This window comes from Phaeoacremonium minimum (assembly GCF_000392275.1).
Source record: "Phaeoacremonium minimum UCRPA7 unplaced genomic scaffold PA7_03_scaffold_290, whole genome shotgun sequence".
NCBI lineage: Eukaryota > Fungi > Ascomycota > Sordariomycetes > Togniniales > Togniniaceae > Phaeoacremonium > Phaeoacremonium minimum.
In genome coordinates this window covers 891,928-1,029,687 of record NW_006921195.1, presented here as the reverse complement: position 1 = coordinate 1,029,687, position 137,760 = coordinate 891,928, and the positions used below count along the sequence as shown (strand labels likewise).

Below are 137,760 nucleotides of genomic sequence, written 5' to 3'. Positions count from 1 at the left end.
GGGGGGCAATATGGAAAGCTAGGACTAGATTGACTTACAAGCCCAGTTTTATATGCACCATGGTCATTGGTCAAATAGAAACCTTCGCTGACGGCTGCAACTCTATTCGGAGTGGCGATGAGAGGATCTACTACTGTTCGAATATGCTTCATTGATGCCGCGGCCATCTCCGTCTCGAATACTTCAACAGTAGCATTAGCACCGACGGAAGCTTGATCTAGAAACGCGCCAAAGTTGTCGACGGACGGACGATAGTTGATCACGAGTAGTTCAATCCGACCATCACTGAGATCCGTCCCCGTCATTCCGACAACATGCATAAGACCATCACCGGCCGTACCTGTGAAGCCAGATGTCTGTAGTCCACGAAAAGAGAAAGAATCACCAACAGGGCTGTCGATGTCCAAAGCTACGACTGCGTCCTTCACAGACCGGCCGCTCAAGTTGAAATGCTTGACACTTCGGTGTGATTAGTATAGCTATGAAAGGTGGCTTGAGGGTTTGATTCACGTTGGGAACCATTCTTTCCGTCCCAAGGGGTCCGAGCAGGCGAGAAAGAGCTGCCTGGTATTATGTGATAGCCACATATCTTCGCATGCCTGGAGTCGCGGGTGCTCGAGGCGGCGGCATTTGTAAGGAAAATCGGTGACTGGCTGAATATTCTTTCCTATACCTAAACCTAGCCATACGAGTGAAAATATGTTTCTTGCCGGAAGGAGTTGCACTGCCATTCCAACCACGAGCACGATGGCAAATCCAAACTTGGCGAACTTATGGGCCATTATGTCTCCTGTTCGGGGACGAAGAAGTTTGCTCTCTCAATCAAACTGCAATTGAAAGCACACGAAAGTTGTCGCGTATGATTAATGATGAGTGAATGTATAGTTCTTCCTGGGCCGAGAAATCGGAGAGGTGGGAACGGAGGCCCGGGGTGTTTTGACACGCCGGTGGAGCATCTGGACCGAGCTCCAAAGGATCGCCCAGGTGTTCAATTCGGGTACATTCGGAAGTTGGGCTTGTCGGAGTTTTGGCCCAAGGCCCACATGGATGGATGTACTCACTCGACTGCTTACGTCTAACTCTATTTGCAAGGATTCCTCGGTGGCATATCATGATATCCTCGATGGGGTGTCTCATACCGTCGTCCATCGGATTCTCCGCGCAAGCCGAAGTGTACAACTTCCCTAGAGTATGGTGCACTATTAAGTCAAAAGGTGGCGTGGCCTGTGCTCTGTAACCTCACTTACCTGCACTGTGTTGGAAGCGCAGGGCAAGTTCAACAATCAAATGTGGTCATCGCCATCATTCCCTAAAATGATGCTAGATTTGACTTGGCCATTTGGATATGAAACGATTTCTTTTGAATAATTGCTTCAGCAAACGAGGACTAGACTTTTGAAACCACGAAGAACGCTTCACTCCGATTCCCTAAGTTTGTGCCACACATGCCTATGCGGACCCATGCAATTCTAATATAGTACACGGATCTACAAAGCTATTACACTATTTATGCCGACTTGGAGCAGTCTTTGAGGTGGCTACAGCATACGTCAATGATATCTCAGGAGGCGTATCTCGATTACACGACTATGGCCGGGAACCTGCAGGATCTAGACTTCACGGTCAGCAACATGAAGCTTCTCAGCGTGTTGGAGTACGGAAAGCAGATTAAAGAAGCGAAGACAAAGAGACTGCGTGAGGCTGAGAGCAGAAGTCAGGCCGCATAGAATACTAACAAAGAGTGTACCGGCGACGAAATTAATTCAAACCGGGTGTACTAAATTCGGACTAATGAGGTGAGCTAGGTGAGCCTCACTGCTACAGGCTTACTTGAGGTTTTTTCCTTGGGGTGATTTAGGCGATCTCTAGGTGGTCCTTATTGAAGCTATCTGATTTTGTAAAGCCAACTGGGGGCCTTTGATTAATAGGTTATTTATCAACTATTGTGATGTGATACTGGTATTGCTGATTCAAGGGTAGACTTCTTATACACGATTAGACTATCTACCGGGTTTTATAATTAGGAGGGGAGATATTTAGGTATGAAAGCCTTTGGTGCTATATAAATCTCGTGTCATCAAGAATCAGATTCCCCTAACCTAATCCAAGACCTTTTAGAAGCTCTATCTTGACCTTCTCCAACATTTGATAGATGGATGAAACCTCGTGGAATGCCTCATTGAATACCATCGGGATGGTCAGTTTTCCCCTGAATGTCACTACATGGCACCACATATCTTTGAACAACTGCTCAGAACCGAGGAAGAAGTCTTCAACGACCAATTTCTGCCCCTCTCCGGCACCGCATTCATATTCTTGTTGAATATAGTTCTCCAAGACTCCTAAGCTGCTCACTGATGGAGTCGTTAGGGGAGGAAACTCAGGTGGCGGAGGGGTTGCAAACAATCTAGCGACTCTTCGTGCGAAGGGGGCGCTAAGTTCCACCAAGCTAACAGGGCGTCCTTTATCGTCAGACAAGAGATTTGTAAAGTCGAGTCTGTAGACAGCATTCGTCTCTCTTGCAATCTGCTCGAAGTCCTTGGCTGCTATGTCGTTCACAAGGAGTGGGCGGCCGCACGCGAAGGCGCCGGCTGCTTGCGAGGTCTCATTATAGGGCTGGGGTAAGAAGCGTCGCAGATCGACTGCCACAATCGTCGACATGCTCTTGGACAAAGGATGCTGCGGGTATGTTGCCAGAACTCGAATTAAGGCAGTATGTATCATGGCTGACACACTGACATTCTTTTTCTTGCATGCAGTGATGACAGCGTTGGTGCAAGCTTCGTCAAGCGTGAGAGAACAGCGCTTAGTCGCACCCGGCAATGAGTCGACAGAACCCGGTTTGACAGGGGGCCCCATGGAGGGTATACCTTCAAGCATTAGATTAATTAGTCTATCGGCTCCCTCGTTCAGATAAGATGGCGTTGAGCTGTCATCCGTAGACGATCCGACCAAGTCGCCAGCACTTCGAGTAAGCAAGGCATTGTGGGCCGTAACAGGTTTTGCTTGCAATCCTTCGCGAAGAAAGGTGGTCAAAAAATCCAGAAAGTTGCCCCAAAGTCTGATCGTGCCCATTCCGTCAATCTTCCAATGGGAGAGACGGACGAGCACCTCACTAGAGGAGGGTAACCAATGCATACCATGGTGGGTAGTATTTAGCTTGGAGAAGAGTTCTCCCGCATTCCTGGCATTATTTTCCACATGAAAAGTGCTTTCAATCCAAGAGTCTCTGTCCCTTTCTGACAAAATCATTACGCGGTCGCCTTGTTGGACTTGAGACGGAGAGAGAGTGGCGCCAAGGATAGGATTGAATGTCCGTGTAGCATCCCACGCCCGCTTAAGGTATGCAACAGGGTCAGCTATGGTGCTCGGAAATGATAGTTTGACCGCAGAGGTTATCGCCCATTGTTCGCGGCCCCAAGGTACCCCTATGTTCGCTAGGCTGGCATACAGAGCTTCGAGAGAATCAAGCTTTCGCGTATGGACGTCTGGCTCGAGTAGGGACCACCGTGAAGTTGGTTCCGGGATGGTGACCATAGTGCTAAATTAAATATGATTTCCGCGCGGAACTGATCAGTAAATAGTACCCCCTGCTTGTGCTAATATAGTAATTGATGAAAGTGTGGACAGACGGAGAAATGGACGCGTATTTCAAGTCAGGAGCGTAGCCCACCATGAAGATGCGACCACCCGATTTGGTGTGGTTTCAAAGACAATGTGGCTGTGACTTGCTGTCAAATTGCATCCTACGGTTTAACACGCTAGTAATGCGCATTAGAATGTCTATCCTATCAATACGCCGATCTGTGAGGTCCGTAGTTGATTAGCTCCCTTGCTGCTATCATTTAGGAGTAAACTACTGAGGATCTAGAGCAGAATCCTGCACCTTACTCCTTACTCTATCAAAGGATTTACCAAGATTTAGGAGGCTTCCTTTCGCTAACTAGGTACGAGTTTCCGCAAATGACCCCGTTAAGCCTATTCTAGCAAGATGCCTACTACCAGCCACAACCCACACAGTATATACAATTATGTATGCTAACAATAACTCACTCTCTTCTCTATAAGATATACCACTTCGGAGGGCTCTTACCTCCCCCTATACCATCGGAATTAACCCTACTCCCAACTACAAATTCTAACCGCATATTTCTTTATACGGTAACGTTTTTGGTCATTTCATAAGTGATTGGCATAGTGTATAGTGTTTTTTCTACTGTGTGGCTTATTGATCGTACTAGGATAGGCTTAACGAGGATCATTCTTGTATCTTTGGGTGTGTTTTCGTAGACTCGAACTATGTACCTGTCAGCGGACTTCCCCAACTGTTTAAAATATTGTTATCTAGGATGATAAGTGTAGATAATTGAAGAGGGCGATCCTTTAACGGCTGATCCGCTCACTCAAAGTGACTCTTTCTGAACACCTAAAAGTAGGGAGCGTTGAACGAGCTCGCTCTTGCAAGTTTGTCATAACGTAATGCCAGTACCTTTACAAAGTACTCCTATCAATTGCCTTTATTATTTCTATACTTATTATATAGTCAAGTAGTAATAAGTGTAACATTCAATTAGAGTTTTGCCTTGTGATTATATTCAAAAGACTTTAAGAAGTCGAACAAGTTAAGCCATGTATACCGTGGCAAAATGCAAGAAAGCCATATATTGCCATGGAAGTCCGCCCCCATGACTGTCCAGAGAGGAACCAGGAAGGGTTCGTCAATAGCACCTGTGTCTCCGCAGTGGTAATATGTCGGATGGCCCCGTTTCCTGCCAGGCCCACTCTCTGGCGCTTCTTTGACTATCGCGGGACTAAAGTCCACCTTTTCGAATAGATTCGCTCTAAGCCAATTTGACATTACCTGTAATGCCATATCCTTGTCACCAAAGAAAGCTTTCATACCATTTTTCTTTATTGATGCCGCCGATAGAGACATGTACGCCTTTATTTGCTCCTCTGTGCCCTGAGTCGTTATAGCGTCGCGAGCTAGAATAGCCAACTCCCCGAGTGACGCTTCGAGCGCTTTAATGGCGGGGCAGTTGAAAAATATTGTTGATGGTATATTCTGCACATAAGCAGCATTTTGACTGAATGCAGAGCTGGCTCGGAAGAAAGGATCGAGGGCCATCATAGTCATGATATTTCGGGTTGAGCCGGGTTGCTGATTCTGGGCCATCGATCGACATGCAATAGCAGCCAGGACATCTCCTTCCGTGATGTAAGGCTCCTTGTCAGTGCTTGTAGTAGTGATGCTCTTAAAAGCAATTGAACTCCTGGATTCGCCGATCACCCTTCCCATTGTGCTCTTGGGGATGCAAAGGATTAGGTACTCAAGAGGGGAACGCCTCGACTCGTATAATGACCGCAAACTCCAATAAGCGAATCGCCAGCCTGTCAGCTCTGTTCCACTGAGGACATGCTTTACTTCTGTTGGAGGAACCAATAGACCATTCATGCCGTCCTCGCGGAACCCAACAAATGGAGGGACGGCATCTAACTTTCCAGCTAAAATGAGACTCCATGCGTTAACCAAAGCAGTAAATCCGGAGAGACCACAAGTCATATGAGGGTGAGATACACCCACGATGGTACCATCAGCGAAGGTGGTTACGTGCAGCGAAAATTGAGGCAGATCCGAATAGATGAAATCTTCAAAGTTACGAGGCGCTCCAGGTCCTAAGGCCAAAGAATGAAAAGCCCGCGGGCTTGGATATATTGCAACCTTGCCTGTCGCTAGTGGCAATTTAGATGCTACTGGATGCTCGCTCATGCGTATATGATGGTTCTCCTTGCTGAAGTGCAAAGGTGGCCGCTCCTTTGTGAAGTGGACTGGGATGTGAATCTCCAGCTTGCCATCGGGCTATTTCGTAGAGGTTAGCGTGGAACTATATCAGATATATCGAGGGTGGATCTTTGTTTAGAAAATAATGTATTCGCTTACACGACACCTATATCTCCCACCGAGTTTCCGCCAGCCTTCCATATGAAAAAGCTGGCATAACGAATCACTAAGCTTGTCGGGATCCAGAACCTCGCTAAAACGATACGTCCACACCATCGTGGCCCGACGCAAGACGGGCGTGTCATCGAATAAATGTACCGGAACGACCTCATCTGTCGGCACAACTGGCGGTAAAGGTCGCTGGGCTTTGAAGAAGGGGATATATGAGAGCAGCGAGGACATACTTTTCGATTATAGAGATTTGTCGGTGTGTACTACTGTGATCTTGGAGAAATATGACAGCAAAGAAAGTAAAAGAGGGGCTAACTATTTAACGGATTGTTATTTCGCGCCAATCCTTCCTTATCTATAGAGCTATCCTGGTGTATGTTGTATAAGCCATTATCGTTACACGTTCATTCGAGATTGTGAAAATAACCGAACTCATGTGACATATCTCCCCTTTGCTTACCACTGCTTCATCCCAAGAATAAGGCCCCATGAGTCGGCTCATAGGTCTCCTATCTCTAGACCCCAGTTGGTTTAGAGTCCGGATTTAAATCCTTCCAAACTTATGGTGACCTATGATTTAGGTCCAAAAAGTGGAAACCCAACTTATGGGGCCTAGTCGCTCTGATGCCGTTTAAGACCTACAACTTGAGCTAACCTTGCATGGCAAGTCCAAAATCACCTGGGTCACCCAGGGCGCCACCCTTCGGGGCCTAGCTCACACAAGTGGCCCCTTCTGAATACCTAAAAGCAGCATGCTTGGCTGAGCGTAAAGCGAGCTCGCTCTGCAAGTATGTCGTAATGTACTGCGAATACTGATGCATCGGACAATTGTAAGCGAGCTGATGCATCGGAAAACAGTAAGACGAAGAGGAATGATGTGAAAGTCGGTCATAAGGAAGGCGATTCTAAAGGAGAGAAGGAGAATGAGTAAGAAGATCAAGAGTAAGATTGAGACGAAGCTCCACTGGAAGCCGTTTGAGCTTACAAAGAGTTCACCGCAACGATCCAAGGCCTTGAGAATGCTCGAATGCTCGGGGCATGGCGCGTACGTTTTGATTCGCATCATGTAAGAGATCAGCAACTTCAGCAACCCTAAATCGGCTCTTGAACAAGATGGACTGGAACCGCATAAAAGGGTATTATTACTTAGGGAACGACTTCTAGGTAATAATTCTTGTTGATTAAGCCGAGCTGCCCTGAATTTCTCAATAGCTGACCGCTTATGCTGTTTCGGTCGGACTAGGCATTACGACAGATTATGAGCAGGACAAGGAAATAGGAAATGGTGCTCAGCAAGGCTGACGTATTGAAAGCACTCAAAAGCAAGGCTTAGGACCTCTGATATGCTGTTACATGATGTGATAGTGGGTCATGAGACGGCAACATGTGTGTTAAGAAATCTTATGAATGGATCATGTCAGGAGCGCTTAAAAACGGACAGCATGAGGATGATCGGGGCCAGTTCAAAATCCTTCTGCAGTGCTGCGAAATGTCAACTAGCCTGCAAAGAATTCTTAGGGCACCGCAGTCAAGCTTTCTAAGTTAGTCAAAGGCATTGACAATCGGTGACTTGAAAAAGTCTTGATAGAATGGATAACATGGATGGGTGAACCGCTACGAAACTAAAGACCAAAGTCGGGAAAATAGAAGTTTTGTAAACATACCGGGGCCTTATGTGCTGTGTCTTGATAGTCTTTCGACGCTTTGATGCCCCTTGAGTTAGCAGAGTGGAATTCTCAGTCTTGGCCTGTCCGCATCAGCGAGGATCTCGACACAATGGCGTCTGACATAGGGAGATATCTTATTTGAAAAGCTCCATTTTGGCTTCAGCCAGGGGTGCAGTCGTAATCCTATTCATATATGTCCAACTCAATATGGGGTGCTTCGTTGATTTCTTTGGCACGTGGTTGGTGGAATGGCCTCTTCGCCGTTTCAGATCGACAAGCTCCGCCATGGCGCCTCCACAGTACCCTTATCCTCTCACATTCTGGGCTGAACTAAATGCTCTTAGTGTGACAACCACGCAGCTGTGAACTAAACCTAGAGCGACAAGATGCAACTTAAGTATGGCGTTAAAGGAAGTCATCTGATAGTTATATAAAGTCATGGACGTTGAGATGGAAGACTTGGAAAATGAAACATCCATCGACTCCTTTTCATTCCGTTCTAACTTATCGGCGCTTGCGCTGTTCATTCGTTACGTTCAACGGCTATCGTCTGCCATACGTTCATTCTATTATGCCCTAGAGGCTGCTCTTGCACTTTTCTCGACTCTCAAAAGCCTGGATAGTGACTAACAAGTGCTTGATTATCATTCAGGATGTCTTTTGTATTATTTGCTGCTCTGGCCCTCGTGGCCTCCTTACCTTCTGTCCTGGCACATTACAATTTCGAAGCCTTGATTGTCAATGGAAACGTCACGGGCGCCTATGAATTTGTCCGCCAAACTACGAACTCCAACTCTCCTATCACTGATGTGACATCTGATGATTTCATTTGCAACCAAGGAGGCTTGGATGATGACATCATGGCCAAAACGAAAACGAAAACCGTCTCCCCGGGCGATGAAGTAGGCTTCACAGTGAATGTCGAGATTGGACATCCAGGACCTCTTGCTGTATATATGAGTAAGGCGCCCGAGGACGCATCTGCTTACAAAGGTGACGGAGATTGGTTCAAAGTGTATGAACTTACAACATCGTCTATTACGGATGCTGGTCTTCAATGGGCTACCTATATCAATAATGCTGGCAGTAAGCATCTCCCCAGTCTCATTCTCGTCATATCACCAGGATGAAATCTCTAGGGAATTTCACTTCGGGCTGTAAAGTTGAGCTAGACATGTCCTTTCTTCCTTCTCTAGTTTTCTTTTTTCTTCTACCGCCTCGGATAAGACAGTTATTGATGGTTATACAGTTCACAACTTTACTTTTCAACTCCCGGAAGACTTGCCTGCTGGCCAGTACCTGATGCGTGCAGAGCATATTGCACTTCATGGTGCCGGTTCATTCGGCGGTGCTCAGTTCTATATTGGCTGCGCCCAATTGGCCGTCTCTGGATCTGCTTCGGTTTCTCCATCCCCTACCGTAAAGATACCCGGAGTTTATGATGGCAATGAGCCGGGTATTCTTATCAACATCTACTGGCCCATACCTACAAACTACACAGCTCCAGGCCCAGTCACTTGGCCAAACGCTTGCATCGACCACACCGCCAACCTCAACGGACAGAATAGCGATGGGGACTGCACAGGCTCAGATGCTAGCGACGGGGACGATGAGAGCAGCCCCGTCCCATCAGATGCTGCATCAATTACCAGTGCCATAGTCTCACCTACCAGCGAGTCAACACCACTTACGAGCCTCGACATTACATCACCGGCTGCATCTGCTGTCATCACCATTCCGACTTCGTTTGCAAATAGTACGGTTCCTACGCTCTCTTCCCTAATCATCTTGCCGACAACCACAGGATCGAGTTGTGCAGGGCGCCGAAGGCGCCGCTCGCACAAGCATTAAATGTATGATGCATGGGGATCTTTTCGTGAGAGACTGTGTTGAACAGATCTGTCTTCACTATGTATATATTCATTCATGTCTGTATATCAAAATTCTTACGGATAGCACTGTCTAGCATAACCAATGGGTCAAGCTTAGATGCACAATATCACCCTAAAGTTTCATAGACATCTGAGGTCTGCTATTCCTAGTTAATGGGAGCAATAACTTCCGAAGAATCAAGTCCTCAACAAACCATGGAAATAACCCTGCATTGAATGCTTCATGCTTAGCAATATAAGCTAAGCATTGACACGTCGTTGGGTTAGGAACCGCAGCGGGAGGTGGTATTTAATCGCAACACCACAACTTGACACTCATTTACGATGAAGTCTCGTTTAATCCCGAGTGTGGACGATATACTAATATTGGAGGGAGGGATTCATTATTAAGGTAATAAGTGTTTAAGCTTCCAGAACGGGCGATGATTGGTCTTGTCTTGATACTATCTGGAAGAAAGACGAAAGAGCTTTGGATGAAAGTTTGTTCATTCGTAACTAACTATCAATGGCTAATTGCAATGACCATTATATCGTAGACAGTATATACAAGATGGAGCCAGGCTCCAGGTATGGAGTGGGCACATGCGTAACCATTCGACGGTCAATACCAGGGCTAGATTCTAGCTTGAATGTCCTTCTCCTTCTCATCCTTACCAGCACCGCTCCAAGTAACCAAGCCTCGGTTGGTGATTGTGCCACTCTTAGTCAATACCTTTCTCCGACCACCTGTGGTAAGCGGCGCGTCGTCATCATGGTCACGGATGTAGTAACCCCAGTCCGCTGTGTCATCGAGTTCGGTTTGTGAATAGCCATTTCCTAGCCAGGCAAAGCGATTACCGACATACTTCACGTCAAAGTCATCGAAACGGACGTCTTTGACAGCCTCTATGTAATGCAGAGCACTACCAGGCCATAGAGCAATAACCGGCCCGTCTGCGCGAGGCTTATACCAGCTACGGCACTGGTCTGCCCAGACTGTGCGTTGCATGAACCAGTCCTTGTATTCGATGAAGTCACGCACTGCTTCTTCGGTCGGCGCAAAGGTGGCAATGTTGTTGACCTGGAAGCGGTCGATCCACTTGCACATCCAGTCGGCTTGGGCTTCGATGGCTGACAGCACAGGACCGTTGCCAATGGGGCAGTTCGGACCAAGGAAAATCAGATAATTAGGAAAGTTGGCAGCAGCCACTCCAAGATAGCTTTGAGGGTCCACGGCCCACTTGTCCTGCAGGTTGTCTCCAGCCGGGTTGACGACGGGGAAGCGTGGACGGAATGAAGTATCGAAGCCAGTAGCGCAGATCAGCACATCAACGGGATATTCACGTCCGTCGTCACACAGGCAGCCCCTTTCGGTGACCTCGTTGATCTCTCCATACACGACCTCGACGTCAGGCTTAGTCAATGACTCGAGATAGTTCACTCCTGGCGTAAGACGACGACAGCCCACACTCCAGTCAGGGATGAGCTTCTCCTCCAGGAACTGATTATTTAGCTTCTCTTTCATCTGCTGTAGCATGTAGGTGTGGGTGTCTTCGTTGACCTTGTTGCGCTTGAGGAAAATGCCAAACTGCCCGTTCAATCCCGACTCAATCTGCTTGCGGTAGTCGAGCAAAGTACCTGGCTTATTGACGAAGTCGGAGCGCTCTGACGGTGTATACACATGTTGTTCAAGACCCTGGACAGGAGACACCCAGGTCGGCTCGCGGATAAATGTGGTGATCTTCTTGCACTTCCCCCTAATAGCAGGCAGAACTTGGATTCCCGATGATCTAAGATCTTGTTAGAGTGTCGTTATCAAGAGTGATAGACGACTTACCCATTGCCTATGAGGCCTACATGCTTACCCTCCAAGCTGACAGAGTCATCCCAGTTCGCAGTATGCAACAATGTGCCCTTATATTTGTCGAGTCCCGGGATAGCAGGCCACTTCCAGTTGTTGAGGACACCGCCAGCATTGATGAGAATGTCGCAGTGGTCAGTAATCACCGTACCATTGGCAACATCCTTGATCTTGACATCGTAGCCACCCCGTTGGCTATCCCAGTAGGCACCAATTACTTGATGCTGGAGTTTGACGTATTGATGAAGATTGTATTTTTGCGCGAAACCCTCGAAATAGTCGAAAATTTCCTTTGCTGGTGGATATACGGAGGACCAATCAAGCTTAGGCTCAAAGCTCCAGGTGTAGTTGTGTGAAGGGACATCGCAAGCACATCTGCCCCCGTGTTAGTCGCATTCGCTTGGGTTGGGGAAATCGATAGCCGGAGCTTGGCGGAGATCACTTACCCTGGGTATCGATTCTCCCACCATGTTCCTGCAACAGCAGGATTCTTCTCGTAGACAGTCAAGCTATAATTGTTGAAATGTCTTTGCATCTTATATGCGAAAAGAAGACCCGAAGCACCTGCACCGACACAGATAATGCGGAGGTGGCGCTCCGCGTGGATTGGCCCATCTAGCCTCCGTGACGCATCCCGTTCGAGCGGGGAGGTGGCCGCCTTTGAGAAGAGACCGTCTGCCATGTCTAACGTGCACAAATACTACACTAGAACAATATAGAGAGCGGACGGGTATCAAGAGAGAGAATATAGAGTACAAAGAAGTGGAAGTAGAGCTTTCTGGGGAGAGGTGAGCTTCTATAGCTCTGATGGGTGGATTCTCATATCAACGGGCTAAACCTCCAACAAGGTTGTCCGGAGTGTCGGAAATGTAATAGCTCAGAGCTGGTAGAGCACTTCCACCGACCAGCTCCAACTACCAGATACTAACCATGCGGCTTTGCTAGGTGTGGCATGTATGCAACTAAGCATGTGGCCACGCCACTGCTCTATTACGAACTACGTCTGAGGGAGGGGATTGTGGACAGCAGTACCAAGGTACCTCTTGAGTCATGAAATTCTCGAGTCAGGTTGACGCATGACAGTGCAAGTTTATATGGCAATAGATTTCCTGCCTGACTCGAGACAAGCAGCACGCTTGGACAGACAGCGGTAAAACTGTGCATGCTCACAGAAGGTGTGCGGAGAAGGGGGGGCCTAGAAGACAAAACATAGATGAGGCGGCAGTGTAGTAGCTAGGTGTGAGGGTCTAAGGGACGCCATGTTAGTGTGTCCGTGCCGTGTAAGTGCCATAGAACGCGGAGACGGCAGTGTGGAGAAAGTTGGGGAAAAGGTCTTCGAGCCGTGGGGTGGCGGTTCAGGCCGGGAAAAGTCACCCGAACGGCAGCCCAGTAGTCTAGACTACCGTAGCCACGGGGCCACGGGGGCCACCAGGATCTTTGCAGAGCCCCATCAAGTAGCAAATAGGAGCCCTTGTCTTTCTCCTCTCTCTTCCCAGTCAGCACCTTACTTTGACCAAATAGCGACTGGTATCTGATGATTCATTAGCTCACCTCTAAAAGGGGCCAGGTGGTGGGAGCAGAGTCTGCACATCCAGGGTCTTTTGAACAGAATTTCTGTAGAGTCCACAGTAACACATTGTGTGTGCTGTCCAGTACATTGACAAGACACATCGTATAATTCCAAGCAATGACAGGGTATTATACCTCAACTTGTGAGCAACTCGCACTACAGATCGATAACATCCAAGCTCGACATGAAGGGTACTGGACAATTGTTGTCAGGCCGTTAAAATGTTGATCTTGATTCGTCTATTCAAAGCGGTTTCAGGTCATGGGACACCAATTCTATGGTAGTCACAATATATACAAAATCTTGTAGAGTCTTCGCCATTGAAAGTTTTCCTATAGCCTTGCCTTGGATCCCTTCTTCGCAATCTCTGCGGCATCTTTCTTTGCCCAATCACGCATAGTCTTTCTTTGAATCTTACCGCTCGCCAGCTTAGGAACCTCGTCAATGAATACAACGCCACCGACCAGCCATTTATGTTTGGCGACCCGTGACTTGATCCATTCCTGGACAGCCTGAGGCGTGATTTTGCCTTTTGAAGCGTCTTGAATCACCACATATGCTCGTGGCCATTCTTCGCCGTCTCTGGATTTGCTGTCAGGAAGCTGAAACAACAAATTCGGGACAGAGACGACAAGACTTACATTGTGATACCAACGGCTGCTGCATCCGCTATGTGTTCGTTCTCTAAGAGCACCGCCTCTAATTCCGCCGGAGCAACCTGCAAAGCATTGACCTTGATGAGCTCCTGCGTAATAGCATCAGTACCAGTGCGATTGACATTTCCGCTTGTACAAGCATATGACTTACCTTCTTGCGATCGACAATCCAGAAAAAGCCCTCCTTATTACAGACGGCAATGTCGCCAGTTTTTAACCATCCATCATCACTTAAACACTCCTTTGTTGCCTCCTCGTTCCGCCAGTAGCGAAGGCAGACCTGTGGCCCACGGATATACATCTCGCCCGGCTGTCCGAGCTCAACCTCCTTGCCATCATCGTCTAGAAGCTTGCATTCGGTGTTAGGATCCAAACGCCCGACGCTGCCAGTGTCGTCTTTAATGCCTCCAGGAACGTGCAGTGCTCCGCACGTAACCTCTGTCATACCCCAACCTTGGTTAATTTGCATATTGAACCGTCTCTGGCACTCGTTTTGTAGTTCACGCGACAAAGGTGCGGCACCGCAGAGTACGTCCTTGATGCTAGAGAGATCATACCGTGCCGTTTCGGGCCTCTTGGACAGCATCACCAGGATCGGTGGCGCTATTTGCAAACTTGTGATGCGGTATCGGCCGATGGTGAAAAGGAAATCCTCATACCGGAACTCTTTCATGACGTAGATGGGTACGCGCAGCTTCACTGCCATGAGAATCGTGTACAGTTGGCCGTAGGCATGGTATAGGGGCAGGAAACCAATCCACCGCTCCTGTGGCCGCTTCTCGAAGGGGTACGGCTTGTGCGCATACCGGATGAAAATGGTCTGCTCCACGTTTGCGATCAGGTTGCTATGCGAGACACAGACTCCTTTGGGGAGACCTGTGGTGCCAGAGCTGTAGTTGATCGTTGCAACCGCAGTCCGCGATTCTTTTGGCGAAAAGTCGGGCCACTGGTACGTGTCTCCTTCAGTTGGCGAGCCGATCATGGCGCGCCAGTCCGGAATTCCATGATGTGTTCGGTTTTCGACATCTGAGAACTGAAAGACTCGGGATTTCGGGATGCCCGCCTTAGACGCTGCCTCTAGGGCAGTCTCGAGAAAGTTAGGATGTGCCAGGATCACTTTGGCGGTCGTGTTCTTCATTTGATGAACGAGTTCTGAATCATTTGTTAGCACTTATACGCCAAGTCTGGAGGTGGGCCGCATCCGTCTACTCACCAGGAACCGTATAAGCCGGGTTTGCGCCGCTAAATATCAAACCTGCACCCACGATGCCCAAATATGCCACTGGAACAAAGATGTGGTTTGGTGTGTATATCATGGCAACTTCACCCTTTTCCAGACCTAATCTCTCCAGGCCAAACGCCAGTCTCTTCACCCATTGTAAAGCCTGCTTCGGTGATAATGAATGCTTGTCATCCTTGCTATCAAGCCAAAGAGGCTCTTCCAACGGTTTTTCGTTCGCTGGGAAGATGTAGTCGAGGATATTCGTTTGGGGGATGTCCAGGGAGGGGTATCGCGACGAGTAGGCCATCTTGTCTGATATGAGAAGTATTCAGGCGCAAGCAATCAGCTTGACCTTTCGGATCTCGTCTTAGTCACACGAAAGGCAGATGATCTAGTCAATGAATCATTGAGAAACACCAAAAACAATTGCATTTATCTTCAACTTGCGATAATCCGCAGGAACACCAGTAAATCATCGCTGATTCGAGGTGCACATCAAGTGCCTACGGCCATCGTGATCCGCCTCCCTCGGGCTCTCGGTACTGCGGGGTAATAGTCGTTGTCCACTGGCCGGGGCACACTCGGCAGGGGAGAGCTCCCCTAGATTTAGCGTCAAGAGACCACTGGATATTCTACCGAGTGATCCCACGGGAGTCTCATGGGCGGCTCGGTCGTGCTTTTCGGCTGTTAGCTCGCGCACATCCTGTGTAAGTGAGAGACCTGCTGCGAGCTCTACCTCTACCAGTTCTCTCCGCGGATAGACATTCTGTAAACCCTGAATCTCCAGCAGCACCCGTCGGCTTAACATTTTCTTTCTTTTTGTGAACAGAAAGCGGATCAATTAGCTGTAAACATGTCTGACCTTCCGCACTTCAAGTCAATGTTCTCGCTGGAGGGCAAAACCGCCCTCATCACTGGAGGCTCGAGAGGTCTCGGCCTGCACATGGCCACTGCCTTTCTGCTCAGTGGCGCCTCCATAGTGGTCATCACAGCTCGGAAACGAGAGGGTGAACAGGGTATTGACCAAGCCGTTAGAAAGCTCAATGCTATTCCAGGCATCCGAGGCAAGGCTGTCGGCATCGCTGCTAATGTGGCCGACTCCAAAGACATTGTGCGCTTGGTCGGTGAGGTCAAGGATCTAGTCGGTTCAAAGGGCTTGAACATACTCGTCTGTAATGCTGGAGCGGCTTGGGGCTCTAGGTTCGAAGACGCGCCTCCAAGCAGCTCGGTGAAGATCTTGGATCTGAACGTCCGCGGTGTCTTTGAGCTTACCCAAAAGTAAGTTTGGGTTGAGATCGTAGTCCATTCAATGTGCATCTAACAGTCTGTCTCTCTAGATCTTTGCCCCTGTTGGAGAAGGCAGGTTCAAAGGAGGATCCTGCAAGAGTTTTGATCATCAGCTCCACCGCAGGAAGCAATGTGCCACACGTCGGTGAAAACGGAACGATCATGTACTCTACATCCAAGGCTGCTGCGCATGTAAGATGCCCTCGACGGCATTACGAGATTGAGAGCTCTGCTAATCGGCTTAAAGCACCTGGGTAGGAATCTGGCCGTCGAGCTTGGCCCGAGGAATATTACATCCAATATCATCGCACCAGGTTTCTTCCCTTCCAAGTTGGCCCAGGGATTGATCAATAACCTGGGTGGAATCGAGGAAATCAGCAAGGACAACCCGATGGGTAGACTAGGTGACGCCGAAGACATTGCCGGGGTGGCCGTTTTCTTATGCTCGCCGGCTGGCAGATATGTGTGAGTGCTGAAAGTGATTCATTTTCAGAAGCGAGATGGGATGACTGACCTTCTTACAGGAATGGTGAGGATATTGCTGTGGATGGAGGCGCTAGGTTGTCAGCGGGTAGAATGTCGAGATTGTAAGTCGTGTCACAGTACAACATGCTAGCGAATGATTCAATTAGGAGTTACAGAGAAGCACAAACATATCATTTTATTTTGGCAGGAGATTTGCAAAGCTTGAAATGCCCAGTTGCCATAGTATCAATCTGATATATTGTCTTGTTTGGATATATTCCGGCTCATATCACAATATTTACATCTAATAAGTTAGGTTAACCATGACAGTCTTCGGCTCCGTGAACATGCGGAGTGCATTGATGGCGTTCTCGCGGCCAACACCACTCTCCTTGCTACCACCAAAGGGTGCTGTCAGGAAGCACAGGCTGACACAGTTGATGCCGACCATACCGCTGTCAATCTCGCTTGAGATGCGCATGGCTCTGTTGATGTCTTGAGTGAAGACGCCTGCCATCAGACCGAAGTTGGTGTCATTTGCCTTCTCAATGATCTCCTCCTCCGTCTTGAAACTGTTCAGCACCGCAACGGGACCGAAGATCTCTTGTTTGCAAATCTCGGCATCCTGAGCCACATTTGTAAATACGGTCGGCTGGACGTAATAGCCCTAGAGGAGATAAGTGTTAGATTGGTTTTGTTGGTTAAGATCAATTGCTCGGCCTGGCTTACCTTATCGCCAACTTGACCAGCTCCTGTCAGCAGTGTGCCCTGGCTCTGTCCGCGTTGGATGAAGCCAGTGACTCGATCGTACTGGGCCTTGTCCACCAGTGGTCCCATGACGGTGCTCTCCGCATCTGGGTCACCAATAGTTCCTGCTCGCTCCTCCATCGCCTTCTTGTACCCCTCGACAAACTTGTCGTAGATGCCTTCTTGTACATAGACTCGGCTCGCGGCAAAGCAGACCTGACCGGTATTTGCAGTGATAGCATTTACACACCATGTGATCGCATTCTCCAGGTTACAGTCATCAAACACAACAGCGGGGCTCTTGCCACCAAGCTCGAGTGTGATACGCTTGAGATTGCTTTTAGCTGCCATCTCTTGAATTTTGCGTCCTGTTCCTGTCGATCCTGTGAAGCTGATCTTGCGAACCTTCATGTGACTCGCTAAGAGAGCACCCGTCGAGCCATCGCCAGACAGAATCTGGAACACACCAGGCGGGAAGCCGGCCTCCTTGATGAGGTACCCCAGAGCAAGTGCCGCAAAAGGAGTCTTCTCAGAAGGCTTCAGAATGAAGGTGTTACCGGTGGCAAGGGCAGGACCAGCCTTCATGCCAACATTTCCAAGAGGACCATTCCACGGGATGATACCAGCGGTGACACCAAGAGGCTCATTCCGGACGATCTTCAGGAATCCATCGTCTTGCGGATAGGTCTCGCCAGCAAACTTGTCAATCCACCCAGCGTAATATCTGAAGCCCTCAGCTGCGAGGTTGATCTCAAAGGAGCCAAATGATCCAAATGGAGCACCAAGAGTTATCCGTGTAAGCTCCGCGAGGACCTTTCCGTTCTCCACAATCAAGTCGGCGAGCTTCAGCATCATATCTCGCCGAGCAGTCGGCAGAGTCTTGCGCCATGACGGGAAAGCTGCTTCGGCCGCTGCAACGGCAGCATCTACATCCTGCTCGCCAGCTAGTGCGACGTCATTGGCTATCGGAGAGCCATCCTTAGGATTGAAAAGTTCCAATTTCTTTGCGTGTTTGGAATCCACGTACTGAGATAGGATTAGATGCTTTGCGTACAGATTCTCAGTTGCAATAGACCGACCTCATTATTGATAAACAGCTGTTTTGGAAGATTCTCCTTGCTGAATGGCACCTTGATGGAAGGACCGCCAGCCTTCTCCTTCAGGGAAGGGCCCAACGAAGTCATCTTTGGGATATCTGGTTGACCTTTGGCTTTGTTTACTTTCTTTATCGCACGAAGCAAGATCGGGAACAGGTTCAAACGGCTTATGGGTCGAATTTGGAGCACTACGAGATTGCTACAGCTGAACGGATATACTTCTTCACCTGTAAGTCTGCGTCATGGGGTCCCCGCTGATAGATACCCGCGGGAGAGTCAGATGCCAGTGAATCAGTACTGCTTGACCAGCATGCTGGTACCGGGCACCAATGGAGTTAAGAGCTTCACCCGGAAGACCTGCACCCAAGTCTCCTTTAGTGTAACTCCTAGCTAACTTCCAAGCTTCGTCTCGAACATCTTCAGAGCTTGCTAGTCGCCTCGGTACATGCAGGAGATACTAGAAAGTGTGTATGCGGGGTCTGTAGGCATGCACAGCGAGGTTGGATGAAGAAGCCCTGGGGTAATGATGCTGGTTATGCATTTCCGACGAGTCAGAACAGGTTGGGGTAGGCCCTTCCCCTGACTCGGCATGGGTTACCCCGCTAAACCACCTTTCACTTGCAGCCATCTGCCCCTAACAGAACACGCGGGGGTATCGAGATTAGCGGAGTTTGCTGTGTCAGGTGGCCGTCACGGGGAGCTTGCGAGTCTAGCTATGTAATTGGGTGTGTAAGAATATCCAGACATTGACAAGACAGAGGTACTGATGCCAGTCGCGGAATTCGCTGTCTGGAACAGTGATTCCGGCAGCATCATCAATATGCCCAGGTGCAAGCGCGTCCTCTCTAGGCAGGACTGGGCATCACAGGGTCTGATCCGGCTATACGAATGCGTGTAAGTGAACAGTACTGCACATACAAGTGTCGCTGTCTCTTCAAGATCGAGACAAGACATCGTAGGTCTACGTAGCTGAACGCAATCTAAAGTGATTCAAACGATCAATCTTCTCCTTTGATTGTCTGATCTAAGAGTTATTGTATTGTATTGTATTGTATCTCCTCCTTCACAATGGGTTCAGTCCAGGACATCCCTACAACCATGAAGGCTGGCCAATGGGACCCAGTAAGAGACTTCCCCTTGGAAATATTTCTGAAATTTGTTATCTAATAGCAATTATAGGCCCAGAAGAAGGTTGTTGTCAATGAGGTGCCCGTCCCAACGCCGGGACCAAATGAATTCCTAGTCAAGATCACCTCCGCCTCGCTCTGCCACAGTGATATCATGGCCATTGAACAGGCAACAAAACCCGTGACACTGGGCCACGAAGGTGTCGGACATATTGTGTCTTTCCATCCTTCCGCTGCTGATAAAGGTTTCAAAGCCGGTGACGCGGTTGGTTTTCTTTACATCTTGGCATGCTGCTTTGAGTGTTCAGGTTGCATGATTCACAACCTGCACTGCAAGACTGGCAAGCAGCTTTTGCAAGGATTCACGACTGACGGTTTCTTTGCGGAGTACGCGGTTGTTGACTATCGTAATTCCGTTGTGCTGGACGAGAGCGTCTGGGATCTACGGCGCGCCGCTCCTGTGTTTTGCGCTGGTATCACCGCCTTCCACTCCGTTGACAGCTGCGAGCTGAAGCCGGGCGACTGGTTTGGAGTCATCGGCTGTGGTGGTCTGGGCCAAATCGCCACCCAATATGCCAAGGCGATGGGACTCAAAGTTATTGGAATCGATGTTCAAGATGCGAACCTGGAGGAAACCAAGAAACTTGGTGCTGATGCCGTATTCAACTCGAGGTCCAACAAGAACTATGTGCAGGAGCTGCTCGAGTTAACTGGTGGTGGATGCCAGGCAGTTGCCTTGTACACCAATGTCTCAGCAGCCTTCGAAGGAGCACCGCCAGTCATTGCCCTTGGAGGCACCATGATGGTCATCGGTATTCCCAAAAAGCCTTTTGAGGTGCTTGCCATGGATTTGGTCATGGGCAGATATAAGATCAAGGCGGACTGCACAAGCATTCCGCAGAGAATGAAGAAAGCGACAGACTTCACTGGCAAGCATCGCATCATGCCAAACGTGGATATCAGGGGCGGGTTAGATCAGCTTAACGGCATGGTCGAGGAGATGCAGAAGGGAGTGAATGTCAAGAGATGTGCTGTAGTGTTCGAGTAGACATTGATAGCTGAAATTAGGACAATGACGTGCATTGGTTGACATGGCTTCATGATGATCAATTTGAAAATCCGGATTATGGATATACTTAGTTCTTGACGAAAAACGATTTTCTTAATCTGCTACACTTCTAGTCAAATGAGACATATTTCTCGCCATATTGTTCCGCAAACTTCTTATAACGCTCCTGATATCCGTCATGCCTTCTCCTAAACTCCTTTGCTGCTTTCATCTCCTCCCGTCCGACTTGATGTCGATGCGCCGCGTCCGGCCCATCTGCCACTCGTACAAAGCGTGCGTATGTCCACATCTCAGGCAATGGTGTGTGTTGGGTTAGACCCTGACCACCATACATTTGCATACACTCATCGATGATCTTGGTGGCGAGATTTGGCACCAGGATCTTGCTCTGGGCAATGGCACGCTTACCAGCTTTGTTGCCGAAAAGATCCATAGTATCAGCGGCATTGAGCACAATGAGGCGGGCGCCATCCAGCTCAAGGCGCATTTGCGCAATCCTCTCGATGTTGCTGTCGAACTCGCCGATAAGCTTGCCTCTTGGCTTCTTGCGGGGGTCATTGCACCGAATCAACGCCAGTTCATAAGCTCTCTCGCACTGTCCGATCAGTCGCATGCAGTGGTGAATGCGGCCTGGACCAAGACGGCCTTGTGCAATCTCAAAGGCTCGGCCTTCGCCCAGAATGACATTCTCCACCGGGATGCGCACATTGTTGTAAACATACTCTCCGTGGCCCTCGGGAGCATGATCATAACCCATGATACTCAGGTTACGTACCTGGTTAATTCCAGGTGTATTGCAAGGGACGATGACCATGGAATGACGGCGCCAACGGTCAGAGTTGTTAGGATCCGAGAGACCCATGAGAATGTAGAAAGATAGCTCTTTGTTCCACAGACAATTGCCATACAGTTTACGACCATTGATAACATAACTGTCACCCTCGCGAGTAATGCGAATGCCAATTTGCGTTGCATCCGACGAAGCAACATCTGGCTCTGTCATTGAGTATGCGGACGCAGCAGTTCCATCGAGAAGCGGCTGAAGCCACTTCTTCTTCTGTTCCTCGTTGCAGTATTTCGCCAACAGCTCGATATTGCCAGTCTCGGGAGCATGGCAGTTCATCGTCTAGGAATTGGCGTTAATGTTAGTGATCGGGTAGTTAGAGTGGGGACAGTTGCAATTGCAAACGAACCTGTGCTGCCCAGTAACACCTTCCCATGATTTCAGCACAGCAAGAGTACTCCAGATTTGTCAAACCAGGGCTCTCCTTAAAATGATTTGGCAAGAACAGATTGAAGAGGCCCTTCTGCTTGGCCTTTTCCCGTAGCTCGTGCATCAGCGGCGGTGTCGTCCACCTTCGCCCTTCCAGCTGAGCTTTCATGATTTGCTCACGGGGGATGCACTCGTTTTCCACCCAGTCATGAACGGCTTGGATCTTCTCAATTGCCAGTGGGGAGAGCTTCTGCTGCACCCATGGTGGAATGCGTGCGAACGCCGGCCCTTCAAGGGCCATGTTTGAACTTGAGTGAGGAGACATGTCGATAGAGAATGGGGTAGGCTCTTAAGATATCAAGACACTAACTCTACTCTGTTCACGTCGAACAATACAAGGTCGAGGATTGAGTTCGGGGCCCAATACTCTTTACGCAGGTATGTTCACTGGTTGTCAAGCATCAAATCGTTGACTTTCTGGCGGAGATCCTCTTCCCTCCCCGCATTTTACCGCGGTTAGTAGCTGCGCGGTAGCACCCTGACATGCCATATCAGCCCACTGTAGGGGAGGTCCCGGTATATTGATCAGTGGCACTGGTCGCTAAATGATGCTACAACATGCCCAGAAGCCTCGGCCTAAATCACTGGTTTCACTTTCGATGCCTGGTTGGCAAAGCGGCTCCCTACCTAGGGACTTAGGTAGGCAATGTACTTTGTAACATGTACTGAATCAGGGGCTAAGTCACTAATTGCAAGGCAAACATTCCTTGCGCATGTCGTAGGATTCGATGTCAGATCTCAAAAACTCAAAGCAGGTTATGTATTTCATCAAAAATCATTGATTCTACTTCTTATGGAATGATTTTCGCTGTTCTGAAGCGGTCGAAAGCGGTATACCACGCCTGCTTGGTATCGACCTCCTCCTTATACTCACCAAGCATCTCGTGGCATTTGGACATATCCAGGGGGCGGTCCTTGTCCATCATCGACATGATGAACATAGGGAATCCTCCAAAACTTCTGTCGTTCTGCACTCTACCAGGAACTAGGCCGTGCTTTGACTCAAGGGCTTTCCACTCCTCGTAATGCTCCGAAACGTAGCCGGTCGGATCAGGCCCTTGAACACCAGGACGCGGTCCAACTCCCTTGAGCCCAAAGTATTCACAAATGACTGGCCACTTGTAACTCCAAGTCGACGGCTTTGCGCTGTCTGCCGCATTGTATCTCTCGCCTGATGTCTTCTCAGTGCGAAGTGATGCGATGATGGCGACATGAGCTGCAACATCCTGGCTGGTCTCGTTCGTGAGAATCTTCCAAGACTTTTCCGTTCCGGGAAAGATGACTTCAGCACCCTTGCCGTTGACCGCAGTGTACAAGGATAGATATAAGCCCAGAGCCTGTGCCATGCAGTAGATGTTGTTATTTGGCACGAAGCCAATGATGTTATCAGGGATGATTTCACACCATGCCCATGATTTCCCTTTGGACATGTCCGTGAGCATGTCTGTTTGGCTATAGTAAAACATTTGCGAAGCGTATGGCTCAGGTATCCTTGGGTGGGATTCTTTCAGGGGCATTGTGAAGTCGAACGGATATTTGTCTAGAACATGGATGCCGTATGCTTTTGTGCCTGTTGGAAGCACAACACATTTGAGATTGGACGAGACATTCTCAACGGCCGAAACTGCGCGTGATAATAGATCAAGATTGATGGAGATCTCTTTACTCGGATCAGGATCCATGATATACGCTATGTAAGGTCAGTTTTTAGTATCTTGGGATCATTTATATTCTTTTACTAACCAAAGAAGTACACGTGTGTAATCTTCGCTGCATGTTTTACCTTCTCTTTGATCTCTGCCTCCAGACCAGCCAGTCCCTTCGGTGTAAGTATGTCAATACCGCTAACGACCTGAAGCTTATCAGACTGCGGCCATAGTGCAGCCTCTGCACTCAGAGGGCGATTGGTCAAAGCAGTGACCGAGGCGAAGGTCTCTGGTGTAGGATAGCCGTTCAAGATAGCATTGGTGATAGCCCAACCCGTGATACCACTCGCACCTTCAAAGTGTTAGTCTATGTCATTGTCTACTGTCTGCCTTGATAACATACCATACACGAGAGCATGATTCTCGTTGCTAAGAGAGCCCATTGTGTCTGAAGAGACTTTGTCTACAGGAACTGAAGCGATACACACAAATTAACACAATCGCGCACAAGATGTAGAAGATGGGAATCGCAAAACGATGGAGGGGTCCGCGTGTAAGAGAGGGGCACAGTTGGAGTCAAGGAGGCCGGCGCAGAAGTACTCCAGCTAGATGCCTTTCAATTTGGAGGGGAAAGGCTCATCCGCGATCTCCCTGGGACACTCCGCTTTCCGTGAAGCTTGGGGTAACCAGACGGAGGCATTACCAATGCCTAGCTTGTGACACTGCGTCATTGCCAATTTGTCCTTGCTGAGCAATTGTGGAGTCGTGATATTGTTAACAATCGTGCTTAGTGAGATCGCTCCGAGATCTCCTAGGAGTATTACGGACTCTTCCATCGATAAGGTATCTTTGCATAGAGAAGAAAATTCCTATTGTCACTGGAAGAGGAAATCTACTGTACTTGAAATTGGTTTTGCGCAAAAGACGCGACGATACTAGATGAACCCTTCTGATTGTTATTCCCTCCAACAATGCAGACGATGTTCGGCAAGAGAAAGCCGTTTCTACCTACTTAAGATAGGTAGGTAATCAATAGCTGAGAAGCCACCAAGATTGAAATGTCACAGAGAATTTACGTTCCATTGCTCGACACAAGCACTTTGCGAGTCCTCTAAATAACCTTCCCAAAATAATAGCTGGCCGCTCAAAAGACAGATACTCTACTTACAATTAGCATCATTTTGCAGAAAATTTTTGCATAGTATATTTACGAGGCCGCAGGATGCGTTGCTCTTCATCTTCGCCCCGCGTCTTCCCCGCATGCACCCAGGCATTTCCGCCCTAATGAATCAGGACCTCCAACCACCAATAGGGGGCCTAGACCTTGGCGGCTGATAATGGAAAATCTTACCCAGGGTCTCATATCAGAACCTGAACAGTATTGAACGCGGCAATACTACTGCAATTCTCATAGAAGACCCTTGCAAATGTGCTCAACCACGGCGTTAAATCAAGTAAAGTTGGGGTCCCGTGAGGGGATTAGACTGCAGACGGCCCCCTAGTGACCACCCCGGTGAAACAGCATCAAGATATGCTTGTCCGAGCAACTTACTCATGCTCGATGTTCACGGAAATGCACTTCCAACGTCTTAAGAATGCCCTTTGCCTCAGCCATTCCTATTCCCAGGAGTCGTGGTATAGTGTGCTTCGGGCGCAGAATACGGCGTAGAGCTTATCCTCTACCGTTACAAGCATGTCCCGTACGGCCCTCGCCGGCTAGTTGCTAATAGGACGGAAACGCACATGCTCAGCACGTCCAGGGGCAAGAATTCCGATCCGATGGGCTGCTGTCATGTAGATCCAGCCTTGGTAAAGCCATGACCTGGAAAAGCTGTAGCCCGGTGGTGCCAGAAGCTTTATAGATCGTACCACGTTCCTTGATTCCTGTTCCGGTATGGATCTTGTTCTCCTGTGTTTCCCGTTGGAGTAGCCATCCCCAGATAGAGGTCCCTATATAACGCTTTTCACTCCGTCTGTACCCTCGTACCTTTTCCATCCTTCTGTGTCCCTTACCTCACTTGTCCTCTTGCCCCTCCCTCTTGTAAATTATCACCATCATCATCATAATGGCTCCCGGGGCAATCGAGACTGTCGACGCAAACGGGGCCTCTCCGGAGGTTAAGGTGACGACCAAGAATGGCACCATCAACGAATCCCCCATTACCTTCAGTTACCCAGAAATGGCTACTCCCTATCGAGTATTGCAGCAATATCATTCCAAGCCTACAAAGATAAGAGTTGCCTGTATTGGAGCCGGCGCTTCAGGTCTCTGCTTGGCCTATAAAATGGAGAAGATGTTGGAGCCAGGCAGCTTTGAGCTGACACTGTTCGACAAGAACCCCGTGTTTGGCGGCACATGGTATGAGAACACCTATCCTGGTGTTGCTTGCGACATCCCCTCACACCTGTACACCTTCTCTTGGGACCCTAAGTATGACTGGTCACATTATTTTGCGTATGGTCCGGAGATTCGCCGATACTTCGAGGACTTTGCAGAGCGGTATGGCTCCAAGAAGTACATGAAGCTGAACACCAAAGTCATCGAGGCCCGCTGGGACGAGGAGCGAGGCATATGGCATCTCCTGTTGGAGGACCAAGTGACCAATGAGAAGTGGCATGACTGGTGTCATTCTCTGATCAACGGCACGGGAATCCTGAACAACTGGGTGTGGCCCGACATTGAGGGCATTCACGACTTCGCTGGACCTAAAATGCATTCAGCTCACTGGGACCACTCAGTTGACTTCAAGGGCAAGACCGTCGGCGTCATCGGAACAGGCAGCACAAGTGTACAAATTGTACCGTCACTTCAGCCAGAAGTCAAGAACATGAAGGTCTTCATGCGATCTCCGACTTGGATCTCCCCTCCTTTCGGCGGTGGCGTGCTCGAGTCTGATCTTCGCAAGGAAGGCGGCGGGGAGGAGCCATATGTGAGACAGTATACTTTCACTGAGGAGGACAAGCAGAAGTTCAAGAACGATCCCGAATACTACCTGAACTTCCGCAAGCGTATCGAGGCCGAGATCAACTCACTATTTGGAATGTATCAACAAGGTTCCGAGCTTTCCAATCACATGAGGAAAAATATCACAGAGGAAATGGAGCGGAGAATTGGGCCTGGCAATGAGAAGCTTAAGTCTTTCATCATCCCTAAATGGTCACCTGGCTGCCGACGAATTTCACCTGGCGACGGCTACCTCGAAGCTTTGGTCAAGCCCAATGTGGAGTGTGTCTACGGACCCATCAAGATGATCACCGCCGAGGGCATTGTGACAGAAGACGGCACACTACACAAGATGGACATTCTAGTCTGCGCTACTGGCTTCAAGGTTGCCTTCCGTCCTGCCTTCAAGATCATCAACGGTGAGGGCAAGACACTGGATGAGGATTGGGGTGATTCAGTCAACCTATACCTCGGTGTTTCGGCCCCCCGCTTCCCGAACTACTACACCATCGTCGGCCCCGGTGCGACATGGTCATCCGGAACCTTGCTTCCGTCCATCGAGACGACCGTCGAGTACTCGGTTAAGATGATGAAGAAGATTCAGCATGAGAACATCAAGTCTATCAGCGTGCAGCAGGAGGCCGTCGATGATATCTACGCTCACTTTGATGAGTTCCACAAGACGACAGTGTTCCAGGAGGAATGTCGAAGTTGGTTCAAGGACGGCAAGATCAAGAATCGGATCTATCTCTGGCCTGGATGTGTGAGTGAATATCCATCTCATTGTTTCTCAGTCCCCACTCATTTCTCCTCTTTGTTGGCAAGCCGCCGTTCTGCGCGGACTTGTCCGCTTTATCTCGCAATTTTCTTGGAAAATACGTACTACATCAGCTAACAGCATGTTCTACTACAGACCATCCACTTCCTAAAGACGATAAAGGAACCACGCTTCGAAGACTACCGCATCAAATACAGATATGGCAATCGATTTGCCTACCTTGGAAATGGCGAGGTGAAGGCAAATGTTACAAAGGACTATAAGGGACTGAGCACCTATGTTCGTGACAGCGACTACGACTGGGACGTCGAGTAATCTAAACAGTGACGACCGTGCTGCCTGCCGTGCCGCTATTCCCCGTGGGGAGTGCGATCTCCTCCACCATCGTAGGGCATGCTAGGCACAAGCTGAGTGCTGAAAAGTGGAATAGGGGGCGGCTATGGTCTGTTGGAGCAGCCCCTAATCACACCGATTGCGGGGGCTATGGGCTTACATCCTGCTAAACCCGCAGCGATGAATCATTAGCGTCTTGTTGGTTTCTTGTATCTACGCATAAGACCGGGTTATTTATCGTTCTGGCGTCAATTGATATCCCCTTTTGACCAATCGTCTCCTCCGGTTCTTGTCCCGCGTCTTAACTATCGACAGAGATTCTATCCTCTGGTGAGGGGCTACAGTGTAAGGCAACAGACCGGGTTGCAGCCGGTTCACACCCTCATGCGAAATCATTGAGTGCAGGACAAGCAAGGCTCGTGACTGCACTGGATTCCTAAACTGGAAGATTTACACGCCTATGCGTTCATGTGCAGAGGTTAAGAGGGCTAGGTAGGAGACGGCAACTTTGTCGATTGAATGAGTGGCTTGCAGTTTTAAGCAAGATCGTCTGACCTGGCAAGCCATCGTCTTGATAAGCGTCTTGGTAGGTCCGTACTCCCAACGCATCAATGCTTGCAACCCCGGATTAAGCGGGTGAGACCCACGACTCACAAGTACCAAAAGCTTCCAGCGATTCAATTGAGGCGCTTTATTAATCCAAACAGCATGAAAGGGTGCTTGGTCAAGACATAATGCACAATTGACAGCGCAAGCCATCCAACCTCAGTGAACCTATGACCAGGGTATGAATTGATTGAATTAATTAAATCTCCACGCTCGCCTTGGTTACCGCAAATGAGACCCCGTGTTTCGTAGGTCGGCAATCGTTAGACCGTGCCCAAATTCCTGGGTCACTTCGCGAGTCAAGAGATGTGCCACTACAGAACCTCTACGACTCAGGTCGGGCGCAGGGGTTCTCAAGGATGCCTCGTGTCTCATTGGACGACCCCCAATGCACACGTCGGCTATGGTAGAGATACCAAAGCTTAAGATGTGCAGTCAGCACCTTGGTCAAACGTCTTAGAGGCGGGGGACGGCCTCGTAATTGGCCCACAGGGAAGCGCCGTGGGAGCCGTTCGTCTCGATAGCTGCTTACTGCTCTCTCCGCATCTGGTTTCCCCAACACCCCAGAATAGCCCCGGCTAGAAATCGTGGAGACACACTTCTAACCGGCGGGGTAGACGGGTGAGAGGAGCAGTGCTTGAGTCCGTCTTGAGACCGGTTCACTGCCTGTCGCCTGCCTGCCCCAGCTTTTGTCATGTGGCTGTAACTAGCCATGGGTTCGGGTGCCCTTGGCTACCTTTTAGACAGGCATTGGACCATATAGCACACCTCGCTTGTTGACTAGGGGAGGCAGTCTCATAGCCGGCGTGTCGGAGTCTCGGTTCTGGTACTTTTGTGCAGCTGAGTATTGGCCGTTCATCACTTGGTGGACCCAGACCATTCTGTAATGGATCCTTTTGACACCTCTCTTACCTTCGACGCGACACCCATTCGACTGTCAATCGTGGGGAGTGTCGTAGACGAGTCCACCTGGTCTTGGGTTGCTCCAAGTTTTCGCGGGGCAGAGCCCTGCTTCCTGACCCTAGTCTGTCTCGTGTGAACCCTTCTCATTCTCCGGAGTTCCCTGTCCCCCCCAAAGTTGAATTGTGGAATCTCCTCACTTTCTGCCATCATTGTTCATGCATCATTATCTTCGATACACCAAAAGAACGTTCGATTCCTAATAGAAGTCATCTTATCTCGTCTTACCTAAGTGACTGAGTTGTAAAGTGTTTTCAGCCATTGTAGGCTGCCCTATCTAGGGAGACATACATCACAGTTACCATGGCGAACTCAAATGCCGAGGGTAATTCTCTGCCAGACGTGTCTGAAGAAGGACAGGATATTTCCAACCAGGAGAATGTCTCTTCCCGTTCTCAACCATCCAGACAATCCAGCAAACAGCAAGTAAGACATAGAGCGTCAGTCGCCTGCGCATCATGCCGAGACCGCAGGATTCGCTGCGTCGTCCCCAAGGGGGAGACCGAGTGTACTCAGTGCAAAAGAGCAGGGACAGATTGTGTTATTAAGAACGATGATGAACGACGACGGTTCGTTTTCCTCCTTGATCTTGATTAAAATGCAAGGCTGATGATGAAAAGTCCTATTTCCAAAGCGTATATGTCATCGTTATCCGACAGAATTTCCATGCTTGAGGGTATGCTCATGGAGAAGGGTGTCGTGCCACCGCCCGCCGCACATCCTCCCAAGACAAAACAAGAAGCCCAAACAAAACAACAACAGCCTGGAGAACAACAACACCATCAGCAATCAGCAGATGGCCATTATGCTCAAACGGTGTACCAGAATTCGCCTTCCCGTGAGGTTCCCTCACCGCCAGACTCTGGAAATGAGGACTTCGCCATGCAGGATCTGCACGATTTCCAGGAGAGCGATCAGGCAGACAGTGTTCTGGCGCACAGTCAGACCTTCCAACCCTTGATGAAGGAGACCTCGCCATTCCGCAATCTAGACCCCAAGAAAGAGGACATTGTCCATCGGTTGCTCTCAACCAAGGGCAATCTATCATTTGATCAGTTATCCGGCCGCCTGCGGTTCTTCGGACCCACGGCGAACAGCCATGTGTATGCCGAGTCTCAAGACACATTCGATTCTCGGGAGCCTCCTGAGCAGATCCGGCGTTCCGAACGGATCATCCGCTCTCTCACCGTTGCCACTCATGATTACCTCATGAACAACTTCTGGGAGTATTATAATTCAGTGCTGCACGTCATCGATCAAAGCGCCTTTGAGGCCGATCGGGAGTCACAGAATCCTAAGTTCTACTCATCGTTCCTTCACATCACCATACTCGCCATGGGTTATCGCTTCGCCGACCATGACAGAGAGGACATGAAGAAGATCACTCTTGGGAACAGAGAGTGTAACCTCCACAGAGAAGCCAAGTATATGCTTGATATCGAGCTTGAGAGACCGGGTGGAATACCTAGTGTCCAAGCACTCCTAATACTTGGCGACCTAGAATGTGGCGTTGGGCGTGACAACACCGGTTGGATGTATGCTGGTAAGTACTTTAATCACCTGAGCATATCAACATTATAAGTATTAACTAAAAAATAAAGGAATGTCAAATCGACTTGCGTTTGATATCGGACTTCATCTTGACTGTCGTGGCGATAACATCTCGCAGCAAGAAATCGAGATCAGACACATGGTGATGAGGGCCTGTGTTGTCTTCGACAAATACTGGGCATTGTTTTTGGGTCGTCCTACGAGCATCAAAAACCAAGACATCGGTGTTGACCTCTTACTATCGAAGAGACTCTCGGGACTGTCTGCTTTCCCTCAGGACTCTACTCAACCAGAGCTCAGAGAGGTCGGAAAGTCGGCCAATTCTGAGATATATGAATATCTCATCGAACTCATGGAGTTGGCCGGCAAGATTGTTGAAACTCGCGATAACAACCGCATCAGCAATTCTGCCGACCACGCCAATGTCTTCGCAATGAGCGAATCTGAGGATAATGCCTATATGCATGTCATCAGCCTTGACCGCCAGCTGCAAAATTGGTACCGGCGCCTTCCAGAACACCTAACCTGGAAGCCCGCCAACATCAAGGCTGCACCGTATTCATTCTTTCATCTTCATCAGCAATACCACGTCACTATGATCCTCCTCCACCGACCATGGGCCAAGTATGGTGCTATCTCCGGAGATGGCTCTAGCACTAACTCTCATCCGAGCCCGGACTCAACAGCAGATCATCGCCGAGGCTCAACGGGCCAGATCCCAATGAGCGGACATACTCTTGGCCTTGGTGACCCGCATTCAATTGTGGATGACAGTAGAACTTCCTTATCTCGAAGCATCTGCACACAGCAGGCAATTCGGGTTGCCCGCATCTTCTGGCAGCACAGACAACGCTATGACGGAAAGAAGATCTTCGTAACGGGGATTCAGCATGCTGGCACGGCGGCCATTGCTTTGATCGCAGCACTCGCATATTCAAGCAGTGATGTTGACCGTCGAAGCTATACCGGCTATTTGGAGATCCTCTCCTGTGCTCTTCATGACATGAGCCATGCTTACCAGCCAGCTCAGCGGATGGATGACCTCCTTCGGGCCGTCCTTGATCAAATGCGGCCGGATAATCATGGCCCGGCATCGGTGGTATTCCAGAATGGTGCTCCTGTCAGTGTATTTGGCGGCAGCGCTGGGAGTAGCATGATGTCTGGATCAGGCTGGCAGGGCAGCCCTGGCAGCAACATTTACTCAATCCTTCCCCTACGCCGGGAGAATGAGGACAATGACCATGTGCAAGCCTTTAAGAAGCGCCGCCCTGCACAGAGCAGGCGAGCCTCTGAGTTCACTCGCCCACCACCGCCATTTTTTCTAAGTCAGACCGGACCAACCCCACCAAATTCGTCCCAGAGCCAGAGCAACTCCTTTTCAGCCGTCTTTGGTCGTCATTCTGGAGCAACACCAGGCATGTTCTCGGCAGACCATTCCAATAACTTCGGCCTTGACTTTCTGAACGGCCCAGCCGTAGATCTTGATGGTAGTGACGACCGGCATGAAGGACTTAACAGACACACGGAGGACTATGTGCTCGTAGCACCTTCTTCTGACGGATGGGCCTTGAACGGTATGGGACATGATCATTCACACCCTGGCGCAGGATTTGAGGTCCCAATGGGGGACTGGATGGCAGGGCCTGCTGGTCTAAGTGCTAGTGGCGTTCTGAAAGGGGCAGGTCCCGGTGCCATATCAGCGCCCAGTGACACCATGGCAGGAATGACCAAGGTGTCGAATGGAGACGCCTCCGCCGGAGAGAATCCCGGCAGCGCTGAGGCGAAGCAAGAAGGTAGCGGAAATGAAAATGCGGGAATCAATGGCACTAGTAACGGAGGAATGGAGTGGATGGGCAGCGAAGGCGGGCTGAATGCCCTGAGCCCAGTCAGCCTCAGTGGGCTAGTCCAGAGTGTTGAAAAAGCAGCGGGTGCAACCGAGACGGGTGCCGTGAATGGCACTGGACGGAATCATGAATTGGACTTTTTCAGTTTTTGAGATCAAGCGACTTGCTTTTGAGTGTGTATAGGAAACTTCGGATAGTGGTCGAGGATGGGGGCAAGGCGTTAAATCTAAGACGCTCAACGTTCTATAACGAGATGTCCGCAGCCTAGCAATAACTTGTACTTAAATACCGGGAAAGCGAAGAACGAATATTGAATGAAGGACTCAAATGTATACCTGCTGCCTTGAATCGTGATTGAAGGAGATGCTTTTGTCTGGTAGTAGCTTATTGATAAATTTAGGAGGGTGCGCTGACAATGAAGTCTTCGTCTGAGCTACCTACCCGAAATGTCCAGATACTGCCCGCATTCATTGCGATGTGAAGCCACCGTCCGCCACCAGTGCCGCTCCTTGCATGAAACTACTCATTGGGGATGCGAGAAAAGCAATGGCATCACCGACCTCCTCCATTAAAGAGGTTCGCTGTAGCGGTGTTCTTGCGATATCTAGAGCCAGAGGCGACCCTGGGCTGGTGTCCATCAGCCGCTTCACCAATGGCGTTTCAACGTAGCCGGGGCAGATCGCGTTAATTCGAATTCCCATTGGGCCATATGCATTTGCATCCGCCTTGGTGAGGCCTAACACACCATGCTTGGACGCACAGTATGCTGGGTGTGACATGTTTATGCCTGTGGCCACGATGCCATACATGGATGCCACATTGATGATTCGCCCGCGGCCTTCCCGGACGCCCAAGTCTCTGCCTCGAGCATTAGAATCTTGATATCTCAGACCATCATCAACTCTGTACGAGCCAATGGAACACTCACTCCTGCTTCAGCATGACTCCCAGCTCCTCACGCTGACATCGCCATACACCGTTGAGATTGATGCCGACTATACGATTCCACTCTGACTCTGGCAACTCGTGTGTCTTCTCACCAGCACCGCCAGTGCCTGCATTATTGACTGCCACGTCGAGACGACCGAACGCTCGTACTGCCTCGGCGATACTCGAGGACACCTGGGCGGTGTCTTGAACATCCATGGTGAGGTCAAGGACCTCTACGCCTGAGAATTGTTGCCTGAGCTCCTCATTCGATGCTTTCAGCGCCGGTTCATTAATATCTGCCAGTGCCAGCCTCTGAATGCCAAACCGGGCGAAGGACACCGCGGTGGCACGTCCTATGCCTACAGCGACGTAAGCAAAGACTGTAATATCAGCGTGCGAGTATGCCCAAAAATACCTGAAGCAGCTCCAGTGATGAAGGCCGTTCCTTTTAGAAGCGAGGCCATGTTATAGCCAATGAAGGAATCACCCCCTTTCAGCGGTCACGGATGAATGATTCGGAAGCAGAGTATAGACAATCACAAGGGATGAGTCGATGTCTGCTGCAAAACGTCACTGCCACGAAATTGAAAGACCGTCAATAATAAGATATTCTACCTCCCGACATGCTGTTCAACAATAATTTCATGAGCCGGAGATTCAAACCATATAACGATCACGAGTCAGGTATTAGTGGCGTGCGCCGCTGAAGAGCACATCCGGCAGTGGGCCAGCCACCGCTCTCGAGCGATCCCCCACAGTGGGGACCAGCCACTAACCCTCCCCAGTTTCGGCGAAGCTTTTCCGCTAAGTCACACATCCAGCTATTATCACAACAGCCTCACTTCCTTTCTCCTTACAGCGAGCGGCCAGGCAAGTCTTTTTGATGAGAGGGCGCCAAGATCTACTCACATTAGCAATCTCCGTTTCGTTATGTCTGAGGAGTTGAGCGAGGGAACAGCAAAATGTCGAGCACGGCGCAAGCGAGTTTTGAGTAAAAGAGAAGTGCTTCAGTGTAGTCACAGTCGTCGGAACAAGAGATCCAGAGGGGGCTGCTCATTTTACGGTAGATCTCGTCGATTGTGACCATAAACTACAAATTCCGCCCTCACCTGCCGACAGTCCTTCCAGCCCCTTAGAGACGCGCTTGATTATGGTAAGTGGTAATTACTAGCCCCCTTTGAAAGGTTAAGAAGCAATGCGCCGTATTGCACGTCATCGATATGTATACAAATTAATTCACCTTATATTTTTTACAGATTTTATCGAAAGATGTTACTTTCGTAATGTTGGTTGTTTTGGAAAGCCTTCTTAGATCATCCGATGGGATATTTCTCTGAAAATTCTCCATAATAAACAATGTCGTACCAGTAAACTGAACTTGGCATCAATAGATGACGATTGCATCAACCAAGTTTTCAGATAGTGCTCATATAATTATACATATAGAGTAAATCATGTCAGCTCTTTCTAAGCATCATGGTCTCGAAAAATTCTTGACAAGCACTGTTCAGAGGTGCAGAACGATGCCAGTGAAGTCTTTGCATTGTACCGTTCATATTGAAACTAATATCCTTGTTAATAAAGTACCACCTTGACTTGAGGTATTAGCAAATCAGAAACTCATTATTGTATTCGTCGAACATCTATTTACCTGAGTTCAGGACGTCGCGCTGTCTACTTGAGTTTTCCCAACAGGATCGGGAGTTAATAATTGACGCCACTGCAGCTACAAGTTCGTGATGAATGACATTCAAGAACTTTGGAAACGTGATCTTAGAAAGCTCCTTGTTCTTGACGGGCAGCAAGTGCAAGTTAGACGGTGTGATCGTGCTCTAGTCGTGTAAAGTGTTCGGGTGTCCTTCATGCGCTAATGAGGTTTAATAACGAACTCGATCCAGTTCCCTTCATTGCCCAGATGCATACTGCTTGGCAGATGAAAATTGATAAAGAGAATGGCAGGTCATACTCAATTGTTACTAACGTCTGATGTATTTCGTTTTCTCCTAGAAGATTAAGTGCGTGCGTAAGTTACGCGACTCCGCGTTTCCGGGTAAGACAGTCATTGGTATAAAATCGTGCTCAGTCAATTGAGAGGAAGCTGCAGCGAAAGTCTAACCCAGCCCGATTAGAGGTAGTATTTAATGATTGTATGTGAAAAGCTAAGTAGGGCACTGCCAATTCATGGATGTTGTTGGTCAAGCGAACCCAACAGGCAAATCTACAGACACTGACTGACGTCGGTGCCGAATCGGCAACTTGACCCTCTGCAAACGATCGTCATCCACGCTCAAAATTTCCAACGAAAGAAGTAATTTCGACAGTCGTATAAAATGTCGTTCCGTTTGTGGCATGTTGATACTATATACTTTCATTTGCAATTTTGTCATTTGTCGTATACAAGTGTTCTGGCTTGCAAAGACCATATTGGGCTACCCTTTTCCTAGTCGCCAATCGAAAATGGCAGCCAAGGACCTAGAAGACGGTCTTCCGGAGCAAGCCAAACCACTAGATGTCTTGCAAGAGCCGAGAACGAGTAAAGAGTCAATACCACTTTCGTCCTCTCCAACACAAGCAAGGATATTTGCAGATATCGTTGCAACCGATCCCGCTGCTGCTGCTGAGCAGTCTCCTTCCAGAGTGGAAGGACTAGATCGAAGAGCCACGCATGAATCTGAAGCACCGTATTCAATTTTCACCCATTCTCAGAAAATTTTCATCGTATTGGCGGTATCCTTTATGGCCATTATCTCCCCTCTTTCCGGTAGCGCCTACCTCCCAGCATTGCCCGAGATCGCAGCGGACCTCAACGTGTCCAATAGTCTCATCAACCTTACGGTCACGACCTACCTCGTATGTACGCCGCTTCTCTATGAGCACATGAAACAACTACTAAATAAGATAGATCTTTCAAGGCATCGCACCCTCCTTTGTCGGCAATTTCTCCGATGTATACGGCAGACGTCCAGCTTATGTGATTTGCTCTGTAATATACTTGGCCGCAAATATCGGTCTTGCACTTCAGCGTAATTATGCCGCACTGCTCGTGCTTCGTATGCTTCAAAGCTGTGGAAGTAGCGCAACTGTTGCATTGGGCAGCGCAACTGTCGCTGATCTCGTTACTAGAGCTGAGAGGGGCAAATTTATTGGCTATGCAGGAATGGGCATTACGTTGGGACCGGCAATTGGTCCTGTGGCAGGTGGTCTCCTCAGCCAGTATCAAGGTTGGCCCTCAATATTCTGGTTTCTCACCATCGTGTCAGCCGTTTTATTTTTGTTGATTTTCACCTTTCTTCCGGAGACTTGCAGGGCCGTAGTCGGTAATGGCAGTGTCCCATCTCGAAAGTGGAATCGAACTCTCTGGGATTATTTTCAAGAGCTCCGACGAGGCAAACCCAAGGAAACCCATATCGATCGTGATACGATTTCTGGGCCACGGCGACGGCCTAATCCGTTTCTAGCACTCAAGATTCTGGCGGAGAAGGAAGGCGGCGTCACTCTGGGGTATGGGTCGCTTCTGTACGGTGGCTATTATGCTATCCTAGTTACGTTGTCTTCCAACCTGTCCGAGCGATTTGGTTTCTCTCAAGTCACCATAGGTCTGTGTTATCTTCCTATCGGCGTTGGGAGCTTCTTATCTCGCTGGACGTGTGGCTATCTGCTTGACTGGAACTTCAGACGACATGCAAAGCGACTAAACATCGAATTGAGCCACAAACGACAGCAGAACATTGACATCCTACCAATCGAGATGATTCGACTGCAAATTTCGATTCCCTTCATATATATATCGTGTTGCACCATCATTGGGTACGGCTGGGCATTAGAAAAGAAGTCCTCACTCGCAGGGATTGAGATCAGTCTTTTCTTCTGCGGACTGTTTTTTTCTGGTGCATTGAATGGGCTTAATACTCTGATCGTGGACACTCATGCGAACCAGCCGGCTACAGCTGTGGCAGCAAACAACCTCTTCCGATGTCTGGTCGGCGCGGGAGCTGCGGCTCTTGCACTGCCATTGATACACAAGATTGGAATGGGTTGGATGGGAATGCTTGTGGCAGGAATATGGGTAGCCTTTAGTCCTTGTCTTTGGCTCGTGTTATTCCATGGAGCGAAATGGAGGCAGGACCTGAAAGTGAAAAGGGAGAAAAGGGATGCTGAGCAGCAGCAAGTGGTAAATTCAACGTAGGGTGGAAGTTCATGAATCGCATGGAACGGCCTACCAAAAAATCAACCAGATGACATATCTAATATCCACTCCAGCTTGACCAGCTGGCATCGGTCAAGAGCATTAGACTAAGTAGCAGGCATTCATGATAGACACAGCCATTCATCATCGCTGTAAGACGATGGGCCCTCGAAGCTGTTCTGTATTAAATCAATTTGGTGACACTTTGTGTTCCTCCATGACCACTAGCATCAGCCAAGACATGTTGTCGATCCAGTACCCACGTTTCAGTGGACCAGCCTTCCGTCTTAGGTTAAGTGTGCCTAAAAACGCCACCATTCCCACCCGCCGACGCCGTAACACAAGGCATCTTGCAGGCCGCCTTTGCGTACGAGGCAGAATTTCTCTTCTGCACATAAAACAGTTTGTGAGGCGGAGGCAGTGGATGCTCAAACACCTACAATTCGAAGGGCTCCTCTTGAGGATTCTGTGAATAGTCGCCCAGTCACAAACTTAACGGGAGCGTCACACACTTCAGATCACGTACCGATGACAGAATGTCAGCCGACCGTGCGTGGTACGCTCCGGGGCCCGGTGTTCCCCCTCCGCTCCCACCCCGGAGCCCTCGGCCGGCGCAGCCGATGAGTTATTCTCCGGCTTATTATGCTCAACATGGCTCATTGCCGCCGCCTCCTCCCGGACCTCCACCCAGGAGTCCCGGCCTGGCACCTGTTCACAGCGATGTACCACCTCCTATTCCTCCGCGGCCGCCTGGGTTTGAAAGCCCAGCATTGAGGGTCCAGGGTAGCGCATCTACTCCTGCAGCACCACCAGGAGTACCTAGTAGTCACAGTATAGCCTCCTCAAGACCAGTGATGTCAGCAAACTTACCTTGGCTCTCACAAGAACCGGACAATGCACCGTTTTATCCTCAGCCAGGAGTACCTTCTACGTATAAATCCGACGCACCAGTTATATACCAACCGCCGGAGCCGACTATAGGTCCCCAGTCTGGCGGTCCTTTGATGCAACCATCTGGTCTTTCACCACAAGTCTCGCAACCCCAAGCTTTAATATCCGGGGTCGCAGACAACTTCTCGAAACTAAATGTCTCCGAGGGACCGCCCATTACATCTTCAAATGCCCAACAGTGGGCTTATGGAGGATATCCGCCGCCACCCACACATACCCCAGGGACTTACAATACCAGCTCTTCCCCTGGCACCACTCACTCGACCATATCCCCGAGTACAGCGTCTGGAGCAAGCTCGTGTCAGACAGATAGCTACCCCCCACCATCAACAAGTACTTCTTCGGCTCCCAGTGTAGTCCTTCCGCAGATGAATATTCCCTCTTCTCACATCTCCATCATCCCGCCGACTGAACAGCACTTCCGGCCGCCCTCAGTTTCTGCTCAAAGAGCTACTGAACCCCAAAGTTATGTACCTTATAAACCGGGAACATTTTCCAACCAGCCTCAGGAATCTCGCCCTGAGCCAACCAATACCAGCCCCACGCCGCCACAAAGTTCTGAATCCCTCGACAATCAGGGAAATACGCTAGCTTCATCAAACCAAAGAGCATCACCTTTTCCTTCTTCACAAGCTGGAGCCTCTCCTCGTGGGGAACCAATGATTGGAGACATCGGTTTCTCGACCAGTTCTCGCCCAGAAGCCGTCACAGCCTGCATCGACACATTAGTAACATTCTCCACTACATGGTATACTCATTCATCGGCCCCAGCATATACCATTTGCTCTCGCTGCTATGTCGACCATATTTATCCATCTCGTTTCCGGGCTATGTTTTCCGGAAATCTTCTGGATGACGGCAAGCCGCGTCTTTGCCGATTTTCTAAGCCTCGCATGTCTAAGCACCTGTTCCCAGAAGCTGTATCTCAGGGATCATTACAGAATGTCCTAGAGTGGATGAACCGACGCTCTATGATTACTGAGTGCAAGGGAGTCCAGGGAGCCAAAGTATCGGAGAATATCAAGTGGTTTAACACCAGAAACGGCGATATCCCGCACTTTCTAGCTTGTGAAGCCTGCTATGAGGACAAATGTTTAACGAATAGCTTCGCCTCTCAACTTAAGCCGTCAACAGATCTCCAGGGTGACAATGACATCTGGTCATGCGATATGGCTATTCCATTCATAGATCGAGCATATCGAGAGTTTGGCAAAAGCGATGCCTGGACCACCTTCTCCGAGGAAGCGGCCATCCGGCTCCACCAAGTGCCCGGATGCCCTGGTCAGGACGCCGTGAGCACGAGAGGCAGGAAATGGTACCAGCCCAAGAACAATGACCCAGATGGCTTGGTCATATGTGCTGCTTGCTACTGCGACCAGGTTCTCCTAACCACGGATACGGGCATGTGGTCTGAAGCTGTCGAGCTCTCAGAGCGGTTTGACATAAAAGCAACATGCGATTTGGCCCAATTTAACGCCCTCACATCCATGCTGGTCTCCCAAGATCACAACGACTTCTCTATATTCTGGACAGCCATCAAGGAGACTGCCAGACATCCACGCTGTGACTCCAAAGGTACCAAGAATGCGACTTGGTATACCTTGCCGTCGCATCCTTCGAACTTCGGTGTCTGTGGAGCCTGCCACGCCGGTCTTGTCACACCTCTCGGTTTGAAGGATTTCTTCTCAATAAATAAAGACGTGCCTCCCGATGCGACGTTATTATGTTGTTTTAACCCTGGACATCCTCGAAAAAGTGGTATGTTGCAGAAACTACTGGAGCTCTACTGGTTGCATAAGCCTCAAGGACTCGAGCAGTATGCTATTGACTATGCTAGCACTCCAACTTGCAAGAAGGATGAGGACTTCAAAAATGCAGTTTGGTACGGCTGGAATGATTGTACAATCTGCCCAGATTGCTACCTCGAATTTGTCAAGGGAACAACACTAGCCGACAAGATGCCACTTCAGAGCACACTTAAAAGTGATAGCCACATGTGCGAGATGTACAGCCCCCGTATGCGCAAGCTCTACCTCGAAGCATGCGAAAAGGGCGATCCTTCCGAGCTGCTTCAGTACTCCGCCTACAGACGTTCAGTCTATCTAGAAACAATCCCAGAATGTCGCATGTTGCTGTTCCAAGCCAAGATGAATCAAAGGCAGCAGTCAATGCTCAATACGACTGCGAGCTTCTACACCCACCTAGGTGCAATGCAGGAGATCAGCATGCCGAGTGCCTATACATATAGCAGCCCCGGCTTGGGAGGAGGTTTCCATAATCAGCATGAAATCCAAGGCGCCGCTTACGCAAAGCAAGGCTGGAACACATTTGTTAATGGGCAGTCTTTCATCACTAACGCCACGTTCCGGGTCAAAGAATTGGAAAAGCGATGGCGCGCTGTAGAGTAGCGCGGATTGCAGTCGATGGTTACCGAGTTATTCTTGTCACAGGCTGATATATCATGTAGATGTAGATCTGTGCATTCAACACCTTCTGAGGTTTAGAGCCGCTCCAAATCGGAATGAATTTTTTGGGGTCAAAGTTCGAGCATATTGTGGAATCAAATTACTGTTACGTCCCGGACGCGACTTTTCTCGAATTCGCTCTCTGGACAACTACTGAAGGACCCAATCCGTTTGAAGAACACCTGTCCCTTTCGCTTGGCATTACCGCCCTCCTTGTCATTTTGTTCCATGTTCATCTTTCTGCTCATGGCTTCCTTATCTTTTACCAGGAGCAGACCCTTTACTAGCTTGTGAGATCGCTTCCTGCCGGCATATCCTCGTGATGTCGCTACTAGTGGTAACATGTATACCACGTGGGGATCAACGGTATTTTCTTTGCGATCTTTCTGAGCTATCCAGTCATGACCGAAGCCTCGGTCTTCAGCTGCCATTTCATCAAGTGTTGCACTCACAAGCCACCACCAAGTACGATTTCGATCATCGCTGTCATTACTACGCTGCTGGGTTTTGTCAGCTGCTTCTTCGGGGTCTAGCTCCGAGTCGTAGTCGGAATCTGAGTCCGCAGGCAGTGGCCCAGTTCGTCGGAGCACGCGTTTGAAAGGCGAAACGTAATCTGTGAATGGTCCGCCAATAACACGGTCTGTGAAAGGATCAAACGTTGGAATATCGCTCCATTTTCTCTGTTCATCTTCGTCCGCAGATGAAGTGTCCACGTTTTCCCTTTCTTCATCTCCAAATCCATCGTCATTTATTCGTAGGTCACTCCTAGAATCTCGGACTTGTCCTACTTCAAGTTCATTCGATTCCTTTCGCAGAGCCGATGATTCAGCAACACCTTCACTATCAAATGACTCGTCAGATGATGATGTTGGAGATCTAGATGGTGTTGGAGCACATGACTTCCGGAAGATACTATTAGATGGTGGATGCCACCACGCTCTCCTGAGCTTTGTGCGTAGTACCAGCCGTCCGGCCCCGGGCTCGATCTCGCCAAATGGATTATCGTTGCCATATCTTGGGGTGGTAGTAACAGTGATTATCTCGCTCATCCATTCTTCCTCGTCTTGCTCAAGACTGTCGCCAATCGCTAGGACCTTTGGGAATCTGTCATACTCAACTACGCCCCCTTCCACGCTGGCCCAAGACCAGCTGGGCGCTCGGCTAAGGCCGTTCTCAAGCAGGGGCCTGGTCACTGGGACTTCACTGTACCTTAGAGTCATATGGTAGTCTGACGTCTTCCATGTGAGCTGTCGCAACAGGTCGTATTCCCACATGCCAGCGAAATACCTTGGTCCCAGCAGTGGTGCGTAGCAGCGAGCAGCTATACCAGCGATGGCATTGAGTTTGTCGACCTGAAGAGAGGCAGTTCGGATAGAGTAAGCGGTTATCAGACGCAGCCAGCGACCGAGTGCATCGATCTTATCGGAATCATCATATCTGCTGGTGGTCGTAGGTTCTGGCACTAGAGCCGAGATGTTGAGCGTTTCGCGAAGGTAATCCTCTTCCTTGCCACTGAAGTTTCCTGGCCAGTAGGGCAAGTGCATGGATCCGCCGAACCTTCGAGTCGGCGGGGAATGTGGACAGCTCCATGTCATGGTGTGATTGTGCTGTGTAAAAATGAGCTTTCTTTGAGCAAGTAGCTGCTCTTGCATGGTCCATGCCCTCCTAGAAATAGGTTCTTCGTGCTCGGCATAACAAATGTAACTATTTAAGTCGACAAAGCTCATGGACCCGAATCTATCAGGGGCAAGACGCACTGGTATCACCGCCGGCGGTCGCGGGTGGTAGCCCATAACGGCATCGTCTGGTATAGATAGAAATCCAGCGTCTGCTCCGCTTGCACTGGACGCAATGATGGTCACGGCTGAACATGAATAGATGTCTTGCATTCGGGCCATCTCTTTTGCCTTCTCAACTTTATCATCCTGGACAATACATAGTGCGTCAACCCAGAGATAGGGAATGGCCATTTCGCGAGCAACGATGATAGCATCCTGGATTGTGCGCGGCAAATCTTCGACAGGAATCCCTGTTTGGAATTGATCAAGATTGTCCTGACGCAAAGTAGCATTCTCCTGGTGACCCCAGCAATACGACAAAGTCGCATAAACTCCTTGGGCCCCATGAGCCTCTACAACACGCGGGGCTCGTGACTGACCCAGACCAATATCGATGACTCTGGTCGGCAAAAGTGTCTCTTTATAAAAGCCTCCGTCCTTTCCACACCGTTGGCTCTCACACTCGTGAATCCAGGACTGGATCTGGTTTGCTGCGTCTTGGTCATCGACAATACTCTTGACCGGCCGAGAAAGCACCACCTCGGCGGCTGGATCGTCGGCAGGGGTATATGCATGATGCAGACAACCATTGCCAACTAGTGACTCTCCAGTCCTGCGGTCTCGTCTCGCAAGGCTGAACATCAGCACCTTGGAGCCAGCGTGCGGGGCAGTGGGCGGGGTGCTGCAATCGACTCTTACAGTCTCCAAGGTGATCTCCAAGAGATCTTGGTCGTACTCTGGCGCATTCCCGTCTTCATCCAGCTCGCAGCAGGAAAAGAATCCAATGTACTCGCACCAGTTGCATTTCGATTTATTCTCTGATTTAGCGGACTTCAGGATGGTTTCAGAAGAAGCGATGTCCCGACGCCTCATGAGAAATGAACAGTTATCACGAACATGTTGTGAAGTTGTTTGTTGAACTATTTTCCGGGCTTGTATGTCCGTTGTCGACAAGTTGCTCTCTGGAAGGGCCATAAACTCTTGGTAGGCTTGGGTATTGAAGAGTCCGTCCCAGCACGCCTGGCAAACGAGATCCCGAGGCGCAACCATGATCCCATCCGGTTGCGTTGGCTCCTCTCAATTCTTGACTCTAGAAGGTAAAACACAGCCTTGGGGTGTTGCAGACGTTGGATTGCATATGCACGTCCGTGGCACAGAAGGATCAGTATCTGGTGGCTCTTGGCGCTTCTCAGCAGACACCCCAAACGCCAGATCACTATGACTACGAATTACCTCGATGAAGTTGCACAATATGCATTTGGACTGGTCTAAGATAGTCAATGAGCGCGGCTGGTACGGCTGCAAATGTCATGGGTTTCCTCTGCTGTGTCTGTTTCTAGCCTTCTGATTTCCTCGATAGCACTTGGAGAAAGATGCTTCGACAGTTGCGGATAATCACATCCTTCAAGACGTGGGGAATATCTCTTTATTCTCATGTAGTCATAGCAATCAGATTGAACGTTTAACTCGTAATGCTTTCTAATGTGTCAGCTTGCGTGATATGTGGTCCGCCTGACCCCTCATGTGCAAGTTTCCGTGGCCATAACAACCAGGGATCGAATGAGATATCTATGAGGGCCATGAATAAGAGCGCAATACCCGGCGCTCGCTGAAAACGCTCTATATTTATGCATGTGAAGAGGCTGAGATGGGATGGTGTTTAGCATGGTACTGAATCAGCTATGCGACGCTCTCTTTTTCGACTTCCACCACCTCGTTTGGCTGTGGCCGATGGGGCGGTTGTTTCCCTAAGGCCACTGGCAGGTCAATTGTTAGCCATATGAGAGGCAGTGCCAGGCTCGGGCAGTGACTTACGTCGTTCGAACAGTATGTATGATGTGACGATGAAGAATGGCAGGCCGACCATCAGCCCGAGCCAGCTCCTGCCCGCCTTCTTGTACTCTGGACTATTCCTGTCCACCGGCTTCATAGTGGCTGCCTTCTCTTCGAATCTCTGAGACCATTTTGCAGGGTCCGCTGCGTTTTCAAATGTGCGACGTTCCGAATCGACTGGGACTACGGGCTCTGTTGACTTCGCAGACGCGGCCTTGCTCGCAGCGGAGGTTTTGCGCGTTGTCGCAGACGCTGAGGCTGCTTTCTTAGCTGTCGATGCGGCCGTGGAAGCGGAGGCCTTGGCCTTTGTGGCCGCTGCCTTCACCGTCGTGGATGCGGACTCTGCCTTCTTCTTGACTGACGCTGCGGTGCTCTTTGTGGACGCCGCCCGCGTAGTTTTCTTGACCGGTTCTGGAGCCTCCTCTGCCGTGCTTGGGGCCGTTGTCTCAGCCTTCTTCCTGGGGCGCTTGGTTGCTGTGGCGGTCGTCGCTGTCTTTGTGCTGATCTTCTTCTTGGGAACTGCGGCCACCTCGCCGGCTCCAGTGTCTGACTTGGCCTTCGAACGGGTTGTTGTCGAGGCGTGCCGTATTGCTTGTCGCACGGGGATTGGGAAAGCTCTGCCGGTAGCCGTGAGCCCTGTGTTATTCCAGCAGCCTGCGCATTTTGCGAGGGCGTGCGTGTTCATCCTCATTCCCAATCGCGACATCTCGAGGGCGTATCGTCGTGGCAGGATGAAGTTTCGAGGTTCTGCAGAACGGTAAAGATACCGATACCTTTCGAAGAATGATGATCGATAGTGACTCCAAAGCAGTCACGTCGCAGGCCGACCTCTCGCTCTGCGTCGTATCGTGTCGTATGATCGCAGAGGAGAGCAATTGACTGGGCAGGGCTCAATCGCATCGAGAATCGCGTCGCGTCGAGTTCGCGGAAAATTAAATTCATGCACTAAAACGCTCACTCGCCTGCAAGACGATTCATGTGGGGTAAACCTAAGCTAACGTTAAACGGTGCTGGAACGGTACAAGGATGGTCTACCAGTATTCCTGCCCCAAACCCAACAAGCCACTGGGCCGGAACCTCGCCGAGATCGCCCCCCCAACAACGTGGTTTAGTTGAGAGTTAGTGGACGCCAGTGCCTGTCACCCAAACTGGAAGGGATTAGGTACCTAAGGGATCCCGGATCCAAAGTTGGACCGGGCAAAGTGAAGTATCAGGTATCAAATGCCTGTACTTCACACGACTTCGTTGCTGACCTCACACCCCGGACTTCATAATTCACCTGTGATAGATCCTTCTGGCTGATTAATGCCCTAGATAGAGACATAAGTTGCGAAGGAGCTGGTGGAACGTGGTAGGGCTGAGGTTGGAGCGGACGTTGAGAAGGGCCGTGCCTCGGTCTATTTTGCACCTCTCCGTCGTTGTCTGTCTTCCAGGTTTGCCCATGGGATCCCATTGGCCTCGGACTCTTGCTTCACAGTCCGAAAATACATAAGGCTACATTAAGGTGATATCTCACTGCGCTCTGCCGAGAGGCATTTTACCAATCAGCCGGGTGCTTTCCCTTCAACAAGGGCTATTCCAAGGTTGCCAGCTGCCGCGAAGCGCATTGGCGCCTCCCGAAGGATCCCATCCCCTGCAGCCTTGGGGCATCGACGCCATCAAGTCATAAACCACTCCAACTACCAGTCCCGTCAGATTCCAAAATGAACTCTGTTCATCCCTCAGACTCTTCTAGCGACTGAGTGCAACAGCGGCGTCTGCATCTGAGAAGCGTCGACAATGCTCTTACAAAAACGGCAGCGGAACTACGCCGTGAGAAGCAGGACGGGCTGCATAACTTGTCGCAAGAGGCACGTTCGATGCGATGGATTGAAGCCCGCCTGGTACGTCGTCAGAAGCCCCTCGGCCATCGGAGGACGCCGCGCCGAAACCGATGCCATGCTGCTCGATGACTGACACGCATACAGTACCAATTGCAAGAGCGGTAGCCGTTTCTGTTCCTACCCAGACCTCTTCGTTACTTTTGGCACCTCCAGCGGCTCAGATGAGTCCTCGGCAGCATCCCCGGTGTCCGTGGAGCAGTTGCCCCCCAGCGAGGAGCCAGCCATGATACAGCTCCTTGACCTGATCCCGAATCAGTCATTCGCTGGCTTCCCTCTTGAGCTTCCGCCAATATCACGACGCTTATTCCATTCCTGTGAGTCCGCAGTCGTCGGAGCGTGCACCTAAAAGGATGCGACAGTTGACACAATTATCAAGTTGCCCAGCAGAGAACGCCACGCATCAAGGGCGGCGGTTGGCATGAATCGGCAGTGTGAGCTAATCCCATGGGAGAGGAGATGATGTGCAAGAAGTAAATGACAGCTACGTTGAGACAAATATTCTAACATCGAGACAATCTCTAGAATTCATAAAGCCTTGGCTAATCCGGGGAATTTCCATGCCACGCTAATCATGGCAAGTATCCATTGGATATGGATGGGCGTCTCGTTTGACGAGCTCAAAACCGCATTCCACTATCACAGGCTTGAGGCTTGTCGCTGGGTCAGTCAGCAGTTGGAGGATCCAAAGAAGGCGAAGAGCGAGGCTACCATTGCCACTATCACTACTCTGGCGCTCCTCGAAGCATGCTTTTTCGACTGCATCGGCTTCGACATGCGCCTATTGGACACGCATGTCAAGGGAATGCAGAGGGCCCTGAAGTACAAGCCAGGAAAGACCAAGGATAACCCTCTTCAGAGTTTGACGCGGATGTGAGTGCCACTGCAATGCCTATGATGTTCCGTCTCGAGCCTCGCGGTTAACACTGATGTAAGGATGGTGAAAGACATCAAGGAGGGTCCCATCAGTATCCAATGGGTCCCTTTCACGAAACTGCATCGACCCATCGTCGAGGCGGTATCCTACCCTCAAAAGATCCATCCAAGGTGGCTCACCCAACCAGACTGGCAATACCGTAGCCAGGCCACGGGCCACGAATGGCGAGCTGAGCTCGGCCACATGGGAAAGCCAGAGGGTATCCGATATTTCGAAGTACGGAGCCAGACCGCCTTCATCATGTCTTCGTTCTACATCTTCATACGGATTCCTTGGAGTGTTCTGAGTTCCTACGTGTTGAACTGGGTGATCGAGCTCTTCTTCGGCGTCATCGTCAAGACGGAGCCCGGTGTGTTTGGCAACGTCTCTGGCTACAAGAGTTGGCAGCGGCAGTTCAGTTGTCTTGATGCCTCTGGCGCGCCGCCCGAGCCATACGACGCAAAGGACTGGTTCTGGATGTGCATCTACTGCGCGGCGGCTGTTGACAGTGCGCTCCCGCGGAACAAGAAGGAGGAGGCGCAGAAAGAGCTCTACAAGAAAGCCATCGGTCAGAATCTGCGGCGCGTCAGCGACCTATTGCAGCTGACAAGCTGGGACGACGCGATCAAGGCTTTGCAACATGTCAAGTGGGATACAGGCTTTGACGGTGAAGCACGGATCAAAACTATATGGCAGGATGCTGTGTTTGCAGAGCCTACCGACACTTCACCTAAGGAGGCAGTCATCGCGAGCTGAAGAGACCCTGTCAATCGTATCTCAAACTAGGCCTCAGATCTAAGTCAAGTTCTGGCCAACGGCACTCCGCTAGTCTAACCTAGGATCCTCTGTTGGAACCCCCTCGGCCTCACGAGCCTCCAGCCAATCTTCCATCTTCTGCACAATATATCTACGAAAAGCAATAGCAGTGAGACACATCAGCCAGACGATACCGAAGGCCACATATGCAGTTGACAGCCAGTATCTGCGTGCGTTGTCTACAGCCTGTGGAGTCTTGCTGTTGAGCTCTATCAGAGTCGAATCCACCCACGTCAAGCGCTCGCACCAACAGGTCCGGAACACACCAACAAGGTGGAAGATTGTACCGAGAACCATGACCAGGGAGTTAACGAAGACGAAGAACCAATATATCCCCCGGACGACGACTAAGGCCGAGAGCTTTTGGGAGAAAGAAATTGCAGAGGATGCTTGACCTTCTCTAATCGATTTGCTCTCCTTCCCGTCTTCACGGACCGTAAGCCACGAGCACAGCACGTGCAGGTATGCATTGACGAAGGCAAAGACTACATACAGAATGAAGTTAAAGGATCGACATCCTAGACCCACAGTCGGGGTAGTCCACGCGATGGCGACCGCACACGCCGATGAAAATGCGACGACGCAGAAGCCGAGCAGCTGTCCGGCACAGAAACGCAACCAGAAAGTCCACTTCGACAGTAATTCTCTAGCTGCTGACGCGAACTCTCCGGCATCAGGATGCTTTGAATTCGCCCATTCTTCCCAGTAATGATTGTTCACATATCTGTGCCGTAGCGACGTGGCGAAGGGCGCGCCGCCGAAGTTCAGCACCGTCGAAAACGCTCGTTCTGCAAGACCGGGGTTGATCGCGCTGGCATAGCAGTTACCAGCAACACCGAGCACCAGGACCCATGAGAACCAGACACAGTATGCTAATGCCAGACCTGTGTCCTTGTCTCCCATCTTCGAATAGGCATCATAGAATGTTGCAGCTGTGACGGCAAGAAGCAGGAGCACAGGAATAAGAATTCCGCTGACAAACCCTTTACGCGCTATGATCACCATCTCGATTGCCTTGTTGATCTTGTCTTCATCCTGTGATGCATCTTTGAGAGGGTTCTCTGAGGCGGAAGCTTGCTGGTCCTTTTCACCCGGCGAGATATTTAGGAGAGACGTCTCGCCACCAAGCTGAGCCTCGGATTTGGCAATGTTTTTATACCCAAGGACATCAGTAGACTGGGATCCTCCTCTGCCATACCATCGTGTCTTTCTAGTGAACTCGATATCTCCTGCGAGAACCGCGATCCACATTGCACTTGTGTCAGATAGCAGAGCCTCGGTCGGCTCTTCCGAGGGAATCCCTAGAGTTTTGGTGACCTTGTCAAGCTTCAAGTTGCTCAAAGCCCATGCATCAGACCAGATCTCGTTCAGAGCACCAAACATGGCGCTGCCTGGATCTCCAAGAATGCTCACGTACTCTTGGATATACTTTGCCAGGCCGTTGAAGACGCTGTTGAGAGGCTTCCAGACTCTGCCCTCTAAGACGTGGACTGCAACATCACCAACAGGACATATGAGAAGGACGCCGATGTATGGAGATATGTATGTCGACAGGGGCAGCAGCCATTGTTTGAGTGAGCTATACTCGGCCCCTCGGCAGTATTCCTTGGCCCACGCCATGCTTCGGACAATCGAAGGTAGTGTTTGATTATTGCCATAGTCGATTTCGGTATTGAAGCTGCAGACCTCCCAGGGATAAAAGTCGGCGATGTAAGCATGGAAGTCCTGGCGGACGGCAAGTGTACAACACTTTGCAATTGAGAAAGTAGCGCGGACGACAGGCAGAGAGCCAGCTATCAGGACAGACAAGATTACTTTCATGAAGACTGTCCAAGCCTTCTGCGATGGAGAGCGCCTTTCCATAATGCCAACAAGTAGATCAATATTATAATCTCTCAGATGACCACAACCTTGTGTGTAATTTGATTCTGCATTGTTTGTTGTCTTCAGTTCTCTTCTTATGCAACTCTGCTATCCTGAGGCTGTGATCTAATTAATAATAAAAGAATCATTGCAAAACGACAGCAACCACAACTCCAGCCTTCAATCAAACTCGAGGACCCCCTTGTTTCCAAGACCCTTTCAAAAGCCGCATATGTACTGCAGACTGTCGATCCCGTTGAAAGGGTGCAGATTCAGCTGAACCTTTTCAGCGAAGCGCCAAGCAGTTGCTAGGATCATCTACCAATAGCCGAAAGACAAGTTCAGCTCAATGCAATACCGACAAGCCACCCGGGAGTTGCGGGCCTCTCTTGAGCGTGATTGGGCTCTTTTTGAGTCCTCTTTTGAATGGCATGCCCAAGAGATGAGTTGTTCTATGTGTGTGTTGACACAAAAGACAAGGGTCTAGTTACGCAACGCAGTCAGGCTTCGCTATTGTTGCCGGTAACTCCATGATCGCCGACCTTTGTACGTTATCCGACGGAGTCCTTCGGCGGCGAGGCCGCAACGAATGGTGGCTTTCAAGACAAGGGCTTCCCTTCTTGGCATAGTATTGGGGTGCGGCTCTGGCATGAGGGAATATTGGCTTTTGTGAGCTCTCCTCTATGCCTCAGACGACTCTCGGTTTTTCCACATGACAACTCTAACTGCCTCCTAAAACGAATACACTTCTTTCAAGGTCAACATGGTCTCTCGTACGTATCTCTTCGTGTTTAGGTTTGCGTTGTTCTTCTGGACAACAACTAGAGCAGACCGAAACCCCATCAGCTTTCCTGTTAAACTCCTTCAATCAAGACAAGCAAATGCTCCTGGCTTTGTTGATCCAGTCACTATCCCTGCATGCTTTGCGAATGTCTGTTGGTGGTATTACTCCCCTCCTCCCGAGATTTGCCCACTCGTTGACGGCCCTTGTGCCGATAACTCGGACGCCACTGACAATGGTGGTGATAAATGCGGCATGAAACAATATACGCGCGACTGCTATTGCTCTCTCAAGACTGGGCTCTACTGCGCATGGTCGTGTAGCTGGGAATCCTGGTGGGACACGGAAGACTGGTTCGCTGATTTATGTCCCGATTCTCCTGCCTTGAAGCTCGATTTCTCTGGCCTGCCCGACTGCGCCCGGAATTGCCTTGATGATGCTGTCTTTGAATATGGCTGCTTAACTCAGAGCAGCAATTGCTTCTGCTCAAACGGCGATCTTTTTGGCTGCCACGATAAATGCGGAAATACCGACGAATGGCGACAGATTGAGGATTGGCTGCAGGATGCATGCGACATATCTCCTACTTTGGCGAACGAGGCTTTAAAGAGTGGCACATTCGCTCTCGATGTCACTACAGCGACTGAGTCTGCAAAGGCAGTAGCAACAGAAACCAAAAGCGCTAGTCCACCCAAGTTGCCACCCCGAAAGAAACCAACTTGGGACGAGGACTTTATATTTGCGGTGCTTGGCCTCACAGTACTGACGGGTCTGGCCTTGTGGATTTACAGTTGCGTGGCAGGAAGACGAAGAAGAGGGGTTCATATGCCTAAGAAAGGGATATCTTTACAGAGCTCCTAAAAGGTTATCTTTCCCAAGCCTGTGATTTTGAGATCAGAGTAGTTTCGGCTAGGACATTGATTTGGATTCGCGTTTTGATCTTTCATGAGATATTGACTATATATTACCACTAGGAGCCCTGCCACAACGGGCTTTATACGGGCGGCTCCTTGACTTCAACGACGAGTTTGCCTGGAGATTTCATCAGAATATTCGCACAATGTATGATAATGGACAACACTCACCATAATTAACCCCATCGTAGAGGCCGATTAGTGCTTCTTCAGCCTTCTTTAAGCCTCCCTTGATAATGGTGGTTTTAGGCTTAATCTTGCCTTCCGATATCCATTTACCCAATTGTTGTGAAGCTGCAGGCCATTCTCGCATGTAGTCTAGCACAATGAATCCCTCCATTCTGTCATAGTCAGTCAAAGACCACAAACAAACAAAATCGATCAGTCTTACCGGATCCGCATCGCCGTGACCTTGCTAAAGTTCTGTTGGGCTTTTAGTATACAGGTCCAGATTTGAAGGATAAAATTTCAGTCATTGCAACAAACCTGATATGATTCGACGACGTTACTCGGGTTGTATTGGCTAATACCTGCAGATCGTAAGATCTCTGCTTTCGACAGTTAAACATTTCCATTACTCACCGCCGCACATAACAAATCTTGCATGTGGTTTTGCTTGGAGGAATGCCAAGTCAAGGACTTCTCCACGAACTGGAATCATCAGCACATTGAAAAAAATGTCAGCTGGAGAGAATTTTTTACCGTTGTCCCAGAACACGTCAATAAAGTCCTAAGCAGAAGGTTAATTTTCATAAAATGTAATCAGATATAGAAAAGAATGCCACCTTTGTCGCTTCGAGGAGCTTTTCTCTGAAGTCCGGCGCTTTATAGTTCAAGGCTTCATCGAAACCAAGCTCTTCTTTCAGCCACCGGCACTTGTCGTCCGATCCTGCCGTGCCAATGACTCTCGCGCCTTTGATCTTGCAAATCTGTCCGACTACCGAACCCGTTGCTCCGGCAGCTCCAGAGATAACGACCAGCTCTCCAGGCTTTGGTTGGCCAATTTTCTCCAGCCCAAAATACGCGGTGAGTCCAGTAGAACCTATGGCTCATTAGCCCATCGCAATTCATTGAATTCAATGTCATCCCGTAGAAGTAGGATATCTTCCGAATTGCATACTCAATACTCCCGCTAGATCATGAACCTTGAGTTCAGGTAGTAACTGCTGGCCAGGGGCCAGTTGCGGTGGCCAGATCTCCTTCTCGCCGAGAATAGTGAGTTCTCGCCACCCACATATACCCGTAGCTAGATCTCCTGCCTTGAACATTGGGTTCTTGGAGGCCACTATCCGTCCTACTCCTGTGCCACGCATGACTTCACCGATCTGGACAGGAGGCAAGTATGATCGGACATCTAGGGCCCTATAATCAGTATCTGAGCCCAAGACTATATCTTGAGTATACCTCACCTTTGAGCCAACCACGCATGGTCGGATCCATTGAGAGATAATAGGTCTCGAAGAGAACCTGTCCATCTTTAAGGTCTGCTTCTTTGGGCGCATCGACAAGCTCTTCTCGGAATGTCTTCCCCGCAACGATTCGACCCGTCGGTCTCTCGTTCAGTACAATAGTTAGCGACTTCTCGGCCGTCATGATGCAGTTTGGTGTTTATCTGATAGTCTGTCGCGCGGGAATACTAAGAGAAGGAAACTTTGTGTAATATATGGGGCCTAAGACTTTTTTCGAGAAAGCATCATGATGTAACAAGCCTAGGCCGGCTGGGACCGTCTCTAGTGTTGTCTAACCTACGCTGGCTGAGGCTGGGTGCACCAATGCACGCCATATCCTCATTTGCGTTACGATCGTGCAAGTCTCGGGGACTTTTAGATGTGAGACCGCACCGCCATCCATGCTTTCGGAATAAACTCCGTGCGGGTCGGAGGTCGGGCGTTTCGAATCAGATTTGAGACTCGACCAACCGTCCGGTCGTGGCGCCTTGGAGAACCGGACGCTCCGCCCAAAACGGGCAACTCGCCCGCAAGGCCCACGCACGTCGTGGCCGGACATTGAAATGTGCATTGACGGCGGCGATCACTTCGCCCTCTGCGCCGAACGCCACTGCCATAATAATGCTCTAGAACTGAGACAGCCTTCAAAGACAGCCTCGGTTGCTTACACAAGCCTTATGAAGCCGTGTGTTGCTCCGGGGGTCCGCAGCGGGGCGGTGCTCAATGGCTTCACCTCTCAACGGCGGCAGCGATGGCTACAACTGCAGCAAGCCAATCATTCGTTTACTCCTAAGTCTTTGCTTTCTCCATTTCAAACTGAGACCCGTGTCACACGAACGATGAGGACTTTGCCTTTGTACATATTCGTTCTGCGCTAGCACTTGTTTCGATTGCGGTCATTTAGAGGAAATGCTAAGGTGTAATCTCTCGACAGGGCACATATCTCCTAATACCTACTTACTATAAATCACACCAAGTTCACAGCCATGTCAAGTAAAGACTTTCAATGTCTTTGTTCATTGTTTGAAAAATGGTGAGAATAATGCGAGGAATTTCGGAATGTCAAACAGATGGTGCCTTAGACAAAGAAATGCGACAGGTTCCAAAACGTGGCCTGTCTTGTACAACAAAGCAGATAGATCGATATATTGCCGTTGCAAAAAGTCCGTTCGATTCTTATGTGACATTAAAGGTCTCAGCAAGTTGATGCTGCCTAAGTCAAATGGGGTAATCAATTTTTCAATAACAGAGGCCAAGTCAGCATAAATTCCGACATGTGTCTATTCACAGTCCAGCATTTCACATATCACAGAGTCGCTCTGAGGATGACAACCGAACCTTTCACAACCAACGGAACAGGAGATTTCACCAACCCTTTCACTGTTCAGCCACATGATTGTAACGTTTCGGTGACAGAGCCTGCATACTCGAACTCCTCACGTACCGAAAATCTGCCACAGGCTGATTTCAACTGGTGTGAGTGGCATGGAACGTGTTGTGTAAACTGGATATTGATTGCCTATTGCAAAAATCAGCATGGAAGGGGTCAAAATTTTCAGTGTCCAAATACAGCTCACTGCCATGAGTATCATCCGATCACAGACGCCATGGGACCGTATCCGGACACGGGCCAGCAACCGACATCTTGGGTGGACACATGCCCGACTTTCCCGATAGTGCTCCTTTACACAAGAGAGCGACGAAGTGAAGCCGACTACGAACGAATCAAGGCTCTCCGGGAGTCATTCTGTGACATGGCATCCATGGTGCTGGTCAGCAAGAGAAGGTTAGCAGATGCCATGAACGACGCTTGGGATTACCTCTGCGATGTCCAGCGAGCTCTGGACGCCGGAGCCTCCAGTACTCCGGATGTCATTGAGCCTGAGGTGGCAAAGGCGATCGAACTTGTTGAGATCTCCCGTGAGCAGATGAACAAACATCTGAGGTACACAAGAGAAGTGGTGAAGCTGTACCATGATCTTCAGATTGCTCTCAACAATCCAGAGTATCGTAGGTACGATGGCGATCATTCTACGAGTCTGACTGCCGTCAATCCCGACACGTTTGAAGAAGGACCAAAGAGCTTGAAAACGGTTTTCGATGCATTCGATGGCCCTTTGAAGGGAATCCCAGAACTTTTTGAGTGGTGCAAGCGGATGAGACGGGTTCAACTACAAATCCAGACTAGCCGTTCATCTGACCACTGTGTGCTTGACTATCAATAAATTATCATGTTCTCCTCCATTTTCAAACTATCCCAAAGTAACCCTGACTGAATATCAGAATTCCAAAATTGCTTGTACGAGATGCTATATCAAAGCCTGAGCTGCTCAACTCCCACACGAGCCGTAGGCTTGTGCTCCGGACATTAAGGCTTGCAGCGTTTATCTCGTGAAACGTTTATATGGGCAAATTAAGAGAAAATCCAACATGAGCTTACCATAGTATGAAAAGTTGACCAGTATATCATTCCAGCAATTTTCTTTTTAGACTCTTATCCGCATCTTCTATAAGACATCAGATAGGACGGGGATGTTTAGACTATCTTAGAGACCGAAACACGGGACTACAGATGGTGGGTTCTCCAGGTATAAAAGCTTCTGTGCATGCAGCTTCTCATGTTGATCGTGTTCAGCATCGTGTGGAAAGAGCCCGAGAGGCTCAAGGCCGATTGGTCTCGAGTCAACTAGCCTACGCCTCCTTTTACCGATGAAGCCATGTCATGTACTCGTCAAGATCGATATGCTTGTACAGAACTGTACGAGGCGCTTCTCGGCCCGGTTCGGATCGCCAATACAACTACAAATTTAATGAGCCATGTGGTGACCAATGATAGCAGGCGTCAGATCCCAAACATACCCCAAAAGAACCAAGAATTGCGCCTAGACGGCAGAATCGACAGGGGCGGTTTCCCCGCAAACAAAGGGCTCACCAGCAAAAGTTGGGGTATCAGTGGATCGTGCTGCTACCACGCGATCAAGGTCCCGTGGTTCCTGAATTGGAGCGGCTATGGCAGAGCGGAAAATTACATCTGCAATTAAGGGCCGTCTTGAGTCGTATCGGGGGTAAAAACACCGAATCTTCTGCTGACTTGGATTGAAGATGTGAGGATAAATAGAACAGGCCCAGGCCCGATTCCCCGGGACGATGGCGTCTTCCAACCATAATACAGGGAGTAGGAGCATCGCTACATGGCTAAACTCTCAGAATTGTTGGCCTTTCTGGCAATCGCTGCTGCTGAAGTGTCGGCGGTGACGTTCAGTGTCCCAACGAAGGTCGGAACTGGAGGATACGCCTATGCGCCGCTCGATCCAGCACCAGTCGGGATCTCGTAAGGCCTTCCTCAATGCGATTTGCCATGCTTCAGCAGACGGAAGTACTAATCGTTGTGGTAGGTTCGAGTTCTTCGCATTCCCCTCATACTTCACAAACGTCACCGGCACGAACCAATGTCTCGCGAATTGGAAAGCGCTCACTGGTGTCTGGCCGCCGATCCGAATTGGCGGGACCACGCAGGACAGAGCGAGCTACGATGCATCGACATCAGCATACGTGGTATACACGGTTGCTAGCCCAGCAGACGCACCCGCAACATTAACGTTCGGTTCGAAATTCATGACACTTGCCAATACTTACGCGGGCACAGTCGTTATGGGTCTGAACCGAGGGAAGAACGACCTCGCAAATACGATTGCTGCCGCCAAGGTGGCCGTGTCTGAGATGGGCAATCTCTTGGCGATTGAACTGGGCAACGAGCCTGAGTGTGAGCAACCAACTGGAGAACAATCTTTGAATGTGATACTGACGGTGATGCAAGACTACAAGAACGATGGACAACCGATCGCGTCAGGCACATGGAACCCTGCCACCGACGCAGCTTCGCAAAATGACTGGGACATCCGTGTAGGCCAGGCCATCGGCAAGAAGAACATCATCCAAGCCGGCAATTCAAATGACTCTCCTCCGACGTGGGGTGCGGCTGAGCTCATTGCAACCGAGAACGCAACGGTGAAGGAGTACGTGAAGACATATGCTCATCACAACTACCCAGGCGGTACCGTCAGCAGTCTGATGAGCCACTCGAGCATTGTGACAAATCTCCACAAGTTCGATGCGGATATAGCCGCCGCTTTGGGTCAAGGAAAGCCGTACATTTTTGGCGAGACAAACTCTGGTAAGCTCAAGAATCGCGTTGTTAGTAAGGGGCCAAATGCTAAGCAATGAGGCAGTCTCTGGAGGCGGAGCAGCAGGAGTGTCTCCAACATTTGGCGCTGCGCTTTGGACAATGGACTATGCGCTTCGAGCGACTTATAGCAACATGTCGAGAACTTATTTCCACCACGGCACTGTCGGTAACTGCCAATACTGCTTCTGGGGGCGCTACAGCATGGGAGCCCCTTATTATGGCGCCACGGCAGCTGTTGCGCTCATGGCTGGAGCTAGCCATCTCACTGCCCTTGACACCGGCTCCACGAACTACGCCGGGTATGCATCGTTCGATGCCAGCGGTCCTTTGCGTGTGCTGCTGTACAACTCGGACTACTATAGTGGTAGTGATACCCGAAGCAGCCAGTCCTTCGTATTGACGGGGCTCACTGGGACTTCAGTCAGAGCAAAGCGTCTTACAGCTGCTAGTGCGCTTTCGCGACAGGATCAAGGTGGGAACCCATCTTTCGGAGGGCAGTACTATAACAATGGTACATGCGTCGTCGGGGGGACTGAGACTTATGAGACAGCAAGCGTCTCCGGTGGACAGGTGACGTTCACCGTCAAAGCTAGCGAGGCGCTCTTGGTGTACCTCCGATGAAGTTAATTTAGTCTCTGCAACCAAAATTGACCTGCAATCAAGCTAGCGTCCATGTCTTGTATTTGGCATCAAGTGAGTGCCAACCAACCGAAGACTGTATGGAGCGAAGTCGGCACCGGAAACCGGAGTCCTTCGATGACTGAAGCCCTGAATATTTCACTCGTGTTGCCGACATTCGAGCATGCAGATTGTCACCGCCAAAGCTTTGTGCAGGGTGAGAGTTGTTGTTAGCAGATACTTCATAGCTTCAGACGTGGTGGGTTCAATGCTTCATGGCCCCAAACTTGACTAGATTTGCTTCGAGGACTCCAACCTGCTGAGTCTTAAGTTGATGGCGTTCCTGAAGTATCTCACACTGCAACCCAATGACTCGGACAGCAGCACTAGCCGTAGATGGGTCCGTTGAAGAGATAGCTTCATGAAAGTATTTGGCCTTTGCGGATAGCACTCCAAGAATGTGCTTCAGCAAGGCAAATTGCATCAGCACCGACGCGTTCTTTTCAGGCACGTATGCTCCCACACGCATCTGTACAACGTCAAACTCAGGCTCTCTGAGGGTCGGGCTATCAAAAGTGACCTTGAAGCACATCACTACTTGAATACAGACACGTTCCAAGACGTCCAGAAACCGTAGGTGGCAAGAGATGAGTTGATTGGCCAAGGCATGGTCTATTGTCGAGGTGGAATCGTAAGTAGAGGCATGCTTATCAATCTCTAAGAGATCATCAGGGGCGGAAAGACCATGAATGCAATCTGGCACGTCACAAATGAAGGAGGAGTCCGCAGCCAAAGACATGGCAAACTTGGTTGCCAAAGGGTACACATCGACGAGACCCTGGCCGCATACGAAGATTTGCTCCAGCATGCACTTTGGTGACATAAGCAAGAGCTCAACCGCATAATGTTCTACGGTTTCACCTCGAGATCTGTGTAGAGCTGACTGGTGTGGAAGACTGGCCCACAAGCGGTCCATTTCGAACATCAAGTCAGTTAGGCGCTTGGTGCAGGCCAGCTTATCAGAAGCTGCCTCCGTGGCCGGACGCAATTGCTGCTGCGTCTCAGCCCCGGCTTGTTCAGTCGGATGTCCTGAATCCTGGTGTGACACCGCAGGCGCAATGGTTGTTAGATACGCATCGAGGTCGGAGCTTGTTGGCGGCAGTAACCAGTCGAAAGATGTCCCAGCAGCGTTCCCTCCTAGAACTGGATCATATCCGCTCATCTCCATCTCAACAACAGCATCATTTGGTACCTCAGGGACGGCGCCCGGAGGACTGTACGTGCAGGCCGATCCAGCCTTGAGACATCGTGAGCAAATGTTGCTTCCAGGCCGTTTAGGACACTTCAGCTTCTGCGAGTGACATCGGTCACAGGCTAGCCGCATCCGCACAGGAGCGGGCATGGCGGGAGGGGAACAGAAGGCTTATGTGAGCCGCCGTGCTGGGATATCGATCCGTGACCTTCAGCTGCCTTGCAATTCCCCTCTGAAGGATGCAAGTCGGGTCGGCCGAAGGATATTCTGGAAGAAGTGTGCGCACGTGTGATGGCGTATGACATTAGACCAGGTACGCGATGATGAACAAGCTACTGAAGCTACTGCATAGTAAACTAACGCTTTGACTAGGTGTGTGGAATGTATCCAATGGACGGCCAGGACACCGGCCGGTGTCGCCGCCCCCGGATGGTCCTCCCGTGTGCTGGGTTCCATCCGATAGAAGTTACCCGCTGCCCCTGCGAGTTGTCGCTAGTGACACTTCAGGTCGACATTCTGCAGGGCTCCAGACCGGGGAATCCACTGAAGTGTGACATCTGATGCGTCGCCTTGCTGATAGAGCTCTATCGGAAGTTCTGGAAGCAAGCTTCTGCAGCTGCTAAAGAAATACCGTGCGGAGCATCTAATGTCGGGGCCGTTTCATCTTCCCAGACAGGCGGTGATTGTCATTCCCATGCAACCTCCGCAATTCCCGATGTGACAGCAACGAGCGGCGACAACACCCTCTTCAGGTATTGCAACGCGCAGACCCAAACCGCCTGCTACTGCTTCAAGAAAAGATGACGCACAGCATACAGACCGCTGTGGCATCAGTCACAGATTCACCTCAGCCCGCTGTTGTGTCAGTGGTGGCCTGATTTCCCGCCCCTTGCTTGTGCATGGCGTCGTCGGTTGGTGAGCTGTAAGCTCGCCTGGCTTGCTTAGGCCTCTGGTGGCCGGCGCCACAAAATGTCCGCGTCGCTGTGCCGCCAAGCCAAGACGATGCACGAGGGATCGACTGCTTGCTGGCTCGAGCTCTAGGCGAGATAAGCCTCTTGGGTTGGGGGGACCGTGTCTTACTTCCCTTATCATTGTCGTCTATTCTCCTCCATGGCTTCCTTCTTCAAATTCAGAGAGAGGATCGCTTCCGTCTCGTCTAACTTTGCGTGCTGACACGTCAAAGAACCTTGACGACGGACCGCAGGGTCCTCGCGGTAGAAGCTGGGCGTCTTACGGTCGCTCCACCATGTTCTACGGCACAGCCTTGTGACATGGCGCAGACTACCGACTCGATTGACCCGACCACTGTTGTCGGCTACGTCAATGTTTTGTTGCCCGCCTTTGAGACTGGTTTGCAGCTCTATACGCGCTGGAAGAAGAGGAATGGAAGAGAAAACCATTACCACAAGCAGGCCCGAGGTAGTCAAGCCTCTGCCAGCAATTGCGCCTTGAGCACATCGTTACGTATATCCGCGTCGAAGATCAAGGAGACCTACGATGTGGGATTTGGCATTCTGGGCTCCGAATTTTCAACCGGCGACAGCAAGTCATTTCCTGCTTTGAAGTACATATCAATCAACTAATTGTATTATCTACAGACGCAAGTCGTGGCTGTCTTGGCACACAATGGCATCTGATCAGAAGCCGGATACGGCTTCTCCAAGCTGCCACCGAGACAACGGGTGGAGGACCGCTTGACCTAAACGATATCTTCCAAACATCCGAGGCAGTACGAATATCTACGGTGCGGGCCTTGTCTGAGCTGTATTCGCGATTGGCGATTGGGCGGCCCCTGCCCCGAGAGATCCCGTTACCAAAGTCGCGCTCTTCGTCTCGGCAGTCGAACGAACCCTTACCCACAGTCCCGAGATATCTCGAGGACGATAAAGAGACGGCCATCTGGTCCACGACGTCACCAGTCCCCAATTTCCAGTCTGAACCGCCGTCCCCGCCACGGACACCTGAGCTTGTGATTGACGATGCTGAATCCGCATATGGAGGTCCATCCGAGATTGGAGGGGCGACTGGGACCACCCAGCTACGACCCAAGAACAGTGTGTTCAGCATCTTTTGTCCCGAGGCCATGGCTTTGCAAGTCGATGTGAGACGACCTATATCCTCCAGACGCAAATGCAAATGTGGCTACCGATGGAAGGTACCGGAGCTTTCGGACACTAAAGATGCCTTGCTTCTAAAAGATGGCTTCCGAATTACGAGCCGCTTCCTCGCAAAGTCACATTGCGAGCAGGATGGCAAAGAAGGCACAAATGGCGGCTATGGATGTGTGCTTTGCACCTCTAGTGGACGGACAGAGACCTACGAGACAGCGGAACAGCTCAGGGTGCACATAAACGTGGCCCATACGAAGTGGCAGATGCTACACGACCGCGACATGACCTGATTGGGTCACTTTAAAAGGATCGAGAGAAAAGGGATGCGTCCTTTGTACGATATGAGAGCTATTAATGTTGGGAAGGGCTTCTGCGTTGTTCGTATGGTTCGTATGGGGCGGTAACAAAAGCGAAGTGACGGTTTTTCTGCATGGCGAACATGGTGTCTGAGTTGGTTTCCCGTCACTTACCGCTTAAAGCGTGCTTGTCGACTTGTTTCCTATGATACCCCGCAAACTTAATGAAAGCTATTATTGTCATCGACGCTGTCACGCCGCCGTCTCCTCACTTGACCACTCTATCTGCATGCTCAACTGATTAGCTTGATTTATATTATGTGTTACGACCAGAAGTCGTCCTGCTCTGGGCCAAAGCATACCGATGCATTGCAGCCCCACGCAATCCCAAGGCGAAGTGAGGTACGGGGAACCGCCAAGTACCCCTTGAGGGCAGTGCATATGCACCGTCCCCCTTTCAGTAGGACCTTGGATTCACGACGCAGCAGCGTTTCACTCGCTAATCTTGCAGTTGCCTAACCTTAAAGTAGTCTTCAGGCCGCATTTATGTCGACCATGTGAGACACGCGATATGGTTGTATCAGCCGCATGCTAACCTGCCTCGTGGGGTGCCTTTAAGCAACACTCGGCACGGCTCGTAAGCTCCTCGTTCCGTACTATATACTAGACCCCGTAGCGTCTTAGGTGGGTCGTTCGAACCAAGCTTCGGAACAAATACATCCTTCGCGCAACTATCACTGACTACACACTGACACGAACTTCAGTTACAGGGCTTATGCCATCCGAAATATTTTCTCCGTTCTTAGATGCGGTAGGAGAGGACACCCATGGTCGTTGAGAGAAGAACACTGGACAGTGCCTAGAAACGATAGCCAACAGTGAAAGGAAGCACATGGCTCGCGAGAAATGTCCTTGCAAGTAGTGAATAAATCAATACGCTAGATGATCATGCGGAATCATAACCTACACCAGACTAGTGAGTGGAAACGCAACAAGGACTGAATAAGGTGCGACCCCCAAACAACACCTCGCTCAGACATGCATCCTCAACTTGAAAAGAGCATTTTCCATGTATGACTATGCCATGATACGATGCGGAAGTGCTGGTATGTTTTTTTGCCATCATATTGCAACAAGCCACCCTTTTCAACTTAACAATCCCTGGACCCCTTTAGCACCCCGATAACAGACACTGAAGTCAACCTTTAGGTATTAAAACCATTTTGTTGGAGACACCATGGTCCTGTTTGGCCACTTAGAATTCCGGGACACGAAGACCAGGTGGTTTGTCGGAGGCTTTCAGTCAGGGTCTTCATGATTTCTGTGAAAACCGAATATCGAGCGCAGGTTACTACACAATAGCTCATTAGAATCGACTTTCGAAACTGACTTTGCTGCAATATTTCAGGTTGTCCACCTTAGCGTACAGACGTCTTCAGACACCAAGTAGGTTGTTTCAACCGAAAGATTATAACTCACCTGTATTTTGTAATCGTTTAGAAATGTCCATAATACATGCACGAAGGCACGATACAAGTGTACTTGTTGGTAATAACAGGACTGTCCTTGACGATCTTGCACTCGACATCGCCACAGGGCTCAAGGAGCTCGGTGATCTTGTGGCCACATCGATGGTGGATGAAGATTTTGCGATAGCACATCTGATTGCTGGGTGTCTTTGAACCTGATGCTACCCGAGAGACTTGCCAAAGATTATCAACAGAGACACAACACAAGCTCGATAGGAAGTTGTGCTGCTTTGAAGGGTTGTTAATCAACTTTTAGCTCTATTGACGAAGTCAACTCAGTTGTGCAGTTAGGATGAACAGTATCATGATGCAGCCTAGGATCGCAGCATATTTGTAGGCAATCCCCAAAGACGAGATGTCGCGACGAAAGGACATACAGTCAGTCGATGATGGGATGGCAATAAGGATAATATGGGAGAATGTTGGCGTTCACTGGTTCAGTCATTTCGGATCGCGTACGTGGTCCTCTGGAACTGACAGCTCGGCCATCGTTGTCTCTCAAAAGAAGTTGGAATGAGGAGTCTATGTTGGCGCGTGGTGTGCTTATTGAAAGCACGTTAAGGGAAAAGAAGAATCAGTCAAAAGTCACTCTCATATTGGATCGTCCACTAAGGACGAGTCTGAACCAGTGGGGCTCCGTTAACGGTATTCCTATATACCTCCCAAGAAGCGGAGAGGGCTGTCAAACCCATGACCCGTGCTCTCTCATCCATGGGCAAGGCTCCCCCACATGGGAGCAGTGAGGGGAGATAGGGGGGGCTCATCATCATGGAGGAAGCTCCTAGCTCGGAGACATCTCATTGAGCGCGCGCCCCATGCCCTCGGCATCCTCGTTTGAGCATGACCGCCAAAGAAGCTTCTTCGAGCACACGAGAGGACCCGTAATTCCCACCAGTCAGAGCCAGAGAGCCAGGAGCCAAGAGCTCTGAAGATCCTAAGATAAGACCTGATATGGCCGGTGAGTGTCACCTAACCCCACCTCCTTGCCAGCGAAGACCTGATCAAATGACACCTTCCGCAATATATCAACGCCGTTTTTTATTTATCTCTCGTTCCTGATTTGCTTTACTGGGGGCCGTTTTCCTGATATCAAGCATCGATGCCATCCTCGCCGGCAGCCGTTGTAAATCTGTAACACTAAGGTGATTCATGCCGTTACCCGCGCTATCCCTTTCGCACCGAAATCAGACGAACCCCACATCCCTGTGGCGGTCTGCTGAGCCAAAAATGGACCGCTGTAATTGCATTTCTTTTTGACGTCAAGTGTAGTTGCGTAGTACGGTATTGATAGTCAACAATTGATCCTCCTGGCAGGGGGTTCTGTTGCGGAACATTCTCGTCATCTCATCATTCGTGATAAGCCATAAATTGTGAGGAGAGCACGCCATGCCCTTCAGGCGCCTCGGTACCGTTCCTCAGATTTCAGGGCGCCAGTCCGCCCACGCCTCATGGCTTGAAGGACACAATGTACCCCAGCGGGATGCCACCCACAAAACAAGGAAATGAAGGATGAACAGAATAAAGCTTGCCCTCAAATCCCAGTCCCAGCGGCCCCCAGGAGGCTCGTGTCTAGCCGAAGCACCCCGAAACCCGCCACGTCTTTGGTTCAATGTGCCACTGCCGGCGATGCCTAGATCTAGACCTGCTACGGCTACGAGCGTGCCGCCAATGCCCACGTTGATCGTGTAAGGCCAGCAAGGGTTTGTTAGGGACGCCATCTTGGCGAGAAATAGGCCTAACCGTATGAAGAGAACCATGGGATCTGTGTGCCGGCTCAGAAAAAGCATTGTCTGATGCTGAACAATCCATGTCCGGTGCTTCACCTCACCCCAGAAAGTAGTTGGGGGCGGCATTAGAAGGGGTGTATTGACGACGGGTGACGCGCGTCTACTTGGGGAGTGACTGGTTCCATGGCTTTCAGGAGAGGAGGAGCGGGCATACCCGTCCTGACTGCGGGATGAAATCATTGCGGTTGGACGATGTCGAGGGCTTCCGGGACTGGAAAGCCTTTGAAGGCTATTCTGAAGAGTTGGCCGTGGTGACTGCCTCTCCGTAGGGTCTAGGCTAGTCTTGCTAAGGTCATCTTGCGAAGAAGAAGCGACAGTGGCTCGTTTCTTGGGATCTGGAAAGCATTAGCATAATTTCGTTTTTGGAAAGAGCAAGGCATGAACGAACCAGGAACTGGAGTGCCGGGAGCCATGGGCGAGTCGAGATTCTGTATCCGCCTTCCGGGCAGACTGATGTTGGGACTAACGCTTCTGGCCACCCTCGGCACACTGTCCAACACCGCTTCGTTCTTCATTGCGCTCAAAACTTCGTTCGCGCTCGGCCGTTCGTTCGGGTCGATTGCCAAAAGTCTCTTCAGTAAGTGGTAGAGCTTCGGCGGGAGATCTGGTCGTTCTCGACGCTCATCTTGGAAGCCTTTCCAATCCGTAATCTCGGCTCGAAGCATGTCGATATCTTCCAGCTCCTCCTGAACCGCGTTTGCGGCATGGTAGGGAAGCCGGCCAAAGCACATGAAATATAGAATCATTCCCAAGGAGAATATATCAGATTTGGTGGTAAAATTTCCATATCTTCCCGCAGTGTCTTTCATGAGGACCTCCGGTGCACAGTAGGATATAGTGCCGGTGGAACCAGTAGACTTCCGAACGACATTCTCCGGTTGAACCTCTCCAAAGTCGCTGATCAAACAAATGAGAGCGTTACCCTCACGATGCAATAAACAATTGCTTGGCTTGAGGTCACGATGTATGTAGTTGGCGGCATGTAGATAGGCCAGTCCCGAAGTAATATCCTTGAACAAAGAATAGATCTCCTCTGGAGGCAAGTGACGCTGCGCCGGGAACATGTCTTGCGGTCTTTCAGCTTGCGTTTTTGACCGGCGACGCATCTGAGCCTTGAGGTCTTCCTTGGTGGTCTCCTTGAGTTGATTCCCTATGATGTAGTGCAGCAGATCACCTCCATTACAATATTGCTGGAGAATAAAGGCACAAGCCACGCTCGGTCCAAAACGGTTCATCTTAACATCTTCGAGCCAGACGTGCCGATAGGACACGAGATTGGGATGAGACAACTTGGCAAGAAGCTCGACTTCAATCAACACCTTCTCCAGCCAGGCGTGGTCGTCTCCAACAGGCACGCGCTTGCAGGCGAAGTGGCCTAGATGGCATCCATCGATCTCATGTCGAACCAACAGGACTACCCCTTTGCCGCCTCGGCCCAGCTCTCGCTCCTCAACAAAAAATGTCTTGAAATAGTTTGGTTGGAACGCCTCTCTGCGAATACGGCTGCCCTCTTGCGGTGCTGGCGTGCTGGACACGAATTCGGCATCGGAGATCTCGTCCACGCGGTCGACATCGTCTTGGAACGGCTGGACTAGTCGTCGGATGGGGCTGGAAGGAGGTCGATCGGCCGAGACATGCTCATGGCTATGACCGGCGCGGAGCATGCGAAAGTAGTCCGGGTCGACGTAGGATTCATGATCGGCCGGGAATTCGTATGATCTTTCCGGGGAGGAGGGTCGTAGAGGTTGGTGGCATGCCGGGCATTCGGTCAAGCCGCGGATCTCGAGTCGCTGAGATGAGGGGTCACGGACGACAATAGCATTGCGATGACGGCTTTTTCAAAGACAATTAGCATTGAGCTGCCTCGCTACAAGGCATGCCTTAGGCTGGTCTCGCCTCGCCGTTTGCATGCATTATGATTGTATGCGAGGAAGCGGTCGAGACGTGGGCCATTGCATTTCCTGAAACAAAGCGCTGCGGCGGGGGGATGCGGCTCTCCAAAGCAGCGGCGGCAGCAGCAGCAGCATCGTGGAGGAGGGAGGATGACGTACAGAACAATCTCGCGGCCCTCGCGGGGATGGTAAGGAATCAGCGACATGGCATCGCTTAAACGCCCAAATCACCCCAGATGAGGCTTGATGTTTGTTTGTTTGCCTTGCATCGCAAGTTTCCCCGGTAGTTGGCAGGGAGAGCAAGCAGAGGCAGCACAAGGTAGGCAGTCGGGCGGTGAAAGTTTGTTGTTGATTCAGTGCAAGGCAGGCACGAATGAATTGGTGCAGGCTGTTGGGTGGTGATCCTTGTCCTGCGCAGCGGCTCTTGTTACAATAGGTGGCAGGCCACTGAGTGATGCGACGCCACCATGCCACCACGCAGTGGCGCGACCTCTGTGCCCTGGGTCGGCTTGTGACCCCTAAACATGCACATCAGATCAGATCAGATCAGACAAGATCACACCTGCACCTGGAGGCTGACATTTTGGACTTTATTCCGTTCCGAACCTCTTTTTCTAGAACTGCCTTTGATCAGTCTCTGCAGAGCATAATAGTATATTATTGAAAGCAAGCTCCTTTGCTGATACGTTACCAGTGTCCAGTTGCTTTGTTTCTCCAGACTAACTGATGGTGGTTTTCGTGGCGCTTGCATCCAGCAAAGAGACAGCTACCGCAGCGCAAGTCGCCACAATGTGAGGTAACTTTTAAACTCTTTAATGACAACTTTCTTCTCTATTGGTGATATACTATTTGGATGCTCTAATGCATAAATACTCTCTAGTGAGATGAGCGAGGAGAAGCTTACTCGAAGAAGGATTCTAGTGTCGAGAGACAAAGTTCGGGTACGATTTTCAACTCACAACATCTCGCAAGTGACCCGACTTGCAATCTGCCTTCAGTCAGTATCACTTTTCCTGTGGTCGTTGTACTGGTTTCAATTTTAGAAAGTGCAATGAACGGTGAGTCGTAGAATGAGCTGTCCTGTCACCTCTTGGACTCGAGCAAGCGTCTGGGGTGCGTATGGTCTAGTGTAGGTAATATGCATCGGCTTTCATTACCTCAGCTAAGACATTTATTTGCGTCCTGTAATGCTCTCGCTATGCCTGGCGACTCATTGGGTTCCGAGAACACCTCAAAAAGAAACGCACGTTATTGATATGGTCTAAGACAGTCCGTATATCAAAACAAAGTCTGTCTCGGAGGTGCTCGATCTCTTTGCTTTGTCTCATATCGAGAGACGCCCCGACTCGATGGACTCGATGACCTCAAGGGCAGAAAAGACATGGCGACGGTTCCGCGCGACAGGGCTACCCCAGCACTGATCGATGCATGTTTGGTTACGCTGCAGCTGCCCGGCTGACGGCTGACAACAGAGTCACAACGATTCGGTGCAACTGAGATACCGCGCTTGCCAACGAAGCTAGACTTATTAACAGTTGATAGAGCACGGAGACACGAGGCATTACAATACAAGAGAATACCCGAAGGATAAGTGATTTTGACTTGTCTGTGACGACAAGTTTAGATTGGCTCTGGTACCTGTACATGTACATGCACAACAATTGCTTATGTTGATTGCCCCGATCATGGGCTGTTACTCTACCCCGCGATTTCTTCCAGCATCCTCTTCTGGACTCCAAAGACATCAGTCAGATGATTTTCGGGATAAGCTCACCTTTGGCAATTACCTGCCTTCGCTACTGATTAAGTAACAGAATAGATAGGCTATGTATATAGATCGTCAGTTTAAGTAAGATGCAAAGGTTGCTTCATCACGCCACAGACACACGTCGTTGGCTGCGATAAGACAAAATGCCTCAAAGCAAGGCAGACCAGGGGCGGTCGTTCAAATAACTGATGCTTCGACGTCACAGGAGCCTCGCAATTGCTTGACAGCTATCGGTGTCGCCTCACCGAGTGTCGACGCTAGCCTCTTTCCACAAGCTACCCCGTGTTATTCTGCAGCAAGAGCTATCGCTTGCAGGCGATAGTGCATGCCATATCAGTTCATTCATGCCCACCACGGACGGCTACTTACATAGCTGTTACTGTCCTTTGCCATCGTAGATTTTCTAGGAAAGATAGCACGTGGATGTGGATGCACATTCTATGCATATTTCAAAAAGGGTTACGAGAGGCTTCTTAAGGCACTTCCAGAAGGATTGAGCCAGTATGACTCCAGGACGTAGACAGGAAGCGGGTCTTCGGAAGAGCAGCCTCGTGGGGTGGTCAGCTCCTGCTCCTCTCTTGTCTCCTCCGTGAGTAATATGACAGATAGACTTAACTCAGCTTGAGGCATTGACTTTGACAGATGCGGTGTGCGGTGTGTCCCTGAATGCTGTCATACTCTGTGGTAACGTCCGTAACAGGTTTGTGTTGTCCGATGTTGTTGGCTTTTCTCCAAAGCGTGTAAGTCAACGAGGCCTTGTGAGACGTAACCTTTGCATGGAGCAATTGCCATCGCACTATTGTCTTTCCGAGACATACTATAGACCATTTACTCTCTTCATGTTAGATCTTCTCCGTTCGGCTTTTCCCACTCTTCGATATGTTCCTATCTCAATTATCACGACTATGGAGACGTCCATTTTACTTTTTGCAATCGAAGAGTCAATGTTTGGACAAGACCTTTATGACTGGACCAATGAGGATCAACGCCTCATTTCTTATCTTCAGGCCGACCCCCTGCCGGGGACGGTTCCTCAGGCTCGCGATCCACCTGCGCTATCAGCTCTTGGCGATTCCTCCTAGCTTGACAGCTATCTACTGCTAAGAGCTCCGCAGAACGATATCCCTTCATTCGGCACTCCCCCGACCTGCCGTGCTCTGCTTAGCTTCCCACGCCAGGCACGCCCTCCGGCCATGTCCTATAGAACCAATACATGGGTTATCTTGCTTGTTCCGGACCTTGCGCTCGCAGATCGCTGTGCAAACAAGCTTCTCCAAGCTTCCCAAGAGCCCGGCCTCCCGTCCTCTCCGCAGCTGTCGCTCGACCCACCGCCACGCACGCGGTGCTCGCCGGCGTCCAGGTCCTGAAGCTCTCGAGAGCCCATGCCCAATGCATCATTCTGCAGTTCCTGGTGGGTGCAAGACCTCTATCTCGCCAATGATACCGCCGTCCTGTCAGCCTGGCTGCGCGATTCAGCACATCCGCTTCGGTAGGATGCGGTGACGTCTCTCCCTCGGCCTCGGACTGGCGCCGTAGAGAAAGGATCTTAAGTTCTTATGTTGTTATCCACCCATCATTTATTTGCTGTGCCGTCCCAGCTTCCTGGCTCCCATCCCCGAAGCTGAAGCTCTGTGTCTTTCTTTCTGCCAGGTCTCAGCCACTTGTTCCACGTTCTCGGGTACTGGCAAGCTTCAAGTGAGCTTTCACCGGCTGTCGTCTCGGCTTGTACTACTTAATCAGACGCTCGTTCCTCGTCTGTAATTCTCAACTGCACAAGTTCTTGGAGTGTCACTGCAGTCCAAGGGCTCTCGATCATGCGCTTCCTATCTGTAGCAGCCACTGCGCTGTTGGCTGGTTGCCAATTGGCCTCCTCGGCCGTAGTTGAGACCCGCCATGGGCATGGAAAGATTGCGCCGAAGGTGTTCATCATAAGCATGGTAAGTTTCCGGAGTTCATGCCATGAACGATGGACCTTCGGCCACTTCTAATTATACCAGTGCGCTTGCTAATTGCAATGTCCAGTTCGACCCGGAGGCTGCGGTTTGGTATGAGAAACTACCAAGCAGTGGTCTAGGAGATTTATATGCCAAGAACATCTCTGCCCCTGGACTGTCAATGCTGTTTCCCCATGTCCACTGCACGGAAGACGGCCAGATTTGCCAGGTGACCACGGGCGAGTCGGAGATCAATGCCGCGTCTACCATCATGGCAATGGTCCTCTCGGACAAGTTTGACCTGAAGAAGACGTACTTCATGATCGGCGGCATTGCAGGCGTGAGCCCTAAGTACGGCACGCTCGGCAGCGTCGCACTGGCCAGGTACGCCGTCCAGGTTGCGCTGCAGTACGAGTTTGACGCGCGAGAGATGCCCGAGAATTTCACGACAGGGTACTTGGCATATGGCACTTATTACCCGACCGAGTACCCCACAACCATCTACGGCACCGAAGTGTTCGAGGTCAACGAGGCGCTGCGGGAGATCGCATACGGCTACGCTGTCAAAGCCACCTTGTCCGACAACGACGAGGCAGCGGTGTACAGGGCCAAGTACGCCCCCGTGAGCATGTACTCGGCAGCCACTACCGCTCCATCCGTCATCAAGTGCGACTCGGCCACAAGCGACGTTTACTACTCCGGTACTTTGCTCAGCGAGGCGTTTGAGAACACAACTACCATTTGGACAAACGGCACTGGCGAGTACTGCATGACCGCACAGGAGGACAATGCCACGCTCGAGGTCATGGTTCGCATGGCAATTGAGGGTCTCGTCGACTTCTCCCGTATCATCGTTATGAGAACCGGTAAGTCTCCATAGAAGCTTGCCAAACATGCTTTGCATTGTTACAGCCGACACTGACTGAATTCCCTTAGGTTCGGATTTTGACCGCCCACCCCCGGGCGTTTCTGCCTTTGACCATCTGCGCTTGTCCGACCAGAACGGCTTCGGCATTGCAATCGATAACATCTACAATGCCGGTGTTGAAATTATCAAGGGCATTCTCAAGAACTGGGACTGCACCTTCAAGAAGGGTATCAAGCCGACCAACTACATTGGCGACATCTTCGGCAGCTTAGGCGGCGAGCCCGACTTCGGCCCCGGCAGTCTGACGGACGGTGCCGGAGTCTTGCCCGGGGGCCAGACCGGCGACCTAGCGAAGAGGAGCATCCCAATGAGAGGCCGAGTAAAGAGGCGTGCGTATGTGCCCGCGGCACTCTGATTGTCAGATTGAAATGCCGGACGCTATGCCCACATGAGGCATTGTGTACGAGGTAGCACGCGTGGGTGGCTTGAGAGCGATTTCACTCTGCCACAAAGTACAAAAGAAGTATATTAGGAGCTCGTCTCGGGGTCGATGTACATAAGTCTTCTCTTGTGTAAGCTCTAAGAGGACAAGCAAAGCTATCATAGGTTTTAATAGTAATGCACATATCATCAAGTCGATGAACTCTTGGCGTTGAAGTGAAATTAAGCATCTCACGCTGCAAGCGCCACAAACGTCTTCGCCTCCCCGGGATTAACTCTAAGCCAGGAAGGTTTCCTCGTAACCAGATGTGTTCGATAGCTGACTCCATCGAGGTAGACACGTATTCCCGATTGCCCAGAATATGAACGGTTACATCCGGCTGCTTACCACCATAGATCCACACTGGCTTTGCAGTTATCGGGCGGAACAGTGATCAATTATCTAACGACCTCGCGCGAAGAAAGCGAAGTCTCTGTCTTCGTTGATAAATTGGATGTGTGCTTAATGAGACATTTTCCCCTTGTCTTTACATCAGCGGGTTCGCCCCGGTAGAGATTATATTAAGATATCTTCGACGCCAAGCTTGAAACACTGTCAGCCCAATTCGTCTCAGGAGCGTTCTTGAACCAAACACTTGCATGGCAGCATGACGATCAAAGCATTCGAGAACCTTCAATGGCTGGCGATAAGGCTGATACAATTGCCACCAAGGATCTCATTCTTCCACTTTCATGCAGGAACCCATGCAAATTCGGAGCCAGTGGGCGCACTCAATTCATCCTTCCGGCACTTGACCAAGCCCCTGTCGATAAAACATCCAAGACCATCCTTTTGCGGATGGTCTTCATTCCGGCCTGCACTTCTCCCACACCTGAATATGATGCGATGCTCGCACTTCCTATACTGAGCTGCATATCATGGCAATGCTTCCTCCTGCTTGCACATCTGTTGCAGCTCTGTTTCGCGCTGACCATCTAGATAAGAAAATGCACTGCTATTGACTGAGACCTCTTTCGGGATAGAGCGCATGCCGTGCTCTATGCCCCTTTTACATTGCCGATGGTTTGGAAATCAGTGCTGCTCATACTAGGATGGAGGTCTGATGTCGCGGTCGATTGCGCGCAGGGGCGTGGATGATCGAGGTTGATCTTTGATAATAGAATCTCATTTACTATCCCATGTTACCTCCAAGACTAATGATACTTCTTGATTTTCTAAATTAACATTGTTTTCCAATCGCATGCCGCTTGCGGCTCGTACTGAGCATCTAAGAAGCCGGACTTCGGTATCGCCTGCCTGGTTGCAGACATCATGGAGAATCTTCGACGTTCCTCCACTGGCCGGAGGTCTAGTGATGAGACGAGTGTCCAGTTAGAGGACATGAACGACAGAATGACGAACAGTTCCACCGAGACTCTTACCAAGACTGAGTCTAAGGTTCCTATCAATGTCGCAGATGTTGAGGATAATGGTCGAGAGCCGGTCGTAGCCAATATGGAGGACATTGCCCTCAAGGCACTGCATACTGATGACGACCCAAGTTTGAGTCCATGGACATTTAGGATGTTTTTTCTAGGTCAGCTCGATCCCAAAGTGGCGATGTGATCGAGCTATTACGTTAACATCTTATTCAGGAATGGGTCTATCCTGTTTCGGTTCATCTCTGGCGACAATTTTCCTGTTCAAGCCTCAATCAGTTTCTGTCTCGGTCATCTTCTTGACTGTCATCAGCTATGTCGGCGGCAATGGTCTTTCAATTATCATTCCTAAGACCGGCGTGATTGGAAGATGGCTGAACCCGCACAGCTTCAACTCGAAAGAGCACTTGGGCATCATCATCATGGCATACTCAGCTTCGTCCGCAGCATATGCGACCGAAGTGTTGGCGACTCAGAAGTTGTACTACGACGTGGTGCCAAATGCTGCCGTCGCCATTTTGCTTCTCTTTTCATCGCAGCTTCTCGGATACGGCATGGCAGGTGTCTTGCGAAAGAGTTTAGTATATCCAACCAAGATGATTTGGCCATCGATCTTGCCCCTTAGCACTCTAGTTGAGACCCTCCACCGCGATCGAGGGGAGATGAAAAAGAGATTCAATTTCTTCTGGCTTATCTTCGGCATTGTCGCCGTCTGGGAGCTGATGCCGCAGTATGTCATGCCGGTCCTGACCGGTGTCAGCGTATTCTGTCTTGCAAACAGAAACAGCTTGGTCTTTACCAATGTCTTCGGCGGCTCAAATGGCAACGAGGGACTTGGTTTGCTATCTCTCAGCTTCGATTGGCAATACATCGGTACATCCGCCTTCTTCCTGCCTCTTATCACTCTCACGAATGGCTTCATCGGATACATCCTCTGTATGTGCCTTTTCTGTGGTCTGTACTATGGCAATGTCTGGAGCGCTCTCAAATTTCCGTTCCTCTCGCAGCAGTTGTTCTCGCAAAATTCCACCGAGACGCTCTTCGAGGTTTACAATCAATCAGCAATCCTGAATTCAAGGATGGAACTTGACCCTATTGCGCTAGAAGCTCAAGGGTTGCCGTTCTTCACTGCAACCAATGCCTCTTATCTTCTTACAACCAACCTCGGTATCACAGCGACAGTTATGCACATCGTACTTTGGCACCGTGACGCTGTCAGAAATGCTTTCAGCTTCAACCGGTCCGACTTCGCTAGTCTTCAGCGATATGCTTCGAACCCGCGTTCATTCTTCAAGAGGCAGCCTCCACCCATGACTGAAGAGGCCCTCGAAAAGCTCGACCCACATTATCAACGAATGTTGGCATACAAAGAAGTGCCATCATGGTGGTATGTACTAGTACTATTCGTTTCGGTTATCGTGGCTCTGGGGTGCATCTATACTCTCGAGTCGACGCTGCCTTGGTGGGGATTCTTGATTGCAATTACGCTGTCATTCCTTGCCACGCTGTTCTTTGGCGCCATGGCAGGTCTCATTGGATTCAACGTTCCTATCACGACAGTTATTCAACTCATTGGTGGTTATCTACACCCGGGAAAACCCGTCGCCAACATGTATTTTGTGTTATTTGGTGCCAATGCGCAGTCACAAGCACTCTTTCTTATCAGCAATCTGAAACTTGGACAATACGGCAAGCTGAGCCCAATCTGTACCTTCACTGTTCAGATCATTGGTACGCTTCTTGGCGCCATAGTCAACTATGCCTTGATGAACTCCATCACCACGAATCAGAGAGAGATTCTGCTCAGCATCCAAGGCACGAACATCTGGTCAGGACAGGTTATTCAGTCATTCAATTCCAACGTAGGTTCCTGCCACAACACAATCCTTGTTTCGAGGGACTAATGCATTTTAATAGGCTATTGCGTTTGGTGCGCTGTCCCAATACATGTTCAGCATTGGACGAACTTATCAATGGATCGTACTAGCCTTGCCTCTCGGGTTTGTGTTGCCTCTCCCATTTTACTTTGCACATCGGCGCTTTCCCAAGCTTGGCCTTGATTACCTTGTCACGCCCGTTCTCTGCTGGTATCTCGGCTACCTGTCAGTTGGTATCAACTCATCGGTTCTCCTATATTTCGCCTTGGGCTTCTTTATCCAGTTTTACGTGCGAAAGCGATACCCGGAATGGTTCCTGAAGTACAACTACATTCTTGCCGCTGCAATTGGCGGAGGCACCGAACTCCTGGTTTTCGTGACTACTTTCGCGGTCCAGGGAGCCAGTGGGAAAGAGGTGCCATTCCCGCCCTATTGGGGTAACAACTTCCAGAGCGGGAACTTTGACTATTGCGCATTGAACCCAGCACTAGGATAGATATTGTGTCTCATATATCTGGCGTTTGTTTTGGGGGGTTTCGGGTTGCCCCTCTGGTGTCTGTCGATATGGTCTGTGGCTTAGGAGGGTGTTAGGATATTACTGCCTGTTTGATACCCGGTAGGTTCAAATGTATCAATAAAGTGGCTGTTTAGTCTTGGTCTTGTAGAAATAGTTGCAACATGTAATGACGAGGAGAGGCGGTAGAAATAAGAGCTATATGCGGTTTTGAACCCGTCATTTACATCTTATACGATCTATTTCTATGTATTCTAGTTTATAAGTACCTCATTCCTCTTAGAGCCGGACAGATCTACCAAAGCCGTGATGGCATTTTCAACTTGGTGAAAGCAATCTAGATCTTGAGCTTCCTTCTTTAAGACATTGACTCGCTCTTGAAATATCCCATCAGCCAACACTGTCTCCAGGGCGTCTTTAATGTCTTCCATCTTCGGTTTGGGCGTTCCTAGATCTATACCAATTCCGGAATACGCCACCCGTTTCGCATTCTCCGTCTTATCCTGGCCCTCACCGCCAACCACCACGGGCACACCGTGTGCAATGCCGTGAGTTACAGCACCGTAGCCGGCGTTGTGTACCCAGCAGTGAGCATACGGCAGTATCGCATCGTAGCCGAGATAGTCGACAATACGGGCATTGTCAGGGATATCAATAGTAGAAGGAAGAGTTGCACCGCGCCGTCCCAGTATGGCAACTACGAGGACGTCCTTACGGCCTGCCAGAGCTTGTATGGTAGGGATAATCAGATCGTGGGGGTCACATTCAACGGTGCCTTGTGCCACAACAACGACCTTTCTTCCAGCTGCATCTACGGGTTGCGTCACGATATCTTCCCACCAGACTGGCAGATTGTTCCACCCTCCCGGCGGCTTTACCGCAGGTGGTATAATTCCGACAAATTTGACTTTTGATGGCCAGTCACTCCGCGGGTGATAAAACGAAGGCACACCAAGCTGGAGAATTCTATCGTGGCAGAGGTAATTTGCACCGCTCATGAATGCACCCTTCAATCCATGAGTTGCACCGGCCTCGATGAGCTTCTCATCCAGAAGCTTTTTGAGTGGTATACGCTTGGCCTCCCATCTCTCCCAGCATGCGGCGTTTCTTGCCCTCCCTTCTGCGGTTTGATCGAAGGGAAAGGGATAACCAAAGGGAGGGAGGTCAATGCTGCGGATGACAGGTACTGTCACCGATAAGCAAAGCGTTCGTGGGGCGGGTACGCCATCAGGTAGATTTGCTCCAAGGTAAAGGGGTAGGATCCCATGAAAAAATGCTTCAGAGACGACTACCACCTGACGACCAGGATGGCGCTTGTGCAGATCAAGGAGAACACGCTTGAAGCAATTCCACTGATCTGGTAAAGGATCTATGCAGTGTGCCTTCATATCCATCAAGGCACGGTGCTGCCATGAGAGTGAGGCGTAATTGGGTACCGGCGGATTGGGGTTGTCTGCCGAATAATACAAAAGGTCATCCAGGTCTGCGAGACCCTGCAGGGGCACGAATGTCACACCGGATGCAGAGATACGTGTGCGGTGTGCAGTTGGCCCCAAGAAATACACTGACCAACCACGAGATCGCAATTCCCCTGCAATCCGAAGGGCTGGTGTAAGATGTCCGGTCAGCGGATGGCTAACAAAGAGGACTACCGGCCGTGAATCGGCACTTTGCAGCATGGGAGCGTCCATTTCTGTCGCCGTCTTGCTTTGCTGAAGTGTATGAGAAACGCAAGGCAGCCTACAAGAACTGAGTGATGTGGCAAAGCCGCGTTTTAGTGCGGGGCCCGAAGTTCTGTGTTCCACCTTCGAAGGTACTAATCGTATTGACATTGGTAAAAGAGTCTCGTGCGAATTTCCAGCATTGCTTGACCGAGTAGTCTAAAACACCTTTTGAGTTGATAAAGATTAGGATAGACTTTAAATGTAGCATCATGGTAGAGGATATGATGCTGTCGGCAATCTCGGCATCCTGCCTTACCAAACTCCAATTATGTCTTTATCTACTATTTATGTGATGATAACTACTTACATCTACTCAAGAAGATCTCAGTAAAATGCATTTTACAAACGTTCATTAGGTATCGTATTCATCATTAGCGCTCACGACTCCTCAAGAGATGAGATGTAGGTTTGATTGTCTGCGACCAAACCAGGTGAAGTTGTTTGTAGCTAATAAATGACATAAGCTGATATGCTCACTGGAACCTCGGAGAGACCTACCCGTACCTAGACTAGACATGTCCATGCCTGGTATTCGGAGTCGGCATCTCCCGAGTTCGGATGTCGAGTGCCGGAGTATACTGCAAGACATAACTTGATGGCGTCTTGACTTCAAAGCAACACCCGGCAAAGGGGTACGGGTTTTCTGTTGTCAGTCTTTGTCAGTCTTGATCGTTCTACTAGCCCGGTATTTTGATATTGCATTGTGAGTGTCGTCTCCTAAACTCAAAGTGAAAGTATGAATAATACTTTAGGACCACGACTATCCCCTGATGCCAAGACCATCGACGGTACGGAAAGCCCAGGTTTTCGACGCTCGTAGCCTTGCAACCCCAGATCATGTGCACGACACTGCCGTGTCATTCCCTTTGGCCTTTATATGCTATTAGATATGTATTCATCTATTGGGAGCCTCCGAATGGACCCCCAAGGATTCTGGTCATTTAGCCGCCTCCAATGGGTTGCTGTTTACCCGCCTCGGCATGTAAGTTGCCCCCGTCATCGTAAATCTATGCGACACCACCTTACGTCTAGTATATTACACGACAATGGACAATGGTAGCTTAGTGTAGTGTTGGTGACATGGGTTGACTTAGTATAAGATCGAGACAACCTCCACTCCTGTCGCCAGGATGAGGTGCGGTCTTCTACGTGCGTGACCACGAAGAGGTAGTATTCCCATAGCAAAGCACGTTGTGAAAAGACTTCAATTTGTGGCACAATACAACATCGTGATGAAGGCTAGCACAGGTATTGTGCTGCTGGCTTCGGCCGCGGTAGAAGCGCATTGTAAGTGCCAAGCTTTCATTTAGGTCCTCGAAGGTGTTAACAACACAATTTAGACAAATTCCCTGCTCTGGTCGTTGGAGGTAGTCGAACGACTGACTGGGATGTTGTTCGCATGACGGCAAACTATCAGAGCAACGGTCCCGTAACGGATGTCACCTCCAAAGCGATGACTTGTTATGAATTAGCCGGCCGCACACAAAATACAAAGACGATCAATGTTACCGCCGGGTCTACTGTTGGTTATGTAGCGGAGGCGTCCGTCAGCCATCCCGGGCCGATGTCATTCTGGATGGCCAAAGTGCCGGCAGGTCAAACAGCGGCAACTTTTGACGGTTCTGGATCTGTTTGGTTCAAGGTCTACCAGGATTACCCCAGTGTTGCCGCCGGTCTAACATGGCCAACGCAAGGTATGACCTTTATTTAAAGCATATTGCTCGATAATTACCAGTCTAACATTTAAGCAGGGAAAACAACTATCAACGTCCAGATTCCCAAATGTCTCGCAGATGGCGAGTACCTGCTTCGTGGCGAACATATTGCTCTGCACAGCGCAAGCAGCGTGGGTGGCGCGCAGCTTTACATCTCCTGCGCCCAAGTCAGCGTATCAGGCGGCAGCGGGACGTACAGCCCATCCAAGACCGTGTCGATCCCAGGCGTATACTCACCGACCGATCCCGGCCTCGTTGTCAACATCTATTATCCCGTTCCAACCAACTACAAGCCTCCAGGTCCTGATCCGTTGACTTGCTAGTGGATCGCAGACATATGCTACGGGTGGGAGAGCTGCGGGAGTGTTCAGAGTCTGAGTGTTCATGAGATGACCATGATTGTCGTCTTCAGGCTTATGTGATTGGTTCATAGACACAGTAGCATTTGAATATATAGTATACATATAGTATACATTCATGGACTTTATCCACGGGCGTGAAGCAACATGGAAAGGTTGTGAGGCTTTGGTGAGTTTGGTATTTCATCGTAGGGATACAAAGTTGCGATGCTACGTATGTATTATTGCGGAACACCAAATTGAGATAGAGACCTGTTTCATGGGCTATTGTGTATTTCGTTGCCATTCTACTTATCCTTCAGCCGCAGTATATATTCTTCGATCAACACCACATTGATGATGAGAAAGTACAAGAACTGTCCATTTTTCCAGTAGTACGATATCAGATACAGAGAGACATAGAATGCGGAGTATATACCATGGATAATTTGGATAATTTTCTCATTTTACTATCATTAATCAAGACGAACCTGCTTTACACGCAGCCTCCGCCCTCTGTTGTCTGATGGCTGTGCTACTTATCTTTGCCGCAAAATCCTGCGTTTTTGTTGCTGCCTCGTCTGCAATCTCTGTGGCATCAAGGACATCCACCTCAAAGACATCCAGCTCCTTCCAGCCTTGCTCTATCCGCTTGTCATTCACAGCCTTGCCTCCTGACCTCGTCTCTCCTGAAACTACCAAGGCGTCTATATCCTCCTGGGTGATTGTCGGCCCGAAGGGGTCTTGTATCCTGACGCACTGGATAGAGATGGTGTCTTCGCGGAAGGAGGCGCGGAAGTCGCCGTCGCTCTCAATGATCTTCGTGGCTGAACCATCCCTCCAGCCCGTCGGAGACAAGTCAAGGATGGAGGAGAGGAATTCAATCACGCTCCGTGCGCGCTCGTCCCATGACTGTACATACTCGGCGAACTTTTTGTTCTTGAGCAGCTCGTCCCCTGTTATCCCAATGATGTAGTGACAAGTCGCAGACTTTCCCCTCTCAGGGACCTTGAGCAGATAGGCACCAGCTGTCAGCAGGAGCTTGTGTCCCGGATGCAGGTGATCGAATGTGCCCCCTAGACAAACAGTCGAGTAGCTGCTGGTCTGAGAGGTATTAGACGTAGTGCTGGCGTTGGGCACGTTGAGCGTCACCCCGCCCTGGACGGTGACGAGCTGCTCCTGCAGGAAGACCTGGTTGCCCTCTGCCAGCTTCATGTACGTCGAGTAAAACTGGTGACCCGCCTCGCTGTCCGGGTGGAAGACATAATTCCAGGGGAAGTAGGCCGACGCGAACGTGGCGAGGTCGACGACGGCGGTGTTGTTGGGCTCGATGGCCGGACGGAAGTCCTCGGTAAAACGCTTGTCTCGGCTATGATCCACGAGCACGACGCGAGCGTCCACGGAGCCAGGGCCGCCATTGACGTCCGTGCCGATGGACAGTTGGGCAGATATGACAGATATAATGGTATATACCCCGGCGACTAGTGATTGAGCCGCATCCCAGGAGAGTGTCTTGTGGCGCATATACGGGCCGTGGAGGATGGGGCAAGCGATGGCCACGATCAGCGTGCGTGCGCTCTCTGCATCTTTCAACTTCTGAAGCGCAGCGTGCAGAGACGATCTGTAGGCGGCATTGAGACACTCCCGGCTTGCAGGATTAGGAGGATAGGGGAGCAGAAGAAGCGAGGGCAGTTGATCGCGTTGGCCTTTCTTCACCATGGTAGATGGCTACAGCTCACTTGAGCAACCCCAATTTAGATATAATAACAAGTCTCTTCCGGAATAATTGTCTGCTTACGTACGGCTACCGTTATCTTTGGCAAAGGCAGTTCTGAGCTCGACCGATTGATTTGCCCGTAGAACAATGATATATCTGAGAATGTGAGCAAATGATGGAAGGTAGATGAGCGAGGTCCTGTGAGACGACTATGTCGGTTGGGTATCGCCACAACACGTGAGGATTCTGGCTGCTCGGCTGTAGCTTCGATGCGACACAAGCACAACACAGGATATGGATATGTGCCGTCATATCATTCGACGATGAATGGAATTGTTAACGGAATACAGACATCTTCATAATCCGGGTTTAATATTCAACAGGTTCCTCTCTGACAGCTTCATTATCGTTCTTTGCCAAACCCTAGAGTATACGAGCTCGGTCAATGCTGTATCTAGCCGCCAGACGCTGGCCGAATCAACTGTCTTCTCACCAAGGCCAGAAAGCTACGAGCTGTTTATATCAAAGATCCCTTCCATAAAAGATAGCCTTTCCATGAACAATAGATTGTTTCGACGACAATGACTAGCTTCTACTTGTTGTTCCCTATCAGAATGACGCAGCATCGGCCGTGAGGCAGGTCTGGTTGGGCTCCGAAGTGGTGCTATTGGAGCACCTCAGCCCCCTGCTGCCCTCCAGTAAACGTTAGTGCAGGCCCAGCCGCCCGCCGTCCTCGCGGGAGCAAACCCAACGAGGGTGAGCCGCGCCTACATCGAGAAGCCCGCAATAAATTCACCAGGCACTTCCTATTATTCCGCTCTCTCACAACCCAAGCTTCCACATCCTGCCTCCACGCCCGCCTCCTCCACGCCGACTGGGGCAATCCTGCTGGCTGCATCGCATCGACGAGCCAGCCCAGCCGTCGCGGCATTCTTCGCGACCGGACGGACCTGACTGTCGGCTGCGTCGTCGTCATTTGACCGCCCCTCACTCAATTCCTCCTCCAGCCCTCCAGATCTGATCCCACGCGCAGCTGGGCAACGACATCCTCCTCCTCCCTCTCAACTCCTCCCTCCCTCGATCCCGCCGCTCACGACCGAGCGCGCACGCCGCGATGAACCAGTCCCAGCAGCAATTCCCCGCGCCGCGGCGGACCAACACGTACAACTCACAGCAAGACGAGCTTCACATGTCGGGCCTCAGCCCGCACGGCCAAATGTCGCCAAGAGAGTACCAGTCCACCGGCAACACGCCTCACATCAAGCTTGACCAGGCGCCTTCAAATCCTTCTCAGTACCAGAACAACTCCTCCGTTCCTAATGTTCTGCAGCCCGGCGGCATGGGAGGCGGTCGTCCAGCGCCCATGTCCGCCAACACTGCTCCCACCCTGCCCACCATGCAAGCATCCATGTCTCAGCAGCCCGAGTATCAGACCCCCTCCAAGCCTCCCTCCCTGAGCCTCTCTCACAGCTACTCCCGCTCGAGCCCGGCTGCTGGCGGCTACGACTCGGGATCTGGCTACATGCCGTACACACCGACGACACCGGGCGGCAGCTCTGCTGGGCCTTCCCAGTTCATGTCACCCACCGACGCCAAGTATAGCGCTCTCGGATCTCAGAGAAATATATCGAATACCCCGCTAGGCCTTGCGGACATCCGCCCACGCGCAGATTCCACCCTGTCGGATGGTCCTCCGGGAAGTCTTCAGTATGAGATCGCAAACACGCAGGCTGGGACCAGCAACTACATGGCTCCTTGGGCCATGTATGCCTTCGATTGGTGCAAGTGGCTGCCACAGGGTAACGGCGCAGGGAAGCTCGCGGTGGGAAGTTATCTCGAAGACGGCCACAATTTTGTACGTCCTACCTCTTCTTTTGGTGAATGACCACCCATTGTAATTGATCTTTGCTAACCAATGCGTTCTATCACAGATTCAAATCCTCGATACCCAAATCACGCCGACCCCGTCCGATGTTTTCGTTCCTGGCGCCCCAAAGTACACAATGGAATTCAACAAGGTCGCCGAAGCCACACATTCATATCCCGTTACTCGATTGCTTTGGGAGCCCCCGTCGTCCCAGAAACAGACTACCGATCTGTTAGCAACCTCTGGAGACCATCTGAGACTATGGTCCCTACCTTCTGACGCACCATCACTGCAGCCCACCAGCTCCATCACAGGCCGCAACCGAGAAGCGCCAACGACAAAGCTGACGCCACTTGCCCTACTCTCCAACTCAAAGACGCCCGATCATACGGCACCATTGACCTCATTGGACTGGAATACTGTTTCTCCCAGCTTGATCATCACGTCGAGCATTGACACAACCTGTACAATCTGGGATATTCCGTCGTTGACTGCTAAGACCCAGCTTATCGCCCACGACAAGGAAGTCTACGATGTACGATTCTGTGCTAATTCCACAGATGTCTTCGTCAGTTGTGGGCAGGATGGAAGTGTCCGCATGTTTGACCTAAGGAGCCTGGAGCATAGTACCATCATCTATGAACCGAATGGGAAGGAGGAGAGAGGTCAGCGGCATCCCCGTGTCTTTGCAAAACGTATGCTAACTCCTTTGTAGACGCGAACGGCGGAAGAATAAGCCCTACATTGGCCCAACAGACAATGTCACATCCACCGCCCCTGTTACGCCTCGCGACTTCGCCACATGATACGCACTTGCTGGCGACGTTTGCACAGGATAGTAACGTTATCCGGATACTGGATGTGCGACAGCCCGGCCAGGCTCTCCTGGAGTTACGGGGTCACGGCGGTGCCGTCAGCTCTGTAGAATGGTCGCCGTTGCGAAGAGGGACCCTTGCCTCTGGGGGAGATGACTGCCAGGTGCTGATCTGGGATCTCCTGAACCAGACGGCATCCTCCAATGGCACCGGCCAACAGGACAATACCAGGAGCCCGGTGGCTAGCTGGCAGTGCGACTACGAAGTGGGCAACCTCGGCTGGATCCCGCATCTCTCCAGCGCTGACTACGGCGAATGGCTGGGTGTGAGTGCAGGTCGTGGCGTCTGGGGTGTCCGACTGTGATGACCTCGCAAGGATATACGGGGGCCGGGTCGAAGGGTTATATATGGGTTCTGATGGACGGGCGGTACGGGATCAGCGAGACGGGAGGATGTTTTGAAGAGCTAGTTGTCTAAAAAGTTGCCTTTCACAAAGAGAGAGAAAGAGAGAGAACATGCCGTCATAGATCTTGGCTGGTTACTTCAGTTGGTGGGTGTGCATTTGCAAAGCCCGGCGTTCTTTTGGGAAGATTGAAACGACGGCGACGATGACGATAGGGCAGAAGGCTTCGTCAGGTAGCTTCATGTAACTTCAATACCATGTATGGGAAGCTTGTCACTATCCTCTCCTGCTCATCTGCCTCATGGTGCGATGTCCTCTGATTTCCTTGAGCTTCAGAATATGAAGTCTTAGATCTTGAATGCGCAATCATATTTGGCAATTTGTCGTTGTCTAGTTTGCACTATAATGGCGTCGCCATATCCAACTGGTCTCGCGCTGATCTGCGGCTCAATCATCACCCCCAACATTCTGACATTATGATGAGACTTGTTGGACCTCAGGGACAACGTCACCGCTATCTAAGCCGAGCACGATCTTCTGATGGCTCATGAAAGGCGAGCACGAAAGGCCTGCGACGGGCCTTGACGCTCTTGTGGCACGGATGGTTCCTGAGAGACACGAATCACTGCCTTGCCCCAGACCTTTCTTGAGCTGATGTCCTTCAAGGCTTCGGGAACCGATTCTAAGCCTTGGTATAGACTTCTGTAAACAACGGGTCTGATCTTACTCATGAAGGGTTGCAGCTCCTTCCAGAGCTTGGCCTTCTCCTCGGGGTACCGACGACTGCTCTCTCCATATCGCTGCGTGGCAAGTTAGACCGATCGTTAAGATCAAGCAAGGATACATCACGTCAAGACCGAGAACAGAAATCAACTTACATAGCCAATCAACTGTGCCTGCTTCAACAACACCCTATTCATTGGGACCTTCTCAAGACTCGTCTCATCTCGTGCCGCGAAACCCACAATCAGGATCCGGCCGCGGTGAGCAAGACATTTCAAGCTCTTCTCGACCATGCCGATCGGGTCAAAGACGACATCAACCCCGCAGCCGTCCGTCAACGTATTCACGTCCATCCACCACTCAGCGCTCGACGGCACCGAGTAATCGACGCAGGCCTCGGCGCCGCACGACTTGACCACAGCGCACTTCTCCGCGCCGGCCGCCACGCCGATCACGCGACATCCCAGCGTCGCGGCAACCTGCACTGCCATGACGCCCAGCCCGCCGGCAGCACCGAGGACCAGCACCGTCTCGCCGGGCTTCAGCCCTCCCTGAGCGATGAGGGCACCGTAGGACACGGGCAGGGTGGCTGCGAGCCCCGCGGCGTCGGCGAATGACCAGGTTGGCGGGACGAGGTGCAGCGACTGGCTGGCTGCGGTGAGAGAGAGGGCAACCTGCTCGCTGTAGGCGCCGAGGCCGTCGCCGAACACATGGTCACCGGCCCGGAAGGGGAAGTCTGCCGGTGCAGATGCGGGAACGGAGAGGATCGTCCCGGCGAACTCGAGGCCTAGAGTGAAGGGCGGCCGGACGAGAGAGCGGTTATTCTGGTGCTTTCCGCGGGCCTGAATGAATGGTTAGTTTCGGTCGATCAATAAGAGCTTTGTGCAGCGAGGATGGATGATGCATCCGAGATAAGCTTACGTAGAGGGTGTCGACGAAGTTGACGCCGGCAGCTTTTACTTGAATAATTACACTGTCTTGCTGTTTAGGGGGCTCAACTTCAGATACAACAACTTCATCGTAGTCCTGACATGTGTTAGCCACATTGCTGACTGAACGGCTTCTTCAAGGTCAACCAACCGAGACGAATTGATGGATCACCACGGCCTTCATATTGTATGCTCTCCGACGAAGCGGTAGCACTGAAAGGATTCATACAGTCAAGGGGTTGTAAGAACAACCAGTCAAGCATACCGAATCATAGTGGAAGACATTGATTATTGTGACGTTGTGAGAGCCGTTCTTGGATCAACTCGGGTATTGTCTCCCCTGAGGACGTACCCCTCCCGAGGTTCTAGCGCACCATCCAAAATGGCATGCCTCAGAGATGAGAGGTTCTAGTTCTTGTTTCAATTTTGAAACATCAAACCCTATTAAAATTGATCTGAAATAATTTGACCAGAGTATATAAAAACAGTTAGATCCTTATGCGTGCAACCCAATTCACTCCAGTCCTGCTCAATGTCCCCAACTGTATAAGCTGAGAAGGGAAGGAAGCACGGACCAAGCAACAGAACAGGAACAGACCTCAAAGCCAGCAAGCGCGGTTCACGTGCCGACAGCCGCTTGGCCAAAAGAGTGCTAGTGCTGAATGGTTGCTGGAAGCTCTGGCAAAGAACATTATTCAAATGCCAATGAGCTGCTGAGGCTCGTGAGTCTAGGGACGTTAACTTCAAGCAACCATCCAAAAAGCCACCCGCTTGCCTTGTCCTCTGGCTGTCTGCCTACGGACTCTTTCTTCCTTTTTCTCACCTCGTAAAAGTTTTCTCTTTGTCGCTCCCTTCCCTCTACTCATCCTGCTTCACGGCACCGCCGAGCAGCAAAAATGGCGTCCAGCGACCCGAATCGTTACGACGATTCCGAGTCCGACGACGACAACTTCAACCCGGCACCGGCAGACGTCTCAGACGAGGAACCCGCCCGCGATGAGGACGATGAGGTGCCCGGACAGCGATCCCGCGATGATGCTGCGCGAAGCAGCCCCACAGCCGACGAGGACGGCGACGACGATGAAGACGAGGTTCGCGCCACTAACGGCAAGTCGAAGGCCTCGAACAAAGGCGATGATGACGAGGATGCCGAGAATGGCGAGGATGATGATGAGGATGGTGGAAGTCGTCGACGGAGAAACGACGATGATGAAGATGACGAAGAGGATGAGGACGACGAAGATGATGATGACGATGACGATGTCCAAGGAGTAGGTCCCCCCAAAGAATCCCTCTACGCTTTCATTACAATGCCCCTACAGATCTCTGTAGGCAGCAGTCCCGGAGTTCTGGCAATCTGTGAGATCTTGGCATGAGCAGGCTAACACAGCAGCGCCACAGGGTCATCGTCGCAAGCGCCGGCGAGACAGGCGAAATGCCTTCTTCGATATCGAAGCCGAGGTCGACGACGAGGATGAGGGCGAGGATGACGAGAAAGACGGCGAGGAGATAGAGGACTTCATCGACAACGCGCATCCGGATGACCTTGCTGAGACCGGTCGCATCAATGATGACCGATACCATCGAGAGCTTGATAGGCGCAAGGAGATGGAGGACAGCGTCGACGCAGAACAGCTCGCGGAAAATCTTCGACAGAGATATGGCAATCGACGCCCTGCGCGCGGCTTCGGCGACTCCGCCGTCGTGCCCAAGCGGCTCCTGCTCCCCGATGTCATGGACCCCAGCATCTGGGCAGTACGATGCAAGGAAGGCAAAGAGCGGGAGGTTGTCTTTTCCATCATGAAGAAGATCGAGGAGCGCATGAACACCAAAGATGAGCTTGCGATTACCTCGGCATTTGAACGTGGTGGTCCACAGTCGGTGATGAAGGGGTACATCTACGTTGAGGCTCAACGACAGACTGACATCTTGCTTGCCCTCGACGGGATGCTTAACGTGTATCCCCGGACGAAGATGCTGCTTGTCGACATTAAGGACATGCCTGATCTTCTGCGTGTGACGAAGACGCCCAATCTGGAACCCGGCGCATGGGTTCGCCTAAGGCGGCCAGCCAAGCATGCCGGCGATCTTGCCCAAGTCCTTGATGTCACCGAGAATGGTCTGGAGGTACGAGTTAAGTTCATCCCACGTCTTGATTACGGCCTTCGTGATGAGGCCATTGCGAATGCGCAGATGACCCCGGATGGCAAGCGAAAGCGTGCGCCTGGCATGCCTGGACCTCGCCCCCCACAGAGGCTCTTCAGCGAGGTTGAAGCCAGGAAACGCCATCCTCGACACATCCAGGGCAATCCGCAGACCAACACCTGGACTTATAACGGGGATGAGTTTGAGAACGGCTTCCAGGTCAAGGACATCAAGATTCAGCAATTGGTCGTCAAAGACATAAACCCTACGCTCGAGGAAGTTACGAAGTTCGCATCGAGCTCTGAGGATGGTGCCGAGAACCTGGACCTCAAAGCCCTCGCGGCCAGTTTGAAGGATAGTAACCTGAATGTCACCTATCTACCTGGTGATATTATCGAGGTTTATGAGGGCGAACAACGAGGTGTTGTTGGAAAGGCAACCAATGTGCAAGGCGACATTGTTACGCTCCAAGTCACAGAGGGCGAACTTTCCGGACAAACTATCGAAGTGCCTACAAAGGGTCTTCGGAAACGCTTCCGACCTGGTGACCACGTCAAGGTTATTGGTGGGAGCCGGTTCCGTGACGAAGTTGGTATGGTAGTCAAGATTTCTGACGATCGCGTCACTCTTCTGACAGATCAGACGAATACTGAGGTTACCGTTTTCAGCAAGGACTTGAGAGAGGCAGATGATATTGGTGGCCAGGGCTCACTCGGCCAGTACTCTCTGCTCGACCTGGTTCAACTGGATGTTACGACCGTTGGCTGCATCGTTAAGGTTGATCGCGAGTCTTTGGTAGTCTTGAACCAGCATGGCGACACCAGGCAGATTATGCCATCCCAGATCTCCAACAAACTTGAAAAACGTAAGACAACTGTTGCTGCTGATCGTAATGGATCAGAGATCAGGTTGGACGACGTCGTCAAGGAATATGGGGGCCAGCAACGCCAAGGCAAAATTATTCACATTCATCGGTCATACCTGTTCCTTCACAGCAACGATAACCACGAGAACGCCGGAGTGTTCGTGACCCGTGCTAGCAATGTCAGTACCATTGCTGCGAAGGGTGGTCGCGTCAACGCTCCGTCTACCGCTGGTCCTGATCTGAGTACGATGAACCCTGCCCTGAAGCGCAACCCTAACGGAAACGGCAATGCTATGACAGCGCCTCCTCGGGTCTTTGGTCGCGATCGGGCTCTTGGGCAGACTGTTACCGTGAGAAAAGGCGGCTATAAAGGTCTTCTTGGTATTGTCAAGGACACCACCGACACTCACGCTCGTGTAGAGCTACATACCAAGGGCAAAATCATCACAGTACCAAAAGCCGATTTGTCATTCAAAGACAAGGTTACTGGCCGTGTCATCGACATTAACGGCAGAGGAGGCCACGGTGGCGGCCGTGGCGGTTTCGGCGGTGGAAATCGTGGAGGATTTGGTAATAATGATCGTGAACCGAGCTGGCAAGGCGGTCGTACTCCTACTGTGACTTCAGGCTCCGAACGAACTCCGGCATGGGGTTCTTCAAAGGGTAAGTCAAGGTATGGCACATCGCATTACTTCATGAAGCTAATCTTGAACAGCAACTTCGCATACTCCTGCCTGGAGCCGTAACGATATGTCAGGCTCTAGGACTCCCGCCTGGGCGGACGGATCGAGAACTGTCAATCCTTATGATGGCAGCAGAACAGCATACGGATCGGGTTCCCGAACCCCAGCATGGTCATCCGGTGCAAAAACCCCTGCGCCGGACTCATTTGGTGCTGGATCCAGAACGCCAGCTTATGGTGGCGGCGGCGATGCTTGGGGTGCTGGCTCGAAGACCCCCGGATATGCTGGCTCGGCCCCAACTCCAGGAGCAGACAGCTGGGGCTTTGCCCCGACTCCCGGTCCCAGCGGTCCGTCTCACGCCTACGATGCTCCTACACCCGGTGGTGGTTTGAGCGCACCGACTCCAGGGGCTCTCAATGCACCAACACCTGGAGCATACTCGGCGCCTACTCCTGCCGCCATCAGCGCACCTACACCTGGGGCTTGGCAGGGCGGCTGGGGTGCTGATTCGGCTCCGACGCCTGCAGCAGGTGCTCCGACTCCCGCTGCAAGCGGTTTTGCAGCGGGCGGATACTACAGCGCCCCAACACCAGCTGCTTACGGTGGTGCGCCTGAAACTCCAGCAGCCAGTGGACCTCGATATACGGACGATGATTAAGCATTATGTAGGGATATTGGTCATGGCGTTCTGATGGTGGTTTAGCATAGCAATCCTCTTACCTTCATCTACGAGAGGACAAGGTAGTTAAGGAGGCAAAAAAGATTAGACACTTTGACTTAGGCCTCTGCTTTTAACGCCATTTATGTGTATTATAGGAGAATCAAGCAATTCTTTACCATATAACTCTTGGATATACCCGTGAAAAATGTTGTATCTCGGATTTGATCCTGTTTAACCCATGATGGACAGATGCAGCAGGAACTTGCACTGCGTGTGTCTATGACGATCGTTGCTTTGGTTGGATCTCAATTCCCCACAATCGTTGGCGGACTGTCACCGGACCGGAGGAGGTCACCCTCGCCACGACGGTCACTGTGCTTCATTGATATTGTCTATGCTTTGTATAATAAGGGTACTTGAATGGATTATGTAGTTTATAGCCTATAATCAGACAGATTAGATGGCCGATTTCGTTCTCTTCAATCTACTGGTCCCAACGTAGCGTTGACATTCAAACATTAACATAGGCCGGTGTTTACTCTTCTCATATTACAAATTAGACTCAAGTTTGAAGATATGGCTACTGATCGATCGGAGCTCACGAAGAGGGTCATCCCTAAGATGATCCTCGGTAACGACGCCCCGGGAAGTCTAACGGCGCCACCACCGCCGCTCTTAGGGGCATCTCCCGCTGCCCGAGCGGCGGCCCGCTTCGCCATCAATGGCTCGGCAATTGTTACCGGAGGCACCGGAGACCTGGGTTTCACCGCATGTCGGGCCCTGCTTGAACACGGCCTGAGCGGACTAGCCATCTTCGACCTCAACATCACCGAGGGTGCTGCGAAGGTTAGTGCCTTGCAGGCGGAGTTCCCTGATGCCCGGATCGAGTTCATGGCCGTCAATGTTACGGATGCAGCTGCAGTGAACAGTGCCGTGCAGGCTGCAGCGACGCTGCTAGGTGGAATAGACATTTTTCTATGCTTCGCAGGCGTGGTTGGGGCCGTTCACGCCCTAGATACCACGCCTGAGACGTTTCGCTTCCTGCTGGATGTGAACACAACGGGCTCCTTCTTTTGTGCTCAAGCTGCGGCGAAAGCTATGAAGGAGAGCGGACGAGGTGGGAGTATTGTGCTTACATCGAGCATATCCGCGCATAGAGTCAACTATCCCCAGCCGCAAGTTGGATACAATGTGGCAAAGGCAGGTGTGTTGGCGATGAAAGACAGCTTAGCAGCAGAGTGGGCAACGTATGGCATCAGGGTGAATAGTATCAGCCCCGGATATATGGACACTATTCTCAATGAAGGAGCGGGTCTGGATGAGCATAAGAAGGAGTGGGTAAGAAGACATCCTATGGGTAGGATGGGCCAGCCGGAGGAGTTGACTGGAGCTGTGATATTGTTGGCAAGCAAAGCTGGAACTTACATTACAGGCGCCGACTTCTTGGTTGACGGCGGGCAGACAATCCTCTAACTCCGCATGCCTTGTAGTCGTACTTGCTTATAGTATTGAAGTATTGAAAAAATGAGATTTATTAAATGCATTGCCGGGTTTTCGTTATCCAGAGAAGACTGGTCCTCATTCCTTACAAACTCAACGGCTATGAGAGCGTGATTATGATTTTCCCACGCTTTCTGTGAGTTGAACGTGAGCACCATAATAGTTTAAGTCTATTAGTTTAAACTTTCTTTATCATCACAAGCCAGAGAGCGTTTGCCAGAATTCTAATTACACATCTTCCTACACCGCTGCAAATTGATCTTGACCACACCCTTCCAATATTCTCTAGAGCCAAAAGCGAGGGGCGAAGCTGCTGCAACCAGAAAGTGAGAATCTTTTGGGAGCAATCCTTTCGCAACATTCAAAGCTCGCTGCCTGGTAAATGGAGAGTCACACGCTATGATTACCACTGGTCGAGCAGTTCTCAAATTGTGACCAACAAAGAAGGTTCCAGCAAAGACATGCATACTCACATCAATCTCCTTGTGGGAAATGTGTCTCACCTCGAGTAGGTCACGAGTCACCCTTTCCTGCACAAATCTTGACATTAAAACTTCTTCGAGTTGATTCTTTTCCATGTTTCCGATCCCAGTGGAGCCGCTGACTGACCAAAACCGAATGCCTCGAATTGTCCACCTCAGTGGCCCCTTTGACTCGTTAAGATTCCACCAGCTCGACAAAAGTCTAGCTCGCTTGAAACCTTCAAGGTCAAGCAACATCCGATTTGCGGAATCCAAAGCTAGAAGATAGTCCGGGACATCATCACTTGTTATAAACTGACCACGGCTTTGTTGCTCTGTCACGTTCGAGCCACGAGCTAAGGCATTAGCATCGAAGTCGTGACTTTGAAAGCATTTCTTGTTGGCGAGTTCGAGAACACGTCGATACACCAGTCCACATTTTCCATTCGAGCTTAAGATATGAGTTAGATAAGATATCCTAAAACAACATGTAATGCCGCAGGGTTATGGAGATAACTTACCAGGTAACGTCGGTGTTAGGATCACTTTGAAAATTGGTGAAATGACATCTGGGACACATGCTATGCAATTTGTGTCGATACTCGTCTACATCATCACCAATCTGGTCTAGACGAAAGAGTATAGTCATATTCAGGTGCTGCCCAGGCTGAGCAGCAAGATGAAAAGGGAGACATCGCTGGACATCCCTTCCCGTGCTCCCGTCTTGTAGCACGTATTGTTTTCGTGCGACAAACTCGAGAAGTGGACTATCATTAAATCGGTCGCGAATGACGGAGTCGAGAGTCTAGCTTGGTCAGTTGAAGTATTTCACCCTTGATGAGAGCTGACTTTCCTCCCACGATCGTATGATATCCAGCGGGATTGGAATAACCCATCCTAACACATCTTCCACATATACAGTATGCTGAGAGGTTGGACCAAAACTCCGAATCGAGCCTAGCAGAATATTCATGCCACTGTTGATATTGTTGACTGTCTTCTTCACATCACTAAATTCGTCGTTTATATGGTACCTAGGTTTGAGTCTGATCAGCATATTTCAACATCTAATTCTCGCCTTGAAGGTAGCAATTACGAACGTAGTTGACACAATAGCTCCAATGTCAGTCTCTATTCGATCCATGATGCCTGTCTGGTCATCAAATCTCGCCACCAAGTCATTCAAGCGCTTATCGATTGCTTCAGAGGCTTTGGTCTCAATGGTAAAGAAAGCGTCGAGCCTTCTAGCAATGGCTGTATGATCATGTTCTTGCACCACGCTAAGTGAAAAACGAACCCGTTAGCAATCATCAAAACTATCAAGAAAATAACGAACAAGACGTGTCAATGGATTCCTACTCTTGACCTCGTAGATGGACCATTTGTATTATACCCTTGGCTCGTTGCAGCTTTTCTCTCAACCGGCTCACCGTCTCAGTCTCGAGCAGACTCCATTGTATGGCTTTGAACAAGTCACGCAAGTTTCTCTTGTGGCCTGTCGGATGAATGAGTCCTCTGCTATACTTTGTGATGGCCTTCTCGAGGAACTCTTCTATCGCGGTCTGGCAATCCGTCGCTACTGGCTGGATTATGCTTGCTAAGACATCAAGATCTGGACCTTGCTTCCGTGTCTGCCAGAAGAGCAGTAACTAATAAAGTCTTGTTATGAGTGAGTTGAACACATTCAAGTCGCCCGGCTAGACTTGCATGATCGAGAACACGGTGGAACACTCTTAACTCAATAACCAAGTCCCGAAACTGGCGTGCTGAGCCATGACTTTCGCTAAGCGCTTGGAGTAGTTGGTTGGCAAGTTGCACTGTTGTGATGATGTCCCCGAATGAGCCATATGTGAGCGACATCCTGGATCACCTGAGCCCAGCCTTACTATCGTTGGGATCATCTGTTCTCATTAAATGCGATTCACAGGGCTGTCAAACTGTGGCGACTGGAGGCCAGGGAGTATGGAGCAAGAAGGTGTATGAGCATAGCTCAATAGCCTTGAAGCAAAAGCTGGAAGCCAATGTCAAGATGTTAATGAGATTTCAAGGTTGTTACAGATTTCAAATCCGCCTAGGTGAATCCCCATAACGATTGGCTTGCTTATTGGTATCGTCCTGTGATTGGTAGAGTAGCTGATACTCATGTCTGCCTTACGACCTGAGCAGGCGCGAAGCAACCTAGCCATGCAGCCCCAACTTACCCTTGTATCTACCTAGGTGTGCACTGAAGCGTCTGAAGTACCTATCTGCCCGAGTATGATAAGGATCACTAGCACTGTCAAATGGCAGCAGGAGAGTTTCGCTGGAAGTGCTCTTAGACAGCGTCTTTCAAGTCAGTTCCTAGTTGATGAACTATGGTTCAAGGTATCGTTTTGCCCCTTGCATTTCACTTGTAACATCAACAGAGTCAAGTTACAAGTTGTCCACAGATTGAGCAGTAATTAGACTGCCTACTAATTAATATCTACTATTAATACTATTCAGAGCTAAGTAACTTGCTGCCACTTACCTAGCGAGCGGCCCCACCATTAGCAGTCCCACCGTGGAAGGCAGCCAGTGAACGGTCGATAGCGGCCAATGGCGTCACTGCTATTGCCCTGCAGGTCTCACCCAGAGCACATGCAAGCAGCGCGTGAGCACCCTCTGCTTAGCTCCAGGCATCACCATCTCCAAGAAGAGACCACATACCAGCTCGTCTCCCGATAATCGCACTTCCATATATCCTAGTAGGCCCTTTCGCTAAAGCTGCACGGAGCAGAGAGATTGCCCTCAAGCTGCTCGTTCAATCACAATACAATACAGCACAGGGACTGGGGAAGTGCATCATGTGCAATAGCTTGAGGTATAGTCCATCAAGCAGATGTGCTTCCCAACTTCTCATTGACTTTTCGAGCTCTAATTATAAAATCTCATAGACAGCACTGAGCAGATCTGACAGTCAAGATGACGGCCAAATCGTCCTTTCTGCCGCGCCTCTCATTCTCCCGCGGCGACTCGCCTGTCCTCCCTTTCCACAACACCTCGAGATCCTCGCTGCGCAACAAGAGGAGCGAATACGACCTAGCAGACCTATCCCCTCGAGCTGAAGATGCTCTCTTGTCACCGGAGGCCGATCGAACAGAATCAAGAGATCCCTTCGAGCGCAGAAGACCATCGAGCACATCGGCTGGTAACAGCGAGGGTTCGAGCAAGGCGGGCTCTACGTCGAAGATGAAGCATGACCGGGTCATGTTTGCTGGCCCGCCGCCGCCAATCGCGACATCAAAGCTTCTATATACAGATGAGGAAGACCGGGCCGCAACCCTAAGGTCTAGGGGCTCAAGTCCCGCGTGGCTGCCCACAACTGCAGCAAGGCATGCTATCAGCAGTGTCATTTGGGATCACCGCGAGCCATCGACTGACCCTGCGCCGGCTTATGACCGCGATTCTGTCTGGCGAAGCCTGCAACGGCGGCAATTGGCTATCGAGCAGGATTTGCAGCGCTTTCTGAACATCCAAGAGCAGACGCACTCCGCTCGCCTCGACCCTACGAATACTGTACCTAGCTTAGGGCCACTATCGGATACGGCAAGCGATACGGGCAGCGCAACTCCGACAGGGACGAATGTGTCTGCATCTTCGCGAAGACTACGGTCTATTGAACCCATTGCGCGGTCCACAGCTGCCGGTGAAATCATACCTGTCCGTCAGCCGCGAGCAAGGAAGCTTGGCCTCACTGGTGCGCGACGAGGTCTAGCGAAGAGCATGGCGCTTCTCGCAGATCTCAAGGCTGAAGAGGATGCGTCGCTGGCAAGTGCCTTGTCTACTCGCAAGAAGGCCCTGGCTCAGATCCGCAAGCTATCGGCGCGGAGGGAAGGCATATCCGAGGAGCTCAGAGCTTTGGAAACAGACGACGAGGAGCCGCTCACTCGCGAGCTATCTGAGCTGGATCTAGAGCACCGCGGGGTTTGTACTGAGATTTCCGACCTGGAGGAACGCCTTGCAGGGCTGAAGAAGAGGCGGCGGTGGCTTGAGGGACGAATCGACGACGTTAAGAACCGCCGCGAGGCTGGGCTGAGCGGTTACAAGGGCGCGCTGAAGGAAGTTGAAGACAACGTGAAAGCTGTCTTGAGCCGGCCACCTGTCAAGCCCCTGGACCTGGAAGCCCTGAGGATGGCTGCTAGTGATGCGGAGAGCAGCCAAGTTGACGGCCAAGGGCCAGGGGTGGAGCTGCCGCTCGATGGCGTCGAGTTTCTACGATTACGGCCTGAACGGAGGACAATCGACATGGCCAAGGAGTGGTGGGAGGGTGAAGTCACGGTTCTTGAGAGGCGGAAGGCCCAAGTCGATAAGGAACGCGCCGCCCTCGAAGATGGCGCTGAAGTCTGGGACGAGGTCGTCAAGCTGGTCTCCGACTTTGAGACAGATTTTCGAAAGACCATGCAAGGGCCGCGCGAAGACGAAGGCTTGACAAAAGGCAAGCATAGGCCTCCGTCCCCGGAGGAAGCGTTGCAACTACAAGCAGAGAAGATACAAAGCGTTATTACAGGACTTGAGCAGCGGCTGGTCATTGCCGAGCAGAATCACTGGAATCTACTGATTGCTGCTATTGGCGCAGAGTTTGAGGCGTTCAAGGCAGCGGAGCATATCAACAAGGAAATGCTCAGATCTATGGGAATAGGGGTTGAGCGTAGCCCCTCACCCCTGAAACAGTCATATATCACTGCAAGAGAGCCCAGCCAGATGAACGGCAGCGAAGTTGGGCCTACGCTCGTGGATGTTCGCGAGGACAAAGCAGGCGAGAGTGATAATGAAGTACCTCCCGATCTGCTTGTGGCGCATGATGAGGATGGACATCGTCTTCAGGTGTCACAACAAGAGCCAGACAGTCAACTTTCTCACGAGCGAGAGGATAGTGAGAATGAGGTCCCGCCAGAGTTTCTTGCGGAGCATCATGGGGAAGATGATGATGTGGAGTAGCATTGGCCGACGGTTGAAAGAAAGCGTTGGAACACATTGATAGTGATATACCCTACAGAGCATACAAGATATTTATCATGCACAATAGTACTGTAGTATGATGTTGGGCACTGATACAAGTGACTATGAGAGTTGATGGACCTTTCACGGGCTAACGGGTGTGGAGCGTTCGTGGGGATGCGGTCCCTAACCTCGGCTAAGCTTGGCCCGATCTCTCGGGGCAAGACGGGGCGTATAGTCAAGTGTAGACTCTGGATTTTCTACTGAATTCCTAATGCTTTACATGCAGAGGAGAGTGCTGGCTCTAATCAAGAAGGGGTAAAAGCAAACCGGCCCTGTAACGCCAAAGAAGATGCCGTGGTTCATAAGGATTATGCCACAGCCCACCTAAAGTCTCCCACACCAAAATCTGTAAGCCAGGCCCTCGGTCAACACCAACCCCCTCCAAAGGACTTGGAATGTAGACCAGTCCTCGGTCCAAAAGATGCTCGTATAGCACGCAGTTCGCCTAGGTGGCCCGAAGGATGAGGAGTCGACGGGGCAGCTCGTGCGCCTCCACAGGATGCTGGCTTTTTATAGCCGGAATCTGGCTTCCCCTACCGTCTCCTCTCAAACCAGCCGCTTGATCCAGCAATCGCAACAGACTGGTCCATGACCCATTCGCCGACACCGAGATACTTGTCAACCCACTTCTGCATCTCTTTGTTCTCGCCAGTCACTTTCTCCGTCTTGAAACTGGGCCTGGGAGGTCCCCAAGAGGGGCAGATATTAGCTTCTTGGACTTTCAACGAACCCGGATTTGTATGATCGATCTCGTCGAGCTTCGTCGAAGGAAATGACTCACGTTAGGCCGGTCGAGCGCTTCATCCCGGCGAGGAAGGCGGAGACTGAGACGACGGTGTTAGTCGATGTTTCTCGTTCGGTAATATGTCGCATTTGGCTTGAAGCAGCCCAGGGCACTCACTGAGTACGGCATCGAAGGCGTAGTGGGTTAATCGACCGAGCTTCGACCACAAACCCAATGTCAGCAAGTTGAGGAACTGAGAGGCACTTTAGACTCTAAAAGCCAGTGCTGCACTGCGCGTACAAAGCGGGCAGGCGAGCAGCTTGAGATACGGGGAAACGCACCACCATCTTGAGGATTATGTCCCTGGATTTATCCGATCACAGCTGGAGATTCTGAAGATGCACCGAAAAGTGCAGGAATCGGAGTCTCAACGAAACCGCAGGATGTACGGTTACGAGTCGTTGTTTCTTTGGAGTATTTGTTTGGGATGGTGAGGAGGGTCTTGGTTGTGGAAGCGACGTACGAGAACAGCCAGTTGGAGGAGTCTCGCCTGGACTTTCAGGCTGGCTGGCTGGCTGCTGGGTCCTGGCACGAGACACTGCACTGAGAGGCACCCGACCCACCCTCAGCTTTCCGGAAGCTGCGACCGCCAAACCGCTCTAATAAGGGAAAGAACTCCACACTAGCCGACCCCGACCCAGGCAACCCACCAACGGTTAGGTTCCTGAGCACGTGCTGAGTCAGGTGTCTGGAGACTCAAAATCAACTCTGGAGGGAAAGACCCTGCCGCCCTTCCGGATAAGCTCCTCGGGGGCGTGTGTTATCAGGAAGGCACGATTCGCCAATCGAGTGGCAGATAATCCGACCGCCTTCCTTGTCGGGGCCAGGCTGCTTTGGGGAAGGGATGGAGGGGTCTAGGTCTCCTCCAGGTTGTTTTGGAGGGGCTCAACCTGCTAAACTGTGCTGAGGCGGCAGCGCTGAGTAGCGGACGAATGTTGAGAAGCTTAGAGGCTGCAGGCATGCAGGCGGGCGCTTGAGGCACTTTTTTTTTCTCTTGGTCGAGACAGCTCCGTGACGACGAGGGAAACATCCACCACAACCACCAATTCCCGCAAGGCCTTTGGTGTTTTTCTGCGCCTCTTCACTTCTCATCTTTTGCACTCTCCTCAACTCTCAATCCTCGACTCGCCTGCAGACCCTTCAACTTATAAAGGTGAGCAAGAAAATCTCCTGCTGGTTTCGTGTTTCGGACGCCCGAGCCGCTGTAGGACCGATTGTCCGTTGGCACCGTCTCAAATCTGGTGATGCCCGCCGTGGAGGGGTAGTCCGTATGCGGCGACTTGGGGATCAGTAGCTTTTTTTTTCTTCCCTCTGCACCTGGACAAGTCGTCTGCTTGCTGCAAATATTTTCGCAACTCCTTGCAGAATTGATTGCATCACCGGCAGCCTCATTCTTTTTAAACCCTCACTGCTTACTCCCGCTCTTATTCCCTCAACCCGTCTGCTCTCTCGGCGATCATAAACACCGAAGAAGCTTGCGCATTTCCCGTCCGCTTTCCTCCAAATCACAACTTCATTCTCAACCCTAGCTAACCTGACGAAGCAAACAAACATCCCTACAGTATCATCATGGCTGCCAACGCCCTCGACCACCTCTCCCTCGGTGGGAGGATCGACTGGCTTGCCCAGCTCGACACCGCCTACCACCCCGAGAAGAACTACCGCCGCACCTCCATCATCTGCACCATCGGCCCCAAGACCAACTCCGTTGAAGCGATCAACCAGCTGCGCCAGGCCGGCCTGAATGTCGTCCGAATGAACTTCTCCCACGGCAGCTACGAGTATCACCAGTCTGTTATTGACAATGCGCGTGCTGCTGAGAAGGCTATGCCCGGCCGCCAGATCGCCATTGCTCTTGATACCAAGGGCCCTGAGATCAGAACCGGAAACACTAAGGGTTCGTGTTGTGCAGGCTGTTTTCTTGTGTGGCACCAATGCTAAAATCATTCTAGGTGATGCCGATATCGAGCTCAAGGCAGGCACTGTCCTGAACATCACCACCGATGAGAAGTACGCTACTTCTTGCGACACGGAGAACATGTGAGTATCCTACCTTTGGCGCTTCTAGGCGAAGGCTTCTGACCGTCAACTCTTCAGGTATGTCGACTACAAGAACATTACCAAGGTCATCGAGAAGGGCCGTGTGATCTACGTCGACGATGGTGTCCTTGCATTCGATGTCCTCGAAATCACTGACGACAAGACCGTCAAGGTCCGAGCTCGCAACAACGGATTCATTTCCTCCAAGAAGGGTGTCAACCTGCCCAACACCGATGTCGATCTGCCCGCATTGTCTGAGAAGGATAAGGCTGATCTCCGATTCGGCGTGAAGAACAATGTCGACATGGTGTTTGCGTCTTTCATCCGACGGGGACAGGACATCAAGGACATTCGCGCTGTTCTTGGTGACGATGGCAAGCATATTCAGATCATTGCCAAGGTACATCTTGTGAACATTAATCTCTTTTTGACAAGTTGCTGACTCTCTTCCCACAGATCGAGAACAGACAAGGTCTTAACAACTTCGCTGAGATCCTCCAGGAGACTGACGGTGTCATGGTTGCTCGTGGTGATGTATGTGAACGCCCAAGTAGTTTCAGGGTCGTACTGACATGTTCTGCAGCTCGGAATTGAGATCCCGGCCGCTGAGGTCTTTGCGGCTCAGAAGAAGCTGATTGCCATGTGCAACATGGCTGGAAAGCCCGTTATTTGCGCGACCCAGATGCTTGAGTCTATGATCAAGAACCCCCGACCGACTCGTGCCGAGATCAGCGATGTTGGTAACGCTGTGACTGATGGCGCCGACTGCGTCATGCTTTCTGGTGAGACGGCCAAGGGTAGCTACCCTAACGAGGCCGTTCGGGAGATGTCCGAGACTTGCTTGAAGTCTGAGAATGTCATTCCCTATGTTGCCCACTTCGAGGAGATGTGCAGCCTCGTTAAGCGACCTGTCAGCATTGTCGAGTCCTGCGCCATGTCTGCTGTCCGCGCATCTCTGGATCTGAACGCTGGCGGAATCATTGTTCTGTCTACCTCTGGAGATTCTGCCCGTCTCCTGTCCAAATACAGACCCGTCTGCCCCATTTTCATGGTCACAAGAAACCCCTCTGCTTCCAGGTACGCTCACTTGTACCGGGGCGTTTATCCCTTCCTGTTCCCCGAGGCCAAGCCCGACTTTAGCAAGGTCAACTGGCAGGAGGATGTCGATCGCCGCATCAAGTGGGGTGTGGCAAAGGCCATGGAGCTGGGTGTCCTGTCCAAGGGTGAGTCCGTTGTTGTCGTCCAAGGCTGGAAGGGCGGCATGGGCAACACCAACACTCTGCGTATCGTCAGGGCCGACACTGAGAGCCTGGGCATCGGACAGGCATAAAAGTTTGATAGACGATAACAATGCTGTTATTATTGGCAATGAGAAGATCATATGGCTTCGGCGGCTTTGTAACCCAGCACGGTTAAATGACGGTTTGCGGTGTTTTATGCAGATAGACATAGGCAGTACGAACTTGCATCATCGATATCCTATCTTCACTGGCCTTTAACATGTCATTGCTCCCTTGCCACTTGGCTAACGCCCGATACGGCACTGTACACGGTCTGATGTAGCCTCAAAATTGTACCACTTGCAGTGTCCCCTCATACTCTAACATGTAGGTAGCACTATGGTGTATTTTCCTGGCTTGAGATCTCAATAGAAGCCTCCTTGTACTGCTCCACTAGGTCGCCTAGCCTCTTAGCCTCTGGGTTGTCCGAGACACTTACGATGGTTACAGGCCACTCAGACTGGACCTCTTTAAGGTGCCGGTCCCGTACTTCCCACGAGTCCTCAATCTTCACGTAGTGTTTCAGCGCATCAAAATCTTCCGGACGCAGTCTACCTGCCACGACGTAGAACATTATCTGGCCAAGGTAGAAGCTCTGCCCCTGCTCGAATATACCTTTCGCAAGGAGGACGACCATGGACCGCAGCGCGAGGAAGTCGTTCGGATCCTCCACTTTCGGCATCTCATCGATATCCATGAAGATGTGTGCGGCGAGGAAGCTGAGGAGAAGTGTGTCGAAACACTCGAAGCCGTGGCGTAAGTAATAGGCTCTGAGCAGAGTTTCTAGACATACTTTCAGGTCGGACGTGATTTGATGGGGAGGTTGGTCAAACAGAGTAGATGGATCTTCCAACTCTAGACCGTCTAATGATTCAAGAAGACTGAGCTGCACGCGACAATAGTGCATACTTGAGCAATGAACGAGTTAGTGGAAATTCATGAGAGAACAAGAAAATGGGAAAGAAGTTTCTTACTGTAGTTTCAGCTCTGACGGCAAGACAATTCTTCTCGGAGACAACGATTCTGACAGCCCGATGAACCACTTTTTGAATCTTGAGTAGAAATGCGCAATCTCCGCAGCAGAAAGCTTCTGCGATCCATTCATACTATCAAAGGCTCGTTCGCCGGCTTCGTTCAAGATGACATGGAACTCTGCTTTCGCCTTGAACAGGTCACCTGAGTTGACTAGATATGGAGTGTTGCTCAGCGGGTACTTGAGCCACATCTCGCCGTATCAGCTCGAGTCCTCTGATGGATCTGGCATGGGCATCTCAGGTGGGTTCCTGAGGACTGGTGCACGCCAGAAACCATAGCATATTAGACTGAGTGATTCAAGGTTAGTCTGGTAACTCGATGACTGTTGACTTGTCGCAGCTTACCTCTGGAAAGTAAACAGGGCCCAGGCTGTATGAGCTCGTGCGTTGTGTAGCCTCTCGCTTTTGATGGCATCGTGTTATGTGAATAGCCCAATGTTGTGGGCCATGGCGCATGCTTGGAGGGTATAAGACCAGCCGAGCTTGTCTGCCCCGTTCATGTTATAAACTATATTGAGGATGATGCCCGCTTGCACAGTGGTGAGCTTGTCGTTGTTCTGCTCGTATTCCCAGAGTCGTTTCGCTTCAGCAAGGAATCCATACCCTAAGCTGCGGGTATTCCAGTATTCGACTCGGTCATGAAGACCGCGGTAATATTTCTGTCGAGAATCAGTTCAATGCCCCCATCCATCACGCTCCGGTCTGATGCTTACACAACTAGCAGCTAGAACCGCATTGACAAGGAGGGATGAACACAACCCCTCACGCATCTTTGCCATGTTTTCAAGGAAGTAGTCTTTCTGGAACAAGTGCCACCAGTCGTGATCTTGAAGAATATATGCACTGAGAAGGTTACGCATGAGATCATTGTCGTTGCTGACTGTTGTCCATCTAGCTGGCTCTACCGCACTTAGTCTAGGATCTACAACTTCTGCTGCATGATAACGCTTTGTATACGGTGACAGAGCTGGGGCTGCAGTCGAGGGGGTTGACGGGGAAGACGACTGCGTGGCTGTCGCTTCCTGGCTGTGCTCTTGCCATGCCCACTCGTAGATCATAGAGTTCAGATAATGATTCGTGGAGCGCAGGAGATAGGTCGGCATAACGGAAGAAAGAGGAAACTCATAACGACATCGTGTCTCAGGGACCAATGTAACTTGAAACAGGAGGTCGCCATAGTCGAGGTGGCGAGCAATTGTTTCTAGGTCATCTCCTCTTCTGATCCTCTGCAGGACAGCCTCAACCTCGACCTCAGGCCGGTTTCGTATAGTATCATATATGCGCTTGAAAGCTGTTAAGCGTCCCCTCGTCTCATGGTATTTGCGCGATATTGCCTGTGAGTGCGTCTCACCAGCTGCTGTATCATATTGGCAGTTCGTCTGCCTCGAGACGCACGCAGTGCACTTGGGACGTTCACCGCTGCACTACTGGAGGTTAGACATTGTCAGCTATAAGCTGCTTTGGATAATTTGAGGCGAGATTGGCACATGGCGACGAGTACAGCGAGAATTGAACATGCTGATATCGACCTTATATCTACGTTTGCGGCACGCTTCGCATGCGACAGTGACCGGTGTACGACGTTTTCGAACTGAAAGAGGCTCCGACTGGCGAGAGAGAACACTCTCAGCTGTAACGGCGGTGTTCGAAGGGAGGAGTCGGCGAAGGCCTGTTAGGTTGCTAGAACTTGCGTCCAAAGCCATTGGTCTTGGGAGGCCCTAAGGTTACTGGGCTACTAAAGAGAGAGTTTTGTAAAGCAACTGGTGTGAAATCTGTCTCTGCTGTACAGCTCGAACCTGGGCCCTCACTTGATCGCCTGCTTGAGTTTCACGAGAAAGACCAGTGACGAGCGGACGAAAGCTCCGGTTTACTACGATTGATTGCTCTGCGGCGTTTGTGGAAAGCCACCGCACAACTGATTTGGTGCAAACCGAATGCAAGAAGCAATTGCGTTCTATACGAGGAGCGGGCCTCTTCGGCTTTTTTGATATCTGGTGCATGCACTGTGGTAACATCAATGAGACTAGTTAAATAACATCGCTCAGACAAGAGATAGTAAACATGAAATAGTAAGATGGTTGCCTACCTGCGAGGCAATGACAATAGATCTTGTCTATCACCCATGGCTATAACCAAAGGTCCAGGATGCCGAGCTGCCCGACTTCGAGAAAACTGGCTGAAATGCCTCGAATCATAACAACCGAAACACCGTACATCTTCCGTCACCAGAGACATGTGAGACAATTTCTATTTCACTTTGTGTGGTTGCCTTCGCAAGTCAACATGACTATAGAACAATGATCTATGTGACATAACACGGGTTGTGTCAGTCCGCGATACAAGAATGACATGACACAATGACCGAGAGCAGGTAGAATGAAAGCATATCTTCAATTATCTCCTGTGCATTTCTTCCAGGGCTCTTGAGATGGTTTCACAGATATATTTCCGTTCGTGGATTCTCTTCGTTTGTGAATCCTCGTTCTTCACTCCGGAAGGTAGAAGTTTCCATGGAGCCATGCAATGATATCCATTGTCAAAGGCACCTTCCACCATCCTCTCAAAGATGGCTGACATACCCTCGACGGTATGCATCTTGTCAATCAACCGAATTCTTTCTCTGCTATCCTTCTGCCTTGAAAAATCTAGAATGCGTGCGACCTGCAACAGCAGCACCAATCATTGTCGCATAGGAGGTGCCGGAGAGGGGTTTATCGGTCTCTAAAAGTTTAACGTTCTCTCCAAGAATAGCAAAGCTATTTCGCGCTTTTGATGATGCCGAAGGGTTGAAATTGGAGTTAGCACGGATATTTGCGTCTGTTGAGAACATGCAGAAAAGCTTGAGATCGATATAGAGGCGACCGGGAAAGGCAATGTCCACAACATTTCCATAGTTTGAAGCTGCTGCAAATATCAAGATATTGGCGTTGCGTGCTTCATTAATCGCTTTTCCCAGCTCCTCATTCGGTTCCCTAAACCCAGATGGCATGACGATTATGTCGACATTCCAGTCATCCTTTGCGTGCCTTACAGCCTCAGCCATTAGAATGGGTGTCTTCTCCGTTGCTGTGGAACTCTGAAATACCCTGCCAACGTATATTTGAGCTATGTTGTATATTTTCTGTATAAGTCGAATCGCATTCGTTCCGTGGCCTGTTGTGTCTTGCCAGTCGTCGTTCTCGGGATTGACGAAGTCCTTGTAATCCTTGACTGAATCGCCATGACTATCGCTTACACCTGTATCGAGAATCGCTATTTTGATGGGCTTGTATGTGCTATCTTTGTCCTTGTGTTTGGGCCGTAGTACAAGATTGAGCTTATCCATTTCTGAAAACCAGTCATCAGATGAGCACCCTGAAGCACTAGATTAAGCAGTCAATAGCTGTACTACGAGGAGGGCGAGGACAATATCCATACGTGTGTGACATTACTGATCCAATTCGTTCTTCTGGTGATGGTGTCAGCGAAGGAGACATGCCAGCCCTAGATCTCTGTTAAATAAACGCCGGAATTCAATGGGAACCCAAGCTTACTGCATTCCGTGAAAGAGAGCTGGATGGTAAGTCCAAGCTGGCAGCTGCGGCAGAGGCGATGGACAGAGTGGTTGATGAGTCAAGATTGTCATCGGTAAATTTGAAGCCGAGGCAGGATGTGTCTTTTCATGAAATGCTAATTCGGCCGTCTCTGAAGTCTCAAGTTCAAGTGGACGGATTTGTGAACTGTCTGGATGTCCCCAGGCAGCCATGAACAGCGCCTGGAGTGGCTGCACTACTTTCCTCTTTAGCACGTTCCGAAGGCTCTGTACATCACTCAAAGCGGTATTGAAGTCATCTGGAATCAAACATGCTCCTATGACTTCTCTGAATGCTCCAAAGGTTTCCCTCTCCTCCCATAGGCTATCACTGTTGAACAGTCCCATGGCGGCAATATGGTCGGCATTCACAGTGGGCTCGCCGTTGGTCTCAATGTCTTCGGGTTGCCTATAATCCTCGATCTTGATACCAAGTTCGATCTCGAGAAACATAATACCTAAAGCGAGAACTTTTGGGAAGGGGTGAGTTCTAAAATCATCGTTAACACCCTGGTTTTCCCGAAGACCGTCGAAATGCGTGTTTAGGAAGGGCTCATTAATGTAGATACCCCTTGGGTGCATTGACCGTCTTTCAAACATGAATTGTACGGTTTCTTTCGTCCATTCCCTGCGCATCCACTCAGAGTCGTAGAACTGCCACACCGCTTTAGCCAAATAATACGACAATAGCAGCTTCATCTTTCCGGACAGTTTTGTGTCTTCAAGCAACTTGGCTAAGGACACACTAGAAGAGTCTAGAATAAAATTTTGGGATCTCATACTGGATCCTTCCAGTATGAGGCTGTGGTTCCGGATGGCAAAGTTTAATTGACCCCTTTGCCGATTCGTAATCGTTTTGCAAAAAGTGGCTATCGAAATATGTTTACTGGGAGCAATGCCAGCATCGACGCTTGCCTCACGCTTGAACTTGATCCCTCTTCTTAAATTAGTTTTGCCATGCTCGACCTGATAAATGGGGTTCAACCACTTACCTTGTACGCACAACGCAGATTTTAGCATCCTGCCAATGGCAAGCTTCACTCCCACGATGATGATGTGGATGGGCGAGGAAAAATATTTTGAAATTGACACTATCATCAACTTCATCGGCTGTACAACAAGCTCGTAATTGAAGGATTGCGGTGATTGGCCTTTCGCTATCATCCTGTTGGCACAAACAATGAGATGCAAGACTGGTATACAACGCTCGTAGATAAACTTGATAGTCGCTTTCATCTTCCTGCATATCTGCCGACTCAAGTTCAGAGACATCAGGGCCGCGCTCAACTTTCTTCAGCTTGTCGAATGCCTTGAGAAATTTCAGCAATGCCATACGGTCTTTCTTCCGCCGAGTATTTGATGCGAGTTCTTTTATTGCATTTCTCGCTGAAATCCGCCTTCGTGATAACTGCATGAGCGTCGGATACTGCTTACAGTCGAAAGAATCTCTGTGCGAAGGTAGAGAGCTTGAGCGCGAAGGCCACTGTCGAAGGATATGTTGGTTATCTGGTCTAGTGGCTGTTGCCCGCAACACAAACTCACCTGGCATAGGTTCTCCAAATTATCTAAAAGCTTGACCACCCGGTTCTCCGGAAAGCTTTGATTCATGTCATCATTTCCAAAATGTTCTTGGAGGTTAGCCAGCTCGGCTGTCAGCGGACTGCAAAATGCTCTGATATCGTTTTCTTTGGCTAGGTCTTGTGCGATTTCCCGAAGTTGCTGGACAACCCCACGCGCAAACACCACGGGAGACTGGGGATTTGAGTCCGTCATTGATCGTCTACTGCCAAAGGCTCACATTGATTGGGTCGCCATAGAAGAATTTGCCATCGGACCTAGGAAAAGACGCTGCCATGATCGATTTAACGTAGAGAAGAGGTTAGAAATGGAGTCACAGTCTCCATGGCCTTCAGCTGCGAGGAAGAGGCAGGCAGATCAGTGCGGGGCAAATTGTGCATGATTGGGCTGCACCCCATGTTTGTGTCCAGTCTCTCCTTTGTAATCAACTGCGGAACATTTAGCATAGACAGAAGACCCCTCAATAGAGGGACTGCAATAGAGTCAAAGTCTAGACTACTTGCTAACGCCCTATGCTTGGCTCCTCCCCACTAGATGTATCGATAATAAAGACCTCATCATTCCCCCCGAACTCAACTTTCTCTATACTAACAAAACCCTCTTTGTTAAGAGCATCGTACAGTCGTTGAGCATCCTCCAACTCCTCATCCAAGCCAAAGGTGGCACCGCTGGAAAACGTCTCATGCGACCACTGTCTGTCCAGCAAGCCCTTTGAAACCTTTGCAAGCCGAACTGCCCACACAAAGTCGGTCGTCTTTTGAGCAGTTGCGGTAATGTCTAGCTGTTTGGATCTAGCTACATCGACCCCGAATTCAGCAATCAGAGGGAATTCACTACTACTGTTAGCCACTCTAAGAAATAAATTCTCAAATCACAGAATTTGAGTGGATGGTGTGTTTCGCACATACAGTCCGGGGCCCCCATGTATTGCTCGAGTGTGGCCATTGAATGTCTGCAACTTAGCGCCTCGAGCCACTATAATGCCTGTGATCATGAACATAGAGGACGACTTGAAGAGACCCCGTTGTCTGAGATACCTCGATACATCTTCTTCTTCTATGCTGTCTTCGATGTATTCTCCTGTGGGCTGGAAGATGTATGTCTCAAGTGACTCAAAATCCCAGTAGTTGCTGACGCTGTGCTTGAATGCCACACCGGCTCCGATTTTGACAGTCAAGCCAGCAGCAGCAGCAATGGGCACCCCTGCCCAGCTCGAAGTGGATAGTCCCTTGGCCTCTTTCATCACCCAAGTCAGATCTTCTGCTTTCGAGAGAAATATTGGTGTATCTGGAGGTACATCCAATGGCCCATGAGGATTGATGACATTGTCCAGGTGTTGGAGGTCTGGAATAAGATGCCCAAGACAAATCGGGCCGCTTCCACGAACCTGGCCCGTCCCATTCTGAGGAAAGGTTGGTGGTGGATAGTGAGTCTGTTTGAGGACAAACCAAGCCTTTGACGCCATAATGGCAATAAACAATCTCTGACAGTGAATATCGCGAATCTCAATCTTCCCAGCAATGTATGGATGGGCTTCAATGAATGACCGAGCTCTTCTAGGTGTCGAGCACGCCTGACCAAGGCTGCATGTCACCTAAAGCATACAGGACCAGGCTCGCAAAACGATTGGATATTAATCAGCGAACGAAAAAAGTCCTACTCTTCAAAGCTCTGAAGCACAACATTTGTACCCTTTCCATACACGAGCCCAGAAGTCTAACGAGTCCTCGACGTTTAGAAGGCTGCGGAATTGCCTTGGCAGTATTGACGTACTGACTGCCATTAGCCCGAGTTACCGTTACTTGGTTGTATAATCTTTATTTCAGCGGGGTTGCGAGGGAAACCCCGCCGTCACGATCGTCAGCCGGAGAACTGTTCCTTCGACCGGGGTCCATATCCGGATAGAACGACACAATAATGGACGTCGAAGAGAAAGAGCAGGATGATATACGTAACAGAACTATAGCTTGTGAGATTCTCTTCGACAGATGCTTGTCTAGGTCATTGCGTGCTGGTAGGGATTGGGTTGAAGATCGTCAAGGAGAATTCAACTTGTGGGCTGCAACGTTGAGAGCCAACAGTGTCGGAAGAGCCTCACTCGATTACCGCGTACGGGATAATCCCGATATACGCGAATTGGTTTGCGATCTATTAGCAGGTCTTTCAGAAGCACTGAATAGCTTACTACAAAAAGGTATCGCTGGCCTTCTCCTCGAGCAGCAAAATAACCCAGATCTAATCTTAAACAGCTGGATCTGACTCTGAAGGGTCGAACATAGGATTCATGGAAAAGCCCTCTTCAACTTCAGAAGATGATGACGAGTATCTCTTTTTAGAATTCTCAAGTGATGAAACGGATATAGATGTAATTAATGGCGCATCTGAAGCCAACGATCTCCCCCCAGAACAGATGTTCAACATCAAATTGATTTTGGGACAACTTGTGAGGATTTCAACGGCTATCAGGCGATCTGGTGCAAAGTTTCGATATCGAAAGGCCGATGAATCACTGAAAGAGGACGATTTCATGGACTTCAAGACACACTTGACTGCCGTTATTCTGATGGGAGCAATCAAAACCGGCTCTGAGCAACGACATAATATTAATGAACTGCACCGTTTAGTTACGGATTCGAGGCAGCTGACATCAGTCCAAAAACGACTGATACACGCGAATGTCCTGAGAAGGAATAGAATTATGTTTGCCACTCGATCAGTACATTCAAAGAAGGCAACTAAATCCAAACCGTCGACTACTTCCACGCGTCCGATTGCCGAACCTTCGTCCATCACTTTGCCTGCGCCCGAGTCTCATCGAAAGGCAGATAAGCTGGTAACTCTTACACCCTCAGTGTCAAGTGCCATAGCGCCATCGGTGGCTCACACCGCCACCGAAATAGGTTCGAATATTGACTTGGGCTGTTCCGCTGGGGCTCAGAAATCATCGCCTTCTGTTGTTACCCGAGTTACGCGAACTGGTGCTGTTCTAGACTACCCAAGTTGCCCACGCTTGAATTCCGAAGACTTACTACAGTGTCCTTATTGTGCTGATATATTACCAGCCGATTATTCGAAGAATCCAAACAGATGGAGGTAAAGGTGTTCTGTCGGCCACATAGGAAAATATAAGCTAATAGCAACTGAACAGGGGCCACATTGTGCAGGATATCATCCCATACACGTGTATCTTCGAAGAGTGCGAGACACCAAATCACATGTATCTCACGTCTGATGAACTTCTTAAGCACACTCGTAACGAGCATGGCGTTTCTGGATGGGTTTGCGACCCCTGCGCCTCGAAATCAGCAACGGGTACAGCGCCTTGCTTCCAACGCATAGAGGATTGGGAGGCCCACATGAAGATAGAGCACACTGCTACGTTCAAATTACCTCAGCTTTCATCGCTTGCGAGGTTGAGCCACCGCAAGATCCTCAAACCACTGGGCTGCCCCCTTTGTGGATACGTGACAGAAAACCCTCAATCCACGTTTGATGAGCATATCACACAACATCTACATGAATTCGCATTGAGGTGTCTTCCATGGAGTGCTGGCAGTATTGATGGTGATTCAATCGATGCGAAGTCGGCTCGTGAGTCACATTTGAATGACGACCTTGAGGCGGATGATATTGAAGTGGCACTGCCTGACATTGACCCTACGGACCCAAAATCTCTTCTTCGAGCCATCGAAGATTTCAGATCACCCGAGGGGATACGCACTCCAGATGCGGAGCAGGTATATCGCGCGATTTGGCTTGATAATTGGAAGGAGCAACGGTCGAGATTACTAAAAGTCTTACTTTTGGTTGACTTCGGCGCTTTCACGCGCCATGCTACTATCTTAAGCAAACAACAATCTTTCGCATTTGAAGAACTTCTTATCGATTCTGATTCCACTGCAAAAAATGAAAAACGAAACAAAGGCGGAAAGCTTCGGAATTTCAACAATACTTCCTCGCCGGGGTTTCCTACATCTAAGGATGCATTGCAAGAGAATTTGCTGTCACATGTGATGAGAATTCTATTTCTCTTGCGCCATGCTATGGTAACGTGGTCAAATTCGCCGAGAGACTCTTTTGAGCTCTATCGTGAAGGCAAAAGACTTCTTGAGAGTGAGAAGAGGGAGGCAGATTTCAATAGCATAGACGCACAGCTGATATTGGAGTGGCAGGATTTGGGCCTGGAAGAGGAAAAGGTTTATCGAGGAAACGGCGAAAAAGACGATATGGAAGCCTTAAGCTTGGAACGCTTGAGATTCAAAGCCAGAGTCTTTGGGCATATCAGAGTTCTGCTTCAGGATGAAATGGATGAAATGGAGTCTGCTTGCGGAAATGCTCCGTTAGTGCCTATATCGCAAGGCTCCGGGAACTCTCATCCTATGAAACAAATGCCGGTCGACATTGACACGCTATCCATTGCCAAAGAAGAGCGCCTGAATACTACCAATATTGCTCTTGAAGCAGATGAAGGAGCCGTGGAACCACAACGAATTACTCACCCCGTAGTCATGGCTATTATACATGAAGTGGTGGACTCTGTGTTCGAGTACTTTCCTGCAACTCTCGAAAGTGAGATCACCCGTCGCTTACAACGCGATGGTTCACTTGAAGGAAGCGCAGTTCAAGACTATCTACGAATCTACGATCAGGGTGGCGGTAATGCGGAGAAAATTCTACAAATCGCGAGAGAAGAGCAATTGGAGGAGAGACTGGCCTACTGGCTTGAACTTACCGTGTCGGCACTGGAAACTGATTAAGCTAGTATGTGTCAGGTGTATGTAACAGTTACTGCGTTCCTGGAGGAGCTTGAAGATTCAAAGATAAGAGGCAGCATATTCGTCGCGCTGTTTTAAAGTAACAGTGCGCGCATTTCAACATATTCACCAAGCTGTACGAAATGTCTGAGAACTATTTGCTGTGCACGCCGTTTAGCCTCTTAATACAATGCCGCTGATAGTGACTTCCAGTTCACTCATTAAAAGCTCTTGTCCTATTCGTATCATGCTATTGAGTCCGGATGACATCTCCTCAAATCTCTATATTCATATCGTGGGCCCTATGCATAAACGCTTTGTCTGTAGCGTTATCCCGGCCAATCATCATTTCGTACAATTAGTCCAAAGGACCTTGCCCTCTATATAGAAACGCATCGAGTAGGCGGCCATAATTCAAGTCACTGTTGTCGCATTGTTGCTGTGCGTTAATTTGGGAAGGAGGAGGTCAGCAAAGCGCCTTTTCAATTCATCCGCGCTTTCTACTTTCGTTGTAGCGTGACGGATCTTGTAGCTTGTCATGGTAGAACACAGTGCTTCGCGAAGTGAATGCGTGAGCGCTTCTCGGAGTGCTGTGCGTAACGCCTCATTTTCTTCTTTTAATTTGGCGTCGGTGCTAGTGATTTGTTCAAAAGTTGTGTCTAAAGCCTCGCGATGGCTTGGTTTGGAAGTCTTGGGCGACTGGTTTGTCTCAGTGTGTTGAGTGCTATGTTTTTGCTCTGGTTCAACGCCTATATTGCTGAGATCGGATTCCTCATCGCGGATTTCTGATGCTGATGCGGCCTCCGCTTCTACCAATGACCGCAGCTTCGTCTCTGGATCCTGTTTCACCTCGTCGTGACCCGACTTAGTGCTGGTGTTACGCATGGGCCTTTCTAGTAACGGATAAGAGTGATAATTGCCGTCCTCGTAGTGTCCATCTTCGTGTGTGGCTTGTCGCTGTGTAGGTAGGACTCCGTAGCTCTTAGGAGTAACGGATATTACAGGTCGCGAAGTCGTTGAAGCATATTCAACAAAACTGGGGGCCTTCTGTGGTGGGTTACCCAGGCCCCAAGGCTCGACATAGCTGTCGCGTCGACGCCGTGGCGGACGCGACAGCAATACCGGCTCCGAGACCGTGTCATCGCTCTTCTCGAATCTTCTCGCTAACCGTTCCTTCTCCCGTTTAGCCTCTGCTTTCTTTGATCGCGAGGAACTCTTGAATTCAGGAGACTGCGGAAGAGACCCGCGGATGACTAGAGGCGGCTGCTGGTCGCCAAGCTGCTGCTTAAGCGTGTGGATAGCATCTGCAATTAACATCTTGAGATTCTCGTTATCGTGAGGTGTATTTTGCAACATCTTCATCAACTCCATTTTCTCAAGAAGCCTCTTACTCTCGTCCTCGAGCTGTTCCGTACGGTGAAAAAGCTCACGCCATTGCGCTTGCTTCTCACGCAAGTCCTTACGAGTCTGGCTGAGTTCCGCATCGATCCGCTCTGCCTTTCTTTTATAATGTGATGTCTGCTCTTCCGCACCGTCGAGAGCTTCCCTTAGTGCACGAATTTCGTATCTCTGGGCCTCAATAGTCGTGAATAAATCGGGATCGGGTGTCTTTCTATGGCTAGCCTGATCTACGATGGAACCGATGACTGAGTCGGTTTCGCCGCTCCTGTGTCTCCTGCCAACGTCGCCAACAAAACTGACAGTTTTAGCCGACGCTGGCTTGTCTGGTATATGTTGTGAAGAGAGGGGGACCGGGGGAGGAGCGGGGGTGAGGTTGCTATCGGGACGGGCTGGTCTTCCGTGGCTGGCCTCGTGTCCGGCGGATTCAATACCCGAGTCGCTCCCACCGCTCCCATCGCTATTGCCGCCGAACCTGACGGTCCTAGCTCCGGACATCCCGCTTGACTTCTGCTTTGAGTAGAACGGCACCAGGGGATGGGCTGGTGTAGCTCAAAGTTTCGTGAAGTGTCATGCGTTGGAGTGGCTGAACCGAAAACGATGCGAGGGGCAATCAAGAAGGTTGATAACATGCGGCGTTCTTTGGACGGATGATTCCGCGTGTGATAGGGCCAATCAAACAAGCATAGGATCTCTTTCTGTGCAACCTCAAGTTCGCATCAGCGGCTGAAAAGCCCAAATGTTTTAACTCCTAAGTACAGTCAGTTGACTCTGGCCAATTGGAATCGTCTCCCTTCTCAGAACATGCACAGTAGCGAGACTGCGAAGACGGCCATGTATGGATTTCTGAGCTACATGCCTATCTATCTCCAAGAAACTTTGGCTCGACGAGGGAGAGGTACTTTGTTCCGCCTCCTCAAGTAGAATCACACTGTCTAGCGCTACTACATAAGGGAGTCGGGTGTAATAGGAATCCGATAGTGCGGGGTGAGGCGGGTGATCGGCGTGGAGGAGGTGGACCTAAGCACTAAGTTGGTTTTGATAGCTGTCAACGGGACTGCCCAGGTGTGGTGAAGTGAGGGGACTGAGGGGGAGCAGAAGGACCTGAAGTGGAGTGAGAAGAGTATGGCAACGGACACGAGTTACTGTCTCTGTTGTGTTGCTGATAACGTTAAATGACTTCTGGATGTAATCCTTTGCTCGTGTATCTTCCCATACATAGTCACAGCCTCTTGACTTGAGGAATAGACAGACTATCACACTTAGCTTCCCTGCTTCAAGATGCCCGCTGTGATTGCTTCATCTCAGCTTGTGGAGCTGCTGAGCCGTTCGCGTGGTAGTAGGGATGGCACGGCACGATGGTGGATCGATTGATTGGTTTCAGGGAGCCGGGCTCGGTGCGAGGTTGCGAGGGTGGTGGTCTTCTGTCACCGCTTGTGCCCGACTTATGCAACTCTCTCTAAGCCGTTTTCGAGTTAATCTTCCGTTTGGACACCAAATTTGATTGCCGGCCGCCAGAGTTATGCAGGCTTTCCTGCTCTCTGGTGCTTCCGGTGCAAGGAGGATCGCAAAAGTCCCCATTAAGCCCGGTACCGCCGCTGGGACAACACGCGCCGATGCGACGGGGGGTTATTTCGAGGTTAACTCAATGTGACGCCTTAAGATCGTCGCTGTTTTTCCTTTTCGAATTGCCATGGAAGCTTTTTCTACAAGGCTCCCCGCCAGTTTGAAGGCTCAAGAATTGAGGGTGTTGATAACCCTGCTCTCTCCACAGTCTTGATCTTGCGGCTCCTGTCGTTGTCCACCCTTAAGTGTCCTCGGCGCATAGTGTCACGAAGTTTTCAGTGTCTCTGTGCGTGCAGTGTCCTTCGAATCATTGTGTGTCTTGGCTAATCAACCCAGTTCCCTCAGCCTGGGCCGATCTGCACAAGTCCTCCCGCTCGCCAAGCTGCGGTGGCTGCTGTTAAGGTTTCTCACAGTCTGGTTGTGTACCGCATAACTGTTGTGCCTGGGCCAACGGTTCTCGACCACTTGAGAGGTAACTCATCTTGTAAGCACTCAATCGCAAAGAAAATAGATACTCGGTTCCATGCCTTGCCACGTCGATCCGGGGCCAATTGGTCACTGGCACCGAATAGCATGGCTAACAGGAAGCGCAGGATCGCAGCGGCCGCCACCCGCGCCTCCAGATGGCCGCCCACGAGGCGCCGGCTGAGGTGCCTGTGCATCACACAGACAGTGCGGATGACTCGACCCGCAATAACGATGAGGAAATCGAGCGCCAGCAGAAGATCGAGGAAGCCATAGACGAAGGCCACGACGCGGACATACCTTCAAATCTTGGCTATGTACTCGACGACGCAGGCGAATTGAAGCGCCAGAAGTCAATCGCGGAGCGAAGGCGGAACTCTCTTGCGAGGAAAAGGAGTCGCGTATCAGAAGACGTAGAAAAGGAAGCGGGCAAGGAACCGGAAAAAGAGGAGGAAGCGACCACTTCAGACGACGAAGCCAATGTCGTGTGGTGGGATGGCGACGATGATCCAGCCAATCCTTATAACTGGCCAGAGTGGCAGAAGTATGTGAATTGCGGCATGATCAGCTTCTTGACCTTTATCACTCCTCTTGCTTCTTGTAAGTTGTTAACCTACCACACGACCACCTTGAGCATATATTCCTCGTTTATTGACTTTTGGTGAAGCAATTTTCGCACCTGGCGTTCCGCAACTTATGGTTGAATTTAAGAGCTCGAGCACCGAGCTGGCTGCCTTTGTTGTATCAGTCTATGTCCTTGGCGTATGTTGAATTTTTCGTGGCTTTATCGTGATCATCAAATACTGACGGGGAAATAGTTTGCTTTTGGACCGTTGCTAATGGCGCCGCTTTCTGAGATCTATGGCCGTACGATCATCTATCATATCTGCAACATTGGCTTCATCAGCTTCTGTGTTGGTTGCGCCCTAGCCCCGAGCTTGAATGCCCTTATCGTCTTCCGTTTCTTTGCTGGTATCTTTGGATCTACGCCTATCACAAACGGCGGCGGCTCAATCGCCGACATGATCAAGCAAGAGAAGCGCGGTGCGGCGATGGCTATCTTCAGCATTGGACCGCTCCTTGGACCTATTATCGGTCCTGTTGCTGGAGGGTTTTTATCTGATGCGAAAGGCTGGCGGTGGGTCTTCTGGCTTCTCGTCATTATTGGAGGGTTTGTCAGCGTCATGATGTTTTTCTTTGTCCGGGAGACATATGCGCCCATCCTCCTCCAGCGGAAAGTCAACAAGCTTCGCAAGGAGACCGGCAACAATTTATTACGATCCAAGCTCGACGCTGGTCTTAGTCCGGGGGATTACTTCAAGCGCGGAATTGTACGGCCTCTAAAGATGTTGGCTAGGAGTCCGATTGTCATGATATTCGCTCTATATATGGCTGTTGTCTACGGTTACCTCTACCTGCTCTTCACTTCCATCACCGAGGTCTTCCAAGAGTACTACCACTTTTCCACTAGCACTGTTGGACTTGTCTTTCTCGGCCTGGGAATTGGATCGATGGTCGGCCTTGTCTTCTTCAGCGCTTCATCTGATCGCAATATCAAGAAGCGTGCCGAGAAGGAAGGCCAGGGAATGAAGCCTGAGTACCGTCTACAGCCACTACCGATTGGCGCCCTACTTTTGCCAGTCGGTTTCTTCATCTACGGATGGACGGCTGAGTATCATGTGCACTGGATTGTGCCCATTCTCGGAACCGTGATAATCGGCGTTGCAAATCTGATCATCTTCATGGCACTCCAGATGTATCTCGTCGACGCTTTTACTATCTATGCTGCCAGCTCCCTCGCCGCGAATACGGTCGTGAGATCAATTGCTGGTGCGGTGTTGCCACTGTGCGGTCTGCGGATGTATGACACACTCGGCATGGGCTGGGGAAACAGCTTGCTAGGATTCATTGCTGCCGCGATGATTCCTGTACCCTTTCTCATTCTCAAATGGGGCGAGTACCTGAGAAAGAAGTTCGACCTGAAGAACTTGTAGTTGTGAATACACTAGTACCGTCGTAGAGATGTTTGTTGCGCATTTTATATGGCATTTTGCATGGGATATCGGCTGCAACGCTTCTGGATTTACTGTTCATGGAATTGAGATTTCTCATATACAGATGTAGATAAGGTTTATATTACGCATCAAAAGTTGCCCTATAGATATGGCTAAGATATATATATCAGTTGTAAACTTTGATCGTAGACTTTGGAGGTGCCCTCGCTAAGTGAAACAGGACGGGACCGATTTATCTTACAGCATCGAGCAGTCTTCGGACAGGATAATCTCTTGTTGAAAGAGAATAGCTGAACGAACCGTTGTTGGAAGAGTCCTGACACTCAAGAAACCATGTTCGAGAGGTGAGAGATGCTATTCTTGAACCCTCCCTCATGATCTCTTCTTCCTATCTGATGACTTACCCTTGTCTGTCTTCTCTTCCTTTGAAGTTTTAGACTTGCCTGTCGATTCCTTCTTTGCTTTCTTCCCCTTGCGCTTCTTTTTCTTCTTTTCGTCTTCAGACTCCTCTGACTCTGTGTCTGATCCATTGTTGTCGCTACCATCTTCGGCTTCTGACTCAGTATCAGAAGAGATATCCGACTCGGAGCCGGAGGTTGTTTCGTCACTGTCATCGTAGTCTACAATACCGTCGAAGCCTTTAATCTTGACATCCGACTCAAAGGCATAATCAGTGCGGATCATATCACGCTTCGCAGTTTTCTCCTCGTCCGCACCGTGCGTCTCCCGGAGATACTCGTTGAACTGAATCGAGGCCTTGGCAATGATCTTGAAGTATTTGACGTCCATGACGGGTGGCTTAATAGACGTCTCCCCGCCTTTGGCCTCCTTGCGCGACTTGAACTCTCCGAGTGCCACTGCCGTCTGGAATGCGTTGCGGATCTGTCGGCCGTTCCATTGGAGTGCGCGCCAGTATTTCTTGGCCCAAGCCAGGATCTTTTTCTTGTTGAACTTCACTTCGAGACGACCATTCTTTATGCGCTCCTCGTTAATGGTCTTCATACGGTCCAAATTCTTCTTCCAGATCTTGATTGTTTGCTCCTCGTCGAGCTTGGGGTAATAGAGTGTCAAATGCAGTCGTGAACGGAATGCGTCGTCGATAGTGCCGACTCGATTCGTCGTGAGGAAGAGGATACCGGAGTAGTATTCGAGGATGCGTAGGAAGACTGATATAGGTTAGCACCACTTCTCAAAATGCGGCATCTTTATTGAAAGTTTGACGAGTCATACCTGATACTAAGCCATTCCTCTTAATATCTTCTTTCTACGCGAGATCAGTATCAATGATATTTTAGGTGAAGTAGCCAAACATACGTTGCGCTTCGCAAGGAAGACATCAGCTTCATCAAGCAAAAGTACACATCCCCATTTGTGTGCTAGCTTGAAGTGCTTCTCCATATTGTCTTCGACATCTTCAGGCACATAACCAATATCACCTGAAGGAGTTAGTCGTACTCTTTCCCGGATGTCATTCGAAAGAACTACTCACCACATGTGATTGGATACAATGGCCGTTCAGTGTAAGTGGCGACACACTCTATTATGATCAGCAAAACTTTTAACAACCTCCGCACATCGCTATGATGAACATACCAGCAGTAGACGTCTTTCCTACGCCTGGTGCACCATGAAGTAGAATGATACAGCCCTTGCCTACACCGATGTGTTAGTCCCGGACCGGAAATAACAATAGCTTGGACCGCTTGCCTTTTCCCCGGACCAGATCCATCTCAATTCTGTCAATCGCATGGCCCGACGTAGACCTTGTGCCTTTTGCATGTGTCTCAACCATTGCTTGAACCATTTTGCGATGCCCAGGAGGCAGCACGAGATCATTCCAGTTGTCTTCCCGTTTCACCTCGTCTAGCATATTGAGGTCCAGTCGAACTTTGAGAGAGTTAGTAATGGTGCTGTGCGCTTTCGACAGGACAAACTTACCCCATTTCCTATTTCTGAGAGCAAATCCCGGAACGACGCCAGGTAGAATACGGATGAGATCCTTTTCTTCCATATATTGCTTAAATTTCCTCATGCCATCATTCTGGTCTGACTTTTCGATTTCGTACTCCTCTAGGAGAAGCTTCATGTTCGACTCCACTTTATCTCGATGCTTCTTTTGCTGGTCAGCATACTGATCCCAAGTGCAATCGGTGCTATGGCACCAAAGAATTGCACATGAGCATCGATACATTTCGATGACTTGGCGCTCTCTGATGTTCTGCCAATAACTAGTCAAGGAGGAGAATTTCGGCACGACTTCGTCTGGCTCAGGGAACTGTTGCTTGTATTCTTGGTATGCCAGTTTGAAGTCGACGATGACCGCACTGCTGATCTGTTGCAACAATTAGTATGGATCCAAAGAAAACTTTCGGGAGCGACAAGGCATACCTCTTCTCGACTCTCTCCAATTGTCAAGCCTTCGTATGACATATGAGATACCGTTGTAAGATCAATAAACTTCCGGCCTCTTTCGAGCAACTTGTCCTTTTTGTTTCCCTCCCCTTGATGTTCTGGGGGCTTGAGTCCCATTGCCGGTGTCGTCATAAAATGATACGGATATGCTTCGAGACTCCTGATGTCAACATCGCCGTCATGCGGCTTGAACACAAAGATCTCTGTGACAGTCCCGTATTTGCTCCCATCAAAGTCAATGTAAAAGCAATATACATATAATGGACTGTACTTTCTCTTCATTTTCATTGGCCCTGAGTCTTCAGTTGTCGTTCGCAGGAGCGCAGGACTCATCATTCGAACTCTCTTGTTATTCCAGGCCATTTTTCTCAGAAGGGCTTCGTTCATTTCTTCATCCGGATCCTTCGTTTTAGGTGCCAAGCTTTTCTGTAAAGGTATTCCACCAGCCGTCGCAATTACGCGATACGCCTGCGGAACATCTCGCCTTTTCTTTATGTGAATGTCGCCGACGTCGTTCTCTAAGACCTGCCCGCCTTCTTGGAAATGCGAGTAAACTGTGTCGCCGGATTCGAACAACATCCACAGGTTCTCAAATGCTACCTTCTCCTCCCTACCAGTTTTGAATCGCTCTAGAAGATCAAGCGCTTTCTTGAGATACTTCTCGATCCATTGGATGAGGATACGGAAATGCTCTATGGCTTCTTTGCGGTCGAATGGCTCGATATCCTGCTCATTCTCTTCTGGAGGAAATGGTAGTGCATCGCCCTCAGTGGGTTGCTCTTCTGCTTCTTTATCGTCTTCTTTCTTTTCAACACTTTCAACAGATGTAGGTACTGCAGATTGCGGCTCGTCTTCATCGGTCCTAATAGAGACGTTAGCTACCATGCCCTGTACTTCAAATCCGAAACGAGACGTACTCAAACATTCCTTCGAGTTTAACCAGTTGCTCTCTAAGTGGTTGCAAGTTCCTTAGAAGAGGTCGAAAGGGTTTCGAGAACCGGACTAGGTTGTTACTGTCGACGTCGAGATCAAGCTGTTTGGAGAAGAAGGTAGAAATGGGCTCGGATGTAACCCCAATGGCAAGAGGATCGATATGCTTTGGATTTGGTGTCTCTCCTTCAGTGAGCGTTGGGGGTTTCTCAGCGACGTCCTCGGCCCAATTGTAAAGAACTCGAATGAGAACCTTCGGATCCTCATTGCATTGATATGTGCCTTTCTTCCGGATATTCCCCCAGACGTATCCGCCCTCGGCGTCAAATTCATTGTCAGCCTGGAAGAACTTCGTTTCAAGGGCCACATCTGCCCATCTTTCGCCGGAGGCAGCTTCGGTGTCCTCAGCATCAGCAGGCTTAGCCTCATCGGTAGTCTCTTCAGCAACTGTTGACCCTTGCTCATTTGGCTGATCTTCTTCCTCTGGAGCTGGACCATCAGCCTTGCCAACTTTGTTTTCCAGCTGCTCAATACGCTCTTCTAGAAGCCGAACATAATCTACGAAGCTCCTTACTAGCCGAGAGCTCTTTTCTTTCTTGGGTTTCTTTGACTTCTCATCCTGCCGCTGTAGTTTCATGACATATGCTTCGTATAGGCCCTTAGAATCAAGCTGGCTAGCTATGTCCTTCGTCGTGTAATCATTGTAATATGGGTTAGCCTCGGACTCCTCTGAGGTGTCCGAGTCGTCTGCATTCTCTGATTCGGCCTGGCGCGATCTCCTGCTCTTTTGACTCCCAGCGTCCGAAGGCGCAGGCTCCGCAGACTTTTCATTTAGTTCAGCATCTTTTTGTGGCGCTTCCTGTACCGTATCTTGCTTTTGTTCTTTGGCATCCGACGTTCCGCCCGTATCAGGTAGGTCAGATGATTGCGATGATGGCGCTTGACTCGACGCGTCAAAGAGAGAGCTGTCTGCCGTGCTCGTTGATCGTGTAAGAGATGCGCCTTCGGAGTTCTGCCCCGGGACCTTCAGAGACTGATCGTCAGTCTCTTGAGATTCCATACTCGCAGTTAATGCTTTCGAGCTAATTTAGTGCTATCGTATCCAATACTCCTGTGAAAGTCAAAAGTCTCCGGGCTTCAATTCTTGGGAAGCGGACTTGGTGGGCTTCCAATGTTTGACGTGTTACTTTGTTGTGGCGGAACCAGCAGTATACACTCGTAGATGACAGCCGTGCAGATACTGACTTAGAAGCAAACGAGTCTGAAGACAAAAGTCTGAAAGTAGTCGGAGCTTCACGAGCCTCATATGAGGCGGGCAGGGGAAGCTTAAAGGATACACATCCCTGCATACACTTATGTGCTCGTCTTTTAGCCCCCACAACACCCTCGAGAAGTGGTGGTTGGGCATGCAGCTTCCCAATGTAGCTCAAGCTTGTGTGAGGCGGGAAGTTTCGACCATGAGTGGATTGCGTCTTTACTCTCTCCAAGGTCTTTGGGTAGGCTAGGAATTGATATTGTTCTATCTACTGTTTCTTCGTAGGACTTCTGCAAATTCGCTTGAGTCCAGACACCTTTCTCTAGCTCAAGTTTGTTGAGGCGGCGAAAGTTGGGGGCCGCGCCAAAGAGTACTGGTATTACTGGATCCAGCGGCTGGCGAAACATTGGCTTTTCAGCTCATGCACACAGAAACCAGGGGATGCCTCCTGGGACCCAGCGGACACCGAGAAGCAGCCAATGAACAGAAATTTCCTCTCGCGGTCCTACCCCCTACGTGGCAGACATTCCGCCTATGGTGTGGTATCGCAAAGGACGATCGCCGGCAAGATTATTTGAGGGGCCTATGAATGCACGCTCTTATGGGGGCCTGTGGCTGTGTTGCACATGCAACATGAACCACCCCGCCTAGGTTCAGAGCCTTGCGCATTCAATTTGCTCGAAATCAAGTGTTTTGAGAGATAAGTTAGTATTGCAAGGTCAGGAGCAAAGCTCTTGCAACCTCAAGTTCGCAGACAACGTCCGCACTAGAGACAATAATGGCACAACAACCGCAGCAATGGACTGTGGTACGCGCAAGAACATTGCCGAATATGGCAGCAGGCTTCGTCGAGACACGTGCTGGGCAAGATGTTGTTCGCCAGGTCGTGACAGTTGGTGAAAGCAGCACTACTCCCAGACCGCGGTTCCTGATTGAGAGAGATGCCTTTGTGGCGAAAAGTGAAGTGACAAAGTAAGAATCGTGTAACTTCACAGAAGATCTAGAGATTGACGGGTCATCAGAGAGGTGGACCCGTATAAGCCGTCCGCCGAACAAATGGATCGTTTTCAGAAGGTGCTCAAGAGCTTTTGCACGATTCTTAAAAAGCGAAAGCTCGACCAGAAACTCGGCATCAAACTCAAGGACCCAAAAGATTATAAACTTACAGATGTGGTGTTGGTGGCCCAAAAAATCAAAGAAAGGAACGAGAATTCGGAAAAGGCGCGCTCAAGCATGCGAGTAATCCGCAAGTGTTTCAAGGCCGCGAGAAAACATCGGAGTACAATTCTTGCCTTTGTGCCAAATGATAGTTACGGATTTGTCATCTCAGGAGGGTTGACGATGATCCTTGCAGTACGCATACCAGCAAAAGAGGCCATGGAGCTATGCCAGCTGACCTGAAGCTTTCGAACAGGGCATAGAAGACTATGAAAAGCTTCAGAGCGATATTCACACAGCACTACTCGAGATACCGAGAAAACTAGACGCTGTACAAAGACTGTCTGACGTTCACATGGAATCAGCGAGGCTCCACGAATATGCAGATGCTGTGTTGGTCTCCATATTTGTTGTCCTAGAGCGCATCATTGATAGATTATCTATGAGTTTCAGTGGTGAGTGAGCTTCGTCACAATACGTTATTGCGATGATGGAGTGCGAGTAGCTGATGCGGTGGTGTTGAAGAAAAACTAGTGTCTAAGGTAAAGGGGCACGGCGATGATATCAGAGAAGCCCTCGACACACTAGACAGTGATATAAAAGCATTCCAAGAAGAGGTGAACGTTTGTGCTGATGAACGAATGGGAAGAATGGAACGGCGCACAAGCACAATCGACAGGAATGTTTTGAGGGTTAACTTGGTGGCCGACGACATCAAAGAAGAACTAGAGAGTATGTTTAGCTCTCCCCGATCAAGATTACTACTCACAACGTACTAGAAATGAAAGAAGACCACGCAAGCTTGAAAATTATACTGCAAAATCAACAAAAATATCTGGAGGGACAAGAACAAACGTTTCACGAACGCGTCCAAGCCGAAGTATGGAACAGGCTTTATCGTTTCCTCGCTAGCGACCCCGATTTCAATCCAGTGGATGGCACATGTAAGCATCGTTCTTTATCCTGGAATTTTTCGATGGCTAATTGACTCAGTTGATCAAGAGAGAGCTAGAGAATATGCCAGATCTATTCTTTCCTCAGATCAAAAAAGAATCGGAGGTATCCCGAATGCTGTCGCAAATTTCGCCGACAAAAACCAGAAATTAGTTGACCGGTGGTTCAGCCAGCTAGGTTCTTTCGACACTGATCCATCAAACGACATCACAGAGTGTATCAATAGCATTGAGACAATAGGTATGAGGGAAAAGGACAAGATTCAATGGATGATGAACTCGGGTGAGATATATGAGTGGCTAAGCACCAGCAAGTCATGTACTCTTGAGGTCACTGCCGAAACAGCTCCAGAAAACATCATGAACTCAATCACAATTACATCTGCTCTACTGTGCAAGACTCTCGTTAGCGCAACAAGCTTCCCGGTTTTAGCTTTCTTCTGCGGAATCAGAACAAACGATGCACCTTCAGAACAGGCAAACTCCCGGGCAATGCTTAAAAGTCTAAATGGGCAGCTCCTCCGGTTCATACAGAAGTGCCGGCCGACTATTGATCTGTCATTTCTGTCAGAGAAGGACTATGCCCAGAAAGCACTGTTCAAGAGGTTGCTACACCTCTTTCCTAAAGGAGACGCCGTGTTCATTACGATCGATTCGTTCTCAAGAATATCTGGCAGTAATGACGACGCAAAGAAATTGCTTGAGACGTTATGCAAGTCGTTCGCAGAAGTCCCTGATTTGACAATCAAATTATTGGTCACAGACACACTCTCCAACTGTTCAGTGAAAAGATGGGCCAACTCGAGTCTTCATGTGCCAGACTTTGTTGAGGGTGATAGAGACGGCATTAACATCGACTTCGTGAAGAAAGAGAGCAAACTGGCGATTCAGGAGTTCAAGGTTGGGAAAGAAGATGGAAAAGAAGCTGCTGATATAGATACTACATCCGAGGAAGGTACTTCCTCCGACTTTGATTCGGAGGTCGCTGGATGGTAGACAGACAATTCAGCCTTGGCTTGTTAGACAAAAAGTCCAAAGGCTGTAGTACGGTTTGATTTGCTGATATTATCATATTGTGCCGGATAAATGTCGGGCTGCCTGTTCCTGTTTCAAAGTGTTCAATTGGGGCAACATGGATGTCATTGTCGTCCGGGTGTGACTAAACCGCGACTAACCGACCTGGAGCACTTGCAACAAGATCATTAAATTACAACTAGAGCAGCCAGCCTAGCTTCAAGCTCATCCAGTAAGATCGAATTACATTTGTAGGCTCGTTGATTGTGTGGCTTTCATGCACAAACAAGTCGGGCGTAATATACTCAGCCAAAATGAAACATAGAGCGCCATGCAGCGCCTAACGATGGCTCAGCCTCCCCAACAAGAGCTGTAATATCCTGAGTCACATCTGAGCGGGGGATGATATATAATTATCTTTCTATTGTATCTTCGAGAAATTAATCGATCTCTGCGTGTTTATACTTGGTCAGACACCATGCCTTCGTCTGGTGGAATAGAAACCGAGTGCTTCATGTGTGAGCAGATGCGCCGACGGCGCCCACAACAGCACAGAGCGTTGCAAACAACTGGCAAGATACAGACTTGCCTGTTATGTAACCGTCGATACTGTGATGCCCACAAGTCAGAGTCTGAGAGCGGTATCTGTGAGGTCAATCACGAGACATACTACGTGGGCCACTCCCGACGCCCTGGAGTATTTCCTAATCTTGCCTCTAGGACGGAAACACTCTCTCATGGGGAAGAAGTAAGAATGTTTCTTCCCAGTTCTTGTCGCGAGAGTGTACTGACTTTTTCCGTAGACAAATGACGGGGTGGAATAGGGACTTCTTCTACCTTTATACTCAATCAATCCGAGTATAAATTCACTGCCTTCGTAACAGATAACTCATGCTACATTTTTGATGTCGATTGATCAACCTGGTTCTGGGTTGTATTATCGGCCAAGACCTGCCAAGCGCTTTCTTGGCTAAGGACAAGACAATCGAGAGGAAGAATACCAGCGAAGAAACTGTAGTGACGTCTTTCAATTCAATTCACCTCCCATTCGCTTAACATAGTAGCTTCGTCTACGCTTGAATTGAAGCAAATAACTTCAAATGCCGTGAAACCGAATTATAGCGTTGTTTAGATACTTCTCACCCCCCACCAAGTCTTGATGGCTTCCATATCTAGACCGGCGCTAGTCACAGTGTTTAGCGCAGGGTCGTTCTCTGTGGAGAACTTACTCGATGGCGTTACGAAATTCGTGCCTCATATCAAGAGTCATTAGTACCTGTGGGGCTATCAGGGGACTTTATGTTCTCTTCAAAACATCTCGCTTTCGTCTTACTACGTCTCTTCAGCACGAGCGGTTGCGAACTCTGGCATTATCAACTTTCAGAGATACTTGGACGCAAAATAACAAGGTCATTTAATGAACACAATATGTTCTATCAAAGACTTTGGCAACTTGATGATTAAAACTCTCGCTCTTAGGACTTGATGTCATTGCCCAATTCTATATCATAGCCTTCGAGAGGTTCTTCGCCCTTTGTACACTTTTTAGTAGAACATTGAAGTATTGCAAAAAAGCTAGATTGAGATATGTAGTTATTATTGTGAAATTATTTTCGCATCCATAGAAGCTCCTCGAGCAAGTTTGTAAGCTCACAGACGTGTGGAATGCTTTATGTGCACATAGCCAGGATCAAAAGTTCTGTCCTCAAGACGGTACATAACGTCTACTACTATTGTCCCTCATCTGAAGCCGAGATAGCATGTAAAGTCTGTCCTGCAGTTGAAACGGGTTGCGCTTGTCTATAATGGTGATTTTGTTACGTCAAATCCATATGTGGATGGACGGAGGCTAATGCAAAGGTCCCTGTAACGTCCAGTGCAACACCCGATTGGTGCCAATTCTCATTGGTATACACTGTCCTCGAAGATGAGAACGTCATTTCGAGGAACATGTTCGTTGAGAGGTAATGTTGTACGAAATCAAAAGGAACAGAACATAGGCCCTCCATTCGTAAGGATGACTATCTATTGATGGTTCACTTCTTCCGAGAAGATCTCCACCGGCAAAAGTCAATCCTGAAAGGCGCAAGCTGAAGGGCCTGACGCGCTAACTCACCGACGAATTTAGAGGAATCTGTGCTGTTAGTCAGATGCACGACACATCCGCAATCAAGCTAACTAAGTGGGATAGCTAGGCTTAGTTAATGCTCCCGACTTGTATGAGCCGGCAGCAGCATTTCACCATCACTCGCACGGGTTAACCAAGGCCTTAGCTAAATACGGTCGATGATGCAACTCTAGACGGACAAGTTGAGGTGATAGTCTGGATAACAGGGCCGGAATGATCGTAGTCTCCATTATGTCTCATGGCTTGCATCTGCATGTCTCTTCAGCATCACTGCATAACAACGCACGCGACAGCAGGAAATTTTTTCTCTGTGTGCTGCCCTGGAACAAATCGTGAATCTGAATTACTACTTTGGAGCAGTAGTGTTAGCTAGCTTTGCATGCGGGCGGCGGGGTCCGCCCTAGAACCGTCGGGTCAAGCCACTGAGACAGTTGTCCAATAGGCGGCTGCAGGCGATGCCGAGAAAAGCCTTATCAGAGCCGCCTCTGACACAAGGCAGTTGGTGATGGAATTCAGCTACTGGGAGTGGCCGGTGGCTTGATCCTTATCTCTGTCCAACTGCTGTCGAACCTCGACCGCTCCACGAGCGCCTCATCCATGTATGCCAATGCTCTACGCATCTCAGCCCACAGTCGAGATCTAGTGCTTCCGCCTGCTCCGCCTGCCAAAGGAGCCAGCCAGTCACCCAGTCTCGTGTTGATCATGGCCCTCTATCAATACTTCCGCCCAGTAGCTCCAGTGGCTCCGTCTAGACGTCAAGGGCGCGTCTTGGCTCTCGTCCGAGATATCGTGACCCTTCATTAGTCTTTCTAATCGAGTAACGATGCGAGACACTCCCAGATAGTGACCTCATGCACAAACGTCAATCGTTTGCGATATCGCGATCGTGCCACCCTGATCCCAGCGAAAATCTGCGTGGACAAGCACATCCCTAAGTATCAGATCAGATAGGGGACCTGAATAGCTGCATCCCATGACGTGAGACGGATGCAATAGGCGATCATGGCATGCGGCCAATTGAGCAGAGAATGCCTGACTTGGAGAAGCTTGTCGCATCAATGCTCGGTTATCGGTGAGTTGGTGATACCCCCAGGATCTGCGTTCAAGTTCCCCCCCTTTTTGGCCCGTCTTCATTCCGGTGAAGTCAATGGAGGGTATCTACATCAAGCATGACCGAGGCTCGTGAAAAGCCCATGACAGCTTCACTTTAGGCTGGTTCAATACACCGGCAAAATGCCTCCACGCTGGCGGATATCGGGGCCCCCACACAACGGCGTGGAATCTTAGACTAGAATTTCCGGTGTTCTCCCGGCTGCGGGACGCAGAACAGAAAAAGGTTCAGGAACTCGCCGAACTCAACTTGAAGTAGCTGGACAGGGCAACATCTAACAGCACCCAGGCCCCAAATGCAGGGACCAGAGAACTGTGCGATTCCGCTTTAGGACCCTGACAGTGCCATTGTGCTGAAGCGGTGCCGTGCGAGCGTTCATCGGTTGTGCCCGGCAGCGTGCGTGTTATTGGCGTGGTAGGGGGCTCAGAAGCGAGGAGACCAATTGACTGCTGTGGGGCACGCCCAGCTTTTGGGCTTGTCAGATCATCTTGTAATCCGTGCCAGGAAGAGATTTCACTGGTCACAGGTGTGAGTATGTCTTGTCTCCTTGTCTCTGTCGTCCATCGCCCATCCTTGCCACTACCGGGTCCGGCCAGAGATCGAGACGGAGCTGACCCAAGCTTGGTCCACACTTCACGTCGTAGCTGGTTGATGTAGAGGACAGCCCCAAGCTGCCACAGGAGCTGAAGTGTATTTAATTCGAGGCAAACCCCCACCACCGAGACCACAGCTCTCCCTGCTGGAAGACATCAGCTATATAATACATCTTTTTCAACTCTTCAGTCGACCTTGTTGAGCTTCCACTGACTGCTGCTCATTCACCACTGCCGCCATGGATGAGGATCAGGTCCCCTCGCAGATCGTGCCCGAGAGCACTCCTAAGCGGACCTTTCGTGATCGCTTGTTTACTGTGAAGAAGACAATGCTGACCAGAGATGGTCTTCTTGGTGATTACGACTACGCGTTCCTGTTCAAGCCGAATCTGCCTTTCATGAAGAAGTCGAAACAGGCAGCTCCTTTCTTTGGTCTAAACGACAAGCTCCCCGTTGTGCTCGCCTTGCTGCTGGGATTCCAACATGCCCTTGCTATGTTAGCTGGTATCATCACGCCGCCAATCATCATGGCCGGTGCTGGAGGCGTCAACCTATCCACTGAAATGACACAATATCTGGTTTCGACTGCCCTGATTGTGTCCGGAGTCCTGTCAATGATTCAGATCACCCGGTTTCATATCTACAAGACACCGTAAGAGCCTTCATATCCTTGTCATCATACTCCAATGAAAAAGGGAGAGATGGAGGAAGTCGGTTTCTTTATAAATGCCAATCAGGCAATGCTTTTACCAAGAGCCAAAATCATTAACATTCCGCAGATACTATGTTGGCACGGGTTTGATTTCCGTCGTCGGTATCTCCTTCGCCATCATCCCCGTCGCACAAGGCGCCTTCGCCCAAATGTACGCTAATGGCTATTGCCCGTCTGCCGAAGACGGCACGCCGCTCCCGTGTCCGGAAGGTTACGGTGCTATCATCGGCACAGCCGCTGTGTGCGCCCTCGTTGAAGTCTTGATCTCTTTCATCCCACCCAAGACCATGCTGCGCATCTTCCCGCCCATCGTCACAGGTCCCACGGTCATGCTCATCGGTATTCACCTGATCCAGTCTGGCTTCCAGAACTGGGCTGGTGGTTCCGGACTGTGCTCTGCGACCGAGCCAATCGAGTTTTACGCTCGCTGCCCGAATATTACGGCACCGCACGCTCTTCCTTGGGGCAGCCCGGAATATCTTGGTAAGACTGACTACATCTGACATGAATCAAATAGCCTATGTGCTGATGAGCGACTTCTTAGGCCTTGGTTTCTCTGTCTTCTTGACAATTATCCTGTGCGAGCGCTTTGGCTCCCCGATCATGAAGTCCACCTCTGTCGTCATCGGTCTCCTAGTTGGTTGCATCATTGCTGCTGCTTGCGGCTACTTCGACCGCTCGGGTATCGACAGCGCCCCGGCTGCTTCATTCATCTGGGTACACACTTTCCCCCTTAGCGTTTATGGACCGTTGGTGCTGCCTATCATGGCCGTATTCATCATCTGTGCCTGCGAGGCTATTGGTGATATCACAGCTACATGCGATGTTTCCAAGCTCGAAGTTGAGGGCCGGATCTACGAGAGCCGCATCCAGGGTGGTGTCTTGGCTGACGGTCTCAACGGTATCCTTGCCGCTCTGATGACCATCACCCCTATGACAACCTTCGCGCAGAACAACGGTGTTATTGCGCTTACGAGATGTGCAAACCGCAAGGCTGGTTACTGCTGCTGGTAAGCTTGAATTGCTTTGCCCTTCATCTGACCTGAGTCTGACAATGATTAGCATGTTCCTCATCATCATGGGCGTCTTCGCCAAATTCGCCGCCGCCCTTGTGGCCATACCCTCTGCCGTGCTCGGCGGTATGACCACCTTCCTCTTCTGCGCCGTCGCCGTTTCCGGCATTGCCATCATTACCCGCGGCGTGCCATTTAACCGCCGAAACAGGTTCATCCTGACGGCCGGTCTGGCTCTGGGTTACGGCGCGACACTGGTCCCGACCTACTTCGACAACGTCTTCAGCTACAATGGCTCCAACCACGGGCTGCGCGGATTCCTCGACGCGATCGTGCTAATCATGGAGACCGGCTTCGCTGTCACCGCTGTTGTCTGCATGGTCCTCAACTTGGTCCTGCCGATTGAGATTGACGACATTGACGAGAGCGTCATCCCTGCTGATGCTGCACCTGCGAAGGAGCTTGAGCGGGAAGTTAGCGAGGAAGGTTCGCACGCTGCGCCGGTGGAGCAGAAGAAGGTTGAAACTGAAAAGGTGTAAGAGGATTGTTGTGATGAAGTTCCGATTACTCTTGCTAAAAGAGCATGAGCATAAAATGTTGTGTGACTACAGTGGCGAAAGGAAGGAGGCTCAACCATGTGTTATGTTAATGAATTTTTTAATGCTATAAAGGATGAACTATTATTTGGTCTTTTCATGACAAGTGTATATATACAGACTCTAGTCCGTCACAGGTGAAGCAAATAATTCGTGTTTTAGAAGATCTACTACATATGTCTGTAACAGTGAATCCCAGGCTGAACCTGTCTGGGGGGTGGGGGTGTCGGCAGTTGACCAGGGCATTGCTCTCTGCCATCCTTGCTTGGTTGTCATGGCATTATGGAATATGAAATGATCACCAAAGCTACGGAACCTTAAGAGCGTTGTGAGGGTCTCACGGCAAATCACTCACCTTTGTGCTCGGCTCTTTAGTTCTTGTTGCTGGCCTTGCTAATTGGCTGCCATTTATATCTTTTGGGCACATGGCGAACTCGTTCTGCAGCACAAATACACCGTTTGGGTTAGGGATGAAATATATGTGTATGGATGCATGGAATATAGGACCTACGGTGCACAAATGACAGAGAGAGACCTATCGCCTTGACATCGGGGCTGGGAAATCTATGATATCAGGGCGGCCGCTCGACCTTTTGCACTTGGTCGTAGAGCCTGAGGACGATTTGGACGATCAGCAGTCAGAAGCGCCCATAGCTCACATTGCAACCCCTTATGCTGTGAATCTATTGCTCGTGAAGCTCGTGAAGCGGAAAGTTTATCCAGCATTGATCGACAGTCTAATAATAATTATCTGCCTCTCTGAAATTGGTAAGAGAGGCAATTGCCCCTGAGTTCCTTCAGCGGCCGCTCTAGTTTAGGCATAGCCCCACGATCTTCAGATGTCCAAACGATCACGAGCAACTTCAACATATTTTCAATTTTCAAAAAGTCAATAGCCATTCATCTCACGCACTGGGAGGACTGAGAGCTTACGGCGATCACTTCATGTATAGAATGGTCATGAAACGTGACATCATCATCTTGACAATGTAAAGCTGAGAGCATGGCGTTGGGATTACTATAAAAGAGTCGAATCACATTCGATTTGAGACGGACTTTAGCTGTATGCATTATCATTTGACTTTGATTGAGCAAAACGTACTTCGAACAACTCCTGGCCGTGACGAACTCTCAATTTTTAAGATAAACATAGCAATCAATCCTCGTCATGAAGTCATCAATCCAATCATTCTCAATAGCAGTCCTCCTAGGCGTGCAGCAATCATCAGCCTGGATTTGCGCAGGTATCCTTGAGGAAGACTATTGCAACATGCTTGGCGGATGCACACGCTCGTTTTATCTGGCTGCTAAGCAGGACGACAACGTGCAGAAAAACGGAGGCTCTGGCGAAGGAGCATACTCAGTCTCTGAGTTGTGCGGTCAAACATGGGAGAACATCGGGACCCTAGAGTGTACCGGTGATGTCGAGGCAGCATGTGTCGACAATGTAGCTACAATTGGAGGATTCACTTGCCGCACACGCTGCGATGGAGATGGGACTTGTGTTCAGTACAGCCTTCCATCACTCGGCCAGTCGGCCACCATGCCAGCTGCCCTAGTTTGTGATTAGGGCTCTTTATAGGTTTGCATGTGCAAGGAGAAAGGTTCGATGACAATTTTCAAGGGGCACGAGGTTTCCTAGCTGTGGTTGATCTCGCCTCAAGCACTCGTTGTATCTAGTCCTCATCCACACATCAATGTCAATCATTCTCTCTTTTCTGATACATTCTCTAGATATCAACACCGTGACTACCGCCACCGCTCATTAGATACCCATGTCTTACACTATGGCAATTTCATTCTCATCAACGTTTCGGAAAAGATCGGCCTGAACATCTGCGGTGATTCCGACACGTTGATAAAGTGTCCTCCCGTCAATACGACTTCCCGAGTCCACGAGAACCAAGGCACAACAAGTGCGGTTAGCTTGTTGTGCGCTCTCAAACAGCTCAAGACAGAATAGATCCATTCCTTCCTGGAATAAATGCCGGGTATTCTCCTCTGGGATTGAGGGCAATGTCAATGCATCGGGGTGAAATATGTAATGACCATTATCAGGTATCACCAAAGTTGCCCATATACAAGTTGTTCCTCGAGTAATTGACGGCAAGAAGGGATTGGTGGGCATGGGTCGTTCGAAGTAATGAACAAAACTCGCTTCACGCATGCGGCCACGCAATAATAGAAGGCCACCGCAGAGCTCTCCAAGCAGCTCTTCGTGCTTTCCTTTAAGTATGATATTTTCAATGGAGAACTGTTGCGACATTTTCGATGATATGTCCACGAATTCAATCGTTCCTACAATTGAAGCCCATAGAAATGAAGGAGCCACGTATTCTTTAGGTCGCGTCGGAGGTCGTTTTGGTCGCGAAATTGTGACCCATGCAAGGTCCTGAGCGAAGGTAGAATGCCAGAGCCCTCCGTGATAAATGTCTCCTGTTATACGGTTGGAAATGCCAGCAAGAGCGGGTAAGATATCAGTTTGACGAGTAAAGTTCTTCATTGTGTATAGTGTGACCATTTGTCGCCACTGATGCTGGGTCATTGAGTTGGATCTGAAGTTCGACTTCAATCCCGACGAGTCGTGAGAGTGGCCATTTGTTGAGGAACACCTACAACTCTCATCCTCGGCACACTCAAAGACGATATGGTCCGGGGTGCAGTGTATAAGTCGGGATGATAAAAGTCGTTCCTGTATCAAGACTTAGTCAACTTTAAAGCACAATTAACCATTATTTGAAGCTGACCTGAAAGCACCATCCTCTGGTTGATAATTTGCTAGAGTCAATCCAGTCCTCTTCTAAAGCGTGCTCAGCATGACCCCTGTGGTCTCGTACTGAAAACACAACTCGCGCATGCTGTTGTCTCTTAGAGAAAGTTGAAAGGGTATCAGTTGAATAAGTGCAATTGCCAGAGAACAATTCCGCAGTGGTACTTTTCTGATTAGGGCCAGGTTGATGCAACACGATAGTCACGACCGACTTCTCAAATATGTTGGCCATCCTTGCTGACTCAATTGCCCACTCTTCGGGGTCATCTTGAACTATACATAAGGAGTCTATCCAAAGGTACTTAATGCCGAGCTTTCTAACTATATCGATGGCCTCTTGAAAGGCTAAAGGAAGTTGACCCCATTCTAGTCGGCCTTGTCGCCTGGTTAGATTCGACCTCGTAGTTCTGATTGGTTGGCTATCCTCCCAACAGTGGCTCAAAGTTGCGTATTTCTGCACAACTCCGCTGCTTTCGTAAACAAAAGGCTCACTAGAACTAATATCCAGCACTCTCCGCGGTAGGGTTGCTGACTCGGTTGTTGGGCAGTGTTTGTGGGTCTTTTCGCAACGCTTAATCCAGTCTTTGGCTAAAGACCAGGAAAACGACTGGGGAGGAGAGCCAAGACGCGGAAGAGCCTGTAGGGATTTGTCTCCAACAAAGCCTTTTATATGTTAGTAAAGGGCCATGGTTCCCGATGCAAACACTATGACTCCTTGTCTTTCCCGATAATTGTGAGATAGGCAAGCCTTTTATGCTACTCTGAAAGGGGTTTCAGACTCACTGCTTCTTCTATGAGATATGGAACGGCTATCATCTGTATACCCAAATCGAATAACATAGCGTCCCGAACGCCCGCTTATACGACACTCCGAATGCGCTCGTTTACTATCAGGAGGCTCAACCTGAATATGATCGTCTTGGAAACGGATGCCAAGCACATCTTCACAGCGATGAATCATTTGTCGAAGGAGTCCACAGCCGTGACACTCTCCAGCATTTTGCAAGACCGTTGACAATGGTTTCCAGGTATCTGTGTTGATCACCGACAGCTTCGAGAGACCGCGCAGGATAGTGTCACGAGGCTTGAGGCATCTGTCACAAGCCTGCGTCACATTTCTGGAATTGGCCATCCAGTACTAATCTCGGGAAATCTATCTCTGTGGTCAATGATTGAAAAGTGCTGTCTGCATAGAGTTTCAGAGATTCTGCAGCCTTCTCGTTTCCAAGAAATTGTCCAGCCGCTCACGTGCCCAGACGCCCGCAATCTGTGTGGCTTTTTTGACAGGCCCAAATGTGGCAATTCGATTCGCTACAGCTATTTCATCCTGTAGTAGTTCTATGCAGCTCTGATATGACCTCAATCGATAAGTGGCGGGCACGGCGATGTCGTACTTAGCGATTGATTAGACGAAACAGTGCACGCTCGGTTCGGCTTGCCGAATTAAAGGGGTCTAAAAATTTTGGATTATATTCTGCGAGAAAGTCCGCACTGTCATCGTCACCATATTGAGCAAAGACCTCGACGCTCTGTCTGAGCTCTCCATCCCTCAAAACGCTATAATACTGTCTTCCCACCAATGCAAATGAGAACAATAATTCGCACGCCGTAAAACTCCAGTAATGCCTTTGAATTGTCTTCAAGCCAGCTCTGCTCGATTATTTCCAACTCCCGGAGGGTTCACTGCCGGGGCTTCATTCACGGCAGGTTGCATTTGAGGCACCTGATCATCCTTCTGCACTGGTGCTCCCCCATAATAACCAGCATAGTTTCCATAGTCGTTGGGAGGCGTGGTAGTTGGCACAGACCACGCAGCGTTATTGCTCGGCGAAGGCGATGTCTGAGTCCCGGGCGGATAACTGGCCATGCTATAATGGGGGTTGTACATGTTAGGCTGCGGGCTGCCTGGATAGGATGACATAGGGGGTTGCGGAGGCTGGCCCGTGGCGGCATAATTTGGGTCGGGCGTCTGAGGCTTGTTCTTCCTCCGGCGGAGAAACAGGAAGATAGCTGCGACTGCGATGATGCCTACGACCGCCAACCCACCAACAGTCCCGCCGACAATGGCGCCGACCGGCGTGCTGGATCCTCCGCCCCCAGAAGTAGGCGTCGGTGTCGGTGTGGGCGTGCTGCTAGTGCTGGTAGTTGAAGTCGGCGTCGGTGTTGGAGAACTGGAAGTTGTCGTTGTGGACGACTCAGTCGTGCTGACTGAGGTTGAGGATGTAACTGGGTCTTCGGGAAGCATTTCTGAGGTTCCAGAAAACCCTGTGTTGCCGCATCCCCATACTGTAAACAGTGAACCCGGTGTGGCTGTGGTGGAATAGTGGTAAGTCACACAGAAAGGATACTGGGTGCTCGTGCTGTATCATGTTAGTCAGTTGTTTGATTTCCAAGCCAGCGTGGCTCTTACCAGCAATAAGCATTCGTCTGGATGTTGGACCCTGAGCACTCGGTCGCAGTTGAATCAAAACACGCAGTATAGAAAGCGGACGTTGAGCAATCAGTGCTGAAGCAGCAATCACGGATGGTTCCCGAGTTCGTGCAAGTCCACCAGTCATTATAGCAGGTGAAAGGCCGTCCTTGGAGCGCGTTCAGTATGGTAGAACTTCACCATTGGGATCAAGATACACTCACCATCTGTCAGCCAACCACAAGTCTCAGCGCCAACATCTCTCTTCAATTCGGCGATATATCCAAAGCGAGGGTGCGGGGAATCGGTCGGCTTGGGAGACATTCCATGGCGGGCCATGTTATCAGCCAATTCGGCGGCAGATGTCTCTTGAGCATTCCATGATGACAAGTCACGTTTGTATCCGAGAGCTGACCCAGCGAGGCTCGCCAGAACGAGCAGGAAGAGATCTTGAAGCATTGTGACGTTGGCGACTGACGTCGTAGCTGCAGCTTGGTACCGTGCAAAAAGAGGAAAGGGAAAGAAAAGGCAGTCCTGCGTGTCGGGGTGAGGCTCTACTACGTTATTTAAAATTAGATGAGCTTCACCCGACGATTCCCCCTCTTGCAGGGTCTCCTGCAGCTAGGAAGCGCAGCCCCGATAGCTTGATTCCCATTGCGGGACGTGGCTGATTGACGACGGGTGCTACTATGTAGTACACACGAGGTGTGGTGGAGAGCTGCGACGGCTGAAGAGCAGACTATTGCCCGCAACAGACTGGCGTGGGGAGGCTCACGACTGGGGTTCCTGGTTTGCTGCGCCGTCAGCTGTCAGCATTCTAATAATTCTTAACCTTCTTCCGATACACAAAGTCAAAAGAAATTACGCAGTGA

At 50.2% G+C, this 137,760-nt stretch overlaps 30 protein-coding genes across 30 annotated transcripts; 16 read left to right on the top strand and 14 right to left on the bottom strand.

The window, feature by feature from the left end:
- Positions 1-10,125: 10,125 nt before the first annotated feature.
- On the bottom strand, positions 10,126-11,887 carry UCRPA7_3841 (putative phenylacetone monooxygenase protein; the record flags this gene model as incomplete). Its single annotated transcript, XM_007916386.1, has 3 exons — positions 10,126-11,281; positions 11,329-11,727; positions 11,799-11,887. The coding sequence occupies 3 exons, from the start codon at positions 11,885-11,887 to the stop codon at positions 10,126-10,128; spliced, it is 1,644 nt and encodes a 547-aa protein (XP_007914577.1).
- A 1,367-nt stretch (positions 11,888-13,254) lies between these two features.
- On the bottom strand, positions 13,255-15,107 carry UCRPA7_3840 (putative 4-coumarate- ligase protein; the record flags this gene model as incomplete). Its single annotated transcript, XM_007916278.1, has 4 exons — positions 13,255-13,504; positions 13,564-13,667; positions 13,730-14,730; positions 14,792-15,107. 4 exons carry the CDS (start codon positions 15,105-15,107, stop codon positions 13,255-13,257), a joined length of 1,671 nt encoding a protein of 556 aa, XP_007914469.1.
- A 573-nt stretch (positions 15,108-15,680) lies between these two features.
- Positions 15,681-16,678, top strand: UCRPA7_3839 (putative rhamnolipids biosynthesis 3-oxoacyl- protein; the record flags this gene model as incomplete). The annotated part of the gene is made up of 4 exons (XM_007916397.1): positions 15,681-16,078; positions 16,138-16,279; positions 16,335-16,552; positions 16,612-16,678. The coding sequence occupies 4 exons, from the start codon at positions 15,681-15,683 to the stop codon at positions 16,676-16,678; spliced, it is 825 nt and encodes a 274-aa protein (XP_007914588.1).
- Positions 16,679-16,856: 178 nt separating this feature from the next.
- UCRPA7_3838 (putative aldehyde dehydrogenase protein) lies at positions 16,857-18,483 on the bottom strand (the record flags this gene model as incomplete). Its single annotated transcript, XM_007916368.1, has 3 exons — positions 16,857-17,219; positions 17,282-18,325; positions 18,379-18,483. The coding sequence occupies 3 exons, from the start codon at positions 18,481-18,483 to the stop codon at positions 16,857-16,859; spliced, it is 1,512 nt and encodes a 503-aa protein (XP_007914559.1).
- Positions 18,484-19,464: 981 nt separating this feature from the next.
- On the top strand, positions 19,465-20,571 carry UCRPA7_3837 (putative alcohol dehydrogenase protein; the record flags this gene model as incomplete). Its single annotated transcript, XM_007916263.1, has 2 exons — positions 19,465-19,518; positions 19,576-20,571. The coding sequence occupies 2 exons, from the start codon at positions 19,465-19,467 to the stop codon at positions 20,569-20,571; spliced, it is 1,050 nt and encodes a 349-aa protein (XP_007914454.1).
- Positions 20,572-20,701: 130 nt separating this feature from the next.
- On the bottom strand, positions 20,702-22,106 carry UCRPA7_3836 (putative acyl- dehydrogenase family member 11 protein; the record flags this gene model as incomplete). The annotated part of the gene is made up of 2 exons (XM_007916341.1): positions 20,702-21,718; positions 21,786-22,106. 2 exons carry the CDS (start codon positions 22,104-22,106, stop codon positions 20,702-20,704), a joined length of 1,338 nt encoding a protein of 445 aa, XP_007914532.1.
- A 550-nt stretch (positions 22,107-22,656) lies between these two features.
- UCRPA7_3835 (putative sirq protein) lies at positions 22,657-23,954 on the bottom strand (the record flags this gene model as incomplete). The annotated part of the gene is made up of 3 exons (XM_007916192.1): positions 22,657-23,555; positions 23,609-23,863; positions 23,915-23,954. The coding sequence occupies 3 exons, from the start codon at positions 23,952-23,954 to the stop codon at positions 22,657-22,659; spliced, it is 1,194 nt and encodes a 397-aa protein (XP_007914383.1).
- A 1,623-nt stretch (positions 23,955-25,577) lies between these two features.
- Positions 25,578-27,548, top strand: UCRPA7_3834 (putative 4-hydroxyacetophenone monooxygenase protein; the record flags this gene model as incomplete). The annotated part of the gene is made up of 2 exons (XM_007916375.1): positions 25,578-27,218; positions 27,354-27,548. The coding sequence occupies 2 exons, from the start codon at positions 25,578-25,580 to the stop codon at positions 27,546-27,548; spliced, it is 1,836 nt and encodes a 611-aa protein (XP_007914566.1).
- Positions 27,549-29,771: 2,223 nt separating this feature from the next.
- On the top strand, positions 29,772-30,713 carry UCRPA7_3833 (putative nitrogen assimilation transcription factor nit-4 protein; the record flags this gene model as incomplete). Its single annotated transcript, XM_007916218.1, has 1 exon — positions 29,772-30,713. One exon carries the CDS (start codon positions 29,772-29,774, stop codon positions 30,711-30,713), a length of 942 nt encoding a protein of 313 aa, XP_007914409.1.
- A 2,738-nt stretch (positions 30,714-33,451) lies between these two features.
- UCRPA7_3832 (putative short-chain dehydrogenase reductase protein) lies at positions 33,452-33,921 on the bottom strand (the record flags this gene model as incomplete). Its single annotated transcript, XM_007916294.1, has 2 exons — positions 33,452-33,816; positions 33,873-33,921. The coding sequence occupies 2 exons, from the start codon at positions 33,919-33,921 to the stop codon at positions 33,452-33,454; spliced, it is 414 nt and encodes a 137-aa protein (XP_007914485.1).
- A 10,596-nt stretch (positions 33,922-44,517) lies between these two features.
- UCRPA7_3831 (hypothetical protein) lies at positions 44,518-45,376 on the bottom strand (the record flags this gene model as incomplete). Its single annotated transcript, XM_007916238.1, has 2 exons — positions 44,518-44,585; positions 44,653-45,376. 2 exons carry the CDS (start codon positions 45,374-45,376, stop codon positions 44,518-44,520), a joined length of 792 nt encoding a protein of 263 aa, XP_007914429.1.
- Positions 45,377-47,148: 1,772 nt separating this feature from the next.
- On the top strand, positions 47,149-48,222 carry UCRPA7_3830 (hypothetical protein; the record flags this gene model as incomplete). Its single annotated transcript, XM_007916273.1, has 2 exons — positions 47,149-47,423; positions 47,487-48,222. The coding sequence occupies 2 exons, from the start codon at positions 47,149-47,151 to the stop codon at positions 48,220-48,222; spliced, it is 1,011 nt and encodes a 336-aa protein (XP_007914464.1).
- Positions 48,223-48,291: 69 nt separating this feature from the next.
- Positions 48,292-50,103, bottom strand: UCRPA7_3829 (hypothetical protein; the record flags this gene model as incomplete). The annotated part of the gene is made up of 1 exon (XM_007916248.1): positions 48,292-50,103. The coding sequence occupies one exon, from the start codon at positions 50,101-50,103 to the stop codon at positions 48,292-48,294; it is 1,812 nt and encodes a 603-aa protein (XP_007914439.1).
- Positions 50,104-51,920: 1,817 nt separating this feature from the next.
- Positions 51,921-53,433, bottom strand: UCRPA7_3828 (putative nadp-dependent leukotriene b4 12-hydroxydehydrogenase protein; the record flags this gene model as incomplete). Its single annotated transcript, XM_007916330.1, has 6 exons — positions 51,921-51,958; positions 52,012-52,181; positions 52,232-52,263; positions 52,327-52,370; positions 52,961-53,194; positions 53,250-53,433. 6 exons carry the CDS (start codon positions 53,431-53,433, stop codon positions 51,921-51,923), a joined length of 702 nt encoding a protein of 233 aa, XP_007914521.1.
- A 3,046-nt stretch (positions 53,434-56,479) lies between these two features.
- Positions 56,480-57,512, top strand: UCRPA7_3827 (putative glycoside hydrolase family 79 protein; the record flags this gene model as incomplete). Its single annotated transcript, XM_007916327.1, has 2 exons — positions 56,480-56,619; positions 56,684-57,512. 2 exons carry the CDS (start codon positions 56,480-56,482, stop codon positions 57,510-57,512), a joined length of 969 nt encoding a protein of 322 aa, XP_007914518.1.
- A 7,827-nt stretch (positions 57,513-65,339) lies between these two features.
- UCRPA7_3826 (putative calcium-dependent protein kinase protein) lies at positions 65,340-66,731 on the bottom strand (the record flags this gene model as incomplete). Its single annotated transcript, XM_007916389.1, has 1 exon — positions 65,340-66,731. The coding sequence occupies one exon, from the start codon at positions 66,729-66,731 to the stop codon at positions 65,340-65,342; it is 1,392 nt and encodes a 463-aa protein (XP_007914580.1).
- Positions 66,732-70,661: 3,930 nt separating this feature from the next.
- UCRPA7_3825 (putative purine nucleoside protein) lies at positions 70,662-71,944 on the top strand (the record flags this gene model as incomplete). Its single annotated transcript, XM_007916232.1, has 3 exons — positions 70,662-70,664; positions 70,750-71,527; positions 71,598-71,944. 3 exons carry the CDS (start codon positions 70,662-70,664, stop codon positions 71,942-71,944), a joined length of 1,128 nt encoding a protein of 375 aa, XP_007914423.1.
- Positions 71,945-73,351: 1,407 nt separating this feature from the next.
- Positions 73,352-75,762, top strand: UCRPA7_3824 (putative oligopeptide transporter protein; the record flags this gene model as incomplete). Its single annotated transcript, XM_007916309.1, has 3 exons — positions 73,352-73,511; positions 73,606-75,251; positions 75,307-75,762. 3 exons carry the CDS (start codon positions 73,352-73,354, stop codon positions 75,760-75,762), a joined length of 2,262 nt encoding a protein of 753 aa, XP_007914500.1.
- A 2,974-nt stretch (positions 75,763-78,736) lies between these two features.
- Positions 78,737-79,542, top strand: UCRPA7_3823 (putative glycoside hydrolase family 61 protein; the record flags this gene model as incomplete). Its single annotated transcript, XM_007916332.1, has 3 exons — positions 78,737-78,791; positions 78,845-79,198; positions 79,256-79,542. The coding sequence occupies 3 exons, from the start codon at positions 78,737-78,739 to the stop codon at positions 79,540-79,542; spliced, it is 696 nt and encodes a 231-aa protein (XP_007914523.1).
- A 495-nt stretch (positions 79,543-80,037) lies between these two features.
- Positions 80,038-81,081, bottom strand: UCRPA7_3822 (putative pantetheine-phosphate adenylyltransferase family protein; the record flags this gene model as incomplete). Its single annotated transcript, XM_007916339.1, has 1 exon — positions 80,038-81,081. One exon carries the CDS (start codon positions 81,079-81,081, stop codon positions 80,038-80,040), a length of 1,044 nt encoding a protein of 347 aa, XP_007914530.1.
- Positions 81,082-82,463: 1,382 nt separating this feature from the next.
- On the top strand, positions 82,464-84,320 carry UCRPA7_3821 (putative wd domain-containing protein; the record flags this gene model as incomplete). Its single annotated transcript, XM_007916319.1, has 3 exons — positions 82,464-83,129; positions 83,206-83,806; positions 83,857-84,320. 3 exons carry the CDS (start codon positions 82,464-82,466, stop codon positions 84,318-84,320), a joined length of 1,731 nt encoding a protein of 576 aa, XP_007914510.1.
- Positions 84,321-84,833: 513 nt separating this feature from the next.
- Positions 84,834-86,296, bottom strand: UCRPA7_3820 (putative alcohol dehydrogenase protein; the record flags this gene model as incomplete). The annotated part of the gene is made up of 6 exons (XM_007916219.1): positions 84,834-84,967; positions 85,087-85,159; positions 85,238-85,924; positions 86,004-86,108; positions 86,163-86,205; positions 86,277-86,296. The coding sequence occupies 6 exons, from the start codon at positions 86,294-86,296 to the stop codon at positions 84,834-84,836; spliced, it is 1,062 nt and encodes a 353-aa protein (XP_007914410.1).
- Positions 86,297-86,907: 611 nt separating this feature from the next.
- Positions 86,908-89,767, top strand: UCRPA7_3819 (putative transcription initiation protein spt5 protein; the record flags this gene model as incomplete). The annotated part of the gene is made up of 2 exons (XM_007916317.1): positions 86,908-87,282; positions 87,413-89,767. 2 exons carry the CDS (start codon positions 86,908-86,910, stop codon positions 89,765-89,767), a joined length of 2,730 nt encoding a protein of 909 aa, XP_007914508.1.
- Positions 89,768-90,941: 1,174 nt separating this feature from the next.
- On the top strand, positions 90,942-91,838 carry UCRPA7_3818 (putative short chain dehydrogenase reductase family protein; the record flags this gene model as incomplete). Its single annotated transcript, XM_007916178.1, has 1 exon — positions 90,942-91,838. The coding sequence occupies one exon, from the start codon at positions 90,942-90,944 to the stop codon at positions 91,836-91,838; it is 897 nt and encodes a 298-aa protein (XP_007914369.1).
- A 3,431-nt stretch (positions 91,839-95,269) lies between these two features.
- On the top strand, positions 95,270-97,285 carry UCRPA7_3817 (putative autophagy-related protein 28 protein; the record flags this gene model as incomplete). The annotated part of the gene is made up of 1 exon (XM_007916391.1): positions 95,270-97,285. The coding sequence occupies one exon, from the start codon at positions 95,270-95,272 to the stop codon at positions 97,283-97,285; it is 2,016 nt and encodes a 671-aa protein (XP_007914582.1).
- Positions 97,286-99,701: 2,416 nt separating this feature from the next.
- On the top strand, positions 99,702-101,502 carry UCRPA7_3816 (putative pyruvate kinase protein; the record flags this gene model as incomplete). Its single annotated transcript, XM_007916269.1, has 5 exons — positions 99,702-100,029; positions 100,085-100,172; positions 100,230-100,572; positions 100,629-100,706; positions 100,756-101,502. The coding sequence occupies 5 exons, from the start codon at positions 99,702-99,704 to the stop codon at positions 101,500-101,502; spliced, it is 1,584 nt and encodes a 527-aa protein (XP_007914460.1).
- A 287-nt stretch (positions 101,503-101,789) lies between these two features.
- On the bottom strand, positions 101,790-102,359 carry UCRPA7_3815 (putative c6 transcription protein; the record flags this gene model as incomplete). Its single annotated transcript, XM_007916286.1, has 1 exon — positions 101,790-102,359. One exon carries the CDS (start codon positions 102,357-102,359, stop codon positions 101,790-101,792), a length of 570 nt encoding a protein of 189 aa, XP_007914477.1.
- A 13,617-nt stretch (positions 102,360-115,976) lies between these two features.
- On the top strand, positions 115,977-117,812 carry UCRPA7_3814 (putative cycloheximide resistance protein; the record flags this gene model as incomplete). The annotated part of the gene is made up of 3 exons (XM_007916199.1): positions 115,977-116,418; positions 116,486-116,580; positions 116,637-117,812. 3 exons carry the CDS (start codon positions 115,977-115,979, stop codon positions 117,810-117,812), a joined length of 1,713 nt encoding a protein of 570 aa, XP_007914390.1.
- A 393-nt stretch (positions 117,813-118,205) lies between these two features.
- On the bottom strand, positions 118,206-122,235 carry UCRPA7_3813 (putative atpase aaa+ type core protein; the record flags this gene model as incomplete). Its single annotated transcript, XM_007916392.1, has 8 exons — positions 118,206-118,999; positions 119,064-119,097; positions 119,148-119,269; positions 119,323-119,370; positions 119,427-119,486; positions 119,772-120,165; positions 120,705-121,107; positions 121,163-122,235. 8 exons carry the CDS (start codon positions 122,233-122,235, stop codon positions 118,206-118,208), a joined length of 2,928 nt encoding a protein of 975 aa, XP_007914583.1.
- Positions 122,236-129,626: 7,391 nt separating this feature from the next.
- UCRPA7_3812 (putative purine permease protein) lies at positions 129,627-131,651 on the top strand (the record flags this gene model as incomplete). Its single annotated transcript, XM_007916279.1, has 4 exons — positions 129,627-130,039; positions 130,167-130,582; positions 130,644-131,109; positions 131,162-131,651. 4 exons carry the CDS (start codon positions 129,627-129,629, stop codon positions 131,649-131,651), a joined length of 1,785 nt encoding a protein of 594 aa, XP_007914470.1.
- Between the last annotated feature and the right edge of the window lie 6,109 nt (positions 131,652-137,760).